Here is a 144,179-nt window from a genome sequence, read left to right on the forward strand (position 1 = left end):
TTCAAGACAGATGCATGGATATGATGCAGCTAAAGATAATTCTTTCACTGTGTTGCTCTTCTTCAAAGTTGGATGCTACATATTAACATCTGGAGCCATTAAGCATACTATATTGCCTTCCAGTGCTCAATATTATTGCAAAATTGATGAATATGGAGAGAGGTGTGTTCATAATGAATTGCTATCTTTAAGAAAACTAAGCGGGTTTTAATGAGAACTCAATTTCTGAAAAGAATCATGGTATTGATGGTAATTACAAAGCAGTAATTCACTGAATTCATCCTCGGTGAAATAGCTGCTGTCCTTACAATGTGCCAACTGTTCAAGCAAAATAGATTTGAAGGATTGTTTTTTAATGGAAAAAACTTCATAATATTATCAGTTATGTAGCTCTTGTGTAGCAATTTCTTAGTAATGCACTAATAAACCTAACTATTATGCACTAACACACCTAAATATTAAATGCTTAGCTCAGCATTTTACAGGTGTTTCTGAAAAGGAAATTTTACAAAGACATTTGATTTTGAATGGGCATCTATAGCTCTTGAACTCAATGCACATTAAGAAGCAAACATACTAAATTTGCTTCATTTTAAGTGCAACTTGTTAACACAGCACATGCCACTGGACAGATGGGAAAAGATCATACAGTAACATTGATATACTCCTTGTTTTCAACGTTAGGCAATCGGAGATGCAGACTGCTTAATAACTCTGAAGAGTATATTTAACAGTTGATAGACCAAATATTTAATGTTTTCCCAAACATACACGATCTCTAAAGGTACTAAAATACACATTCTGTGCCATTTCTCCGTTTTCCCTATTTCTATCCCCTATTTCTAACATCTAAGCTCCTACTAATATCATATGACCTTTAAAGGGCATCACTTCTCATGAAATATTACCCTGTTGTTCTTGGCCAAGGAGGCTGACACTTGCATTTTTCTTCTTTTGTCTTTTCTGACTACCTCTGCATCTAGTGGATCCAAAGACTATACAGTGCCAAATTGCCTGGCAGGATAATTCAAGCACTCTCAGCTGAACGAGCAGGGACAGCACTGATTTCTGACTCACAGTGCATAATTCCAAACTAACCATTTTCCTTTACACAAAACTCCAAATTATTTCAAAGTACTTGTCATCCCAGCTGTACTTGTTCTCAAACTTTACTTACGCCTTGTCAAAGTAACCGAAGTAATTCAGTGAACAGAACTTATGCAAATGCAGGGAGCTCATTTCAAATATTTTTAGATGGCTTTACTCCTGCTAGAATTTGAAATTATATAATCTTGATAGAGCAACCTGGTCAGGCTTAGCATGATTTGCATTCCTACTTTTTTAGAAGGTTTTACAAAATAAATCTAACAGGGTGCTTGCTGGCAATGAATCTTTGAGTCACCTTAGTGATTGGATTTGTTCACCACATTTCCCTGATCTGTTTTATGAGAAAAGACTGTTTCCATGGTACGCAAAACCAGATAAGGTCTTTGACATGTATTTCGAAATAAATATGCACATACTAGCTCTGTTCTTTACCTAGGCAATCAGTGACTTCCCATCATCTGTGCAACCATATTCAGGAAAAGAAGTTGCAGCAGTTTGTCAGAAAAAGATGCTGCATCTGAAAGGTCTGCTGAGTTTATCGGCATCGATCCTGTGCAGGGAGCTGATGAAACACTTCAGGTCCTTGGCAATGTTTCAGCTACAAATAGGGACCTTTCTCTCACAGGAAAGGAATAAGCTTTTGAAGAAAGGTCTTTCAACTGAAAGTTTCCTTTCAGTTATGATCTGCAAAAAAACAGAGGAAATATTTAAGCAGAAATAAAATTCTAATAAAATAAATACAATGTTTTTTTCTGAATAATAACAATGCTGAGCATTGGGAAGATGCATAACTGACCTGACAGGGAAGCTGCCTATCCGTAGCTCACCAGCATATTGGCTTTGCTAATACTGACTTCAGCAGTTATCCACATAAGCCCTCTCAACAATGCACTATAGCAATATCCTGTTCTATTCAGAGGCAAGTAGTGAGTTACCTTAAACTGAGGCTGCAATTTTTGAATCCAGCAATTTGACAGTCTATAGAAAATCTGCCCATTTTCAGGACAGAATGAGTTCTTATGAGTTTTGAGCAGACAGACACCTGGCAATAGATTCAAAAGAGCATTCCAGCCCTACTCCAGGTAGGGAAAGATCACCTCAACTATTTGGAACAAAAAAAAAAAATGTACACAGGAGCAAGGTATCACGAATGCATCATCCTCAGGGGAAGAACTCACAGAATAATCTAACCTTAGGAAAAAAAGGCATAAACCCCCTGCGTACTAAATTTCTCTTTCATGGAATTTTTTTTCCATTAAATACTTAATTAAGCTCAATTATTTGAACAGAACAATGTTACAGTGTACTCCTTGACATTGGCATTTATCAAGGTATAGTATAAACAAGCTTGTTCTCTTTAAGCATTAGACTTCCCTGAGCAGAACCCTCATAACTGCAGTGTTTACACTCCTACAAAATAAAATCATTATTATAATAATATAGATTCTTTACTCAACTCTAAAAAAAACATCAGGCAAAGTTAGAACAATGTTTACCTTATTTGAGAAGTAGTTTTGAGGTCTAAAACTAATAAAGACAGTACATTATTCAATACTGCACTCTAAGGTAATTAAAAAATAGATCCCCAAGGCTCCATTACTAGTAGTTTATAGGAGTCTCCTACTCAAAAGTTCACTTACAAGTTAATGGAAATTAAACGAATCATTCAATGAATTTTGCTTCTCTGACAGAAGTTCAAAAATACCCAAGAGCTTATTTTCAGTCATGTTCTTTAATATATTGGCTGCTAAATATTTTATTTGCCTACTGGTGTCCAAAAAACCAAGTTTGCATGGAATCTTATGGAAAAATACAATCAGAGCATCGACGTGTAGTATTTTACCCCTCATATGAATTGAAATTCCCAGTTTTTCTTAGCTAGAGTCTCTGGCGTGTCATTCATTGGCTGAAGAAATATCAGCATAGCAAGATAGCTATGGTGGTGACGTAACTACCCAGGAAAAGTTACTGCAAACCAGTAAATTTATACATTTAGTAGCTTATTGTTTGGGGTTTTTTTCAAAGGTGACCTCAAGAGTTTTACAAAATAACACAAGTGTTTTTTTTCTTATCTAGATAATAGCTCTGCCATCTTAACCTGGCATTTGACAGTCTTTGATCAGACATTGCTTTTTCCCAGTTATTTTTCAATTTGTCTAGAGCACCCTGTTCTGCAGCCCCGCAAGAAAGACTAGAACCAGACCATAATGATGTACTGTCAGGGGATCCACTCCACAGTGCCAACAGGATGAAGGACAGCAAAGTCTTCCTTGAGGCTAATAGAAGTACAGTCAGGAGCACGCAGGGAGAGCTCACTGGGCAGAGCTGACCATTGCTCTAGGTTAGTTTTCAGAACAGATGCTATTTAAATTCAGTAAGGTATCAGATCCCTTTCATTCAAGCATGAGGAAAGGTAAATCTCTCTAATACCAACAAAGTCTAGGTTGAGGCATTGTTCAAAACGCTATTTTAAAAGTGAACGAAGTGCAAGGGTCTTATCCAAATCTTTGTGGTGTGGTCAGTCTCTGTGCAAAGCAGCACAGAACAGCACAGCTAGCGTTAAACAGGCTCATGTAGATGACAGAAAGGCTAGTTACCAAGAGGAAAGTTTTGCAAGGGGTAATTTATCCCATCTTTTAAAAAGCCAATTAAACCATAATGACCTCCTGTAGCAAAATTCAACTAACCAGTTTGCAGTACCAAAAAAAAAAAAAAAAAAAAAAGTGAAAATTCTCAGTAATGCTGTATCATACCACAGCCTGCAGTCCAGGCAAGTGGCACTTGGCAGCACTACCAAGAGCTTCAGCCTCCTTTGGTGTTTAAAGCTTCAGTTCCTCAAGCTGTCCATGACAGAAGAGTCTATCAGCAGACAGTTTTCCCACAACTTTGATGAGGAAAGATATTAATAATTTTATGTGAGTGACTCGTGTTTCAACAGGGAAAATGGCCAGCAAGGCAAGGAAACACACCCAGACGTTTTCCCCTGATTTGGCAGCAGTGGATACATTCACTTACAGCACTGAGAGAACACAGCCAGCTCAAAGCAATTTTCTCAAGGTGAGAGGCCAAAGAAACAGCAAAATTGCCAGGAACAGAAGCCTTAATTCCCGATGAAAGGATTCCCAAGGTTGTACAGAAAGTAATGAATATCAGTTCTGCTGCAATACTATGTACCTCCTAGGAGAAAACTCTCCAGCACTCAGGCTCAAAGCTCCAAAAGTTCACAGGAAACAAAAATGCAAGCCAGAAAGCAAATTAGGGAAAGAGGTCTGTTCAGCAGCTACACCTGTGTCACACAACTCATTTCTCTTTAGCACCCTGCCGCAGGAAGCTTCACAAAAATGAAGATGGTCTCAGTGCTGCTTCTGCTGAGCACCCTCCTGGGCACCCCCGCGGTGCCTTCCCAGCGTCGCTCTTGTTACAAGAGGGCCCTCAAAGACCACAACTGTCATACCATCCCCAAAGGCACGGAGAACCTTCGACAAATCAATGATGGTCTGCAAGATCACTTTTGGGAAGGGAAGGGCTGCGAGGTGATCTGTTACTGCAACTGGAATGAACTGCTCTGCTGCCCAAAGTAAGACCATGTTCATTTCATACACACTTGTATGGTTCTATATGACCACCCATTATATTCCCATTGTTTTACAGTTTGCACTCGGAGGAATCAGTTACCATTTTAAAGAAATGCATCACTTCAGATGGTTTGAAATTATATCACGATATAGCCACTTACCCAATACGCTGCCAGTTTTCAGATTTTGTTTTCCAGGGGCTCACCAAGGACATGCTTGGCATATTTTGTAAACATGCATGTCCTATTATAGGGGACTTTAGCATTTAAATCACTCAACTTTCGACTCTTCTGTTTGATCTAAACTAAGTATGAGAACTACATCAAATCCTTATTCACAGCACTTTGCAATGAAGATGTTTTCAGGACCATAAACAAAACCATTCAGTTTCTGTTCCATGGTAAAGAAACATATTCCTACTCCAAGGCGAATGCAGACATGTCAGTCGAATATATGACTCTGTAAAGACAGCTGTTTAAAGTATGAAAGCAAACAGGGGCAAACAGAGGTTCACAAATGCCTACAAGGGAAGGAAAAGATTTAGCCCAAGAATGTCGACACTCCTCTGGCTTGCTGGCACTGCTGACAAAGCTGAACGGTGAAGTTCTCACAGAACATGGGATTTTCTGTCATTGCTTTATAGAAAGAACATATACCCCAGCAAAATTAATATAGAGTTAATAAACACCACCAGTCCATACTGGTATGAAGTAATCAAATGTATTAAGAGGTATTACTTCATCCAGCTTTCCAGCAACATCTTTACTTCAGGAAATTTAGATTAAAAATATCAGCACTTCAAAACTTACTTATACTTCAGGGGACACTAAAATGTGATGGCATTATATAGACAAGCAAAAATGGCTCTTTATATGTGCTCCTCCTACCACCCAACTCTCTCAAGTCCCCTAAAATCCAATGAAAAGCAACTTTTCATCACTCCCATAGGGGACTACATCTGAAGCAAGTGGGAAGGACTTCTAAAGCTAGAAATCTCACATTCAAACTGACAGCTGGGTTTAAGTAAGTTTTTCATTCTTCACTCACCCTAAAACCAGATATGGTGTCCTCACTCCTAAGTACACTTTGGGTTTCCTCCTTTAACCTCTGGGCTTCGAGCAGCCTAATAAAGCTTCTTACTTTGATACAAACACATAAGGAAGTCCTCCTTCAACTGTCTTGAGGTACAGAAGACCTACTTTGTAGGTCTGCTCACAGGACAAATTGCACTGAACAGTATGCGTGCACATGCCAGAGTTATGTATTTTTATAATACTATGTATGCGGCAAGCTTGCTTTCTCAAAGCTAAAATACCAGGGTGGAGTGCTGACACTCTGACCAGCCAATGAAAGTTTTGCTATTACTTCCAAACCAGGTGAGCAGAGGTAGAAATGCAGTATCTTCATCCAGACCCGCAGTTGCATTTGCATTACTGGAAGGGCATCCTGCAAACACAGTAATCCCACATATATCCCATCATAAAATAAAAAAATCCACAACTAGAAATGCATGTCAAATTAAAGTTCTGATAAACCAATGATCTAATTATTTAAATATCTGCTAATATCTTTCAGGGATATTTTCTTTGGACCAAAGATATCTTTTGTGATCCCCTGCAACAGCCAGTGAGGGACCTCAAGTGTGCCAACGAAGACAACAGACATCATTCTACAATCATGTAATAATGCTTTCAAGGGGGAAACCAAAACCACTACCAAGAAAAAAAAACTTCCTTTCTAACTACAGGACAGTACCTCTTTTTACACTGTAGAAAAATTTCCTTTCTATACCTTTTTGGAATTTCAGATACGTAAGTTCTCCTTTCAAATTTGGTAGCTGCCTTAATTTCCACAATCATGTAAAGGACTGTTCAAGTTCTTAATGCATCCTAATGTGCATCCCCCAGCAAAAAGTCTAACTCGTGTTACTCAGCATGACATCCTCAACTAGTTTTGATGAAGAAACTCCAAGCTTAAGCCTTAATGTGGTTAAGAACGTGACTCTCATAGCAGCCTACTGCAAGTGCAGCTTTCTATTGCTTTATTGCCACCACACAGTTAATGTTGTTTTAAGCTGAAGCTACCCAGTACCTGGCACTTCTGCAGACAGGCTCACAAATTCTATTTAAGCATCTTAAAAAAACTGTGCACATCCAAAAGGTAAACTTTCACCATTTCATATCTGAAGATTCCACCGGAAAAAAAAAAAAAGTCAAAACTCACATTAATAGTACTAAAGCACATTTAGGACCTGATTATGTCTAACTGGTCACTACATTAACTATGCAATCTGTAATTGCTTCATCTCGACATTGTACTTCTAAAATACTAGAACAGTTACAATAGCGTATCTATATTTAGAAAGACACATAAAAATGGTGGGACTGATGTAAGGCTTGTTAAGGCAACATAAAAATTCACACTTAAGAGCTTTTTTTAATCAAGCCTTGTTTGAAATACAGTACCTCAGAATTAAGCTAAAATGCTGGCTTTTTATTTTTAGGCTAGCCCTGTAGGGAAATAGCTAGGGAAGTGAAGGCAAAGAGGTATCTCAAAATATTAGAAGTAATCAGCTTACTGTTTAAGAGGTATCATGATCTAGCTGTAGATATACAGTCACCTCAACACCTGCCAATACCGATCACAGTACAAGAGAAAAACAGACAAAAATTTATGTCCTTCATAAGTTTAAGGAAAGCCACCTGAACCCAGGCTTACAGGCAGTAAGCCTAGCTTATTGCCTTACGTATAAAAACTCTTCAGCTATCAAGTCAGCCACATGGAAGGTGTATAGTACTGAAATAACTGTTTAGTCTTTTCCACTCAATAAGTGGACCATTCATCTAATAATCTTATACCATTACACCACAAAAGTTGCTACCACCAGTTTACCAGACTTATTTCACGTGCAGTATGAAATATCACAAGGACTGTTTTTCTTCCTGTTAGTGAGCAAGTGTTGGATAGTGGGGGAGATGATTATACATAGCTAATAATAAATGTTTCAAGTAAATCTGTGTGTACTATTTTTGCCAAGTAATTTTTAGGCTACTGACTGTTAAAGCAGTTTGTGTCACCAGGCTTTTTAAGCCAGGCTTTTTAAGCCTGGTTTGTGTAATTATTCCTGAGTCATCTGAGCTTCCTACCAAATCATCAATTAAGGTTAAATAAAACCCCCATAAATCCAGCGACCCACAGTCAAAATAACCAAAGTCAGTGCTCTGCTAATAAAACATACAGTATCTGCTCTTGTGCAAAGTCCTCTATAAGCTTCTAGTGGTAATATGGGCATGTAACTTCTGTTAGTTGTGCCATCTAGTTTCTATGTGAATCGTGTTGCATATTCCTGGCATTCACAGCCTTCCAAAGCAGCAGCGGCAAACAACGTAAGGCAGATGCAAATCTGGGTAGCAGAGTTTGTAGGTGGTTTTCAGTTACTTTTTCCACCGCTCCTGGCTAAGGAAAAAAATCCATAATCCACTGGAGAAAAATTCAGCCACTTTCCACGTGCAGCACGATAGGGTCACTTCGGCTACTACTTTAAGACTGATTTCCCACAGAAACTTGCTTTTGTTTCTCTCTCCACTTTCTTTCCCTCCCAAAGCTTCTTCTACAGGTCCTGCCAGGCCTAGGTGAGAACATTCTCCCCTGACATGCACTCACAGAAAACACCTTCATCCTTCGGATGTCCTATCCACATCTAGGTTCCCTGGCTTTTTCTCCAACTACTACTTTGAAGATGACAAACTGAATTTGTGCAAAGGATATTTAGCAAACGACTTCACAGTCACCGCAGTGAAATGGGCACTAGAACACCTCTTCAAAGGAATACTAATTTTAGCTGCCACTAGCTAGATATCACTAACTGTCTTGAACTTCGGCCAACATTGCAAAACTTTATTGTAGGAATATGTAAGACACTGCAAGTGAAAGAAATCAGGCCACTGAGAGCTACTGGGAAAGCAGCCAGTTTGAGGTTAGGGTTTATCATCATTCACTTCTATGCAAGCGTCATGTGTCAAAAAAAGCAAAGTGAAGCATCTTAGTTGCAGCAATGCCAGCAAAGCAGTAGTTTTCAAAAAAAAAAAAATCACAAGATTAACATTGAGCTAGATTAGACCACAGAAATACTGCTTTCTCATTTTCCCCAAATTAAGAAAAAGCTTTTAAACATCTGATAAGGTCAGAGTTGCAACAAATGCTAACTGAACAAGCTGAAGCTGCGTCCTCCTCTGCTTTAAGATGAGAACTCTTCTCCCCCCACCTTTTCCTCAATCTATATGCACAGCTTAAAACAGAAAGAAATAGTATTCTGTACACTGCACATTTAAACTGACCCAGTAGTTAAACAACACTATAAGAAGTAATTCATAACAGTCTTCAACATCAGACTTTACTAAGATATTTGATTAAAAGCAGAAGTATTGCTGGATATTTTTCTCATACGTTGCTTGGGTTTTTTTGGTTGGCTTTTAAACAGGCCTGAGCTAATGCATGCAATGAAAAGGAAATAGTATGCCTATTAGAATATACCGTATTGACCCAGCGCAGACTCTGTCTTCCTTTCTCCAGCTAAGTTCTTAGCCACAGTCTATGCAGATGAATGGAAAAGTCAGCAGCTAAAGGATTTCTTACCGATTGGAAGGATTTCTTGGCACAGTAAGCTGCAGCAGTCTTTTCATCCGTGCTTACAGCTTTGAAATTCAAGAGCTGCATTTTTTTCCATTTTAATACAAGAGCAGGAAGGCCTCGGTGCTTGGAAGTACCTATCCCAGCAATGACAAGATGAATAAACAAACCAGAGCCCCCATCAATTCTTGTTTCCAAAGGGGGGGGGGGGGGGAGTTATTCAGCCATTTCTGCCCAGCTAACTGGAACTGTCATTTAAAGTCTTTTACCTTAGGAAAAAGAATCTATTGCCAACTCTGCTACAGCTTTTTTTTTTTTTCCTTAAAAGGTATTGCATCATGAGAACTTGAAGTACATTCATAAATATATCCTCGGCACAATTTAATTGAAAAATATTTTAATATTATTACATAATTAGTCAAAGCTTAACCATTAGGTACAAGTAACTTGCTAAATAAGTTACAGGCACACCCACTTGATCAACAGTATCAGTGATATTTATTTAAAATACTTTTTCTGAGGAAATTTGTTTCATAAGAGATGGTTTTCAAACAAATCAGCAAGGTTATGAAAAATAAAACAGAGACAAACTCTCCGGGGAAAAAAAAGTTACAAAGAAAGCTTTTGTGTATCAACAAAAACCCTCAGTCTTTTGATTTGCAGCCTGAGTTTCAGTCCCAACCTTTTCCATCTAATGAACCCCACTATCCATCTTTAGATCTGGTTTGTTCTTGTCATTCTTCACCGAGTAGATGAAATATGTTAAGGTGTCCTTTTCATTCACTGGAATTGTCCTAAAATGGCAGCCAATTATCTATAAAGGAAGAATGCAAGGAAATTAAATAACCAGTCTTATATGCTGAAACAGAAGATTCAGATTTAAATTGACTAAAAGTTTAAAAGCTTGATCAAGAAGCTTAAAAAAAAAAAGAAAAAAAGATAAAACCTACCTCTCTTCAAAAGTCTTTAACAGTCATAAAAAACATAGAACAAGAACTATTTTATTAAGAACTATGAACCAACTATAGCAGATTGTACTCATTTTGTAAGTAAAAACCTTAGAAAATTTTCAAGGAAAAAAACCAACGAACAAGTTCTCAGAACAAGCACAGGAGTATCATTACACCTATGGGGTCAAAGCTTGACTATAAAGCAAGTAATGACTACAGAATACCAACAGAGCAACAGCACAGAAATGAGAGGCTACTGCTCATTACTCACATCGGGGGATGTGTATCTGTTTCAAGCATATAGAAACATCTAAGACAATATAAGAATCTTCAAGAATTATAACTGAACATTCAACTCTTTGAAACAGAGCTGCCAACGATGAAAATTCACTAAAATACAACAATATCTAAACAGTTCTCAAGTCACTTCTGTTATTCTAGAAGTCTCTTCCTTCATCGAAATGAACACCAACTTTAAAAGAAAGCACTCAAAATACTACACCCGCCCAAGCCTATTCTCTGGCTTTTTGCAGAACTCTTTGAAAGATTAAAATTAGCAAGAGGAAGTGAGAAAAATGGGACTGCTCATTTAACGACTACAGGGTGTATGTATAAATGCTTAGTGTAATTATTAAGTTAGAAAGCCGTCCAAACCCCACCCTCAGAAAATTCAGAGAGAAACAGTTTGACAGAGTCCTTTAAAGTGGACTTCTAAGTAACAGCTAGAGAAGTGTCTACTGCACAGTGGGACAGGTTAGAAGGAATCACATGCACTGTAGTTCTGCAGCTATGGCTCACAAATACCTGCAGGTTGAACAAAGCATGTGACAGAAGCTTTGCCTACTCACATCGAGCAGCATCAGAAGCATAAGCTAGCACAAATATCTCACGAGATGCACCCAAAGCAGACCCTTAAAAATGCTGGTTTTGTAGAACAAAAACTGTGCTTTTTCAAATCAAGGTCCTGCTAATTCAAGAGCTAGCTCTCTCTCACATACAAGACAACAGAAGACTGATTTTAAATTCTAACTCATAGGGGCAGCAGCACTATGCTTTTACAGCTCAGCCTTGAGATTTCCCACACATTTAAGAACCTTGCCTTTAATCCACACAGATTAAGGGAGAGACCAACAAAATGTCTGCACTAAAGTACAACCGAGTGTATCACTGCACAAAAGTGAAAAAAAATGGTAGCTGTATCTCCCTGTTAAGAGATCATCAGTTCTCCCACATATTTACATCAGCACGCTGCAACTATCTTTGCAGTGCAGAATTTAAAATTACACTCGCATGCAGCAAAGATACTTACATACAGCTGTACTCAGACACAGCTTCAGCGCTTTTAGAATGCTGATAACCAAAAAACCTAATTACATAAAGTTCCATTTTTCTGGTGACAGATCCTGGTGGTTTTAATTAACACAATTAATTATCAGTAGAAGCCTGTTTTTCATGTTTCCATACTTTGCATATACAGAAACATGTATGTTTCCAGTAACTTGCTTTTCAGAGTAAAGTCTGAACCTTTCTACAACTCCACTGCTCCCTCTCAGTTTCTAGTTCTTTTCAGCAGGACACTTTGGGTGAAGGTGAGACTAATGTGCAGACCGTAAATCCATGATTGTATGATATTCAGGGACACACAGATCATCCTACTGTTCCAACTTAACACTTTGTATTTTTAAGCAGCACGCACTCCTTTCAGAAGTTAAGAATTCCTCCTGTGAAAAGAACTTTTACTTTTGATTTACTTGGCTCAGTACCTGTGGCCAATGAAGGAAGCTAGATAAGCAGTTCCCTTTTGTTCTCATAAAATCCAGATTACATACGCTCTTTATGCAAGGATCACATTGTATAGAAAACCACATGCCAGAGCAAGCTGCATTTTCTATTATGGAACAAACACTCATACGTACTTCAACAAGCTGTGCTTTGTTAAGTCCCGGTCTGGTCTGTAGCTTGAAGTGTCTTTTGTACCTTCGAAGTGTGTTTACTTGTAACTGATATAAATCAACCTAGAAGAAAAGGGAGGAGGGGGAGGAAAATAACATAATGTAACTGAAAAGGATTCAGTGATTAATAATTAATCTCAAAAACATTTTGGAATCTCACAGACACACAAGCATAGATCACCAACTCAGCAGATTTCATTTTGACAAAAAACAAACTCCACCCCACACCTTCCATCAGAAAACAAAACAGCCCAGTTCGGTCAAGAGCATTTTATTATTACCAAGCACTGCTCTGCCTCCCTTTAGCAGTGGACAATATTTGGAACTTGTTATTGCCCTTCAATCAGTTTTAGGTTTTTGGGTTTTTTTGTTCCCCAGTTTGAGCACGAGAACACAAAAGCCCACTAACAACTTCCATACATCATCTATGAAGATGCTGATTCAAAGGAGGACCCTATATTGTGATTTCAGCCATCCAATTTTACACGAGTTGCATGCAAGATACAGCTCATCTGCACCGTGAGAAAGCATGTATTAGATCCAGGAAAAAGTCTAGAACACAAAGTTTTCTTGGCTTGAGGTGAGAGAAGAAAACAGCTGCTCTTGCACTCCAAACATAACCCTGCTATGTAAGCACAATGCAGCAGTTACATGCAGAGGCATAGCTGTCCAAAACTGCTTTTCAGCTCAAGCTGAGAGTTGAGAGAATTACACAAGGCTCTCTTAGGGATACAAATACACAACCTTAACCCAGTACTCCCTCAGTTTTGAATCCCATGAACTCTGATCACCAGTCACTTCTCCCACAGCAACGGTTTATCCTCCCACCCTCCTTGACAACATAAGAGAGCTTAATCAGATGACTGAGTGGGAAAATAAGCTGAGGAAGCAGGCTGAACGAGAAATTCTGCTAGATCAGTTGCAGTCACAGTAGTATTCTCCAAATCACTCCATTAAAGATTGGTTAAGGCATTCACTTCTACTTTAAATTAATTTAGTGGCCTCAACTATAAAATATTCAATCAAGAGCAGTGCTACTGCAGACTTGGTAACCTGGCCAAACTAGATGTGATGCCGCCTTGCACGACAGAAGATGGCGCATCCTTTGGTATTCTAAAGTTTACAGGGAATAAATTCCACTTCAAGTCACAGTGGGGAACCCACACCCTAGAGCACCACGCAGAGGAGGAGCAGCTGCTTTCCACCAAGTCTGTGGAGCTACCAGTACGACGGAAGCCTCTTCCCCTCCTATAGGAATCACTTCTAACAGGTAATGATGGTTGCGACTGAGATGGAAATGGGAGGGGCTTTGCAAGTCTTCAGAAGAAGGATGCCTTTTTTTCCTTAGTAAACTGGATAGCAATTGAAAATAAAGCAGGTCAAGAGCCAACGGGCATCTAAGGCATACAGTAATCACGTGGGATGAACATACTGCCGTTGTCCAAATGGCCAGCTGAAACTCCTCAAAAATACTTCCCAGGCAGTTTTCTTTCCTGCAGTAATACCATTAAAACCAGCTTGCTTTCTTATTCTAGAGACACCCATCGGTTGTGACATGTTTTATAATTCTTGCATGAGAAAATAAAACAGGCTTGCAGAAGAGCTGTGATTATCACTGTGCCAGAGAGCTACCTGAAGCCACAGAGAACATTAACTTTAGACAGAGCTTTCAAAGAAGCAATCCCACATATTTAACAAACAACACAACCCAGCATCAAACTACTCCCAATCCCCTAAAATCCTCTTAAAGGATCCTCTTAACCTTCACACTGGAGCCACGTGCCTTTAGGCAGGGATTCTTGCACAAAGTTTCATCACTTATATTGCTGGTATCTGCAGATGCTGACCATAAGGATGTCATTAAACTAACACTTACAGAGCAATTTCTGAAGAATGCTTTAGAAATACATCTTAGAATGGACCAGGTAGGCATAACAGCCTCTGCTCAAAATTAACACACTGAACAGCACCTGCTAAGCTGGACTGTAGCAGAAATAACCCAGCGCACACGCAGGAAAAAAAAAAAAAAACAACAACAAAAAAGTAGCGCCTTAGGTGCAGTCTCTCCCACTGCACTATGCAAAAGGTTTGAAAGCTGTAGTTGACTTTATAATGGGTGAGGTTTCACTGGTCTGCAGTGGAGAAAACAGGTCAGAAAAAGACCATCCTTCTCCGCCCTTTTCTAGCACAGCTCCCTGAACGTCGCATCCCCAACAAGGGGTAAAAACAAAGAGCTGCTATCACTAAACTTTCTGTGTTTAATGTGACTAAGGCAATGGAGTAACTGCAAGAGCCATCTGCAACACATTTAGCACAGAAGAAAGATCAGAGGGATGAGGCAGCGAAGCATTTATATCCCGAGTCCTACGTGCAATTCCCTTCGAGTTGTCAGCTCCTGCAGAAGACCAGTTTTACCGATACGTAAGCAAGGCACCTCTTCTAGCAGGGTGCTGGAGAGGCAACACTATGGAGGAGAAAGTTGAAAACAGCAGTTTTCCAAGAGAACTGGTAGACACTTAAAAACAACCTAGAGAGTTTTGTTCATTCTACTCTGCACAATTAATACAGAAAATACACTGTAAAATTCAGTCAGTTTTTGTTAAGAACTGAGTGAATCAGGAGTCTTCCCTTTTCCCACACGCCCCAAAATAAGGAGAGCTAAAAGGGTGGGAAAGCAGCGTCTGTGCAGACTTGGTAGATGTTAAGAACAACTTAACACAACAGTTAGAAAACCCCCCAACTGTTAAGCTACCTCTGGAGTGTCGATGTCTTGTACTGGTGAGTCACCATCATCATCGCTGCCTTTCCTCTTTCTTCTGTTTCTCACACTCTGAATTAAGTTTTTGTGGAAGTCACAAATATACAGATGTCTTGCCTAGAAGAATTAATACGGCATCTTTCAATCAAACCCACACATCTCCCAGACTTAAGATACAAATGCACGTACACAGACAACCCTCCAGCAACCACAGACACATTAACTGAGCCAAGGAAGCTTTTCTACCAGATTCTTCTAATAAAGGATGTGTTATGTTACACATCCCTGCCACCGGCTTGGCTCAGATGACGCTGAATTTCTGCAATCGACTGATTCACTAGTAACAGGCTGCAGAGACTCACGAGTACAACCCTCCCTCCAGCCACTCATTGCAACTCGGGGATCGGGAAGCAAACAAACAAAAACCAGGCTTTCGGTTGTTCTTCGGAGGGAAAAAAGCCAGCTATCATTTCCCATTTATATCCCCCCCCCCCCCTTGTTTTACTTCCACTACCCAGGCGAGATCAAGCAACTTTTTTTCTTTCTTTCTTTTTCTTCTGAAAAAAATCCTTCGTAGGTATCTGCAGGCTTTGGAAGAGCTGCAGCGCGAACCAACCCCGCATTTCAGAGCTGCCTTCTTTCAGAGCAATGGAAGCACGGCGCGGCGGGAGCTGCAGAGCTCCCCACGCCCGCAGGGGGAAGAACCCCCGCGCTGGGGCCGAGGGGGTCCCTCGGGGCGCACGGAGCTGCGGCCGAGGCGCGCAGCGCTCGCGCCAGCAGCCGCCCGTTTTAAGCCGCTTTGCCCCCGCGCCGGGAAACCCTCCCTGCGGTAGGGAGCGAGGGCAAGCACCCCTCCGAAACGCCCGGGAGTTCCGTCCCGCGGAACGGCGGCCGCCCCCTCCGCCGGGGACGGGGCTGGGGTGGGGGCGGGGTGTGTCCCCGCTCCCCCTGCCCGGCCGAGCGCGGCGCCTGATGGCTGCCGAGCGGAAGATACAGCGGCGATGGGCGACGTGCAACATCGCAACACGAGGCGGAGCAGCCGAGCGCTGCCCTCGCCAGGAACAGACACAAACTAGCGCGCCGGGAGCCATGCAGGCTCCGCGCCGGGGAAGCTGAGCGCTTCCCGGCCACGCTTCTTCCCGCTCCAACTACACGGGGGGACACGCAGCCGACGTCCCCGGCTCTTGAGGAGTGGGGGGGGGGGGGGGGGGGGGGGGAGGAGGGGACCCCATAAGCAAGCAGGAGGGGTGGGCTCTTTTCGCCAGACACACCGTCTTCCGCAGAGGGGGAGTACTTTCAGGCCGTGCTCCTGCAGCGCCAGCCAAACTCCACCGGGAGGGAAAAGGGAGGGGGCGGGGGTAAACAGCACTGCCCTGCCGCCAAAAAAAAAGCCAACCCTAAACTTTATCAAAAGCCCCAAAACCATGGGAGCAACCGGCCCGCGCGGAGCGGGGCTGGGGCCGGACATGCCGCCGCTCCCCGGGCACGCACCGCCGGGACCCGCTTTTGTCTGCCCGCCCCGCCGGCGGCGGTCCCATGTGTCGCCCCCCACCTCCCGGACTTACGCTCTTGTCCAGCTCGATCTTCACCTTCTTCTGCGAGATGCTCTTCTGGATCCGCTTGCTGAAGCTGGCGTTGCCGGCGGCGCGGCCGCACCGCTCCCCCTCCTCCCGCAGGCAGCACAGCTGCCCGGCCCCGGGGCCGCCCGCACCCCCGGCGCCCGCCGAGCCCGCGGCGGCGGCCGGACCCAGCCCCGGCGGCGCTGGCGGCGGCGGCACTTCCACGGCGGAGCCCGCGTTGCCCACCACCGCGCCGGTGGCGGCGGCGGCGGGGTCCGCCCCGCGCTGGGTCACCTCCTCGGGGGCGAAGCCGTTCATGCCCGGCGCCACCTCCGCAGCCGTCGGAAAGCCCGGGGGAGGGAGGCGGGATCCCGCCCCGCACCAAACTTCCCCGGCGAGACGCCGCGGCCCAGCGGGGCGCTCCCCTGCCCGCCTCCTCTCAACGGCGGCACCGGGACGCAAGCCCGCCCTCAAGGGCGGCCAGCCCACACGCCGCGGGAAGGACTCTTCCCGCCGGCTGCCGCTGCCTGAGCCCCGCGGCTACCGGAGCGGCGGCGGCGCCCCGCGAGTCACCCTACTTCCTCCTTCCCTCCCTGTCATGTGGAGACTCTTCAGCTGTTTCCTATGTAACAACAGCAACCTGCCCGCCGCCCCGCCCGCCCGCGCATGCCGGCTCCCCCGCCGCGGGGCGCCACGGGAAATGCAGTTCTTATTCCTGCTGCCCGCTCCGCGGCCGCCACGGAGAACTACAGCTCCCGAGGTGCAGCGCGCCGGCGGGAGCGCGGGCGCGGGGCTTGCCTCGCCGCGCCGCTTTGCGGCCCTCCGGCCGGCGGTGCTGTCCCGCGGCGGCGGCGTAGGGAGCCGCTGCTTTTTTCCGCGGCAGCGGGGCGCCCTGCGCTGCGCTCCCATCCCCCCGCCGCCAACAGGCCGGGCCTGCCGTGCGGGAGTGGCGGCCACGGCTCAGCCCACTTTTAAAAGGCCCCGTTCGCCCCCCCGTTCCCCGCGGGTCACTCCTCCCCGGCGGCGCGGCCGTTGGGATTTGAAAGGCAGCCGGGTGGCGGCTGCGGCCGAGCCCGGCCCTACGGGGCGGAGGCGGGAAGGCAGGAGGCGCGGCGGCCGGACAGGGAGGCAGGCAAAGATCTGGCGGTGCCGCTCGCAGGGCCGAGCGCCTTAAATGTGCTTCAGCCGAAACGGGTTGGGGCGCCCGCACTTCCCGGCCCTCCGGCGGCGCCTCGCTGCGGCGTTACCTCCCGCTTGTTACTTTCGCTAGCTCTAACGTTGCGGTCTCAGCCGCGCTTCCCGGGCTGCTCGCTCAGGATTTTATATGAGTTTGGTTGGTTGGTTGGGTTTTTTTATTCTGTCTTCCATCCCGCTCTCGCCCCTCGCTGCCGCCTGCCTGCCCCGCTCCTCCCCTCAGCCGTGTCCCGCCGCCCGGAGCGGGGCGGACGGAGGGCGGGAGGGAGCTCCCGGGGAGCCGACCGTGGCTCTGCGGACCGAGAAGAACCGACGCTTCGTCCTTTGTTAAAGCGGCTTTTAAAAGGCGTGTAATCAGGGGTCCTTCGTGCGTTCCTTTAGTGAAGGTCTTTGAAGACAAAGACGACTTGCAGTGCGAGTTTCCAGTTTTGTCATTTGAAAGGGCTTTTTGTCAATAAAGGTGACTTTAACAACAAAAAAGACTGAGAATGCAGAATTATTTTTGCTAGTGAGGAACCAAGACCTTACTGTGCACACCACTAGCTAAAATGGATACTGTGAAAATACTTGATAAAAGCAAGTACTTTTAGTTTTGAGACTTTACAAAACTACGTGAGAGGTGCATTGGCATTAAAGCCTTTAACAATTCAGCAGAGCGGCAGAAGCAGGAAGCTTTGACCTAGCACTTTCCCTCAAGCGCGTTCAAAGCGCAGGCAGTGAAGGGCGAGGTTTTGCTTTCCTTTTGAACTGCCGCGAATATTCCTTTAAATCTCAGAAACGGCACCCGAGCTGACCGCACTCAAAGCATAATGATTCAGTCTCTGAACTATTTGACCGCATCGCTTGCCGTCTGCAGACGGAGGAGAGGAGTAGCGGGGAGGCCAGTGAGTGATTTGAGGAGACACAGATCCTGCGTAAGCCGAAGTTCTGCGTGAGCTGGGAACGCGATTATAGTGCAGTTTCGGTTTGTGCTGCAGATGGCTCCTTAATCTGATTGCATAACCTGGTATTAGAGAATAAGGGTCGGTCCCACTTCATGCTCCTCACAGTCACAACTAAGCGAAGGATACAGTAACTGAAGCTAAACTGAGCATAAAGTCAGGAGCAGCAGTTAGCTAGAAGGCACGTTTTCAGTGATTAGCAAGGGGAACTGGGTAACTGTTGGAAAAAATACCAAACCCTGCTTTATTATCAGCCGAGCTGAAGACTACGTGGAGTGCCGGGGTTCAATTCCACGCTCTAGTGCTGTATAATCTCAGACAACAGATGTTTAATTTACTTTTTGAGTTTCTTGTGATTTCACACTTTCAAAAAATGTAATGAAGTTAAAATATTTAAAAAACCCAAACAACCCACTTAGAATGATAGCAGGCCTTAAAGAACACAGGAAGCAAAAACTGGGAAAAGTGAGACAAGGGTGAGTTCCAGGAATTCTTCAGCGTTAATCTGGATCATGAATAGCAATTTCTAGTCTCTTAGGCTATGTGTTTTGAGGTCCTTCAGATACATTTGACTTCACTGTGAGCATGAAATATGTCAGTCTGGGTTTGCCTGCTGTGATTCGGTATGATGGAAAGATCAGTTGTGCATTTTAAATACGTTTCTGATCCTCTTTGTATAGTTTGTGAGCAGTTAAAAGCCCAGGTATATTACCCAGCCATGCTTGCCAATATGTTAGCTTACAAATGAGTATCAAGTGAAGTAGTGTCATAGTTTCATGATTAGATTACAATAAGACAGGAGTGGGGCTGAGAAAGGTGGTTCTGCCTCTGCCGTAAGCTGTGCACTTTCACACCTGTGCCCCGTCCTTCTTTGTGCCTGTAAAAGCATTCCTGTGGCTGCACGGCAAACTGGATTGGGTTACAATTAGACCAGCAACAAGAAAATCAGTTAAGTTTAACCCTGATCTGCTTTACCACTCAGTTGTGTGATGTCCCAGCACACAGGAAGGTCCAGAGGAAGGGCAGGACCATGTGATCGGTGCAGGGGGATGACCACCGCGTTTGGTAGGAATGCCAATTACAATAACAGAGAAGTCATGTCACTTTTGATCTTGCATCATATGTGGGATCAAAAAATACAAAAAGCTGCAGCTAGATGGGTTTATCAGGCAGTATGAAGCTTACTACAGGATGGATACACAAACTTCTACAAAGCTTGGGCCCTGTGAAATAAAAAAACCACTCGTGATAGAGGGATTCTGCTAGATGGTGTGTTGTCTAAAATTATGATTTTATAACATAAGTGCTAGTAGTGGTTAGTAGAAGTATTCAGATATAACTGAAGCATATATAGGGAGAGATTTTAAATAAACATTAAAACATGCAGTATTGCAACAACATACTGATTAGAGTAAAACTTGAAAACGAAATCAGTTCAAAGGAAAAGTCCAAACCAGTAACTTTGTACCTCAGACTTCACTAGCACTTACAGGCCATGCACACAAGCAGAGCTGAATCGTACAGAAGGCAGCAGTAATCTACATCCCTCATGGGTGCCAAAAATGCAGCATGGATGACTTGTAAGTGGCATGCAGAAGGAGCAGGAGGTACGGCACCTTGAAAAGTGTGACTGAATTCGCATCTGTAATACCACAGATGAGATCCCATTCTGCAATTACAGCTATCCACAGGCACTAAAGGATCCACACCTCTCTCCAGAAGTGACTGCTGGAGTAGGATTTTACATGATCTTGTAAAGTATGGCAGAATTAGAAAATTAATAATACATGTCTTTTACCTCTTGAACAACTTCAACCTTTTTGTTCTGTGATTACCTGTGTTTCTAGTTATAGCAGAGAAGTGTTCCAAAATGAAGTATACCTTTACAAAGTAAATTTTTAACTGCTAGAAAAGGAGAATGGGGATTTTATGCTTTTAATACTTGTACATATTACAATAATTTAACAACACATAAATGCTAATTTTTGGTAGTGACATAAAAATTGCACATGATCAAGCCTATGAACTCCAATGTTTTCATCAAGGTGGTTTCTCCCTTAAGGGTTTACGTTGAAATAGACAGCTTACAAGTTTTAAGGATTCTTTTTTTTTTTTTTCAGCTGTTAAAAACTGGAAAAGACATGGTTTGGTCTGCAATTTATTTTCTTGCAGGCCTTTATTTGACATGGAACAACTTCACCTGAGATTTCCTGGTGTATTTCTTCAAATCCATGATTGTGCCGCTCCCTATTTCTTTTCCATTTGTAGTAGGTGTTTATCCATGCCAGTGCTTAGGGAGAGCTTTACTTAACTTCACACATGGTCCCATTAAATGATGATGATCAGTTATAGGCCCAAGGGTTTATTATTGAACTTCCTTAAGATTTTTTTTTTTTTCCACAAGAGTTGGGGCTGTGGAGCAGAAGCATTAGCTTTCGACTGGTATAGACAGACACTTTTTCTAGTAGCATAAGACCTCTGAAACAACCTTCCTTGTTACTGTAAAACACTTAACAGTATAGGGTAGGGTATACAGTGGGATCCTCTAGAGAAACTGTACTTTTATACCATCACTTGCTGGAAAATCCCACAGGATCCATGACTAAAAATGAGACTGATGAATCAACAATTTCAAAATTTCCTGAGCATTTGCTTTCTAGTTTCAGATTACCCATGTATCCTGCAGTCATTTCTGTGACACATATGACAGTGCTATTCGCCAGAAATAAGAGGAGAAATTACTTATTCTACTATGATAACATCTACATTAGCAACAGCACAGGATGTATTCCACATGACCAAAACTTGTGATCAATTTAAGTTTGATGAGACTCATTGAATTCATTTAAGTTATTCCACTACCTGGACCCAAGGCCACCATGTTGACGAGTATCACAGCACTTACAAGGAACCAGGCTGTTACCAGCCAAACCTGCTCCTCTGTTCTGGCTGGGGGAGACAGGAGGGCACGGTTCCTCCTTTCTCTTGCGGCCCGTGACGTGCAGCCTTGTCAACTCAGCCTAGTCTTTCTCTTTCCTAAAAGATTTTAGAGCTGCAATTACATAGGAAACAGCTTCTACTACCAGTTCAGCTTGTTTTTAAATTTCTGGCCCTCATGACCGCAGCAGAAAACAGTCCCTCAGAAAGGACAAGGTACAAACAAAACGTTCGGGTTCATTCTGTAGAAGTTTCAACATTTGCAAGTCACCATGGGCTGACATGTACTTTGTTTCCGCAGCAATGAGCACTAGTGGCTAGCCTCATACCGGTGCTTGGGCTATTTGGGAGATGGACTGTGACTACAAAGATTCAAAACAAAACTTATTTTATTGTAGTGTTCCAGTTATAAGCGGTTACTTTATTTGTACTTTGATAAAAGCATATACAACTTCAGCTGACCAAAAGTTTGCAAAACTGGTATTGCTGTCAATATCTCAAAGAACTGCATTTGAAATCATATAGTAGAACTTTTCCCATTTTTTCTGGTGTTGCATAACATGCAAATAATATATATTTTATAAAAATTAAATGTATTTACCCTTTAAACATTACAGTTTTATTATATATGCTATTGTAAAGCCTGCATAACCAGTTAAGCAGTTATCCGGATAGCGGATCCTCTTTGGATCTGTTCACTGGATGTCACACCTCCAGGGCCAGACACAGTCCAACCCTTTGTCTTACTGCTTAGAAGGAGAAAAAATAATATCCTAGAACTATGTTCTCCAATTCCCAAAAGACACAACATTTTTATTAGTAATTACATTTTATTTCTTAAGAGTCAGTTGCATATACATTTCAGGTAAAGTACCAATGTTTACCAAGGCTGGAAGAGTTTGGGGGGCGGGGACAGGACAGAAACTTTTTTTTACTTATTTAAACTGATTTCATAGTGTAAATTACAGCTATCGCCCCTCTAAACTGCCTGGGAAAATATTTAATGGATGAACAAAGGCAAATTACTGCTTTCTTCTGTAAAATACCTGTTAAAAGGGATTAACAATATAGCAAAATATAAAGGAGGTCTATTAAGACCTCCAGGGGAAAAATGTTACATGAGTATGACTTTGAATGTAAGTAAGAAAGAAAATGAAAGTGAGGTCTAGGAATAGAAAAGTAAAAATATTAAAAAAATAAAAGCTTGTAAACCCAATGCAAGAAAAGTTCTTGTCAAATTAAGACTGAAAAAGTACAGTTAACAATTATTGTGACAAGGAACAGCTGGTGTTCCTAATATTATCTGCATTAGTACCATGAGAGATTTGTATTTATTTCCTATCATATGACCGCTGCAGTTCAGTCTCTGCTCTGCAGCTGTCCTGGGTAGTGTCTAATGTAGGCTGCCTTTGTTCTAGGTATTTGGTACACAGCACAAAGTCAAAACAAGTTCCTGAGCTTTCAGACTAAACCAGCTCAGTGTTAATACAGACACTGTTTGCCTACCAGCCGCTTAACTGGTTATGCAGGCTTTACAATCGCATATATAATAAAACTGTAATGTTTAAAGGGTAAATACATTTAATTTTTATAAAATATATATTATTCGCATGTTATACAACACCAGAAAAAATGGGAAAAGTTCTACTATATGATTTCAAATTTCAAATTTCAAAAATTTCAAATTTCAAATTTCAAATTTGAGATATTGACAGCAATACCAGTTTTGCAAACTTTTGGTCAGCTGAAGTTGTATATGTTTTTATCAAAGTACAAATAAAGTAACCGCTTATAACTGGAACACTACAATAACATAAGTTTTGTTTTGAATCTAGGCAAGCAGTAGCCTAGGTAGTTGTGGGTTTTGCTTTTCATCCTAAAGCTCCTATCATATATCTAGCATGAGACACTCAGATGAAACAGGCCAAAAAACATAGTTGTTCTGTAGACTTCGTAACTCCCATTAAAAGGAGGTATTTAAAGCAGTGACTTACTTAAATGCTTTTTGTGTCTTGGATTTTAATCTTTTTCTATAACAGAAAATTGCTGATTAAAGCTAAATCTGCCTTCTCTTTCAACATCTTGCATTACTATTAGTGAAGTTAGGTGACATTAAAATTGAGAGCAGCTGTAACTTGCTTTCATTATTCATCCGGTAAACACTGACTTCTTGGGTCCCTAAGACGGACCCTTTCAACAGTAATCAATCAAGAACGATCACTTTCCAAAGCAGAATTTTATTGCCATTAAGGCATATTCCATACAGGAATTTGTGTAATAGCAGAGTCTCTGGGGAGAGACAGTAGAGCTTCTTCATTCAACTGACTGAATTAAAACTGACAGCATCACCATATAATACACTTACGCCAGAAGGAAAGTTTGGTCAGAGTTAAGGTCGTGCAACTGTAGTTTGCAGTTTCCTCAGCTGAACAGTATCCGTTGCAATGGATCTGCTGATGGAAACGTTAATTCAAATAAAAGGTCTTTGTTACTTTCTTCCCTCATTTCGTCCACACTGACACCAGCATCCAGAAAAGCTGTACAAGCTGCTCACAGAGGCCAAGAGATACAGTATGACCTGAAGTATTATCACGCCATTCACTCATTTTTGGTGACCGTAACACACTTTTCTTTAAATCCATTTCTCAGCTCTGTAACCTGGTCTTGCCTGTTTGGTCTTTTCCTTCTATCCAGCGTTTCTAGCCACTACATTGCTTATCTTTCCTCACATGCAGTTTACTGAAGATTAAGTGAAGTTAACAATAGCGCTCAAAATTGTAATTGAGGAGCAGATTAGAAACTCAAAAGGGCTCAAAGCCAGGGAGCTATAAAACTTAACAGTCATTTCATGAGCTGAATTATTCAAGCAGAAGTAAGCTTCAAGTCCTGGAGTTTATGCTTCTTCCCCACAACTGTCATCCACATGTGGTTAATAAATTAACCATGCTGACTGACTGAAGTCAATACTGCAGAGATCACTGCTTTAGAAGAGTAACAGTGACTGAATCTCTCAAGACAGAATTTGTGGGTTTGTCTGAAAAGGAACAGTGTGGTGTAATGAAAAAAAAAAGTGACAGTTTATTGTGGAACCAGGCGCACAGAAGAGCGCTTTTCCAGGCGTGAGGGTGCTGGAAGGCACAGCTTTGGAACTGACAAGTTTCTAACACCAGCAGTCTGGCATGGAGCTTTCAGCATCAGCACTGCTGTGGAGAGCTTCCAGTATCATGTTTAAGCGTGGAAAATTTTCAATACTTCCTTGTTGGAGGACAGACAGATGTTAGAGTACAACTGTTTGGTCTGTTATGCTGCCCTGTGTTGCATGACATAACCTTCTATGTATATATTTAATTGTACAAAAGCTTTCCTTTTCAGAGAAGAGAATCTAGAAAATTAATATCTTTAAAAGAACAAAGAACCTAATTTCTTTCTTAAAACATTTGATTAAATAAGCAGGTCTCATTTTTTTCCCATAGCAGTAATTACACTTTCTCACCCTACCTGCTTTTCCACAATCCTTTTCTTCATATTCTCAAAGCAGATGCAACAGAAGACGTCTCACTGCAATTACATGCCATAATTTCCAAAGATTGTTCCAAAGTAATTTTTTCCATGAACTTGCTATATTAATGTTAAGAGTAAAAATACATTCATAATGAACTTACCTAAAGCTTTTTGGGTTTGTTCAAGAACTGACAGAGAATGGATTTGGAAGGGTAAAATAAGAAAAATTCTCCTCTCCTTTCAACTGTTAAAAATAACTTCTGGTACCTGGAGTCATCTTGACAACTTTTCAGTGACAAACTCCCAGAGGTCATGACTTGCTATTTTAGAAGCACCGACACGGAGAAAACTGTTTCCTGAAAACTAGTGGACCACTTCATTGTTCTTTCAACTGCACCAGCAAGGACTCAGAAGTAAAACTGATTTTGCTGGACTTAACCTACATTTTGATACGGCTGTAAACAATGCCAAAGGTACCTATGGATTTGTTTGAATGGTGTGATGTAGAAAGCTCTAGGTTAAGTCCGGTGGACAAAGAAGAATGGTTTTACACCACAGATACTAATGGCTATACTGTGATTCATTCAGCACACACTAGCATTGTAAGATTATACCATCTGTTACAAAACTGCTTTATTAATTAGAAAACACTCCTCAAGAAACTGTGGTATACAGGTGGTTTACCACAAACTGAATGAGTAACCCATCTGGCAGCTTAATGCACCAAACAAAATAGGGCTTTCCAAGTAACATATGAAGTAAAAGCATTTTTAAAGCTACATGACAAATTAAAACAATGCCTTGCAAAGTGGCTAGGCCTTCACAGGATCCAGTACCACAGAACTAAGAACATTAATTTGCTACTGAGAAGCAGTGGAATGGTTTACAGTAATAAAGAGCCAAAACTGGAACATGGAATATTCCCCCAGGTAAATGTTTATTTTAGAAGATAAATGTAAGCTTTGTTTGTAGGTTAAACATTATCAAAAGGAATAACGGCAGAAGTTGACTGATAAAAGAATTCAGATAACTGGCTTCTGACAAGCTTTGACATCTGCAAAGGGAATACATATCTCTGCGTTGCTCTATCAATTTACCTCCCAGTTACCCTCTCTTCATAGAAGATTTTGACTAACTTTTTCCAGTTTACATTATGTCTCTTATGGCTGCATTTTGGGCAAATACATAAAGCTTAAAATGAAACAGGGATAAAGGAGGCATTTACTACCATATTAAGTGAACTGTCCTGCAAGAACATGTCCTTGCCATAAGAAAAAAACCCAAACTGCTAAGTGCTTCTTATTCAATGCTCCTTACACTGACTAAATCTAGAATGGGCAAACTGGAGATCAAAACATTGCCCACTATCACACCTGCAACTAGCCGGTACCCTCAGATAGCTCAGGGATTCTTGCTGCTGCCTTTTAGGTTTTTTTTTCTTTTTACCATTGAGCTAAGTTAACATAATTAAAACTCTCCTGAAGGCACGGCATATTCAGTAAGCAAAGTTATAATCTGCTTTTCACCAGTGCCGTATAGAAACTACAGTTGAAAAAGCAAGCATGTTAAAAACTGCTTAGATTACTATTTACCTAAGCAGTTATTAACCAGAGAATTGGATGAAAACAACCGGACAGAAGAAAACCAACACCAGCAAAACCCATATCGTGCAGACGAGGGTCAAATCACAATAAAAGAGACTAAATGACTGTAGGGAAACTTCGGAGCGAAGGGGCCAGATTCGCCGCTGGCGGTTCCCATGAAAGCATTAACGCGAACCATAGGCGTGACACCTTCGGCTCAGTTTTGCTCCCAGGCGTCTCATCGCTGCAGCTTTTGCTACACAGGGAGAACAACACATGAAGAGAGGCGACACTTGCCTTTCCCAGCCTCAGTGCTTTTAGTCCGGCGTGAGACGGAAAACCCACCCCCCGCAACCAGCCACGGGTTCTCTGAACCCCCGCCAGCCCCAGGAGGAGGCTGCCGCTCACCCCTGAGGCCCGCCAGGCCTCCCTCTCCCCGCGGGTTGCTGCAAGCCGGGCCCAGCACCCCGGTATGATCCGCGCAGCCCAGGCCCCGCGGGGCGGCGGGAGCCGGCGCCAGCCAGGCCGTTACCCCGCGGCGCGGGCAGGGCCGCCCCGCCTCGCAGCGCCCCCCGGGCAGGAAGAAGGCAGCGCCGAGGAGGCCCCACGTTCTCCAGCGGCCAAGCCGCCCCCGGGGCGGCTGCCCACCAGCGAAGGCCGGTCCTCATCCGCTGCCGCGGCGCCTCTTGCGCTGCCCGGCCCACCATCCTCCTCCCTCCTTTTGTATTTTTAAACGACGCTACAGCATCCCGCTCCGCCCAATCAAAACGCGCACAGTCCCCGGCGGCCAATGGCGGGGGTCCCCGCGGTTTTTTAAACCGTCCCTCTCCCCCAATCGCCGCCCAACGCTTTTAGTTCCACCCCCTCCACTATCCTCACCCCAACCGGTTCCAACGAGTATGAGCGCTAACGACTCTCTTCGCGCTCGACCTAGCCGAGGAGCTGCTCGGCCACTGACGTCGGAACGACAGCCAGCGAATCCCCGGCGGCTCCGGCCCTAGGGGGCGGGGCCGCAGGCAGTTTGAACCGGCGCGGCAGCCAATCCGCTGCGGCGGGGGGCGGGCCCCCGGGCGCCGCGGGTCAAGTTGCTGTGGCGGGTAGGGCTGTGGAAAACAAGAGGCTGTAAGTGCGCCGCCGGGAAACCATTTAGCAGCAGCAGCGGAGGGAGCAGAGCCCCGTGCCGCCACCGCCCGCCCTACCCAGCCAGGCAAGGCCCCGCGCACCCCCCGCCGGCGGGGGCCGCAGGGCAGCGGGAGGGCGCCGAGGGGGAGGCGGAGGGAGGGGGCGCCGCCGCCGCGGCGGGCCCTGGGCGCCGAGGGAGCGCGGGGCTCCCGGGGCGGGCGGCGCGCCCAGGGCTGAGGGAGGAATTCCCGCCGGGCGGGTGGGGCCGGACACGCAGGGAGGGCGGCGGCGGGCGACCCCGCCAGGGCGGGCGTGGGCGCGGGCGGCGGCGCCGCGCGGGCCGCACGCCTCAGCCGCGGCGGGGCGGGGGTCGGGTGGAGGCGCTTGGCGGCGGCGGCGGGCGGGAGGGGGGCTGCGGCGGGGGAGGGGCCGGCGGCCGCGGGGGGCGTGTTCGGGCGGGAAGGCGCCGGCGGGCGAGAGGCGGGAGCGGCCTGAGGCACGGCCCCGCCCTCACGCCGCCTTTACAACCCCCCCTAATCCCAGCAGGGACCCGCCGCCGAGCTCGCCATGGGCAAAGGCGACCCCAATAAGCCGCGGGGCAAGATGTCCTCGTACGCGTACTTCGTGCAGACCTGCCGCGAGGAGCACAAGAAGAAGCACCCGGACTCGTCCGTCAACTTCGCCGAGTTCTCGCGGAAGTGCTCGGAGCGGTGGAAGGTGAGCGGGGCCGGGCCGAGCCAAGCTGAGCCCTGCCGGGCCGGCCCCCGCCCCTGCTGCGGGCTGCTGGGAAAAGATCCCTGGTAGCAGCTGCTGCTTAGACGTTAGTGGGTCACCGGGCGCTTTATCTCATCAGACTCTCCTTTCCCCTCTGTGTGTCCGCAGACAATGTCTAGCAAGGAAAAAGGAAAGTTTGAGGAAATGGCTAAAGGAGACAAAGCTCGTTACGACAGGGAGATGAAAAACTATGTTCCTCCCAAAGGCGAGAAGAAGGGAAAGAAAAAGGACCCCAATGCTCCTAAAAGACCACCGTGAGTGTTTCTATGACCAAAAAGAGATGAGAAAAAAAAAAAGAAAGTATTACTTCTAAGAGGCTAACACTTAATTTTAATCACTGTCTGTCATTTTAGGTCTGCGTTCTTCCTTTTCTGTTCTGAACACCGTCCAAAAATAAAAAACGACCATCCTGGCTTGTCTATTGGAGATACAGCAAAGAAGTTAGGTGAAATGTGGTCTGAACAGTCGGCCAAAGATAAACAGCCATATGAACAGAAGGCTGCAAAACTAAAGGAGAAATATGAAAAGGTACAGGGAAAGTGAGAAAAGAATGGTTATAGGTGTAGATGTCACTGTAAACGTGACTTTTGCACCTAAACCATATACAGATCGTAATTCTAAAGGCTTATGTCGACCTTTGTTGGGCTTCAGGATGCATGGCAAGGTGTGCCATGGGAGGTACCCGGAACCCTTGCGGTGAACCTGGATGGGGTTTTTACATGTCTACAGATTTTACCTGTTTACTTCCAGAAAACAGATCACCTGCTTGGTAAAATACGGTCATACTCAAAAGCGCTGTGGTCATAAAATTCTTAAAACTCTTTGGATCGTGCATTGCCTTGCCAAAAGGTGTAAGCATGAAAGTCCCAAGGCTGAAACCCTGCTTTTCCGCACATCCTGTATTCAGTCTGTGCTGTATAGTAGTAGTGAATTATTGAAGTGGTACAAATTTGTCTTTGGAGTTACATTGCCAGCAACTAAACGGCGTTTTTCTTGCAGGATATTGCAGCGTACCGTGCCAAGAGCAAGAGCGACGCAGGAAAAAAGGGCCCAGGTAGGCCTGCGGGATCTAAGAAGAAAGCAGAACCAGAAGAGGAGGAGGAGGAGGAAGAGGATGAGGAAGAGGAGGAAGAAGATGAGGATGAGGAATAAATGAATGTCCTGCTGTAAAGATTTATGCTCAAAATCCAATATTTTGCTAAGAATGTGAACTCAAGTGCAGCTCATTGTTAGCTTCAGTATAAAAATCTGTACAGAATTGTGTATAGGTAATGTGGTTCTTTGTAGGGAGACCTCTATTTTAATGTAAGTAGTAGCTGAGGGCTGCTACAGTTTGGTTTAAGAAAAAAAGAAAAAGTTGTGGAATGTTTCTGCATATTTAATGGTTTTGTTGAAATTCAGTGATTGATAGCCAGGTGTTTCTTTATAGCTAAGTAAAACAAAGGAGGTAGCTTTAATAGCTGATCTTATATTTTGTAGTATACTGCATTGTATTACTTTTTTAACAATTTTGTAATAAAATGTTGTACATGATTATTGTATTCCTGATGTTTCTGAGAGGCTGAGTCCTCCCAGGATGCCGAAGCCTGGCGCAGGATAGTGCTTTGCATTGTTCTTGGACTATGGCTGTTAGCGCAAAGCTGGCAAGTCTCTTGAAGTGTTGACTCCTGGAGTTTAAACTTCTTTAACCACAGTTCTCTCTTCCACATACACTACCGGTCGTTGTCCTTATGCTAGCATTTGGTTATATCACCCTGTGAGTGAAAAAGTCCTTCTAAGTACGGAAGTTGATAATTATTCCTGGATTGTTTTCTTTCCCCAGACAACTGAAGCACAGGTCTTAAAAGTTTTGTCTTGGTATATTAGCTGATAACGAGTGTGTCTTAGGAACTTTCTCTCATTCAGTTCAGGGTCACTGGCCTTTTCTGCTGTCTGCATCAGGACAGTACAGTTAGCTCCAAGACAGATGTGGTCAGAGGTATGTCTTCCCACATGTTCCTTGCTCCTTCCCTCTCCCCCTGGCCCCAGTTACTAGTGGCTTCTCATAAAACACACAGCTTGCAGAACAGCATGAAAAATGTTGGAATGTCATCTCCACACATGCCAATAGATTCCTGCAGAAAAGACGAGGCATTTGTAAAGAACATGTGCTCCTGATCTGTTCCTGTTTGTGGCAGTAACAGCGTTGCCAGTTACACTATTTCTTGGTTTTCAGGGTTTTTTACTCAACCTTTAGTATATACAAAAGTCTAAATCTAGACAGCTAACAATATTTAGGAGTGGGAATTTGGAGATTCCACAGCTAAAGTAATAGCTTCAGTTTAATTTGTAGAGATAAATACTATGGAATAGCTTTTATTAGCCTTTGAAAGCCCAGCACTGAACAACATTTAATGTCTAAAACACAAAATACTATAAAGGGCAGGCTTCCAACTTCTTTTGTTTGTTTTTAAATTGTCTTCCTGTAGTCCATCAATTTTTGAAATAAGCTCATGTACAGCCATTGTACACACGTAAAACAAAAAGTGATTTCAGCACTATAACCATGGTAAATGTCACTGTGGTAGGTTAATGATAACATGGCACTTTCTGAAACAAAAGTCTTGACAAAAACTTTGTGTATTCCTGAAAGTACGGAAATAAGGTAACTAAAGGCAATTCGGACATTTTTGTACTAAAGTAGATACTAACCTTTGAAGGCCTTCTAAGGCCCAGAGTTGTTTTTTTCCTCCCCACCCTGCCCCTGAGATACTTATACTTAAAGCAGTATCAGAAGGATTAGCTGCTGTTTTATGTGCTGGACCTGCCAGCGATACCCAGCAGAGGTGGGATCAATGGCTCCCATTTTGCGAGCTTGGATGTTGGGAAGCCGCAGGCATAAACTAGAAGTGGGGGGCGGTTGTTCTGCATGCAGTACATCCAGTGCCCAAGAACATTTTCTCCTGTAGACAGTTTGCAATTCTAGAGCACCTTTATCCTTAAAAATTCTTGCAGCTAGAGGCAATTCCCTGCCGTAGCGTGTAGCTGAGGCTGCGCTGGTCTCACTCGTTTTCAGCACACTCTGTTCAGATTTCCCTGTGGAGCTGTGCCATCACCTCCCCTCAGTTCTCAGACTCCCTCCCTGAACAGAACAAGAAGTCCTTCTGATTAGATTTAAATAATCTTTTGCAGTGGAGGAGTAAATTGACTAGTTTGATGATTTGAAATGTTTTCTACTTCTGCTCAAGTGCTCTTAAACTGAAATGAAACATAACCCTTCAGGTGTCCTAGAAAGCTGCATGAGTTGCAGAATTTTAAATATTGTGTCAGAATAAGAGCATATCTTGAGGTAATGCAGAGTAAAGAAGCTCTTCTAATATTTTCCTCAGTGACGTAGAAAGCCTTTTGGCTTCTACTTCATTTAGCATTAATTGGCTGATTTAGCTTCAGCACATCTGCACAAACTGCCTAATGTTGCCACTCTGTTGTCCCATGTCCTAACGATGGTCTGTGAGAAGCCACCTATGGTTTACTTTTGTTTATGATCTCATTTACAAATATATCCTGACTGCTGGAGAGATCTTTATCGCAAAAATATTCTATCGCACCGCTCTACTAGCCTGACCCACATCATTGCACCGATCGTTCTGTGTGCACGCCATGTCAGCAGGAGCTCCTGCAAGCCACGGCAAAGCTCTGCATCAGGCTGATCTATCATCTGAGAATGATGTCATGACTAAAGATAATTAGTAATTTTTTAAAAATAATATTTTGTCCTTTTGATAAGAAGGATGTTGAATAAAGGCAAATGGAAAAGAGCATGTGGAAATTACTACTTTTGAATTAAGCTTTAAAAAGTACAGTAAGTCAGGTCAGCACGCACCTGCAAGCACTGAAAGAACTAGTGCTGGAAAGGACTAGTAAGTGATCAAAGTGTAACGGGAATGTTCACAAAATATAAGGCCACAGAAGAAAAGCTAAATTAGTTTTTCACATCCGTATTCAATATGGACAATCTTACAAAGTGACTCACTGGAGGTGAACTGGGAGGTCTGTCTCAAATCAAAATGAAAAGGGACGCCCAAAATGGTTGCAGGCAACAGGAGACTGCTCACGTTGCACTAGAGGTCCAGCATAAAGGCATACTGCCCAGTAAAGCAGACGAAAAGACCACCAAAAATAAGACTGAGAAAGCACTCTTTAAAAAGCTAAAGTTATTTCTAAACCAGTAAACCAGAAGAGACCTGTACCCTGGCAGGCCAGACACAGCAACGTGTGGCAGGGAAAAAGAGCATCTGAGCAACTTGAGGAAACAGACGGATTAATAACAACTTTCAAACACATCAGAACCAGGAGGCCTGCCAAGCTGTCCTATGCACACGAGATGCTCAAGATACAGTAGCAAAGCCTAGAGAAGATTTCAGGAAAAGAAAATGATGCTTGTGGGTTTTTTTTTTAACCTTGTAGAGGAGCTTTGGGAAGTTTTCATGACAGAACTTTTTAATGGGAGAGGCATGGTGGAGCATCTGTCTCAAATCCAAGTGTAAAAGGCTTTGAAACAAAATGACAGGACAGATGGTATTCATCCAAGAGTTCTAAGGAAACTCAAGGATGAAATGGCTGAACTATGAACCGTACTTTATATTTTTTTTCACTTAAAACTGCCTTAGTGCTAGAGGAATGGAAGGTCAAAAATATGACACTAATTTTTAGAAAGCATTCTGTAGAGATGCAGGAAACTTCAGACCAGTAATGTCCGTATGGCAAGGTGGTAGGAGCCAAGAGTTGCTGGACAAATGGCTAAATAGGACTTGCGATTTCCTGTAAATATTCTTAGAAGAAATCAGTGAAGGTAAAGGAGATTAGGTAGCTCTGGTCTACTTGCGCTTGGTCTGGTCTACTTCTCATAAAAGAAATAAGTCACCACTGAAGGCCTTGCATGAATAAATAGCTGGTTAACAATACAGGAACAAATTAGGAATTAGTCACCCGCTCCACCAGTGGAGGAAATCACCTATGAAAACCCATAGGTTATTTTTGGAGATGGGGTTAATGAATAGTGATTGTTTAATATATACATAAGTGACTTGGAAAAAAGTAGTGAATAGTGCTGCAAGAAAGATGAGAGCTAACAGTGAAGAACTGCAAAGCCAGCTTGCAGCCTGAAGTGACAGGACAATAAAACCAGCAAGTGAAATAGAGTGTTAATACAAAGTGTCTTACATGTTAACATGTGCTCCCCCAACACTTGTGAAGGGGAAAAACCAAGCCTAACATTTATGTCGTGGGTGATGTGGGTGGACAACAAACTACATCACATTAGTCTGGAGGAGATGCTGGAGCTATAATAGATAATTCTGTGAAGATGTAATAATGTTTGCTAGAAAAGCAAATAGCATGTTCGGCATTATTAGGTAAAAAGTTAAGAACAAAACGAGTATTTAGTATTTCCTTACCATCTTCCTAAAGGAATATAGTTTCCTTTTTCTTAGATCAACTTAGAACAAAGCCTATTTACAAAATTGAGTCTTATTTTTCCCAAGCAAAACCTATGGTCTGAAGAACTGCAAATATGCCTCGTGTTTTTTTTTTTTTTCTTTTAAATGTATTTTATTGGTGTGTTTTCAAAAGGAAAACCTTGATTAGAACAGCTGCAGACCTGGGAACTGACTGCAGTATATACAGGCTTTAGAACTCAAATAACACAAAAGAAATTGCAAAGGGGTGCGGAGAGAAAACCAGAAAAAATGGAATAGGAGTTTTATCTTTGACTAGCTAATGTTCTATTGAACTGTTTCGTAACAGTGTTATCACAGGCATCTTGTAGATAACATTGGTACATAATCTAGCACATATTGCTCAGTGATGGGTTGTTTGCTGTTGTGGTGTTTGCTGATCAGACTGTCGCTGATCCTGCTTCACTTGCCTTACCATCCTTAGCATGTATTTATTTTTCTGTTTGTTTTCTCATTTTGGCTTGTATTTCTTTCCACATCTTGAAATATGTAAGTGTTTTGCCAGGAATCCCTCATTTCCAAAATTGCTGGGCCTCTTGTATGAGCTGCATCACAGCCCTGTCTGCTTTTCTGGGATCCCATTTGAATCCAGTGTCAAGAATCCTGTAACAGAGCCCAGATGTTGAGCTCGCTGTTGCATTCTCCAATGCACACAGCCCTTCAGAGATGCGTTAACTGCCAACTGCGGGGTATGCACGAGATTCAGACTGACCCGGTAAAAAAGCTGACTGCCTATGGAAATTTCTCTTCATCAATGCAATTAATTGTCACAGGCAGCACCAATTAGTGAGTGAACCTGTACACTGCTGACTATTCTGACATTCAAACATCTAATGGTAAAGTTTATACCCATAAATCAGTTCTCCAGCAGAGCTGAAGGGATGATGTTTTTGTGGACAACACTACACCCTTCTAAAAGGCCCTTTGAAAAATATTCTGTGATGATGTTAGTGCTGCCACCTTGAAGCCAGTTCCTGGCTGGCTGGACCCAGCACTGACCTACCACTAACTGCTCCTTCGGGAATTAAGGCCTTTAGCAAGCCTCCATAATCCTCCTGTATCTCACTGATATGTCACAGCAGATGAGTGAACTGCAGAGCCAGCGTTGCCTCTTCAGAAATCTTGACACTTTTTACATAAACAGGTGTGACAGATGACCAAAGTCTGCCTAGATTCAAACAGTGATTGGACAAATTCTGGACTATGAAATAGAAAATACTATCTCTAGCTCAGAAATGTATTGTCAAAAGCAGTATCCTTGGCCTGTCCTTCCACTCTGCCTCCTTGACCACACTGATGCTACTGACCACTCAGGGAGACAGGCTACTGTGCTGGCTGGACTTTTGGTTTGATCTTGCATGTACTTTTTCTTATATTAAGCTCATTTCTTATCCTAAGTCAAAATATTTTTCAACTTTGTCTATCAGAGACAAAGGATCCTGATATTTCTGAAGCATGGACTTCATTCCTCTCATAGTCATCACATGGAAGATAATGGAATACTGTTAATGGGGAAAAAAAAAAAAAACAACAAAAGGAGTAGTTCCTATCTCCAATTGGGAATGGCCCAGTTCAACATCACTTTATCCCAAATAGCTTTACTATCAGTAGCAACCAGACCCTCCTCTGTTATAGCGTTACATAATTGTTTTCCTCAGCAACACCCCACACCATCTTACCTTCACTCCCAGACGGCAGGACAGGCAGCTTTCCCTTCCATCAGCAGGCTGATCAGCTCTGCCTTTAGAGGGTCCTTGGCATCTTCAGGACAGGTAGGACTTCAGGGCATTCCTCGTCGCAATTCAAAGACCAGTATGACTAGAAGCACTTCCAGAGCTTGGTGTGCTTTTTCTCCTGGTCAGCTCTTCACAAATCTCCCTCCTTATGAACCCATAAGAATCCTCCAGAAGGCTTCTACTTTCATCCAGTTCTACTTTTGCTCACTGTTTCTGCTGCCTCAGAAATAAAAATATGAAAATTGCAATTGTAGCTGCCTGTTGGGCAACCGCGATGGCCTTGAGGACTCTGGCAAGAGGGTGTAGCCATTCTGCAGGCTGAGGCTAGCAAAGCCTCCACTGCCAGATAGGGCTCAGGGTCTCCTGAGCATACCACAGGATGACACGGTGCTTCTGCAGTGGGACAAGATCCCTGGCTGTGTGGAAGCAGAGCTTGCAGAGGGCATGTTTCCACCCTACAGCCCTCAGAAATGCAGGTACCAGTCTTCTGGCCCAGCTGCTACCTGCAAGCACTAATGCTGTACCTTGTGACAGGACTAACACCGAGAACATGCACCTGCAGAGAAGATCCAGAGGACTTTATACTCAAAGATCCACCGCTGTTTAATGTCAGGGCTTGTTCAAAAATACTGGCCTACACCATTTTCCTGTGGAAATCCTTCCATAAATTTCAAGGGAAAAGGCTCTATTTTGATTCCTATTTCCACTCTAGTGCCTTCAAGTGATTTAGAAAGACTATTCCGAGCAGGAGTACTTCATTTGAAGACTGTGCTTTAATAACTGTCTGGGCATGCTGCCTTCTTGACTGACATACACTGCCACCAGCAGTCCTTTCCAGGGAAGTAAATTATCAACTCTCCATTCATTTTCCCTTCCCCTTTCAGGACCCGCGGGATGCTCAGCCAGAGGGCTGCTGTTGCCACCACGTGCATCTCAGGCACTAGAGTTTGGTTTGGTTTGTTTTTAACACGAGTTAGCACTACACTGCTCCTCCCACCTTTTTGCTCCTTTCTTGTGCAGGAAACATTACCCTTGCACAACATGGCTGAGCTGTTTGGACTGGCAGCCCACTGCTTTCACACTCCATGATCGCATTCACAAGACCTGCAGGACCCACATAGCCCTCAGCCCTGCTTTACCCACACTCTACTTCAGATGGGGCATGGTTCTTGGCCCTAAAGCAATCGTGTTTCTTTTCAGTGAAGTGTATTAGTAACAAAAAGAAGGGATCTAACATGCAAACATACCTTTTCATCTTGGGTGTTTGGACAGCTCTAACTCCTCCTTACAGGCTTTGATCCTCGTCACCTTCGTTGACCTGTTAACTGAAGGAACGTGCATTTTTCATCAGTCAGTTAAGATCCATCAGACCATAAGCTATGCCACTACCTTGCTGAAGAGTCTCCATCCACACTGCTGTTCAGAACAGCGACAGATCAGTGCAACGTGGTAAAAACCCTAAGGGTTGTGCAGACAGCTTATTTTTCTTTTACCAGAACCCATGTTACATGGTAATGGAGAATACTAATTTGTTTCTTAGTGTAAAGAATGGACTATTTTCTCAAGATTTGAAAAACAAAGGTCACTAACCATTAACTGGGTTACCGAGATGCATAATCCACACAAACACCTCTTCTCCTTTTTCCTGTGCTCCGTACCAGTTAACACAGCTGAGGGTGTGATGAGCGAAGTACCATGCACCAACACACCTGCCTGTGGCAGAAGCATGTGAGGGAAGATGACCAGAGGCTCCCCACAGTGAAAGGAGGGCCAAAGTAGCTTCAGTCTTCAGGGGTCACTCACAGTTTATGTACCTTTTTTACAACCTCAAAAGGAGGCAAACTCAACTACATTTTTTGATAGCCTGTCACTTTTTCTACCTAGACTCATTCCACACAGAAGTTCTCCTATACAACACCAGCCAAGCTACATAACGTAGTACTCCAACACTACAGGGGTTCAGAAGAGGCTTGCAGAGTTAAGTGAAGTCAACAACCAGAGGACTAAATGCTGGCCACCACTTCTGATGTTCCGAGAAAGTAAATATTACCCTGGAAGATAACCACTGACACTTCTCAAGGATTACTCTCATAAATGTAAGCATGATAAGATTTCAAAACACAGCAAGACCTGGTATTCCCATGCCTTTTATAGCAAGGAGAACAACAACCAGGAACAGAAAGAAACACTGCTAATTTTTTTTTTCCCCAAAGTTGTTTCTTTTCACCTATTACAACTGATGGATCTAAGCTCACCAGCAGGGAACAAACAATAAATGCTTTTACAAAAAAAAACCCCAGTTTGTGTTCAATGGTGTAAGTAATTTCTTCTGCGTTCTGAAATTCTTTCTTATTCCTGTGCCTCCATAGATCTTGCACAATTTGATCTTTTTTAGCCTAAAGGGAAATTTGCTTGATATACAGCAAAACCTACCAAAGCATCTTCTGTATTTTTATAGGCAGCTGTATATTTTTTCTTTTCTTGTGGAAAGTCTCACAGATCAGAGATAAACATAAAATTTTTACATCCCTGGCATACTGTACTGCATCTCAGGCTTCTTGGTCTAGTTTCAGAGCAGTAAGTTGTTAACTTCTGGCTTTAGGGACTGCAATTTGGAGGCAGATGGTATGGAAGAAGCAGACAGTAGTAAAGGAGATTGACTGACATTAGAGAAGGAGAATTAATTGACTCTAGGATGCCCTCAATGAGGATAGCATGTCTGCTCCTGCCCAAAGGGTGCTATTGGTTCTGCTGGTGCTAGGACCTCTGGTAATGAAGAAAGATGTCCCCTCCTTCCTACCAGTCCCTGTTTCCATACATAAAAGCATATTCCTTACATGAACTGCCCACTGCTATACTCCCAGGGTTTTGCCAAAGGAGCCCTTTGAAATCTGAATACATGGAAGTGCACTGACAGACATGGCTGGGAAACAAGAATCCCATCTGTAAAAAAGTGCTATAGATTTCAGCATTTAGGTTTGCCCTTAGGCCAGAACTTGTGTCTTCTCTGTCCTGATTTAATTGCATACTCACTTAAGAACCTTCTCAGGAAAAAAAAAAGTTTGATTCAAACACGTTTGTTGGTGGAAACATAAACAGACTAAGATAAAATATCGAGTCAAAACACTACCAACAAGCCCTGACCTTTGGTTCCACTTTAGAAATAATTCTCAAGTTCATTTTCTATGAGCATATTAAATCTACCTAATCAGATCAGGGCAGGTGATACAAAAATCCTAATGGGTCTACGTGGCAGCTCTCAGTGGGAATTTCATTTTTCATTTCACTGGAAAAAACATGAGTCCCCACAGATGCAACAAAAGGTACCTAGATAAAAAGTAAAATAAAACACTTTTAATATTTGTAAGTTTGTAATACTGAAGTTGTCTAGATTTTGAAGTATGGAGTTTCTGTAAAGATAACAATCAATTTTTACTCTGTAGAAGTATAATAAACCCAAAAATTCAAATATTTTATTTACTTCACCTAAAAAACAAGCAACCCCTAAGTAAGATATACATAGGTTTCCCAGATTTATCCCTAATAAATTTTTTAAAGATTTATACAATTTCTACAGAAACATACAGTGTATCAAAATCTGCATAAATCAAATTTATAAAATATGTAGAAATGCATAGTGATATTATCATCAACTTACAAAGCAAGAATATGGGAATTACTTTTTTCCAACCCGACTATAGCAGGAAAAAGTCATTACAGCAACAGCTTCTTATGATCTCATGTTTTTTTAAGGTTTCAGTCTCACATACAGATTCATATTCACATACAGCATCACCTTTCAATGAATTGCACAAAATACTCATTTAAAATGCACACCCGCACAATTTCCGTGCCACCATTCTTTCTCTTATGCATAGTCGTATGATTAAATTAATCTACCCAACACACAAATATGGAGTCAGTTTTCATACACACAAGGAACAAGTACCAGCACACACCCTCATTTTCCTTTTTTTTTCCAGTTTCTCCCTCCTTTATTTCCTATTTTTCATAGCTCTGAAAGCATAGATGAGAAGTGTAAAGAAATTAGGAAAGATCCCAAACTAATGCTCAGTGCAGACAGTCCTATAAAGACCAAACTCTGTCACCAAATACGATACCTAACCCTTATTAAAATCAGTGGAAGCTGCATGCAATGCTATTCTAGATTTCAGGGAAGTATTTAGTCATATTTAATAGAGTGACATGTTATAGGCATAATTCTTCTGAAACCAGTACACTGATGTCAACATTTAACAGTCACAAAATCTGGAATAGGGAAGTGAGGATAAGTCATTTCTCCTCCACCTCTCTTTCATTCAGAGTAAATATTTATACTCCTACAGGAGTTCGCATCAGCTCCTTTCCAGAACATTCTTAGAAACTTCTTCACATTCTATTCTGCACACTACGGCACCAAGCAGTTGTATTTTGTATTTGTAATCCCTCAGGAGAAGTTTCCAATGACAAAAATAAGAGAAAATTAGTATGAATAAATATGGTTTCAGGATTTCCATTTCTCTTTTTAAATCTAAATCTGGCATCCAAACTAGCTGACAGATGTAAAGAATTACGCAGATGTGTTAAGAAGCTGGATATTTTTTTCCTAATTAAAAGTTTTAGTCCACCTCTAAGTGATTTCCATTTAAAATAACAATATAAATGAAGCATTGGATTCTAAGTTTTACATAATTGTGCAGCTTTATTTCTTTTGAATTATTTTTTTGTAAGGCATGGTTTAAACAAGCAAGTTAGTGCTTATAAATTCCTAACTGGAATTGCGAGGGTGCTTACTTCCATCAAAATGTACCACATTAGCACGAACTCAACACTAAGCTCTTCCTTGCACCATACAAAGCAGCCAAAGTAGAGCAGCCAAACTGCAATAAAAATTTGTCTTCAGTAACACAATAATTACATGGGGTGGTACAGTTGGTCTCTACCCCTGGTGACAGCTCAGAAAAATCCATTGTAAAATTTCCAACAAACGCTTTTCTTGTGAGAGAGAGAAATGAAAGAGGCACTAAATGTGTTGAAATTCACCTTCCAAAAAAGCAGCATGACTGTGAGAGAAGGCCACCCTGGCTAATAACCTGTGGCAGTGCTTAGTAGGATGTAAAATTAAATAAAAATATACAACAGGTTGATAATCACCAAGTTCTATGAAAATCTGGTTACTCCAACCTTTTCAAGTGTGTGTAAAAAAACTGCCTTCAGACCCCTGAGTGTAATCCCAAAGAAGACGACAATGCTTTTAACTATGTTCCTATGAAACATAGCTAACAGCACATTAATTTACCAATATCTTAAAACAAAAAGATGTAAACATCTACAGAGTTTAAGGTAAAGCAGTTTTGTAAACATTAACTGCGGATGATAATGTTATTGTAATAATCACAGTTCCTCTATGTTCTTCATCCAAGCCAGGAGGCTCGCAGCTGTACAAAGTTAATAATTGCAGCAGTTTTCAGGCTATTTTCAGTCCTGTACAAATTAATGTGTCAGTAGGTAGGTTTTGTCTGTCTACACACTGAGAATGTTGTTAATTTCCCATTTCTGCGTTGCTTTATTGGAGTCACACTCTGAAATGAAAACTTGATGGAGGACTTCGGAGCGATCCAAGCACTTCCCTGATGGAATGTGAGTAAATCTGTGCAGATTCTGGAAAACAAAATCATCAGGAACATGTGTGGGTTTTTGTTGTTGTTGGTTTTTTTTGTTTGTTTGTTTGGGGTTTTTTTTGTGTTTGTTTTTTTTTTTTTTTTTTACATTTTCTTCACAACTGCAATATAGCTATTTACAAAACCAGGTTTCAGGGTCCCAGAAGAGATCAGTTTCATACTCATTTTACTATTTGTTAAACCTAGACTTTCAAAGCCTTCGTATTATGAAATGTTTGATATGTGTAGGTCCACTTGAGATGTCCCCCATTTCTCTTAGGCAATAAACTGCTAAGAAAATGAGCAAAACTGTGTCTAAAATGCTTCCAGCCTTTTCATCCATCCTGTAACAAGACCAAAAGATTAACCCTCGAAGACAGCTCTATGAGAACTGACTTCACTGGGCAGATACTCCTTTGGTTAGCCTTGCCATAGAGCAATTGCACAACTCCAATGTTAAGCACACCGGAGAAAAAAAAAAAAAAAGCAGTAACTTTGCTCACTGTTTGGCCGGTAGAAGGAACAGAAGTGGGTATGAGAGCAAGTTTGGCCCCCGGAGCAACAGGAGGCTGCTTAAGAAACTGCAGACCTATTGTGCCTAGCACATTCAGGCTGAGACTCGCACGTTTCGCTCCTTCCACTACCCCCCGTGCTGCCACGCCAGAGTCTCACACATTTGCAAAGTGCCCTGTGGCTCCTCTCCCTCTTGCTGACTGCCTGCGCCAGCAGCAGCCCTGACTCGCTGATCGGCTGCACCCGGCATAGAGAGCAATGGAGCAGAAGCAAACCTGTGGCACTGCGGCCAGGCTGCTGCTCCACAGCCATGCACCCAGCTCCCCCCACCATGGGGACCCTCTCCATCACCCTGTCACTCCCACACACGTGTTCATGTCCAAATGTTGGTTCAGCTTGATACCTGCTCCTGCCATGTGGTCAGACATGGAGGTCCTCTACCTGGAGAGGTAAACAGATGTCTGAACAAAAGCAATAGCCAGACCCCCGCCAGCTCTGTTCTGGAGGTCTGCTTATGGGCACCGAAGCCCTGCTAGTGCTCAACACTCGAGCAGCACAGATGTTAAGCTCACCAAACTGGCACACAAACGTTCATTCCAGAAACAACCAACCGACCAACTAGATAAAATCTCCCGGCAGCTTTCATTTACACGAGGCCACAACATTCCTCAGCAGTTCATAAGCATTTCATTCCTTACACACTCCTCATTAGAAGAAACGGTCATACCCTCTGCACTGCACAGCAGAGTGTGCCAAGTATCTACTATTTGCTTGGTTACACACCCTTGGTGGTCCTTTTGCTCTCACTCCTCCTTTTTTTTTTTTTTTTTTTTTTCTTCTGGAAGCCAGTCAGTGTTGTTCTACAGCCCAGACTGTGCCTACTGGTCTTCCTTATAAGTTGCTGTAATAAGCAAACAATTACACAACCTGGTAACACTGTGGAGGAAATTGATCGTCTTGCATAAAAGAAATGCTCAGAGAAGAGCCAAGGAACATGCTGGGACACACTAGAATGGCTGGAGAGTTAACAAGTGCTATATATTATTCCAATATTAAAGCAGAAGTCAGCAGGCACCAAAACATTGCTTATTGATTTTTAAATTTCACGTTTAAAGAATTTTGACTGTTTATATAGCACAAGAAAGCCAGGTGGAAATGGCATTATGGTGCTTGATATTTCCTAGCTCTATGCAAATACCAGAAAAAATGGAGTGGCTTCAAGGGTAGCAAACAGATTTCGCTGCACTCAATAGTGCCTACAGCCTTCACACAAACACAATCCGGATAGCCAGCTAATTAACTAATAAATATGCAATATGCTATATAGACTGAAGAAAAATCGACACAGAATAGTTTCTCAGACGCAGAACCAAGTTATGTGTGGCTACATACAAAGATAACATCACCCTTGGACTATTCAGTCTCATTTTTTTAAGAGAAACAGAAACATAGCCTTAGACATTTTTTAAAGTAACACTTCTGAAACTAGTGTTAATAGAGGACTTACAGATGTAGTGACTAAATAGACTGTAGCAACTCTCGCATGTATATCATCCAACATTCCACGTCTTTATTAAAAATTCATCGATTTTGCAATAGCATTATAATGGCGCCGCACCCAGAATTCACAACAGAGCATGTTATTAGAGAATGGCTAATGAACAGGAAAAGGAAATGCTGAAGAAGGCAAAGATAACACAAAAAGGCAAAGAGTAACGCTATGTTTACCTGTTCCTATGTAGGCTTAAAAAGATCTTCTGTCTTTAAACACAGCAACACTTTGATTCAGACCTCCCAAAATTAGATCTAATATTGACCCTAGCTCCTAAATGCACCCCAGAATTTAAGTAATCTTCCCACAGCATGCCTTAGATAAAGAAACTTTCTTGATAGAAAGCATACAAGCAGAGAGGGTGATGGCACTAAAAGCTTTTAGAAACTCTGTCACCAGTAGTGGACAACCTCTTTGCTTCCTCCAAGACAAGTGCTAACTCCTAACATACCTGTGGCAGCACATGGAGCCTCATGAAATTTTCCTTACAGAAGATAGCACCTAGAACCACTAGCAAAAGCATCTTTCTCTAGAGGAAGTTTTCCTGGCAAGTATGGATTTCCGAGAATGTGCAATTAACAATTTGCTCTACTTGGTTCAGTTAACTTTGTTGCAGATCTTTACTTTCAGATATACATAAAATAAAAGAAAAGGTTCAAAAAACCAGGATGCAAATCATAATTTCTTTTCTGCTACCTATCTGTTACATACCTTAAAGTATTGCCAATCCTTGTATTCATTCTGATTACAGTGTGTAATCATAACCTTGGATCCATCTGGTCCTTTAGTTAAGCACTGATCGTACTGCATGAGTTGATTAGCTTCATTGATTCGGAAAAGCTGACAAAAAAAAGCGCCACCTTTTTAACAGTTGACTCAAAATAACGAGTATTTTAGAGACACGGAATTGCATCATTCAAAACATTCCCTGATGTTACTACACCTGTCTTTCAGGAGGGTATTTTACATGATGTGACACTTTTACTGTCATGACACAATTTCATGGATAACTTTCCTGTAGGATTTAGAAGGCTAAGAAACTTACCTAGCAAGACAAAAATGATACAAATAAAGGGACTCCTATTTGGGAGACTTCTGAAAGTGTTTGATGAAGAGCCCTTGTATGATTTGATGGCCAAACAATCCACTATCTTTCTAAAGGCCTGGTAGCAAGTCCTCAGTCCTGGACAGTAATTTCATGTGAATACAGTAAAACTTTGGCATTTTACGCATGGAGGAAATCAAACCAATGCATCCAGATACAAAAAGATTATCCTGTCTACTTCTTATGAAATAATCGTTATGGGGTTTTTGGGGGTAACACATACAGAAAAAGTAGTTTAGGGAACTTTTTCATTAAATATCAAAACAAAAGAGACATTTCCAGGGCCTACTAAGAGCTAATCCAAATATGATTACTGAAAGCATCATCCTGCACGTGATTTCATTACTGCTGTGACAAAACTTGCCTGGTTTCAGACAACTTGTCTGTATCAGCATAAATAAGGACTTTAAATTCTAAAAGGTTTTTCAACCAAAAAAGGAAAACAGCATGTTTGTGTGGTAGTGTGGGTAGGTCTGTCAAGATATAGGTCAAACACAAAAGCAGCTTGCATTGCAACCATCTATTAGTAGTTCTGTTTTGCCAATTAATTTACAAATGAAGCAGAGAAAAATTTGTATTCAATTTCTTGTCTCCTGTGGTGGAAGATGAGTTACTGCACAAAAGTGGTTTATACTTCCATTAGAGCAGAACAACTTTGTGAAATAATTGAGCGAAAGTGAGTAAGGGGGTTGTTTCCTGAAGGATTAATTACTAAGTGAAGATAAATGATCAATCAGCAGCAATGCTAAGAGCTGCAGATATTCTAATGTAGTGATACCATTGCTTTAAAACAGAGTTCTTACTTCCTCATGTACCTGATTCGCTGAAGAAGAGATTATGAACTTGCCGTCAATTTTGTACTGTTTGTGTTTGAAATGGTATTTTCAGATTCCTGTATTTTAGCAATGTCAGAATGCTTATGGAAAATCCCTAACTCCCATCCTTGCAGCTGGCACCTAAGTGACTTTATGTAGAGGCTTAACAGAAAACCGTCCTGTTACCATCCACAGCAAGTGATTCTCCTTTAGGCTTCCCTCCAAGCTCCTCACCTGATTTCCTCCCATTCTGTGGCATGGCCCAAGCTCAACGAAGCCACCGTTGGTATGCCCCATGCTATCAATGCAGTAAGCAGTTTCAAAGCCTCTAATCTGGAAAAGAGGTTTTGTACTTTAAGTTAGGCTCAACGGAAAATTAGCGCGAAGGAGTTCAGAAAATTCCCACTAACCTTTCAAACCAGAAACAGAAATCTGACAGAGAGATATATGACAAAACTGTATATGAAATTTAAAAACTAATGTTAACTGTTCTGGAGATGGAGCTTCAAGCTGCCCATGCTAATTTGCAGGCTCTTACGTGAGATAGAGTGCACTGATAAAGCTAGAGTTGCCAAGCTCAGTTCCAAATTAACAACACTGAAATGTAGGACTTTCAAGTACTTTAATTTATTCAATTTCCTATCAAAGCATGTTCAGTCTCCCAGGTCTTCATAAACAAAGCAGGAGTTCAGTGAAGTTGCTCTCATCTTGTGGATGAGACAAACAAGATGCAGAAAAGTTATGCACGGCAGTTATTAAATGGAGCCAGGCACAACCCACTGGCCCAGCTGCTCAGATGGACCTTCTGCAGCAGCAATTATATGGTGAAAAAAAGAAAAAAAAGAGAGATAAAATTGATGAGGGGCAGGCACAGGGATAAAGAACAAAAGTCCTGTCAGAAAGCATGCCTGAACTGCTGATTATCCCACTCCCTTCTCAGAAGGGCCAGCAAACAGCTTTACAAAGACTTTATGACACAAATAACATTCTTTCCAGACCTATTTTCTTTGCCAGAGCCTCTTTCTTCTTTTGTGACAGTAGAAGAAAGTCTGGAGGACTAAGCTTAGACCTGACTTCCAGAGAAAGTGTTAGGGAAGATGAATCCCACTCCCGACAGTTTGGAAATGCAATTAGCATGGTGTTACAAATGCGGTGGGGAAAATTTCTCAGATGCAGGATAACTAGCAGCCAGTGAAGAAAGAGTTGAAGAAAACTTCAGAGAAGTCTCTGAACTTCCAACTTTCCTGTTGCTTCACCAGAGCCACTCACTTTTATCAGGGATGATTTCCCACAAGGTGGCCATTACTATTTTATTCTCTTCAGATACTTTCACCTCAGTGAACAGTAATACATAATGTGCCTTCCTAACCCTTTATGTGGATTCAAAAGGAGGTCTAAGGCTAAGGTAGTAACTGATGCTTTGTGCTAGCTTTCAGGTAAGAAATAAAGGTGGCATTGTTCACCTGGTCCCTCAGATAAAAGACTATGCGTACCCCCTTCCACCATGCATACGCTCTGTATTACTAATTCCTCAGAGAACTTAGAGACGACACTTTCTTGGCCATACGAAACAGCATAGATCTGTACTTTCTAATGCTCTTTTGAAGTTACAAAAACCGGTCCACCATATCTTGGAAAGGACTGTTAAATTTGGTGGGAAACAGGAGTCCTCCTCTGCTAGTGAGATGACTTTTCTGATTTTGCCTCCACAATTTACGAAAGTGAAATTAACAGGAGACAAAAGGAAAGGCTGGAACCAACTGAAAAGGGCAAAAAAAAAAAAAATCTGAAAGCAGCCAGGAGACCTGCAGTAAGAGCTCCTTAAGGTGTAGGCTAAATGCCAGAATGAAATGGGTATGGTTCAGTGAGGTGTCCTGCGCTCTCTTGGCGACATGCTGTCTCACACAAAAATGCCAAATTTGTAAACACATTCTTAATTTAGCAAAGTCATATACAGTAATGCTGGAAATGACCGTTAAGGAATCTCATAAAATTATTACATGCAGATAAGGGATTTTCTGAGGCTGTATGTGTATGAGTACATCCCAGGCTAGCAAATGCAGGCAGAATGTATTCCACCTGGATTTCATAATCTATTCTCTAGGCCTTCACAGAAAAAGATTTTCACCTATTAATCTTCACCAATACTCCTAAACACATTTTTTCTTTTTAAAAACCTAAATTCCAATTAAGGAAAAAGAGCTTTAGACAAAACTGAAGACAGGGCTAGAGATAAAATCACCCTTCAAGGACCTATCGAGCTAATTGAAAAAAATTGCAGCTCTTAAAAGTATACATACAATTTTTTCCCTAGGGTTATATCTCTATAGCTGTCTGGCTAGTATCACATACCTTAGTATGGCAGTAATCAGAAAGCCTGCTCTTAGATTGCTGTCAAGTAACAATCACTTCCTTTTGAATTCCCAATTAAAAAAAAAGCAGCTCCTAAAATAAACAGAGGTTATGTGCTGTACTTACCTCTCCCCAGTCCACGTTTTTAGGTGGTAAGGGATAATATGAAGTTATATCGTATGCTATTTCTTCCATAAACCACTTAAAACTTTTGCAGTTGTGATCTTCACGGAATTTTTTCAGCTCAGATATATCTCCATAGGGTAGTGCTTTTGTCTCCGGCCGACTGGCATAGAAGTAATCTTTGTATTCATCCCACCACACTTCTACAACTCTGACATAGTTCTGTGAAGAACAACGACATTGCTGCGACCTCAAAGCACACACAACAGTCCAGATGCAACTGCATATTAATTCCAGAAATTTAAGGACTTATCCTCTTAAAAGGCTGCATGAAATTATTATATCCTCTTAAAAGAACAGCATGAAATTATTATATAGCACTAACAATTTGTCACCTTCAGGAGATTATACAACACACGTGCATACTATTTTCAAATGACAGTTTAGGACTGAAGCCAGCAAAATAAACTGGTTTGCTTAACCAGAGTGCGAAATCTTTTTCGAAGTTCAGAGAATGCTTATTTGAAAACAAAGAGTTTTCACTTATGAGTGCAATAAATGTTGCAAGGACTTGCTGTATGCCACAACTGCAATTTAGAGTTTCTGTTCACCTTCCACAGTCTTAATACAGAGAATGATAGGCATTAATCCACTGAGGGTGAAAAAATTAGTCTTAAATGGGTCAGCTATGACACACCAAGGAGATTTCATCTTCTTAAGTATAGTTTATTGCTGCTTAGAGAAGGGTTAAAAATGGATAGCTCGCCTTGTGAACAAACCTCTCCCTCTCACCTTTCCTCTCAGTCTCTTTGATGGCTCCGATATCTGTATTACCTATACACGTTCTAGATGCACACTTCACTTTGTACAGTTCTTCTAGCATTAATGACTTGGTATTAAACCAGTCTTAATAGATCTGACTAAAGGCACAAATTATTGTTTTACTTTCATCCACATCCAGCATAAATTGAACAAAGCTATAGAAAAGCACATTTACTATGGGGATAGGATGCCTGAAGAGGGAGAAAGCTATTCCTGCATCCTGCCTTGTACAAAGAAGGAACTTCAATAATTAAGAACACTCAGGAGTGCTTTGTTGTATTCAGTAAGCAGACAAGCAGACTCATGTAAGGTGTTTAGATATGCAGTAAATACTTTTGATCAGCTTTTCAGAAGAGCGAAATGGTTTTTATAATTTCAGACAAGGCAAACATCTTGCCTGCACTGAGCAATGGAGCTATCATTCGCTATTGTGATGGGTTTGTGTGGCAAGGTTTTGGTAGTGGGGGGATTACAGGGGTGGCTTCTGTACGAAGCTGCTAGAAGTTTCCCCTATGTCCGATACAGCCAATGTCAGCCGGCTCCAAGACGGACCCACCACTGGCCAAGGCTGAGCCCATCAGCGATGGTGGACGCACCTCTGTGATAACGTGTTTAAGAAAGGGAAAAAAGTTGCTACGCAACAGCAGCCAGAGAGAGGAGTGAGAATATGTGAGAGCAACAACTCTGCAGACACCAAGGTCAATGAAGAAGGAGGGGGAGGAGGTGCTCCAGGTGCTGGAGCAGAGATTCCCCTGCAACCTGTGGTGAAGAAAACAGTGAAGCAGGCTGTCCCCCTGCAGTCCATGGGTGGTGGAGCAGATGACTGCCTACACCCCACACCAGAGTAGGTGGATGCCTGAAGGAAGCTGTGACCCCATGGGAAGCCTGCACCAAAGCAGGCTCCTGGCAGGACCTGTGGCCTGTGGAGAGAGAGAAGCCCACGCTGGAGCAGGTTTGCTGCTAGAGACCCCGTGAAGGGGGCTCACGCTGGAGCAGTCGGTTCCTGAAGGACTGTACACCATGAAGGAGACCCACGCTGGAACAGTTCATGAAGAAGTGCAGCCTGTGGGAACAACTCACGCTGGAGAAGTCATGGAGGACTGTCTCCCGTGACAGGGACCCCACACTGGAGCAGCGCAAGTGTGTGAGGCGTCCTGCCCCTGAGGAGGAAGGAGTGGCAGAAACAACATGTAATGAACTGACCACAACCCCCATTCCCTGTCCCCCGGCGCCACTCGGGGGCGAGGAGGAAGAGAAATTGGGAATAACGTTAAGCCCAGGAAAGAAGGGAGGGGTGGGGGGAAGGTGTTTTAAGATTTGGTTTTATTTCTCATTACTCCTGAGTTAATTGGTAATAAATTACATTTTTTCCAAAGTCAAGTCTGTTTTGCCTGTAATGGTAAATGATGAGTGACCTCCCCATCCTTATCTTGACATATAAGCCTGTTGTTATATTTTTCCTCCCCTGTCCAGTTGAGGAGGGGCAGTGACAGAGCGGCTTTGGTGGGCACCTGGCATTCAGCCAGGGTCAAATCACCACAGCTATCCTGTCTCCCATTGCTCTGTCTCTACTCCCAGCTATGCCCATTTCCCCCTATCCACTCTTCTACTGGTCCTAGTGCTTCTTTGATCAAAATGTTAAATTAATTCACATTAGTAATAGAGACTTTTTTTTTGGGGGGTGCCAAGTTAGTTTTCTACCATTAAGCTAGGCTGGGACACCCCCTCTTCAACAGAACCAACTGCTAGCTTGGTGCAAGCCATACTCTGTAACCCTATCAGTAGTCATCATAACAGGTAATGTCTAGGAAGACGGCTCTGGGATTGGAATTTACAAAGCACTGGGTCTTTGGGAATGGGGTTTACCAATGCCAAAATACTGCACAAGAGAAAGCTTAAACTAGGCAACAGGAAACCTTACAGGAGGGTTGTCTCTCCTTCTGCTGGTAGGTACAAACTTATCAGTTTTCTTGATTCAAATTATCTCTTCAGATATAGACAGCTGGCTCACTCTTTTCTTGAGGATGTCTACTTTTAATGTGACGGCTTGAGCAACACTTCTGAACCTGCAAGGTACCTGAGGAGTAATTGACCTTCACGATGAGAGGCAGAGCATGCCATTTTCCCAGGTGTCACTCCCTGCTTCTTAATTAACAAATGCAGCCACAAAGGTCTGAGAGATGCTAGATTACAGCATTCGCTAACTCAGCCTAGGATCACATCCTAGCAATCCAAAGGGGGATTTCAAACCCATGATCATCATCTCCAGGAGCGTGCTGTAGTTACTCAAGTTGTTTGTACGTCAGTTGGGCACAGCGTAACAAAGGCTTGGGGTGCTGAGAGTAAGTAATAGGAAGTGTGATTTGTACCTCAGATGGGGAGGGGTGGAGCAAGAAGATGGGTTCCAGAAATCTCTACTCTTAATAACAGTGGGATTGGCACAAAGGCTTCCCTCCCGTGGGGATGACCATCTTAGCTTCAGACACTAAATAGCTTTGGATGAAGTGCTCTCTACGTTGCTACTAGTAATTTAAATAGACTGATCTAAACCTGTTGTTATCTAACATTAAAAAACACCTTCAAGGTTGCAGCAAAACAGTACCTTTAATGTAGGAGAAGACCCAACGTACACAGGAGGTGGATTTCCTTGCCAACCCTGGAGACGATAGATGTGTCCAACACGAGAACAGGGAACAAACAGCAGTTTTCCTCCACACTGCCAGATCTACAAGTTAAAGCAAAGGTATTATTAATATATATGCACAGGAGTTTAAGACAGATAATAAATTATGGAAGAAATGTAAACTATTTTTCTTACTATACCAACTGTGTGATATATTTAAATATTTTTGCTTCAGATGTAAGCATAAACATAACGGTTCTCTGAAATGAAAGTCTGTATCAAGTACATCTTCAACTCAGCCATGAAATCACTCAACTTTTTAAAAAGCTTTTAAAAAGTTTGCCATCACATTTCATTGCTATGAATAACAGTACTGAACTACAACAGTAATGAGTGAGTGCACAACATCTAGAACTAGGTAATTTTTATTATGACAGAATTAATAATATTTTTATTTTATTAAAGCAATTCACATACCATCACTAAGATGGGTTTTGGTTAGATGCCCATCACATTTAAATTTTCCTAATAAAGACTAGCAGGAGATAAGGATGTCTTAGGTAAGCACTGTTCCAAGTACAAACAGATTTTTCTTTAACTATAATAGCTGAAAATAAAAAATGGGTAAAACATATTACCATTCTGAAATTCTCTTCCTCCCACATGTCCTTGCATAATCCATTTATGGGGAAAAGAAAACATACCTAAATCTGAATTTTGTTGCTCATAGTTTTGACAAGTTTGAAATGTAGCATCAAATCCAAATTCAAACTAACTTAGGGGATGTTCCAAATTAGTCTGAATTCCATATTAAAAAATATGACTTAACAGTATTAGGAAAGATGGGCAGAATAGTTTACTTCCTTCATTGCATCACCATATTAATTTTCTTAAGTTTCATCAAAAAAACCCCTCAGATATACAAGCCCATGACATTTGCTATCCAGAAGTCAGCAGGCAAGACTGATATATGTTATTTAGTAGTTCTGAAGATTGGTTGTGACCCACATGAAACCAATTTGGAGGTCTCTACATGATCAGCATGTCAATTACAGAAATACTGTATGTAATTTCAATCATGATTTACTCTAAGCAAGATGAAGAATAAGAAGGATAAAGACCCTCTATGTGTAACATCCTCCATAACTACCTTTTGCATATGGATTTACAGCTGAGCAACTGCACTCAGAGCTTTCCTCAAAATCATGAAGAGCAAGAGTACCTGGGGGACCTCTGAAGGCACTTTTAGTAAAATTCAGCTATGATTTCACAGGTCACTGCTGAGGATATTAAATTTGTTAACCGGGACAGATTCCTGCTGTCTGCCACTTGTGTCATTATGAATACTGAAGCCACAAGAAGATAATGTTTATCATCTTATGGTTCCTGCTAAGCAAAGAGCGTGCATACGACTATGAGAGAGAAAATAAAATCTGCAGTGATTATGAATCATGCAGTTAGCATTTCAATTAGGAAGACTTCTCTTGTGAAGAAGTTATTGAAATTTTGAAAAGTCTACGAGATCATTTTTCACCCATAAAAATGGTAGAGAGGAGGAAACCAAGGCAGATTGCATATTGTTGCACTGTAATATATTTCACAGGCATCTATGCATAAACTGAGTGATACTTGTTCTTTATGATTCCCGTTCATTAGATACAACATTTTTCTATACTCACCATGAGAGCACTCAGTTCCCCTCCATCAAATTTGCCAGTCTGGTTTCAGATTAGATATTTAGGGGGGTGTGTGAACCCAAGTCATTAACAAAATCTAGACTGCTCAGCATTCGGGTCTCAGCACTAGTCCACCTCTCTGAATATGTCTGCCCCAAAGCCCACAAGGAAAGACCAAGGACACGCATCTCTGCCAGAGCATCCCCTCACAACAAAACCTTCCGGACTTCATGAGGCAGAGGTGGTGTAAATCAGAGGTAGGTCGGTCTGAACTCCAAAAAGAAGTATTTACAGAAAAAAAGATCTACTAAACTGAGTTAGTTTTCAATTTTTGGTGTTACCTTGTAAGAAATTTCAAAATTTTCACCACCCCAAATTTGAAGCCCTGGATCATAGAGACCCAGTTCAAAGAAGAAATCACGTTCAATGGCAAACAATCCACCAGCCATTGCAGGAGACCTGAAAGAGGAAGACAGTGTAACTCCTTCTGCCAAAAGGATATGACAACACTCAGAGGAAGCAATTCACTGTTAACATATAATAAAGATCAGAAAAATGGCAATACACTGAAAAATCATAAAGCTTTGTCATCAGCTTCCAGCACTTTTCTGAAGTGACAGCTGTATAATTTCTAGTGAAGTCACAGTTTTTATTATGCTGTGGTGTTTTGGTTTGTTTGGTTTTTTTTTTTAATTTAATGATACAAAATTTTGGTCAGAATTACCCATTTGGCCAGCCAGCATGCTACTATTAAAATAAAAAAGGTAAGAATCAGTGTGACAAGACATTTCTCTCTTGAAAGATGTTCATGTTTTTGAGATAACATGATGAGACTGCACATAGCAGAGTTAGGTTTACGTTCCGAGGAGCTGCCACATTGAAACTTATTGTTTATTAAACAAGCAATAAGAGTTTTTCCAGCTAAATAATATCTTCTGTCTTCTACCCCGTGCTCTTTTTCTACTACTCCTATGAGAGACACTTTTCATTATACTCAGTGAAATTTTTAAGAGGGCCTGGATCAACTTGTACAAAGTTTCCATTTTGGTTTAATTTTGTTTTTAAGTGGCTTTGTAAATCCCTCCATGTATGCCAAGGTTCAATTTGCAAGTTTTCATGTGTCAAAAAGACACTGTGGTTTGGATTAGAGCATTTTTTGAGAATGGTTCTAACCAAAATTCTTTGGTAGCTTGCTCACACTGAAATAGAGAGTAAGATATGTTAAGCCATTTCCAGCACACATACCAAACATTTTTCACCTGAGATCAATAAATATTTAAAACCCCTAATAGAGACAAGCTGGAGTCCCTACTAAGTTAGCAATTTTAAAAAAAAGCTGGTAAGGAAAAAGTGAATTCTTTCTGACTTCAGATATCTGCAGCATTGAAAGGAGAAGGATACAAAAGTCCAGATAACTCTGGTGAGCCAAGTAAAACACAAGTGAAATACTCCTTCATGACCAAATTATTGAGAGATGGGTCACTTCCAGCACTATTGAGTCTCTTCATTCCACTAGATTTTTAACTTAGTGGTGCTCCTTTTAACAGCAATGATTACGTATTTCCCTTCTGCACACAAATGTCTGGAGGAGAACTGTTTAAGAAGCAGTAACCTACAGGGTTAACATACACTCCCTCTGCATAGCAAGGGCAGGGCAACAACAACAGAGCTGCTGAGTCTATCAGCTGAGTTAAGTATAACGGTTATCAGTTTAGTTGCTCTCCAAATCACCTGATCATAAGCTGAGTTATGCCCAAATGTCCCCTTCTACTTGTCTGCCTACTGTATTTTCCTCCAGCATTGCTTTTGCATCACAGTGGTTCAAAGGGTAGGGAGCCAGCAAGCACAGCAAGGAGAAGCACGTTGCATAGCACACCCCTGTGGCTCTCCTGCATTTTTTGTCTTCCTCAGCACCATAAAGACTTGGCAAGTGTAGAGGCCTCAGACGCTGAAGTTTCAGTCTTGGCCTCCAACACGCTGTCAAGCGTGTTAAAGAACACAGTAGAATCTGCATAAGCTCAGTAGTTTACTTTATAGGTGATAAGGAGGTAAGCAAATATTACTGAAAAGGATTCAGTCCTGGGGCAATTCTCGTATTACAAAAAGTTTGTTTCTGCACTTTAAGCTGTTGAGGTGTTTTTGGTTTTGTGTTTTTTTTGTTGTTGTTGTTGTTTTGTTTGTTTGTCTTCTTTTTAAATCAAGCATCCTGGCTATGGCTTCAGCAAGACTTCTACTTGGCCTTACTTGCCTTGGTATTGCTGGAACAAAATGCATACAGCCTGGACATAAACAGATGTAGGCAATGTCTCTTTTTAAAAGAAGCACTGTAACTCTGAAAGTATTATTAAAAATAAAGTCATCTTTTAAACCATTCTAAGAACATGTGTTCTGTGTTTCTGGGAACAGTTTAAAGGATTTTAAGACCTGTTTGGATGGTAAACACAGAACACGACAGCAATGTTTGAAATAGTTTATCCCCCTCTATGTGAGTATTAAAGTTACAATGTGGACAGCCTTGTCAGAAAATGGTATTATTTATACTGCATACAAAACAGATCAAAGCTTCATAACGTCCTTGCATGTGTTGCCATTTTAGCAGAGAACAATCACAGGTGAGGACAGAGAATTACCAACATCAGTTCTCACAATGTTTAAATCATAGATACAAGCAATAGAAGACATTAGATTCTGAAGATATGAGGATTGCTTTCAAATGTAGTAACACGATTAGTTAAGTGTGAAGGGGAAAGTAACAAAATCCAGCAGAACCACAGTCTCCCGGTCTTGAAAAGTCATCCAGAAACCCTAGTTTCTAAGCTAGGGTTTCCAGCCAGTTTCTGTTTGCTGGGAAGAAAACACACCCCCTTACAGAGCGTAAGAAAAAGGTGGGACTTCTGCGAAAGTTATCTGAGTTATCGCAGAAAATAAATGGTGATTTTTTTCTTTTTTTTTTAAAATGTTATGTGTATTAAATTAAAATCCCTAAATACACTCAGACCTTAGAAACATATCTAGCCAAGATTCTTAAAACAGTATGCTGCTTTGTCAGATGTGATCTATTACGAAGCAAGTGGGAGAAATATGACAAAGGGATTTTTTTGATGCACGTGCATAATCCACAAGCTGTATGCATGCATCAAGCCACAACAGCAGGCTACAGATTTTATGCATTACTAGCTATTATAAATACTCACGGCATGCTGGTTATTTCAAATCAAATGGTTAAAGAAGCACTGTTGTTTCCAACACTACTTTAAAAAAAGTATCTTGGCTAAATAAAGTTTTCCCTGGAAACAAAGTCATACAATACTTTATTTTGCCAAACAAAACCCTGTCATTCTAATGTGCACCCTATTAACCACATAAGAACAGGAATGGAGAGGCAGCACAAGGTAGCAAAGGTATTTTGAGCAAATAGTCAGTTGTGGCAAACAGGTCTGATTAAACAAAGCAGCTGGTGTGGTTAGAAATATGAAGATTTTCAGGCCAGAAGTACATGCAAGTTTTAGTGGATCAATATCGACTTTGGGGAAAAAAAAAGAAACGGGTAAGTGATTTAGTGATTACCGATACGGTTCAGTTTTTGTCTTTCTGCTTTCCTTCTCTCGCTTGGTCAAGGGAACCCTCTTCCATAGCATACTCCAATCCCACGCTCCTCTAGCAAACCCATCTTCGTCACCACCCCCTTGCGGCACAATCTTATAAGTGTTGCCATCTATGACATCTATAAGCGGCACAGTGCATGTGGTTCTGCAGGGTGGCGAGTGGTGGCAGGGAAGATGCGGTTATGTGCAAGGACCCGCGTGGCACACGTGCACCGACCGTAGTTCATGGGAGAAGAGGGGGGGAGGGAAAAACGAAAGGGTTTAGACAATTATTCATTACGATTCACAGTATGTAAACAGCTCTCTTTACCGATAAGGCTCGGTTTTATGTTTTCGTTTCGATTTTTCCTTGTGGCTTAACGGAATTCGTTTCCATAGCAAACTCCAGTCCCAGGCCCCTCTGGCAAAACCATCTTCATCCCCACCTTGTTGTGGCTCAATGGAATAATCATTCCCATCTATGTAATCTATTAGAGGTACAGTACATGTAGTTCTGAAACATTTATAGAAGGGAAAGAAAGAGCAAAATACAATTTCAGAAGAGTAATCTGTCACCTGAAATTTACACCATTAAATATTAAGCTTATAGCAGCAGTTTATATGAAAAGTCACTTGTAAACATTAAAAAATGAAGCCTCATTAGAAGAAAAAAAGAGATAAGTACTTTCTTTATGTTGTTTTAAGAGGTTCTGAAAGCAGAAAAGTTAGGTCTGAAATGCTAATATATCAATTTATTTATCAGTATTTTTTCCTTCATGTGTACTTCTTGACGGTCTTCTAATAAAGTACTGCTGGAGGCAACAGAGGAGCCCTTAGAGGGCTAAGGTTCTCACAGTATTATTATTTCCTGAAATTTCTATTCATATCAGATCTTAACTGTCAGTAAGTATTACAAGCTCTTAGCTTTTACTAGTGTAAACATAGATTTTCACTATTCTGTCCTTTCTAACTGCCTTGTAAATCCAACCTCTCAGGATAAAAAAAAAGTTACCGGTGCTCTCCTAGCAGCAGTTTTCAGTAAAATTTCCCCTGTAATATGCTTCTCACTGTGATCTATCACATACAATATTCACCAAGGAAATGACATTATTTTCTTATTCCCCCCTCATTTTCTGAATGAGTTTTCCGGTGACCAAACTTGGAGCATTTCCATCTTTTAAAGTCAAATCCTATGAGACAGAAAATAAATGGGGGGGGGGTGGGGGGGTGGAGAGAAGAAATGCTAACGTTGTACTCTTCTTTGAGGCAGAAGTGGCAGAAGGCTGCACCCAGGGTACCAGGGCTTGGAAGAACGCTGCTGAGGGCTGCCTGCCAGCACTGCACGCTTTGGCATCGCTGGTCCTCCCGTAACCTCCACTTCTGTGGGCAGTGCTGAAGGATGTTTCTAAAGCTGCCTGTTCTCACCAGCCTTTCTCATGTAAAAGAGCAACACGCACTCGATGGAAGCACACAAGCATTTCCATCTTCTCTCTGGTATCCTGGCCCAAATACAGCCTTGAAGCTGAGTTACAGCCTTTAAAACACACAACACCCACCTCTTCAAGAAAGTTCTGGTAGTACGACAGGTTGGCAAATAGTTTTTAGGATTAAGCAGCTATTTTACGGGATTAAAGAGTTTAAACAAGCACATGGCTTCCTAAACACACATACTCCCTGACCACACAAGATGAGAGTGCAGTAGCACACAGCAACAGCAGCATTTCAACAGCTGGAAGAAATGAAGACTCTGGGGATTTCCCTCTTCTGTCACCTCTTCCAGATTCCATGCACACAGCTCAGGCCTTTCCACCACTGACTCCTAGCAAGCACCTGGGGGCTTGTGGCAGAGCCAGGCTCAAGCCCTGGCCTTGGTTTGCTAGAGACAATGCTCCAAAGCATTTCAGAGGAAACAAATAAGACCATGTTGCAAGACCAAAGATGAGAAAGTTACAGAACTCTTGAGATCACAGGGGCTTTAAATCCTCATTAAACCAAAACACTTACCGCTACTTTTTGTCGACCAAAGCTCATGTTTTTGCTTAGTTATTTTTTAATCAGGCTCCTTATTCAGCCAGAACTAAACACTTTTATAACACTGCCTCAGATAATTGCAAAAGACAAAACTTGTCTTATATTTAATCTATACTAAGCAAAAATATTCAGTATGCCTATTAAAACAAACTATCTGGAGATTTATTTGCCTGACTCTTTTCCTTCCTCCTTACATAGCTTTTATGCTGGGAGATAGTTATATATATAGTTCGATACAGATATATATAGATATAGACATAAAACATATTAACTATAGTTTGAAAAGTGAAGATTATTACTGTGACTTTTTCTTCCTAAGAGGCCAGACGCTGGAATTAACAGAAAAACATTACCTGTCTTTAGATATAGGAGCTATAAGTGGCGCATACCAGTTAATTCCCACCTCACAATGAGCATCAAGGTAAACCAAAACCTTCAAAAGAAAAAAAAAAAAAAGTAAAGCCATTTATATTTCTGTATATGAGATCATGACGATTTAATTAAGCTTATTTACACTGAAATACTTTCGTATTATAAACAAAACAAACGAAGCTTAAATTAGTAACATTAATCTCTCTTTAAAACAGTATCAGTAACACAATGCTACGTTCCTATACATCCATGTGAACACAGAAACACCACCTCTCCCCCCAAAACATAAAAAGACAGACTTGTGTGTGAACTGGTTCCCACCTGTCCAAGCTTGGCCTTCTGGGCTCCAATGCTCCTAGCCTGGATTAAACCTTCTCTCCTCTCATTTCGAAATACCTTCACCAGGCCATTCCACTGCTTAATATACTCATCCAGCCTCTCTTTTAGGTGTGCTATCAAATAACAAAGAAAAAATTATTTTGGTGAGGGTTAGTAATAAACAGTTTTGTACTCTTAATACAACCCAAATCCAACTCTACTTAAAAATATCTACAGACATTTACAAGAATCTTTAATTGAACTGCTTGTACTACTGGTCACAAACACTAAACGCGAAGAGGTCAAAACTTGGAGCTCTCTGACTGCATGACACAGGTTTCTCTAGAACATCTGAAGAAAAAGCAGCTGAGGTGGTTGGCCACACCACAGGGGAGCTGGGTGGGCAATTCCCAGTCACTTCAATGTATCACATAGTGGCTTTCAGGTCTTTGCCTGAATTTCAACCAGGCAGAGAAGCTTGTACATTTCAGCATATGGTCTTTCCTCATCAGGTAGTGTTACATGTGCAATTGAAGGCACCGCTTTTCAGTTAAACATTTCTCTTCACTCACCTTCTGGCTTACAAAATTTTCTATCAGTCTAATAAATCTGGAAACTTGAGACAGAAACCCATCATACTCAAATTACTGCCCCCTCTTCAGCTTGGGGTGGTCTTAGCCTAATCTTCTAATGAAAGTAACAGTAAGAATAACTGGGGGGCCAGAACTGAATGAATGAGCCGTGGCTCATCATACTCATGAAACAGGAAACATTTAGCCAAAGGGACTTGGTCAGTAAAGGGATGAGTAACCGTGTAAGAATCAAGCTGGGCTATGCTTAAATGGTTATACACTATTTGCACATTGGTCTTTGCCAAACTAATCTGGAAACCACATGCCTACCACACAATTTGAAAAAAGGATCCAATGTTGCATAGTATTTTTTGCACAGATGATTTTGTTGAGAAAACTCACAAAGGCAGAAGGGTGGGCAGTCAGGCACTTGCTGTTTGAGGCTACAGGGATTTAACTAGTGGTGTTCGTTTAAAATCTATTTTTATACTGAAAGGCTCAAAAGAATTGCCTACAGCTGCAGTTTCTCTCTTGGGAATCAAAATAAGCCACCTAAGCTACAGCCGAGGCATTCATGGACCGGTTTCCACCAGCTCCGAGGGGCTGCTAGATGCCATGCCTGCACTGATCTAACAGGAGAGGGGACGTGCGGAGGGGGCAGGAGAAGGATGTCCCTTTCAGCAGCAACAAGCCATCAAATTGCATTAGCAGCAATATTTTCTGCACCCTGAATGAAGATGATTGAAGTCTGGAGCTTGCTGCAACTTACGTTTCAGTATGTTTTATACCCCTGCCAGTAGCACTGAAAAAATTACAGTTTAAACAAAAGCTACATATAAATAACTGAAATGGAAATGGTGTTTTCTGGAACTTAAATAACTGTCTTTTAATACTCTTATTATCCCTCCTCTTCACCTTCATACAAGAGTAAGATTTCGTAAACAGAAGTGTTATGTATCCTCTTCTCCTTTCCCTCACACATGTACAATTTCTTTTGTAAATCCCTGTGCATCAGGAAAACTTCAAGGATACATAAATACCAAACTAGAGAAAGAACAATTTTATCACATATACTGTATAGAATAACATGCCATGTAACACATATATAGAATATATGATATGATAGCTGTGATATAAATTTTTATAGGATAAAGTCAGCAGTTATGAGGTCATACTGAAGTGGTACTAAGACAATCTTTATACCACACCATTATTTATTCCTCAAATTCCAAGTACACGTTACAGAAGGACTGTCAGGAATGTTTTAAAGATTTAAAACCTGAAGTTATTTCCAGCTCTACTGCCTATGAAGCCAAATGTTTTAGTTATCAAATGTGCAACTATGTAAGGCTCATGGGGAGCTGTAAAAACCTGTCATATTGATTGTGTAAAGCTTTTCTACAGCACAAGTCTCAGGACTTTGCAGTCCATTATCTGAAATAGTGCCAGGGTTAGCAGTAAGTGCTATTTCCCACAGGAAAACTGAATTTTCCCTCTTTCCCATACTACAAAGCCTGCATGACAGTAGCATATAAAATCCTGATACTTTTATAGTTAGAAATACTGTTTGGCCAGTGTTAAATTTTGTTCACGTAGAACATGTATTTATGATATCTGTTAACAGTCTTAGAGCATTCTGCTTTTTGTTTAAAAATGTATATTTTAGCTTTCAAAATATTATAGCCACCAATGTGGTCTTCCCTTGTTTGGGTTCTGCTTGCATGTCTCAGTGCACAATTAAAGCGTGAATCAGTGTTTTTTAAAAACACATCCTTTCTCTAAAAGATCTTGGACATTGAAGATTACAAGGACGGGAAGAGGAGGAAAGTAGGTTTTTTCCCTCTTGACTCATGGACATCAGTTTGAGAACTAGAAAAATGGTATCAGGAGTCCTCCCTAAAGCAGCTGCCTCCAAGTCCCCCGTACTGTAATACTACTAATGTGGAGCAATCAGCTCCAACACAAGCACTGATTAATGCTTCAGTTTCCCTACTGCAAGCACTGTTAAACAAGTTAACAAAAATACTGCTACCCGTCTATGCTCGTTACTTCCCTTTGGTTATCTTATGGGATGCTGCATCAGTGGGAAATAAGAGACAGATAAAGAAAAAATGAGTGAACGCAAAAGGTAGACAAAGCCTTTAAACACTACTAGGAACACTGGTATTTACCTCACAGTCACTCTTTAGAGGTGCGCAGGCTACAAAAATCAAGCTGCACCAGCTGAGATATTGACGTCTATGCTTCAGAAAGAAAGCAAGCTGGTACCTAAATACATAACAAGTAATTGTTGAAGACCTATATACACAACCATAATTGTACAGAGCTTCAGCAAATCTGGTGTTATGAATTCTTACTGCCCTTCCAGAACAGCTGCATGCTCCACACAGCTAGCACTCACAGCAAAATAAACTTTTTCTATCAAGAAACACAAGAAAAGCTGGGGAAAAAAAAACACCCACATGCAGCAGCATGGCCACACTGACACGATAGAAACTGCTACACCACTTCTTGGACTCTGACATACATTAGTACCAATGTCTTCATTGAAAGTATCAGAACTAGCATTATTCAATTAGCTTGGTGTCATCTTCTTGTTACTGTTTCCTTTGGTGCTTTGACAAAGGAAAAAACACCTAAGCAGAATTCAACACATCTCTCTGTGCAGTTCTCCACTGTCAAACCCCGCTGTTTGCAGAAGAGATTAAGGAAGGAAGGGAGAGCACCATGCAGCAAAAAGACTGTTCCCAGCTGAATTTATATAAAGAATTATAATGAAAAGAACATTTTCCAAGCATTGCAACTGTTCCTCCCTGTAAGGCATAACATACATAAGCTTCTATGCAGCTGTAACTCCCTTCTGATGAAAGAGGATTTCTCTCAAAGAAGGACAGGCAGGGCTCTTTATAAGCCAGCCTTTAGTAGTGTTTGCAACTGCTATGCTCCATTTTAATTTCATATCACTGGAGAAGGCGGTGGCTAAGAAATAAGGACAGCCACATTGAGCGTGAGCAAACATTTACCCAGTCCAGCATGTCCCCCTCGACATTGGTCTCAAAGAGTGTAAGATGCTCTTTGCTGGGTGGAAAGGCAGATATGAAGCGTGCAGTCTGAAAGCAGGTGGGGATGGGGAAAATCCTCTATTTGTGCTGTCAGCACTGTCTTTCTTCTGGCTGAAAAAGCAAAAAGCCACCAGCAGCTCTGCTGTGATTAAGAGTGTTTGTGTTCTGCAGCTCTCCTAACAACTGGAGATCTCTTCAGGTGGCTTGGCATGCTTTGCAGCCTGTACTAGTTCATGCTTCTCTCTGGGGAGAAAGAAGTGGAGCAAGATTCTACTCTCTCAGCCATTTTTCATCTAGAATGTAATTTGAACTATTGAAAATTAAGTTAATTATGTTTACCAAGTAATAGCCTAAAGCAGTCTAAAGAATTATTGTAGTGAAACAGGGCAGTTGCAGCAAGGTGTTCAGAGCCATTCCAGTCTGTGCTTGTTTTCCAGTCACTCATACACGAGAAAATTGTATCTGAAGCTTGTCTTTACCGAATTTTCTGATTCGAGAAAGCTATTTGTGAAAATGAAGTGTGGGAAATATAGAGACAAAGGTCTGCTGGATTTTAGGTCCAGGCTAGCTGTATCTGCTAACCATTCATATATAAGCAGAAGCATAAGCAAAGTTCTGTATTTCAAAACATATTTCTTGAAAAATACTGCCTTTATTTAACAACCCACATAATGGAAAACTGTAGTATGAGCTGTTACGCCAGACAAACTCATTCCATGAATTACATATACATAGCACAGACCCAGCTACAACTCCTGTGAAACCCAAGTACTGAGTCAAATCATTAGTAAAAAAATCTGGTAATTTTTCTAGAGACCATCAGTGTCATAGTTGTTTTACACAGCTAACTCGGTCCTTGAATAGCTCTGAAGGAAAGCTGTCATCCCAGATGAAAAGGAAAAAACACAGCACATGTCTGCTGACTGAATTATTAACATTATATCCCTTAGGAGAGAAGACATTTTTGTTTTATAGCATGTCTGTATATCTAAGCCAAATGCTCAAAAGCTGTAAAAGGATACAGGAGACCAAAATGTAGCGTTCAGTATCTTTATTAGACTAAGCCAGATGTAGTCAAGCTTACAGTACAGGTAACTTTTCCTCTCCTGTTGAAAGCACACAAAAAGTGATACCTACCTACCTACCAGTATAATATAAAAATTAACATACAGTAACTACTTTTAATAGCAATCTATACTCAAAAAAGGCAACCCTAACTGTGCGATGAGTTCATTTTTAAAATTTATAGTGGGTATACACACAGAAAACAACTCTTCCCGTGAGGCTGGAACTGGGAGAAGCCCAGATCGCTTGATAAAATGGAGAGTTTCAGAACAGTCTCATCTGCTTTCCATGCCACTAGCCAATTCAGCTGTTATAAAAACAAAGAGGAGGGTAAAGGGAACATATCCTATGCTGCTGACCAGTTCAAACTTGCCTGTGCTCCTCCATCATCATTGATAGAAGAGACTGCCATCCCGCACACTCTAAGTTATGTTTTTATTTATGCACCTACTCTTTTTCTCTGTCAACTTCTATTCAAGAACCATGCTGCAATAAAATCTTGCAGAACATGCAGCTTTAGTTTGCTATTTTGAAATTTGTTTAACGTTTAAAACCAGACAGATTTCCTCTATATCAATCATTTTATATCTCTAGCATACCACTTTCAGTTCTTCTTTGTATTCAGCCTTGATTTGCATTAACGCTGAAGATATCACCATTAAAGGAAAAAAGTCAGTGTATGTTTATATTTATAAGAATCATACATAAGTACATATATCCTGACTATAAACAAAGACCAGAACATATATTACAACAGAAGAGGAAAATCTCTGGACATCTGAAAAGGTTGATACACAGGACTCAAAGAAAGGCTGGAATTAAAACACACTTAAAATTCTTGAAAGCTCCTCCCCTCAATAAAAAGCAATAAACACCTTAACACGATGTTTGATAAAAAAACGATGTTGGAAATTGAAGAGATATTGAAAATTAATCAGAATAATTCAACAGCCTTAGATACATTTCTATTACAGTAAAAAAAAAAAAAAAAAAAAAAGGTAATGTGGATTCCTACATGGAATAAAAAAAGAAATTATTCCTAACAGGCTATTAACTCAAACTCTTTCAATACTCTTAAAACTACTTGTTTTCACAAGAGCTAAGAGAGGTACTAGCTATCCCAGCATTCTGCTATATACTAACTTCACAACTGTAGTAGAGAGCCCACCACAAATCCTATATTTCAAACAGTTGAATGCACATAAAGGATTGCCACCTTTATGAAAGCAGTTCATTGGAAAAGAGCTTTCCATTCACTGAAAACTGAAAGGACTGTGAAGAAGCAACTTACTGTTCTTGCAGAGTCAATTCAATCCATGGCAGGTAATAAATCAAAAAAAAAAACCCCTATTTAAAGGAAAAAGGTTTCCTCTTCTACAAGTACTGTGTTAATATTCCAAATATACCTTTGTTGCTAAAATCATCAATCAGCACAATTTCTGCCAAGTATTTCCTTGGTGTTCTCTTAATAACACTGTGGACTGTCCTCATGAGTGTGGACCATCCTTCATTATGGAAGACAATGACAACGCTGGAGGTGAGCAGGTTATCATCATAATGCCAGTATTTGCATCTGTAAAAAGATTTGATTTTATTAGTTTTCACATTGTGATTTACAGAACTGCTTAACAACATCTTTGTGCACACGGAATCTTCACTGATGGCTATCCTTCAGATTACAGAGAAACAGGATATAAAAGGTAAATATAGATTAAGTGCATCACAGAACTACAAGGCCCAAAGAGCCACTTGCTTCCAGCCAGCGAGCTTTTTTTTCCTCCTCAAATTGGTGAACAATGACTTCTGCCTCAATAGTTACATGCTTCCTTCTGTGTAGGTGGATGGCACTGCATGGACCCTGCTGAGAGACACCCCTGCCACTACCACCACCTTGCTGCTTGGGCGGTCAGTAGAGAACACTGGGAAAAAAGCCCCAAACTGCAGCTGCCAAGATGCGGATCCTCTTCATGATATCAGATATCACGCTTTAGGATGGACTGTGCATTTGGCTCACCTACTACATAATACACGATAAGACAGTGCTGGCTTTTTTTAAGCCTCTTTAAATCAGATTTAGCCAGTAGAAGGACAGTCTATAGAGTGTTTCTGTGAGTTTTATACAGTCCACATGCAGAATCTGCATAATGAGCAAACGTTGTTGTGGCAAGGCAAAACTCATCATTTTCTGCCCTTTCACAATAAAACTGATTTAAACATAGTAAGTAAACTTGCTAGAAGTACTGCAGCAGCACAGGAAATGCTCATGTCAGCTGCTCTCCATAAAACTATCTCCATGTGCAAAAACTGTCAGAAAAGCATAGTTGCTCATGTAATCCCATGGCAGACAAGACGTGATCTTTACTATTTATTATTCATGGTTAAACTTTCAGGTGTAACAAATGCAGCTGAAAAACCCAACCCTACCAAATACATCCAACTCTCTATTCCCCCACTTAAAACATAGTCATGTGTTTCCACCAGATGTAAGAAGGTAACAGCCCTGGCCAAATTTGTGCAATTGTATATATATTTTTTTAACAAGTAAAATTAAAAAAAACCAGACTGCCAAGGACAAGTTTCAAACCTGGCCCGATTTCAATGGGTTCCTTCCTTGAAAGAAAGGAGAAGAGGGGGAAAAAACATGAAAGAGGTGAGAAACCACACAAAAATACTGCAGAAAACTCAAAGGAATGAAGTGAGAACTTGAACACTGAAGGGCTGCCAAATTTTAGAAAAGGACCAAGAATTTATAGATCATTTGAAAATGTAATGCCTATATAAAATTTGACAATAAATGCTATCACAATAATGAAGAACACAATTTTTGATCAAAATAAACAGTTGCTAACACTACAAATGCATTGAATGGACATTGAAGTAACAGGTTCAATCAAGCAATGTATCTAGCTATAATACACATCCTTCTAGTAGGCACCACGACAGATCACAACTGCATCAACTGATTTTGCAAGACTAACCAGCATCAGAAAAAGCTACATAGGAAATGTAACTACTGCCCTGTTCACTCCTATTAATTTTTTTCAATTTAAGCATCGGTATTGGTGGGTTCCAGCTTGGCATGCCATGAAAAGCACTTCTGTATTCATTTAAAACATGTTGCATTTCAATTTCACTGTGGACTTGTACTGAGATATTTTTTACTGAAGGATTACAGATGATTTAGAAACAAGCAGTATGAGTAATTCAGTCCCCTCTTTCCAGTTTTTATTAATCACATTGATTAACAATGGATTTCACTTGCAATTTAATTTCCATTTCTCCAGCTGCATTCCTAAATGCATCTGTTCAGTCTCCCTAATTACAACTAGTCCTGGTGTTTCCTTACTTGGAAATTTACCTACCTGATCACTAGCCCCTTCTCCAACTAATAATACAATTCCTATCACCAAACCCAGAGACATAGCACTTTTGATTTCAATGGGTAAAAGACTTCCTTTTTTCTTCTTTCAGCAAGTTAAGTCTCTACTAGAGAGAACGTGACTTTCCAAAGACAACTATCATGTATTAAGAGATTATTCTTGACAAACAGAAACTTTCAAACTTACAGATGCACAAACTTCCATAGTTACATTTCTCCATATATAATAAAAAAGCTTAAACGCACACACACATTCCTGTGGTTGAAAAGAAATTAACATAATCATCAGAACTCAACAGTTTCTGAAACTAAATTAATTTAAACATGGAAAGAACTCACAAAACGTATCTATAGGTATTTAAAGAGCATTTATTTGGTGAAGAAGGATGTGTTTCACTTGTCAGGAAACAGCATCAATATTTCCTTCTTACTGACCAGAAAAAAAAGAAATTGGTAGAAATATACTATTAATTTTGGTCTTGTGGGAAAAGAAAATCACAGAATCAAAACAGTCTATAACAGGGTTCGATCTAATAAGGCATTTCTTCTCTTAGTCAGCCATGCCTCTGAAACAGCACAATCTCTACAAGTCTGTTTACTGACTAAAATCCTCCAGCTTAATTTGGTTTTATGCCTGAAGTAGCCGCAGCTAATAATATTTTTAAGCTACCAATATACAAGTGCTAGACTGACGGTTTTAAAATGCACAGTTCAAGCCACTGATACATGCCTTCCACAGACCCCTCAAAAGATTTCAGGTTACAGATCGCAATACTTCCATTTGTAGCACAAGCATTTAAGCTGTCAACAACCTATTTTTCACCATTTGCAGAGATAAAGCTGACACGCTACCTAGGTGCATTAAGTCGGCTCTGTAAAAGAAAGGTTTTTCCATCATGTGTTTAATTACAGATTAATAACAGAACCGTGTTGCTTTACACATAATTCACCTGAATTAATTTTAGTGATACAGTTACGTTAAGAAGGAGGAAAATGGGGTGTTACACATTCAAAGTCAGCATGCCAGCTGAATGCCATTCAAGAGCTTCCACTACCTTCACTACGTAAAAGGTAGTGGAAATTAATAGCATCTTTTGCCTCAAAGATGGCAGTATCTGATGCAGGCTGCACTGTGCTGCTGACCTGCACCTTCAGCAGTTTAGCTAGGAAAGTTTTTTGCTCTCTAATTAAATAGACGGCTGCAACATTTCAGACTGCCTTCAACAACACAAACAAAGCACACACTGCAAAAAAAACCCTCAAATCTTTCGGTTGCTTATTTCTCCCACCTCCTGCAGTGTAGGTAAGTCATATTTAGGAACAAAATGGTGAAGAGCATAAGAATGAAAGACAGCAAGTAACTTCACATAATTTTAAAAAGCCAAATCTATTACAAAAGCCTGAATTGAATACATCTGCAAGCAATTTATAGGCATTTTTTAATCTGTATTTAATATATTTTTAAAACATAAAACCAGAGGTCTAGACAGGCTTTTTACTACACAACCAACTTAATCTCCTCAAATCTGTCAGCATGTTTTTACTTTTTAAATTTGAAAAATCATGTGCTGCTAAATGTGCCATTTGCAAACCGTAAAACCCCTACATTTATACGTCTAGTAAGAACATACTTTTCGGTTTCTCCAGAAGCTTTATTTCACTTATTGGACACTCCACAGACTGACTCATCAAGCCCATAAACTCAAGAGACTGCCGTAATTCCTATGCACAATCTTGTCTCTCATCTTGCCTTGAGAATTAAGGATTTGAAACACTGTAGTTTTAGATACGTTCAACTAACAAGTACTTTAATCTCCGTGGCAATTTTTTCCAAGAAACGCGAATGTTGCTCAAGTATTTGAGCGACAAAAATCAGGAGCCTCCACTCTCATTTCTTTCACATCCACAGGCAAGGGCCTTTCTTCAGTGGAGCAGCACTGACATCCAGTGGTTGGCAAGCCAAATACCAAGGAACCATAAACACATTTTCCTTGTGTTTGAAGCTGCATCTTACAGTACTAGCTTCCCTGTATATTTTAGGCACCAGAAAAAAAAATTAAAAAGCCTGAATTTCCCAACTCATGCTTCAGTTTTAAAAGATAGAGTCAAGTAGATATAAGCGTCCAGGCAAAACCTGCAAGCTATTGAGAACTGGCATGGGCGGATTCAAAGTACAAAAGGGTCTGTGACAGAGAGGATTTAAGTACGTTTCAGCTTCTCACTACATCTCCTGGGTGCTGTACTGTCCACATACAGTAGCACGGTGCCCCTTCAGGTGTAGCCTGCAGGCCAGTTGTGGTGATATGCTATGAACCAAATTAGTAAACAAGCTCACTTAAAATTTATTTTGAATTCCTACTGGTATAGCAGAGAGGACAGCACATTGCAGCAGATATGCAGGAATGAAAGGGTAGCATCCTTATGCTAGCTAGTCTTGCCTCTAGACACTTCAGTTTTCCTGACTCCTGTAAATAGTTATTGGATGGGGTCAGAAGGAGCAGGCGTGCACATACCTGTGAAGGGCTAGCAACACCTTCCCTGGGCAGCACTGCAGGGAAGAGCAGCCCGGTTTGCTTCCTTTCCTCACCAGGGAACTCAGGGGCGAAAGGAAGCAACACCTTCAGATCAGTCCACAAACAAAAACTTCCTGTCCCCAAATCGGCACTGGTATTACTGAGCAAAAACATGGACTGACTCATCACTGGAACAAGAAGAAACCTTTTGAAAAATACAGTAGTGATCTAACAGAGAAACGGGGTGAGTAACGTTTCTTCTATTAGCCTGCATACCTCAGATATGAAGTAGTCCTACTCCCTTCTCCACCCCTAGGAAGGAACAGCACTGTTGGAGATCATGCCATACCAACATCCCTGTCCCTCGATCACAAAGTTGTGTGCCAGCCACAGCAGCAGAGGAGCCTTTTATGAGGGACCCCACTGCACAAGAAGCTGGATATCTAGGCTGGAGTGCTCCTTGGCTTTAGCATATTTCTGCTCTTACAGCTTGGTACTCTATTCATTGGCTTGTTCTTACTGATGTCCCCTGGCCCCACAAATGCAATCGTGGGTACACACTCCAAGGACTGGATGACCCTGCAGCCTCCCTGTTAGCAACCACCACCGTCGCAGATACAGGCTCAAATTGCCTCAGGCTAAAAAAAAGCCCAGGCTAGAGGCTGCTTCTCCTGGAAGAGTAACCGAGCCATCAAGCAAATATGCAAGAAGTGAACAAGGAGAGCACCTTGACAGCAATTTAAGGGTGAGCCCAATGAGATAAGATACTTAGAGGGTAATTTGAGATCTTGAGCCAACAGAAGTGCTTCTCATAGCATCCTGAATTCCTGACTTCCCTAGCATATCAGCACTTAAGCTCCAGAGAAAAGTAAGAGGTAACATGGCTGCAACTGACTATCCTGGTATCATCTTCCTCGGGTCAGCTATCTAACTAGCACCTGAGCTTACCAAAGGCACATCAGTCCCCTGTTCAGATTTTAAAGCATTGTACTCCTGTGCTCAGACCAAATTGTGGCAGCATAGATTTCTCTGAGATAGCAGGCAGCTCCCACCGCATTCCTCTAACTGTTCCAGCAGCCAGCTCCCAAGAAGCTGGAGTCAGCTTTTCAAGCTGAGCGCCCTGAATCAGTACAAAGCTGAAGGTCCCAATTTAACATTTATCCTGAAATTGTAATTGACACTAAAAAAAATCTCTCTTCTTAACATAAAACTGATCACAATTTTAAAATGTTATTTTAAGTTTTATTGAATGTTTAAAGTGGTATGAGATTCACAGTGGTATCAGCTGTTACCTACTGATAATTGCTTTGTAGTGCATGTGTTTTTCTCACTCTATGAGAGGGTCTAGCATTAGCAGAGCCCAAAAATAAGTTCGGAGTTCTGTTTTCATTTTCAGCTTCCTTTTCTTGTAAGCCTTATTCTCATCTCATAAGGAGACAGTCGTTCAGCTGACAGCATGCTGTTCCCATGCTTTAATACTGAATTCAGAGCTGCTTGTGACTACTACAGCAAGCTGCATCTAACCCCTAGGAAAACAGATGAGAGTTTATTTCACAAAAAGCCTTCAACAGTTTGCTCATCTGTACATCTGGCACCATCAACGTCCTAGCTGGGACCGGCGGCTTGATGCCTGCAAGTCAGAGTGATCATTGCCTAAGTCTAGAGTAGACAAACAGCTTGCAGAACTGGGCATTTCTTTGGTGAGATATGACTAAGTAAATCTAGTGTTAACACTGTACTTGTTACCCATGAAGCTTTACAGGGTACTTTTATGCATCATCAACATTATAGTATAGATTATAGTAGTCAACTTACAAAACAGGGGTTCTGGAAGAGAAGCGAACAGACAACCCAAGAAGGGCAGTTTGATCAGCTGAGTAATTTTTTTTTTTCCCCCTTCAGCATACAGCAGCAAAACCTCTACTACACGCTGCCGAACAGCTTAAACCTACACTGAAACAGCATCTCCTATTTTTACAATAGCTACATGCTTTTTCTATGTCCATTGCTGAAGTAGCCTGCAAGTCTGTGTGATTAAATTTTGTTACTAGTGCCCCTGGAAGTACAAGCGACATATCCTATCGCACCTCTGCCACGATCCAAATTCAGGGCAAGGTTTTTACAGGGACCCAACATTAGGGCTAATAGGAAAATTAAAGGAATAAACTTTGCAATTTTTTTAATCACAAGAATCTTGCCCATAGTGTCTCTTGCCCAACATTGAAAAAGTTGAGGGAATAAACACCACAGGGCAGGAGACCTGGGGCAGCTAGGGTGCTAAAATAAATTCCTTTCCTTGGGGAAGGGGAAGCTACCTTACAGACAGAGACAAAGCCCTCTTCTTTCCTCTTTTGGTTTAAAGTGGTGCAGTATCCCCCCACACCTCTCCAGCCCTTCTGCAGCACCGTGACACACTGTGCTTTACTGCAGGGAGGAGATGGGGCAAGCAGATCACTCGGCACCAGCATGGGATGTTGCTGTGGGGCAGCTGCGCAAGAGCAGTTTGCTCCAATGCTCTCCCCTCCAAAGCAGCTAGCACTGTGTCGTTCAAAAACACTGGTAAGGAGCTACAACTCGCTGCATATAGCAATTCTTGTCAGTTCTCCACTGAGGTGGGCACTAGTTCAGGAAGTAATGGCTTGATGCATTTGTTCATATATAGATCGAAAGAGTCCAGGCAGTGCATAATTTTGGATTTCTCAAACACTGACAGGTTTTACCTATATAATAAACAAAAGGCTAGAAGGAAGCTTGGGGCAGTGGGCTCAGTCCCACAGAAATACTTTATTTCCACCATGCCTTGCTCATCAGATATTAAACCTTGAAGTTCCTGTCCATGCTCAGCTGGACTGGACTGAATTAGAACTTATACCATGCAGGTTTATTTAAATGCTTTACCACACTAAGTTCTGGTTAACAGGAACAAGACAGCACATAAGAAGTTAATTTAATTTTTTAGTTTCACATTCAAATTACAACTCATTTGACAGAATGCTTCCTCCATGCCCCAAAATCTGTGATGCAAGACGGCACCTGGAGGGTTACACAAGCAGCTGCAGGAAACCTCTCAGACTTTTCTCTGCCCCCTCCACCGAACGCAAGGTTTAAGGCAGAATTTAAATATACTCCAGGCACTGCGCTACACGGTTTTGTTTGAGTAAGAGGTCCTGTTCAGAGCTCAGTCTTCTCATTTCAGATGTACACACAGAGGTAAGTAAATCCAACTACAGATAACACATCTAGTGCCTCTGTCAACTTCTTTGTACTCTTCAGGTGAATTATTTCCCTGTTGAAACATAACATTTGAAATGCTAACAGCCAACACTAGAGAGGCACAGGATGCATCTTCACTGTAGTTTTCACAACCAGGAAATGAAACATTTAACAGCAAACGCTTGATTTTGCTTTAAGGCCAATGTCTCGAATTCAAATCTTTCCTGACCATAAGGAGATGCTCTGGCAATACATGGCTAATTACATTTTAAAAGTGTTTTTTTCCTCCAAGAGTCTTGCCAGCAGCATGGCAGCTGATAACCTGCAGTGGAAAGCCAGCCTTCCTGATTTAGTGTGACCACTATAATTCACGTGATTCTCAACCCTAGCTCTCACCGAAGAGCACAAAGATTTATGTGCGTATTATAAAATTAAGTTTTCTTGGTTACAGAACAGTTCCAGTGTATTATGTGGCACATGAATAAAAGATTTTCCCAAGGTACCACACGAAATGAAACCAAGTCCCTAATGCTCCATTTCCAATACAGATACCAACAGTAATTACTGAAATCTTTTTTCATATAACAGTATCAAATACGTAATTTGCACAGTGCTATAATTAAGGAACTAATCACATTCCTGAAGAAGCGGGCTCCACTCCAGAGCTTTCCTGTTCCACCTCCTTAGCTACAACAAAAAAATCTGGACAACTAAGTACTTACTGTAAGAAAACATACTAAATTCATGTTCTTTGCCCAGAGTAAAAAGACTATTCATTTCTAATGAGCAGCCAAGATTCATCTGCCTTATTTCATACCCTGAGTAACTGTTTACAAGTGAAGATTTCATTATTTTTTTGACTCAAGTCCAGCACCAGTACAGTTGACACTTTTAATAGCACTTGGACCAATCAAAGCATCCAGGCTGTCACCATCAAACTACACTAGGCAAAATACCTTTACTAACAGTTTTACTTTACTAACACACAGCTCTACATGTGTGTATTCTTAAGTAAAGTCAGAAGTCTTTATTTTTGGCAAGAATATTTTGCTTTTACTTTGCTTATACTAAAAATAATAAAAAAAATAAACCAAACACCCTTCAAAACTACATGTACGATTTTTAAAAAACAAGGCAATTCTCATTCCCTTTAATTTTATAAAATGTCATTATCTGCAAAAACAGTTGTCCAAAAATACATTTCTGTACACAAGGAGCATTGTACTCAAGCAAGGAAGAGTTACTTTTTCAGGTTTTTCAACAAAAGCTTATTGCCAGTTGTTCTATTTGAAGTAAAAAGGTGACCAATGGCAACAGATCCAATTATTCCAGTACAAATTTGTATGTCCCAGGGGGCATGCCCTGTAACAGCAATAACGTCATTAAAAAGGAAAAAAACTGGATAATCCATGGAAGGAAAAAACACTTTAAAATATTTATTTTGCCATGATCAAACTGACAGATGTGTGTGGGTGATGCAGTTGACGTTCTGGCTCTCACTAGTGGGCAGACAGCAGTTATCTATTGTCATATTGAAAAAGAAATACAGTAAGAGATTAATTTGTCTCATGCCATAAACTTACACAAAGAGTCATGATGCTTCCTCTCCCAGTCAAACTACTCAGGATAAAATTCCTGCAACATTGGTCAAAAGAAGATGTCAAAAAAAAAAAATCTAGCTTAAATACAGTCGTAAGACTAAAACCCTCTAGATCAGTAAGAATAATTTGTAAGCCAGTCTTCCATGGGTTACATAACAGCAGCATATCAAGCCTGAGCAAAGCATGTTGAGCACTGATCCTTTCTTACAGCCCCAACACAGTTAATTACCCTGGCATGAAATCTGATCAACAGTACAGACATCCCTCGCTCAAGGGCTCTACAGTAATGTAAGTTAGTTAACAGGACAGATAGGGAGTTTCACAGAGTATCACTTACAACATACTTTAAGAGAATGCTACTTAAATTTCAACCCGAACTGCAACAAGCATGACCCAAGCCCAACAACATATACCAATGGAAATGGCAGATGTGGATTGCGGCATTCTACTGTGAAAGTGATCTTCATAAAGGAAAACCTGCATTGCTTCTTAGTGCTTCCAAGACAAAAGAAACTACAAAGAGGCTACTGCAAACAATGCATTGTAGATACCTATTTTTGAGAATTTCTGAATACAGATTCTTTCAAACAACTAGCACTGCTTTGGTCTTGTATAACCTGGTGCAGCTCTTGAAATGAGCCATATACCAGACAGCCTCTTCTCAGAGCTCCACACTCAGTTATCAGTGGTTTTGTCCATCAGGCAGTTTTCTCTCCCTTTTTGACTATTTCATAGAGAAACCATTATTTAAATGCTTCCTAACATCTGCCATAAGGAGGTCATGATTTCATGTGTTACAACTTTGACAAAAAGGGCCCAGGTATGGCTTCTTTGAGGACAACCGCCCGAAAACACAGGAAGAAACCATTCCCATGTGCAGCAAGTCAAACAGGCACAGCAGAAAGCCCACCTGGCTGCACCAAGAACTCCTAATGGACCTCCAATGCAAAAAGGAAGAGTAGGGAAGGCTGATGCATGGACTGGCTGCCTAGAAGAAGCACAGAAATACTGCATAAGTACATGCAGAGAGAATTCAAGGCAAAGCTCCAGTGGAGCTGAAATCTGTGAGATGGGAAGGGCAACAAGAAGGGCTTGCAGGCAAAAGGAAGACTACAGAAAACACGGGTTTACTGCTGAATGAGATGCAGCTTAGTGTCAAAGGACACAGAAAAGACTGAGACACTCAGCACCTGATTTCCCTCAGTCTTTACTTGCAAGGTTTGCTGTCACATCTCCCAAGTCCCTGTACCTAGTGGCAAAGTCTGCAGAAGTGAAGGAATATCCACCATAGAGGAAGGGTGGGTCAGGGACCACTATCACAGCAAATGTCCATGGGGCTGGACGGGCTGCACCAGAGGGCTCTGAGGGAGCTTGTGATGTCACTGTGAGGTCATGCTCTACCATTTCTACAAGGTCCTGGTGCTTGATAGCAGTTCCTGGGGACTGGCAAACCCAAATGCCACGCCCACCTTCAAGGAGGAGGATCCAGGGAACTACAGCCAGCCTATTCTCAGCCCCTAGAAAGATGAGAGAGCACATGCTGCTGGAAGCCATTTCCAAGTGCACAAAGGAGGAGGTGGTTTGGAATAGCCAATGTGGCTTTACCAAGGGCACATCCATCATCCTTACCATGGAAAAGCTTCCAACTCCAAATTAATACCTTCTTCCTCAACAAACCAGCTATTAACAACAGCCACTGGGAATAAAAAGCATAAGGCTACATCCTGCAAGGATCCATTTAGGATAATACCCTAAAAAGCAAAATTCAGTTTGACTCTGTCTCATCAGGGGGTGGCCAACACACAATGACAACATTCAACACTGTGATTTGTATTAACTTTTTTTTTTAAAACATGCTGAGATTATTACACAACACTTTCTGCTTAGATAGTCCTGAATCAGAACTAATGTCTTCCATGAGAATGTAAGAAAGAACATTTTTCACTGATTTGACAAGACAATCAACCACAGTCTTCATGCAATTTGACTTCTAAGAGCAATAATCACTTCACTTAAGTCTCTATTTTAAACCTATTGAATTGGAGGACTGATTTTATAGCAGGTCTCTTCAGTTAGGCTTTTTTTTTTTAGGCTCCAAATGCCACAGCCCTGTTTGGCCAGCACTGTGCCTGTTTTGCCTTGCCTGTCTAGCTACACCACGGAAAGTAATAAAACAGACTGAAAGAGGCACAACAGAGGCCTAGCCCAAGGACTCATCCAGCATCTCATACTCTCAGTCATGGGGCTGAGAGGGAGAAGTTAGCTGGATTTACCAAATTTCCAGGCAATGGCAAAAAAAAAAAAAAAAAAGGCAGCAGAACTTGAGTGCCTGGATGAGAAAATGGTGTAGAGCAGTGTGTGCATTCATTAGTACCTGGTGAAATTTTTGGAATTGATTAACTTTACCCAGGAAGGACTGCCTTCTCTAAAAAACCAGAACCACATTACTAGAGCTTAAACCTGCCAGGGAACTTCTAGCATGAAGACAAGGGGAAGCCATAGATACAACCACACAGAAGTACAAGCTGCCCAGGCAGGACTCGGACAGCATCTGTGATGCCTATGGAGGAATCTGAGCACCTGAGAGCACAGAAGACACAGGCAGGAGACTTCCACTGCCTCAGGAGACATAGTAAATACAAACTGTGCTCCAGAGACTACCGAGACTAACGACACTAGCTACTGTTTCCAGGGGGCAGCATGCCAGAGAACCCACACGAGAAGCAGCACATTTTGAGTCCTCAGCTGATGACGTACCTGTGTAGGAGCCGCACTCTAATTGTAGCCTCAATGCACTGAGGTTCTAATGCCAACAGACAGGTGTCCTAGTAACACCTCCTTTTCAAAAGGGGAACTATAAAGAAGTGAATTGGCTTATTGAAAAGATAATCTACGGCTAAGATGCTTTCAGGTACCATGCAGCTTTTTCAAAGACACCATATTAGAAGCTGAGAGCGTTTATCATTAATCATAAAAAAGCCTAGACAGAAACTAGGGAAAGCCAGCATGATTAAAAACCAGAAGCTGTTAGCAGCAAGACAGACATCCTTTAAATGCACGGGGTGGTGTCTAAACAAGGTAAACAGAAATGAGCACTCATTCAAGCAAACTGAAGGCAAATAATAAGATGGATTAAAAAAAAAAAGTTTGAGAAACAGCCTACTGAAGTATAAAAGCTGCTATTGAAATACTTTTTTCAAACACCACAAGCAGGATGACTGCCAGAAAGTCTGTTGGGCTGACAGATGATCAAAATGAAAAGAGACCACTTCAGAAGCAGGAAAGCTAAATTAAGTATTTCCGTTGAACTCTTAGCACTGACCAAGGCCAGATACCCAGTGGAGAGAACAAAACCAGTGATACTTCCCATTATATACTCCTATCTTCAGCTACCTAAAGCTTAGGGACTTTATAATTCATAGATAACATATCTGTATGGTAGCTTTTACTGGATTTTTCTGCCATGAATAGCCTAATTGCTTTTTTCTTTTTTTTTTTTTTTAAAACAAACCCAGTATTTCCAAAAAGAATGCAACATAAATCGACAAGCTCTTGTGGTGTATAACTATTGCTGACACCAGCCTTGTTACCAAACAAACAGGAGGAGGAAAACATGACACCAATTTTTATAAAAAGCTGCTGTGGAGCTAAAAATTTTAGACAACTAAGTCTGACTTCTGTGTTGAAAAGAAGCTAATAATAAATAACGAAACAGCTTTTATGGAAGAAAGCCATGCCGCAGATACATATCACCATCTTTTGAAGAAATCAAAACTCATGTGGACACGAGTGAGCCTATTAATAGCCTTTGATGAGGTTCTTTGCTTTCTTTACAAATAAAGTTCTTCAAAGTACGGCAGGGTAAGATGGAAAATCTCTTAAGATTAATAACTAAAGTGTAAAGGCTGTGCATTCATTCCAATTTTTTAAGTGAGTTTGTGACTGCAGCAGAAGTGTCTGTGCTGGGAGCCAAGCTGTCCACCTCCTCTTCCAGGTCATTACTGAGCAATAAAAAAAAGTTCTTGGTAGTTACAATTAAAATGACTATAAACAGCTGCAGAGTAATTCAAGGACACTACCGAGGAAGTAAGCTGGCAGGTCAGCTCATTGCAAGTGCAAATTAATGTATATGGAGTGTTAGATCACTCTTAGTGCATATACTCAGTGATACATCCTAAACTTGGTATTACCACTTAAAAAAAATAAATCTTGGACTCAAACGTGGATAGCTCTTTGAGCATTTTAGCTCAGTTAATGAAAAGGCAAATAGAATGGCAGGAATAATAAAAAAGGAATACGAAAAATTTATATAGTAGCTGGATGTAGATATTTCCAATATTCCCATATCACCTGGTGGCAGAGTCATAGAAGAACACGACAGTATCTGGGAGGAGAGGTTAAACAAACACAATGTTCTTCAACCTGGAATAAGTCACTGACTCAGGTTGTCATTAATTCCAAGAGCATAAATGCATTTAAAAGACAAGTCTGTGCACAGAAAAAGGTCTATGAAGCATGACAATCCTGTTGCAATTTTTGGCTCAAGTGTCCCAGCTCACTGGTTGCCAGGAACAAAACAGTCCATTCTTGTATGTTTTCTCCCAAGCATACGTTATTGGCCAGAGCTAAAGACAAGACTGTCAAGAAAAATGATCTCTGATCAGACCCAGTATAGCTGTGTTTTTTAAATTTTATTTTATTTCAGAATACTCTGGGCAAGTGGCTCACTATGGTGGTAAACCAACTCAGTTGTTCTTCTCCCTGGCAGAGATTCTCTTTGGTTAGGATTTTTTTTTTTTCTTTTTCTTTTGAGAAGACACACCTTGTTACCTGACAGCATTCACCCCCAGACCTAGGTCCATTTTTTATTTCCCTAGCATGGTATGTTTATCTTCAATTCAAGATCATCCAGAAACTTTATCACTCTGTCTTTACCTCAACTCTACCTCTGTGTAGACTCCTTATCACACACAAAAAAAAAAAAATCCAGGGAGCAACCAAATCAACATCCTTCTTCCCTAAAGCTAATACAAGTTTTATCACAGGTCTGCTACGAGGCAGGGACATCTAAAATTCAATACAAATGACTGCTGTTAAAATTAAAAGGTTGCTGCCTATCAGGATAATAAAAAAAGGTCCAAAAATGGTAAAAATCACCAAGTCTTAAGAAAAAGTTTTCTTCCAACAACTGCACAGAGGTTCTGGACAAGGCCTGCTAAGCCTGCTCTACTTCTCTGGAACTAGAAATAAGGTGGAAAACAGGTATTGCTCCACCTAAACCCAGTTTACGACTTCCCTGGCCCTCCTCCAGAGTGCTGAAAGGCTGCAGCGAGATGATGCCATCTTTGAAATTTTGTACAGTGATTTTTACATATCCCCATACAATGTTGATTCTGTTTAACCAAACCTATGACCTGCTATATGCTAACAGAAGGCTTCAACCTCAAAATAGATTGGTTAAAATCCATAGGGCAAGAGTATGCAGTACTGGCAAAATGGAAATACTCTGGTGTACCTGACAAACAGCTTCAACACGCCATCCAATGTTATGCCTCTCTACAGGGCACAGCAAGAGTTAAGGCTTTTTACTGCAGCTGAGACTGACCAGAATCACCAGCAAAGTTCCTACTGAATCAATAAAGGCAGCTGGCAAATCAACTTGGCAATAAGTCAAATCTAAACATAGCAGGACTGAACCACCCTTTATTGGCATTTCTTCCCTCTTCCCCCTCCAGCAGGGACAAGCCCTAAGGCTATGTGGCTTTTAAGCCGAGAAAGACAGCTCTTGCAGCACTATTTCTCTCCCACTAGCACTGCCTGGGAAAGCACTTGGTGTACCGCACTCAAACTTGACTGCTTAGGGTGATGCTTAAAAATTTTGATGCTTAAAAGGAAGAGAAGGCTGAGGTGAGGTCTACCTGGATTTGAATGTATATGAACAAATAACCTGGTCTTTGCCTGAAAGATCTTCCTTAGCAATGCCAAGATACCATTAACCAAAAAAAAAAATATTATACTGCTCTTCAGTAGGATTAAACTGAATCTCGACCAGCCTTGTCAACTCAAACGGCTTCTGGACTTTTTAAAAAGATCAGTGGGAGGAAAATAAATGGTGCATCCAACAGGTAATCTGCTGCCTTTTTCTGCATTTCTTGGCAGTATCAGGGAAAGAGCAGGAGAAGTGAGTATGTTCATTCCTGAAAGCATATAGCAGTATCAGCCTGTCTCACATCGCTTTCCCTCTCTTCTGCTGTTTCCAGGAGACACATGGAAGCTATAAACCTCAAACCTATTTAGGGCAATTTCAAGCATCCCAAATATTCAATACATCAAATATTTGATATAAAGTTGTCTGAAAGATGCCTTTCAGATGTTTTTCATGCTGTTTAGTTTGCTTGCTTAGAACATTAAATAATAAAACCTAACTTTGATTTGAGCTGCTGGCTTTGACCTCCATGGAAGACTCCTCTTCAAGTGTGCTTGAAGGAAACAGTTTCTAAAATTCATCTTTTCTGCTCTGATTGGTCACATGGCTGTCCCTCCTATTCCTCAAACTATGCCAAGTATTTAATTCTTCTTTGGGAATTTCTACTTATTACTCTCCTTCACAACAGAAGACAAACTGAGATTATGCCAAAAACAATTCAGGAAGTTACAGGTGTGGAACTATTTAGATATGTACACTCTCTTATGCCCTCCACCTTGGGGAAAAACGTAGGGGATGGAGTATTTGAGCTCTGCTGCCAAAGTTATGGCTATTAGCCTGTCCCACCTGCACATGACATCTTGCCACTTCTGCTCTGCTGTCCTTGCAGAGCAGAGAGCGAGGAGGAGAGCGTGCTCCCACCTCCTTCCCACCCTCTCTCTAGAGAAGGCATGGCCAAAGCAAGCTCTGTTAACATGAACTCCTGGCATCAGCTCCCCTCTGCCCAGTTAATCACAACACCTGATGGGGAAATGGTTTTTCTCTGTGAGTTTCCTTAGTGCTGTTGCCTTCTATAAAAGGGGCTCCAGTGGCTGCAAATACCTCAGCAGAAGCAGCAGTGTCTAGGGAATAACCTCCTAAAAGGAAATGTTGACCTAGGCACATTACTTGGACCATTCCTTCCCCTTCAGAAACATCTCTTTAGCACAGAGGTCCACTGCTGACCTCAGTGAAGAAAGAAAGCTGAAGTGAACCCCAGGACAGCCAATGCTTCCTTGTCACTGGCAGTGGACAGGCACAGTCCCCTCCTCTGACTGCAAGTGGAAACCTTTTGTAAGTCACCCAGGAACACAGCATGAAGCAAGGGAAACGCTGTACTCCATGCACTTCATTTGCTTTCAGTGAGTATGCACCAAGCAGTAAATTCAAGCAGCCGTACACGCGCAGGCATGAGTCACACTCACAGCTGGCCAGTTCTCTCCTACCTTGCAAAATGAAAAAACACCTGCTATAAAAGGCCCCAGCAGAGCCTCAGTGACCAGCCAGTGACCAACCAAACAGACCAGCTGCCACAGCTGGAAACATACATTGGGTTGGCACCCAATCCAGGGATCAGCACAGCTCCACTGCTAGGGATGAAGGGGAAGTAAAAACAGGCAAGTAACTCGTTTCATATCCAAATTCATATACCCTCCCCTCCAAATGCAAAAAACCAACCCCAGAACAGAGACCTGTTGCTTAGCTGATATTTAACAACGAAATTGTATCAAATGCAGATCAGCCTGAGAGCAAATTTGGCTACAGCATATACCAAAGAGACTGTGTAAACCTGTTAGTAAACACTAAGCAAACATTAACAACTTCCCAGAATTTCCCCACACCAAAGTAGACACCCTCCCAGCAAGCAAAAAAATGTTTTTTTCTAAGATTGCTTCCTTCTTTATGAAAATTGCAGTGAGAAACTGTAGAAGACTGCTCTTCCATCAGCTCCAAACCCCAAAGACCACTATGGCAGATCTATACTTCTGTTAATGCAGGTAATAAAGCAGATTTATTTAAAGGGAACAATATTTCTTAACTTGTGTTCTCTCTATCTATATATTTAGTTTTCATTTTTAAAGCACTGGGATGAAACCAAAGCTAAGTAAACTTAAATAGCATAGGAATTTCTGCAGGAAATAACAACAAAAAAAATCATTCTTTCTTAAAAAACAAACCTTAAGAATTTATGGATTAAGAAAACAAGATATGACAACAAAGTCTGTGGCTGGATCTGGAACATGCAAATACATGCAATTAGATGCTAAAACAGATGACTTCAGATTCAAATCAATATAGATTAAGTATTCATGAAAGGAATCATTACAACAGCAGTAAAAACAATATATGGAAACATTTGGTATAGTACAGCACTCTTGCCTGTCAGGACAAGAAGCCTTAAGTATTTGGCCTAATTAGTAATACTATTTTAAGCATCAATTAAGATATATGGAAAGAAAATAATTAAATCCCGTAAAAACAGAACTAAACCAAAAAGTTTGCTTACTCTTCTTGACGCAAGTCATTAACGCTTCGATCTAGTGAGATCATATCACTTGCCACCATATTAAACCCAAACTCTTTAATGCTGGCTTGAATGGATTCTTTGTAATCTGGTCCTAAAACATATGGCTTTGCTTCCTCTCCAGGGCCATTGACAACTCCGTGAGGCTCAGGCTCTTTGGGTTCAAAATTACCAAGGACTCCAGGTCGTAAAACAGGATCTCTGTATACAAATGTCTGAGGCTTAAATGTGAGATACTGCCTCTGGATGATGTTTTGCTGTTTGCTATCACCATCACCATGATGATTTAGTTCATTTTTGGCCTTATTTTTCCTTCGAATGGATTCCAAGTCCACTTCCACACCTTCAACATGAGGCCAAGGTACCACAGGTTTGAACTTCTCATTTCCTAGTCCATGGTCTCCTTTGTTTGGCATGAGTCTGTTGGCTTCTTTGTCATCCTATACATACACAGAGAAACAGCAGGAGATCATATAAACAGATGACCCTTTATTTATTTAAATCCAGTACCTTAACACATTGAGAGTTGGTACTATCTTTATGTTAAGCAAGAAGGAAGGAGCCTCTGTAAGGGGCTCAATGAACACTTTTTACTAAAGCAACTGCCTGCTGGAGAGCATCACCACCTACTTACCTTGGTGAGTAGGTCCTGGAAATAGCCCAACACGCAAAGTATTCCCAAAGACCAAACACCCATGCAGGACATGTTAACTTTTAACACGGTTCGGGCTGCACATGAAACCAATGTGTAGGGAGCACCAACAGAGTGTTTTATGAAGGGGGGTGGTATGGAGGCAGACAATGTTGCAATGCTGAGCACGGCATCCTTGGGGTTACTCTTGGGCACAGCGTGTTTCTGAGGCTACGCGTACTGGCTGCTGAGACCTCTACAGGGTCTCGGCAGTGGCTAGATACAGCCTCAACATGCTCCTGAGCTGGGAAAGAGTGCTGTGACTACGTGTAATCTGGCAGGCACATCTGTGGCAGCCTCAAGGCACATCTAATCCCTACCCTTCGCTCCCCCTACTTGCTCCCACCAAGCATTACTCCCTCTGCTGCAACAGCAGTGCTGTTTATTTAGTCATGAGGTAAGCTGAGGGCACAGGGGACAGCAGGCAAAAATGAGACGCAGCCCTGGTTTGATCTGCTGCACGGCCACACAGACAGACCCACCTGGGGAAGCAGCGCTGGGGCTGGAGAGACCTGCCACAGGCACTGGCACTGATACCTCCTGCATCCTTGTTTTAAACAACTTCACCCTTTTACAGCACTCCTCCCTGCCTCCTCACCAAGAGATGTGAAGTTCTTGCTGAGAGGAAAGGCTGGGGTTTTGCAAACTGGTTGGCATTTTCAGTGATCGGCGAAGTTGTGGGGTTAGAATAAGGATGGGTGATTTTGGAAGACCATGGACAGAAAGGCTCTGAAGTTTTTAAGTGCAAAGTCTCGAGAATACAACAGCCCCACCCACGAATGCTCCCCAAAACATACAGTGACTGCTTTTTCCAGTACTACTGTCCAAGAGGACAACAGGGAAACACTGCTGAAAGTTCACGTTTCCTGCTAAAATTATCTATTTGTAAACAGGACAGATGCTAGATCATACTGAAATCTGCAAAGAACAATGCACACATTTTAGCGACATCTCACCATCTAGTCACAAATACAGAATCAAACAAAAAATTGAGATCAGAATGTCGTCACCTATTCAAACCTGCCGAAGGCAGGGATAGCCTCACAGTTACATCAGGCTTCTCACAGGCTTATCCAGTCACACCCCACAATCCTCCAGTTTCTCTGGACAACCTGTTCTGGTTGTTTGACCAGTCTCAAAGTGAAGGTATTTTTCCTCATACCTCAGCAGAAGTTTCTCATGTTGCATCTTGTGATAATTGTCTCTTGTCTGTTTAGTGTGCACCCCTCAGAATATTTTATTCACATTTTTTCTGTAACCTCACTTTTGAAGGTGAAAAGATGCAATTATATTCCCCATTAGACTTTTCTCCAGCCAAACCAAGCCAAGCTCCTCTACCCTTTCCATGACTGTGGCACATGCTGCATCCCTCTAGCCTCCTTAGTAGGCCTTTGCTAGGTCCTCTCCATTTGTTAACATTTCTCCTGTGCTGGGCAGTGCAGAAGGAGAAACCAGACACAGTGCTCTAGATGCAGGCTTGTTAATGCTGTGTGTCAGGGAAACAAACCACATCCCTTTGCTTGGTGGCTAAGCTCTTCCTAGTGTAACCCATTATGCCATTTGCCTTTTCTGCAGCAAGGGCACAATGACTCATGTCCACGTTTAACTAAGCCACACAATACTTACTACAACATTACAGTATTTTCCTCACGTACCATTTTGTGTAATAAAATTTCAGAAATTAAGAAAAATCCAGTATAAAATATGTCTAGATTAACATGGTAACAATGGAGTCAACCTGGCTCCGAGTGAAAATAGTAAGTTTATTCAAGAAACTTTCCCATTTCTCTGCTCATTCCAGTTTAAACAGGGAAGACATACAAAATGCAGAAGTGTTAAATTATTCTGTTCTTCCATTACTATTTTTTGAGGAACATAAAAGTCAGTATGAGAAAGCAAAAGAAGGTCATGTGAAAAGACACATTTTGCAAGGAGGTAGAAGGCTGTCACGGATCTAAATAAAGCCCTGAGAGGACTTTTGAAGGGAGCTTCATCTCACACTTAGCCTAGAAATCAAAAGGAAGGCTTTACCACTCAACTGTCAGAATGCTGCTGAGCACTCAGCTCTTACCAATTCGCATCTAATTCCTGTTCTGAGCGCAGAACAGCTATAAAAGCCAACAAAATGGTGGGCATCATCAGCAAAGATGCTTAAAAGACAGCATCGTTTTGACTGCATAAAATTTTGAGGCATTCATGTCTTCAGTAATATTTAGTTCTGGTCTCTGCATCTCAAAAGGAGTTAGAGAAGGTACAGAGTAGGGCAACCAGAATGAATAAGGTAGTTAAGTATCTTGAGATGAAAGACCAGAAAGGCTTGCCTTTCACCTTACGACTTTGCAGCTTGGAGATGTGATGACTGAGGGGCATACAACTGAAGTTTACAAAATCATGAAGGTGACGGATAAATTGAATGAAAACCCACTGTTTAACTGAAATACAAGAAATGGAGGAGCTTGACAAAATTGATAGGAGATGAACCAAAAATTTTTCTTTGCACAGTGATCTCCTGGAACATGCTGCACAGGAGGCTCTGAAGAGAGACGGTACAAATGGTTGAACAAGGGATGAGACAACATGATGGACAACAGGTCCATAAGTGGACTGTAAAATGCCTGGGCAGGGAGGTACCTTCTAAAAACTCCAAATCAACAGCTGTGGATACTGGAAGAGTCTAAAGGGAAGGGAGCATAAAAAGCAGCCAGGTTTACATGCTTCCGCTCTCAGAAACCATCCTGGATCACTAGTCTTTATCAGGCAGGAATTCTTTATGCCCCTCATTGATATGAAATTAAATATTCTTTCATTCTACTTCCATCACCTATAAAACAGTTATGAGGTTCCATTTAGCCAGTCCTCTGACTGAAACATAACACTTCTCAAAGTAATTTGTCTATTTTGCTGTCATCAGAACTATGACCTACCTTGTATTACATTTAGCCTCATTATAACTGTTATGCACAATTTGCATTATAATGCATTTATTGGCTGTTCCCTTCTAGACACTATATATATTCCATTTTTGCAAGCCTGGGAAAATATTGCATAAACCAAGAAGATTATACACAAACACACAGACACACTCATTCACCTCTTTCCTCCAATTTTATGTACCTAGGACAAATATGATGGAAGGCATTTGTTGTGGGTTAACACCCACAGGCAGCTCAGCCACACACAGCTGCTCACTCCTCCCTCCCCACCCCAGTCACAAATCTAAAACACAGCATCATACAGGATGTTATGAAGAAAATTAACTTCATCTCAGCATTTTATGGGCATTTTTCCAGGAAAAAAAAAGGGGGGGAACTAGCAGCATTTAAGTGCATGGTGCAGACCACAGATCCTGAAGGTTATTTGTTTCCCCAGCGATAACAGAGACAAAGGTTTTCCAAATACTGTCTGGAAAAAAAATGAAGTCAAACCACAGCCAAAGAACTACTTTGATCATCACATAAGCGAGAATGCCTTAGTTATGAACTTCTAGAGCTTCTTCTCTTTTATGAATTATGACTTCCCCCCTCTTTCTTCTTTCTTTCTTTCTTTTTTTTTAAATGATTTAATAACATATCCAAAAAAACAGAAAAAACTTTTAATCAGTGTGCCTCTGATTGAAAGTTTGGCTCAGCTAAAAATGTACTATCAAACTTCTAATCATACAACGACAGTCAAACTAGAAGGCATGTATATTTATTAAAAAATAATCACAACAACCTTTCTAAAGTAGAAAAACAAGATAGTGTTAAAATTATTTGAAAAACTCTGGAAGAGACAAATCAATGACAACAAGGTGAAAGGAGGGCTTGGAAGAAGTGAGCACAACACATATGAACACTGCACTTCTAGGTCTTCCAAAAATGAGGGGAGAGAATGTGACCTCTCACATCTGAAAACAACAACAAAATCTCATTACATCTTTACAAACAACACATAGTAAGCTGTTTACATACAGTAATACAGAAATTTTTTTTCCACAGATCATTGTTTTTCTCTATGGGGCTAGATTTAGGATTTCCTGCCAGCTTTTCTAGCTCCAGTTCACTGCATGCTGCTTTATTTTTCAACTGTTCTTTTCACTCCTTAGGGGATTACGTATGAGTCACTGCAATGGGTGTTTCAGAAACAGTGAGATGATATAACTACAGTCAATTCCTCACTTGTATTAAAAAAAAAAAAAAAAAAAAAAAAAAAGGAGGTCCTTGGTATAATTTGTTTTGCAAATTACATTCTTCCTTTTTGCAAAAGAGGGGAATGCAATTAAAGGTATAGGGAACAAAACTGTATCCCTTTGGAAATATGTTTCTAAACTATACAAAGCAAAAGGAGAGGACTTCATAGAGCCGCAAGACTGGTCAACAGGTAGGAGGGCTGGGGTTGTAGCTGGCAATAAAACTGCAAATGTGAAAGTTGCATAATCTGATTTTCTTCAGTCAACCAGTTCAAGACTGGCAACTCCCTAAAACTCCCTATGAAATAATGTCTGAAGAACAAATTGATGTTAAAAAAGTGGATTTGCTTCATTTCTAAAATGGAACATTATCATACTGCAAAAAAGTTTTCTAATTAAAAGCACTGTCTATAAAAGCAGCTTGCAATAATCGGACAAAAACCAGTGACGCACAAAAAATGAAAAGGGGAGTAATTAAGTAGAATCCAGTATTAGTCTCATTACCCAAGGACACAAAAGGAAATTAACAAAAACCTTACACTCTCAGAATATACATGTTCATACCCAACTGATGAAAGATCGATACTGAGCATCACAATATTCTGGTGTTCCTCATGAAAAAACTATAAAACCTGATAGAGTTTATTATTTTAGTAACCTAGGAAGCCAGTCCCTACGTAGTTTTATTTTCTCCAGTCCAGCTTTTACTTTTCATAACTCTTGGCTGCATCTACACCACTGCACTTACCATGAAAGGCAAATACAGTTGATGCTCTTCCACCATAAGGAAAGGTTCAAGGTCTTTTAACTGAGGATGAATCAAGAGCTCTCAGAGCTCCCCTAATACAGGTTCCTTTTCTATGCAAAAAAAATGAGCATTTTGAATAGAGCCTCTCTCACAGATGCTCTGACAAAGACCACAGAGCTATCAGTTTAGCAAGGATTTCAACACATTTAAAGTATTTTGCCTTGTCTGCCTCAACTTAATGCAGCCACACTCCTAGTTTATCAGAGAAAAAAGGCCACTTGAGAGAAATTATATAAAACCTAGCTTTTTCAATTATTTAAGTAAATAGGAGGGAGTTATTTTAATGTATTCAGGAAGAAAAAAAGAGAGGCAAAGGAAGGGGAAAAAAAGAGAGGCAAAGGAAGGGGAAAAAAAGAGAGGCAAAGGAAGGGGAAAAAAAGAGAGGCAAAGGAAGGGGAAAAAAAGAGAGGCAAAGGAAGGGGAAAAAAAGAGAGGCAAAGGAAGGGGAAAAAAAGAGAGGCAAAGGAAGGGGAAAAAAAAGAGAGGCAAAGGAAGGGGAAAAAAAAGAGAGGCAAAGGAAGGGGAAAAAAAAGAGAGGCAAAGGAAGGGGAAAAAAAGAGAGGCAAAGGAAGGGGGAAAAAAGAGAGGCAAAGGAAGGGGAAAAAAAGAGAGGCAAAGGAAGGAAAAAAGACTACAAGCTGGAATCACAGATTTTGTTATGGACCAGACTCATGCTGGGAAGATACTAAAATAACACCTCTTCTCAGTCAAGCTTCTAGCACAATTCCGCTCTACTAGCTAATAAGAAAAACTCCCCAATGTGTAGCATATTTTGCTTTCTCCGAATCATTATGTGTGGGTCTTACCAGGTCACAGTTCAGGGCATAGACGGAAAAAAACAAAGTGCCATACCGAATTACATAGTCCTGCAACTATTTTTGCACCACATAACAGAAAGAAACTCCACAACACCCTTATGACCAAAAAACTGGAAGACTTTTCAGTATACAGGCTCAAACAAACAAAAGGGAAAATCAACACACCCAACATCGCATTTCTGAATAGATTTCACTCTAGATAACCACTAACTTCAGAATAAATTAAATAAGCAATGCTTTCCACAACACAGTTGGCTGACTGTCAAAGGGACCCCCAGCATAAGATTGCACACCTTCCACTTCCACCACATGTGGTAACCTCCATCCGAGCAATCAGAAGTTCTAGCTACTGCATGACCAGCTGCAGAGGGGAAAGTAAAACTGAAAGCACACACAAATGGAAAAACAGAGCTTCTCAAACAAAGATAAAGATCTATGGCACAACTGCCATCACTTCAGAAAACAAATAAATAATTAAAAAGTTCTTTGTAATCACTACAATTTTTAGAACAAAAAGATCTGTTTTAAGCTCCATGTGCAGCACTGCCTTCAAGACACATTTTGCAAAACCTTCCATCAAACAATTTCATTAAAAGGCAACTGCGTTAACTCAAATTAGGGCAGAAGTTGGATTCGGAGAATTCTTTTGTCAAATACGAGCAGTAGTATTCAAGCCACCTGGCTTGAAAGGGGCATCAGCTGTCACAGTGCCTGGGCAAGACTGCTTCTCTCTTGCTTTGGCTTCTTCTCTCAGCGTATTTCAGAGGCACTTCAAAGATGATGGAATGCATGCTTATGTGCTCAGTGGCTCCTACCGTGACTTTTAAAACTTGTGTAAACTTCAAACACAGCATTTATTGGAACTGTAGAAATAGAGAAAGAAATATAATTTCACACTAAATTACAGAAAACTTTTGAAGTTTAAAAATATGTGTTTGTAAAAATAATGGATTGCTAAATCACTGTAGTTGCAGGCTTTGTGCAACTCAAGTGAAAAACCATACTGTCGATAGTATTTGTCACCAGCATTTCCAGGAAAATGTAAGTTATGCTCTTATGTTCATAGTTACTCTCAATTTTGACAGATATACTGACAACATGAAAGTCCATTATGCAATGAATGCTACCTCTCCATAGTAATTTTTTTCCCTGTTAAATATTCTAGAGCAAACAAAATCTAAATCATACCTATTAGCGCTAAAGCTGTGTAAGTTGTGTTATATCAACCCAGAGTTAAGTTTTGGAGACATAACTAACTTGACTGCAGTTTTGCGCCAAACACATTACTGCGATGGCGTCTCCAAAAAGCAAGTAACCCTACCAGACAATGACCACACCAGTCTACTCTTTGGAGTGTTCAACACAAGACTTCGTCAAAAACATTTATGAGCCACTAAGAAAACTCCAACCAATTAAAAAGAAATTTGGTGATCTAAACAAGCAGGCATTACATTATATGCATAATTTTTTATATATGTATGTTCTATTTATAAAGAATACATAACTCTGAAGTTTGAGGTGCAAGGGCTGCAAGCAGCTTTGGAGAAATGTTCAGCAGCAGTTTTATGCTGCCGTGTATTGTACTCCCACCTATATCTGAAGAATGAAAAATAAAATCTTCTGGTTGTTCGGGGTTTTTTGGGGGTTTTTTGGGGGGGTTTTTTTGTTTTTTTTTTTTAACAAAAGGCAACTTCCCCCTTCACCTGCTTCCTAGATGTCACAGCATCTGTCAAGCTGATTGATACGTGATGCACTACTCATTGCCTCACACCATCCTTTATCCAGTTTGGTTTTTCTTGCTCACTTTCTCTCAGTTCCCAAGTAGCAACTCAAGAGGGAAGTGTTTTGCCAGGGATAAATACCTGTAAAAAACCTGCTGGTCAGCAGCATTGAGGAAAATCCCTTTTCTCACTCATTCCCTGTGTCCTATCTGGTACGGCAGAACAGGACAATCACTAGTATTTACACTTCTACAGTTACAGAAATAGCTTAGTGTTCAACAGATACCAGCAGACCACATTCACTAATATCGACTCAGTCCATTGAAAAATAATTAAGTAGCAGTACCTTTAAGCCCAAAAGTTACCTGAGTTAGCTGAAGCAAAACAACTTAGGGGAGTAAGATCAACAATTTTCTTCTATCTTGGGGCTGACGTTCCTGAGATTTAAAAGCATTGCTTATGAAAAGCAAGTGTCATGTTAAAAAATAAAGGGCCCATAAGAAAGGAGAGGAACTGTTTATAAAAATATGAATTTGGCAGCAGCTCAATGTTCTGTTATTATGAAGGAGTTTGACAGAAGTTAGCATTCAAGTTACAAGTGACTTACATTAATCTACGTGAGTCTCCGTATCACCAATTTCAAAAAGTGGTAAAAACAACTTCTTGTTACCTAGTAATGAGTCTAAAAACTAACAATATTCCCTAACATCTGAGGTTATCTCTGCTGGTGTTTGAACCTCTGAGTGTAAGAAAGACACTGAGGAAGATACAGTTTCTCAACTTTATTGTATTTTTTAAATGGTTGATGTAAGAGTTCCCTGGGCAAAAAGAACAATTAACTTTTTCTGTCTTCTTGGATTTTTATGAAGGTACTGTCTACTCCACCACAGCAGAAGCTTTCATCTAGGACAGTGACTTCAGGCTATTGCTGCATACTGCCACGGTCTGCAGCCATCACACATCACAAGGTCATTGCATACAAAGTTGTATTAAGCTATGGAAGCCCTCAGGTAACAAATCATATGGAGACTGCCTCCTCCTCTTGTCCTTCCCTTTTTTTTTGTGGCATATCGGCCAATATAAGTAACTCCGATACTCAAATTTCTAACAATGCAAGATACTTATTTTCAGCTGAAGTAACTTGATTGTCCAGCTACTTGCCTAACAGAGGAAAACACCATAAATCCCGAGTTTTACCTGTTTAACTGCAGAGTACCTTCTTTCAAGAGATATATCCACATTTATTAAGTCAGTATGATACACATCTAAGCATCCCATTTAAATGAAATGGTTCTGTTGCAGTATTATCTTTCACTTGCAAGGGGAACTTGTCTGAGCTAATAATGCTCTGTCATCCTCTTTGGCCTTGCTGTGCACGTATCACTTAAACTCCCGCAGAGCAATGCAATCGTGCCACAAGTGCTGTTTCGGCTTGTACTGCTTTAGCCCCTGCCCTTGCTCCTACACTCCCTTTTCCCATGTCCCTGTTCTCCCACAACCTCCTGCTGTGCACATCACTCCTCCTAGAGAAGTCTGGATTTTCTACCAGTGTAATGGTCACACACAGATGCGTCTGGTTCAGACTGAGCGACTTCCTTTACTTGGCAAAGTTCATCTACCTTCATCAAAAGCAGAGACTACCAGCACACCTGGCCAGAGTGCTTTGTGTCAGACCCAGACTTTTATTTGGCATGCCACTGGCCACCCAAAACTTGCAAACTTCTCTGTCTCACCTTCAGTGAGATTTGAGTACAAAAAGGACAGTGAGAACATAGCCTGTACCTGACCTATCTTACATGGTGCCTGCTTAGGAGAGGTGCAGTACTTCTCAAATTCCTGTGCAACAAGCACTTTCACAATTACACTCTGCCTGACTGAAAGCAAGTCAAAATAAAGACACTGAGTGCTTCTGAACAAATTATTGTCAAAGACAGCAGTCTTTTATTGTCCTCACCTTTACTGGCACTCAGTGTTTGAGGAATATCAAACTAGCTGTTAAACCTTTCAACTTGCCTTCCTTGTTCCCAAGTAAGAGATTCAACTCTTACTCAGCTTTTACACATCCCATCCTTTCATTCCTGGTACCGTCATCGTTTATTGTCACATACTGCCCCGGTCCCATCTGTAGTTCAACAGCCATGCTGCATTAAAGAAGTCTTGCCAGAGATCCACTTCACTCAAAGCTTCCACTTAAGAGATGCCCAAGAACTTTGTGGAGGTAACCACAAGCAATGCACCTCTCCTTGCAGCTCTGGAAAGCACCATGTAATCTGTGATAGTAATTAAGGAGCTCTAAAGTAGAAAGACTCAGATAAATACCTGAATAAATGGATCGCAGAATCACGGAATGGTAAGTGGTTGGAAGGGACCTCTGGAGATCATCTAGTCCAGCCCGCCTGCTAAAGCAGGTTCACCTACAGCAGGTTGCACAGGACTGTGTCCAGGTGGTTTTGAGTATCTCCAGAGAAGGAGACTCCACAACCTCCCTGGGCAGCCTGTTCCAGTGCTCTGTCACCCTCAAAGGAAAGAAGTTTTTCCTCATGTTGAGGTGGAACTTCCTGTGCTCCAGTTTGTGCCTGTTGCCTCTTGCCCTATCACCGGGCACCACTGAAAAGAGCCTGATCCCACCCTCTTAACATCCACCTTTTAGGTATTTATAAGCATTGATAAGGTCCCGTCTCAGTCTTCTCCAGGCTAAAGAGCCCCAGGTCTCTCAGTCTTTCCTTACAAGAGAGATGCTCCAGTGCCCTCATCATCTTTGTAGCCCTCCACTGGACTCTCTCCAGTAGTTCCCCGTCTCTCTTGAACTGGGGAGCCCAGAACTGGACATAGGACTTCAGATGTGGCCTCACCAGGGCAGAGCAGAGGGGGAGGAGAACTTCCCTCGACCTGCTGGCCACACTCTTCTTAATGCACCCCAGGATACCACTGGCCTTCTTGGCCACAAGGACACACTGCTGGCTGATGGTCCACTTGCTGTCTACGAAGAGTCCCAGGTCCTTCTCTGCAGAGCTGCACTCCAGCAGGGTTACTCCTCTCTAGGTTCAGGACCTTACACTTGCCCTTACTGAATCTCATTAAGTTCCTCTCCGCTCAGCTCTCCAGCCTGTCCAGGTCTCGCTGAATGGCAGAACAGCCTTCTGGTGTATCAGTCACTCCTTCCAGTTTTGTGTCATCAGCAAACTTGCTGAGGGTGCGCTCTGTCCCTTCATCCAGGTCATTGATGAATATGTTGAACAAGACTGGAACCAGTACTGACCCCTGGAGAACACCTCTAGTTATAGGCCTCCAACCAGACTCTGCATCACTGGTCACAACCCTCCGAGCTCTGCCATTCAGCCAGTTCTCAATCCACCTCACTGTCCACACATCTGACCCACACTTCCTAAGCTTACCTATGAGGATGTTATAGGCAACAGTGTCATAAGCCTTGCTGAAGTCAAGGTAGACCACATCCACTGTTCTCCCCTCACCTACCCAGCCAGTCATGCCATCATAGAAGGCTACCAGACTGGTCAGGTAGGATTTCCCCTTGGTGAATCCATGCTGACTACTCCCGATAACCTTCTTTTCCTCCACATGCTTAGAGATGACATCCAGAATGAGCTGTTCCACAACCTTTCCAGGATGGAGGTGAGGCTGACCGGCCTGTAGTTTCCTGAGTCCTCCTTCTTGCCCCTTTCTGAAGACTGGAGTGACACTGGCTTTCCTCCAGTCCTCAGGCACCTCTCCTGTTTGCCATGACAGGAGAGGTGGTCATGACAATCAGGTATTAAAGAAATCTCTGCTTTGTAACTTAAGGCTAGTTTTAAAGCACACAAAATAGCCTCTCGTCATTAGGATTACAATAATTTTCAAGTAACACAAATATGATTAAACTGAATCATAAATGAAGCTGCTATATTACTTAAGGTGATACTGTATTTTAGACTCTTCCATGTTCTAGAAATAGAAAGATGTTGCCACTAGTAGTCTGTGCAATTAAAAAAACCAACCCAAACAATAAACCACATTTGTAGCTGCTTGCTGCAGAGTAACAGAAGAGTTGTTAGAGGACCCTGGATAAGACAGAAGTATGATCCAGAGCCTCCTAGATCCTCTTCTTACAGACAGCACATCAAAGATGACAGAAAAGCTTTTAAACTCATAACCGCAAGAATCGATTACAAGTTTATCACAACTAGAGTAACCAATGCTTTCAGTAGAAGAAAGCCAAAGCGATCAAGTCAGACAAACATAAACAAAAGAGCATACAAGCAAGTATCTCCCTAAACACTGCATCTTTTCAGGTGTGTTTTTGCTTCTGGTTAATTAAGTGGCTTTCTCTGTTGCATCAAAGTGCAATTTCCAGTCAAGCTGGAGAGGCGGGCCCAGGTGAATCTCATGAGGTTCAACAAGGCCAAGTGCAGGATCCTGCACCTGGGTCAGGGCAACTGTGGCTATCAATACAGGCTGGGAGAAGACATGCTAGAGGGCAGCCCTGTGGAAAAAGGCTTGGGGGTACTGGTGGATGAGAAGCTGGACATGAGACACCAATGTGCAACTGCAGCCCAGAAGGCCAATCACATCCTGGGCTGCATCAAAAGAATTGTGGTCAGCAGATCGAGAGGTGATTCTGCCCTTCCACTCTGCCCTGATGAGACCTCACCCAGAGTACTGTGTCCAGCTCTGGAGCCCCCAACACAAGAAGGACATGGACTTGTTGGAACATGTCCAGAGGAGGGCCACGAAAATGATCAGGGGGCTGGAGCACGTATCTTATGAAGACAGGCTGAGAGAGTTGGGGTTGTTCAGCCTGGAGAAGAGAAGGCTCCAGGGGGACCTTATAGGGACCTTCCAATAGCTGAAAGGGGCCTATAAGAAGGCAGGGGAAGAACTGTTCACAAGGGTTTGTAGCGATAGGACCGAGGCGTGATGGTTTTAAGCTAGAAATCGTAGCTTCAGGTTGGACATTAGGAAAAAGTTCTTTGATATGAGGGTGGTGGATCACTGGAACACGTTGCCCAGAGAGGTAGTGGAATCCCCATCCCCGGAGACATTCGAGGTCAGGCTTGACAGGGCTCTGAGCAACTTGACTGAGTTAGAGATGCCCCTGCTTATTGTAGGGGGGTTGGACTAGATGACCTTTAGAGGTCCCTTCCAACACAATACATTCTATGATTCTCTGGTCCCCAAGAAACAAGACCACAAGAGACCACACACTTCCCTTGACTGCTAAGAAGGTCGCCTGCACTGATCTTGGCCCACTCTTAGTGGAACATGACATAAATCAAGAAAACACAAATACTGTACATTATACAAGGCAAGTCAGTTTAGGCGAAGCAGTTAAGACTGGTCTACTCAACCCCCAGCTGATCCAGAGACTCCACTCTAAGAGTCTGCCATCAACTACTTTACAAATGCCCATAGCCTGCCTTCTTTCTCTGCACAACAGACAAATTTCTACATATTACAGGCTACATTGTCATTAGCATGTATTTAGCATGGAATTTCAACTGCAGACTTCTGCAGAGCATCATCCACAGTAAGTCGTTCTCAAAGACTGCAGTGACTCAGACCTCCAAGCTAATAAAGCAGCACCTGTTCGGTATGTTTGCCCTCAAATGCACCATATGGGTTGCTACACCATAGATGAGACTGCACACAAATTTTGGAGAAAAAAAAATAAAACCAAATTTGTATGCCTGTTGACTCACTTCATGCTAAATTCAGACATTTAAAATATTTTACTGTAATTCAGTTGTTCAGAATGCTGTTATGGTAACAGCCAAGCCCCATGAAGAGTCCAAAGAGCAAGGAGAGTACCAAGCCCTGAGGCACAGTTACCATTCTATTGCAGCAGGAGAAAAAACTGTCCCAGGTAAGCAAAATCTACCAGACACTGACCCCTATCTTTCCAAAACAAAGTCTAGTTTCTTGTCTAGTCTTGAGAGTGGAGACTCGAAGGACCCAATTGCTTTCAATTCTACTTCTTCTTCTGAAGCAACTCTCCACCTGAAGTCTTAGGAGATGTCAAGTTGCACCTACTCATGGGAAAGACAACACTTACTGCCTAGAAAGTTAAACCTTGTTTTCTCTTAAGAAACTTAATGAAAATAATTCTTTTTCAACTTCTCAACCTGAAGGCAATCCATGAGGCACCTTGCTGTGCTAGAGATTCAGCAAAGCAACTTGTTCCTTAAGCAAATGTGCCAGCTGCTGTAGATATCACAGGAGGAGCAAACCAGTAGGTGAATGAATGCATTTCTAAACAAAAAGTGCAACAAACTGGCTTCTAGGGTCACAGCCAAGGCCAGAAAAATATTTAAGCAGCTGAAGGCTGTGGGAAGTCTCCAAATGCTCAAAATTCTGACTGGCTCTAATCAATATTACCATCTCTCATTTTTGTAAACATTTGTTGTTATGGATCTTGTTTAAATGCAACCTTCTGTTCTCCTTTTAATTCATCTCAAATTTCCAGTTTTGTTTACAGTGCTTTGATTAAGATGGTGCCATTGCTTAGCCTATTTTGGAGGGGCAGAAGGTGGAGGCAAACATTTTTTCCAACTCCTTCTTCTAGAGAAAAGCCAACTATCAGGACAACCCTTTTGAAAAATGGACGGCAGAAATGGATGGCAGAAAATGCAAGATTTTTTTTTTTTGCTGTCTCTGTCCTCCAAGTGATTAGGAGTACCATATTTGCACATGAGTATGTGGTTTGGAGCACTACTATGCATTAGATCAGATTTTAAAGACAGTGCTGAATGGCTCACATAACAGATCTAGAAAATAGTAAAATCAACAATGAAAAAAGAAAACATAGCTCTGCCCTTCAACTTGCATACAAGGGCTTCAGAATCAAGTATTAGGTGCTATTCTCACATCTCCATCTTTAAGCTTTTCCTAAGGGACAGGTGTTTGGACCATGTAATATAGAACACCTCACAACCATAAGATACAGTTTTCTAATACAGGTTGGTAAAACTGAAATGCATTTTTCGTTAACAGAAAAACAGACTTTCAAGTCAAGACCAGCAAACTAGAGTGAAGATAAAGACATTTATTATTACACATTTGCAATAAAATTAATCAGAAGTATATTTGGGTTTATTATACTTGCTTCATAATAATTTGAATAACCAACACCTTGCTGGCCTATGAAGTTTTCCCCCAGGATACAAGGAAAAGAGAGGAGCATACCATAATTAGACAACTGTCCACATTTTTTCCTCACTAGAGGGATTTTATAAATGCTTGACTGGAAAAACTATAAATATTAAAAACAAAACAGACAATTGCTTAAGACATCATCTCCATCAGAGCTGACTGCAAGATGCAAAAGGGCATCATATCAGGTCTTTATATGTGACTCTTGGACTATTTCTTCCCTTCTTCAGAAGAAAAATGCATTGATTTTTCATCTCAGCTTTACTATCTTTCTCTGAACTGCCAATTAGAGGCTAGCAGGACAGCAGATACTCTGTCAGTAGATTAGTAAAACGGTATTCACACAGGAAAGTAGGTCCTGTTTCTTAGCTTAAATGACCTCCTTCCCTTGCAGATCCCCAGGACTATTCAACTTTAGCAATTAATAAAAATTATGAGCAAACAATCCTGAATACTTGAAAACAAATACAGTGTTGTATTGATGTCTTAACAATTTAGTATATGCTGATCCATGTAGGTTAACTATTTCTACAGTAGCATTCTACTACTGCCACAAGCACACACTTTTAAGTGCTTGGCAAACAATTCCAACATTTTTGCAATCAAATGAACGACAAAGAGAGAAAACAGCCATGAGAACGAATTCTTTCACTGCAATATTGCCATAATCCAGAACACTATCATTTCTAACACCCAGATCTTCTCTCTGGTGCTTTCTCATTTCACTCCTACACTCTGTGCTCTTCAGCTGCATTGCCTTGTCTTTTATGCCCAGCAGCCGGTCTTGTCCAGTCCTAACTCCTACACTCAAGGCATTGGTACAATTGCAAAGAACTTTCTTCCACAGCCCTTGGCAGTTCAGCAGTAACAAGCCACCTCTTTCCCATCCCTAAAACCTCTTTCATCTTTTTTTCCCCCGTGAAGTTGTGCTCTCCAAGGTGAAAGGCTTAAAACACAGCATCACTGAAGAGGTTCAGTACAAGATTTGTTCTCACCACCACATTTCAACATTAAATGAAGCTTGTAACCTTTCTAGTTCAGTCATTGCTCCTTCCACGTTCTGTCTCACTCCAGGAATATCCTTCATTTTATGCATATGCTTGAATGAGATCTTAAACACAGAACTCATGTTTATTCACATGGACATGAGAGATTCTTAAGGACTTCCAAGATGCCCTCTGTCCAGCTTAATTTCCTTCCATAAAGGCAGGATTATTTTTCTTTTACTGCGTAGTAGTGTTACACAGTGGACTATGAGGGGGCAAGGCTTTTCATTTCACCTAGACCAAGCCCTTTTCAGGAATGTTCTCTGTAGACTGAAGAAAGAAATAGATTAAGCTGTTTCTTTCGGACTTAAACAATCAAAGTTTAAGTAATCAAATTTTAAGCTGTAGAGATAAGCATGTAAAAACAAGTGTACGCTTTGAATTTAAAAAAGTAAGACACCAAAGAGTTACAATTTATAATGCAGAACTTTGCTATGAAAAATATCCAATTTCTATTATTTTCCCTCCAGAGGGAAAAAGCCTCAAAAAGAAACAAAAGCTACTATCAATCCTCATCTTTTAAGCAGCTGAGGACAGCTTCTCTGGCCTTCCAGGCATCAGCTATGAACACTGCATTGGTTAAAGCCCACAGAGAAACTTCATCCTTTTTTCTCAATCATCTGAGACAGACCGATATCTAAAAATCATGCATTTTGTTTTATATACCTCAGCAAGTAAATGACATTTATAATACAATAAATCTATCATGGATGGACACGCTTGATCAAGGGATGCAGACTTCTGTGCTAAATCTTGTCCGCCTCAATTTTTAAAGACGCGTCAATCTCATTTCGTATTTCTTGCTATTAAGAAGCAAACTGCATTATTACATTTTCATTTATCTTGAAATATTGTTACCATTCTCAAGCTTTACAACAGCCTACTTCTGTCTTTTTTTTAAATTGCATTTCACAATTTGATCAACCCTATCATTCCGAAAGCTTTTTCAAAGAAACAGCCAGCTGAAGCCAAAAGCTGCATTGTATGAAAATTCCATACAGTCTAAAACCCATTTCTGAAAGTTTCATCTGAACTCCCAAAAGATAACAGAAATTCAAAAGTATTTACGTAATTACCTTGTGTACTGCTTGACTACATAAGTGAGGGGAAATCACCTGTTATGATCAATATTGTTCTCCGTCTCATTTTTCCTTGACCCTTTGCTCCTGAATCTTTTCTACATACCATATGAAAAAGAATCTGTGTTGTGTTTGCCAATAAATTAGTTATACTCTGCTGAATTACTGAGGTAAGGTTAAGTTCTTATTTGTCCTAAATATTTTAAAACAAACAAACAAAAAAATCAACACAATACATGTACTTGAAGCATAAGAAGGAAAAAAGATCTGCAACAATACTAAACTACTAAGAACCAATTTATGGAACAGATAAATCAATCTTGGTAAATTGACTACCCTTTCTATGATTAACACAGCTAGTGGTATTACTTGTTTTGCTGTGAAGTATGCATGAGTATCAAAACTTGTATCATAGCTCTGCTTTAGAAGCCACACCATGTGTGAGTGCAGCTTTTAAATAGCCAGCAAGAATACTATAATCCAGAAACTTCCTCAAATGGACTCCATTGAACCTGTCTGCTCGCCACTATGCTTCAAGCCTTACCCTTAGCTCTGCACTCTCCATGCATATCTTTTGACTATGGAAGTCACCACGCTCACACTGAGACCACAAGACCTCGCGGAGAGGCAGATACACTGCACCTGGACTTCAAGAAACAGACTGCCTTTAGATTAACTTTGCTAGTGCAGATGATCCATGGTGGTGCCAACAATCTAAATTTGAAGCTGCCCAAGACTAAGATTCAAAACATTACTCTCAAAGCCAACTTTGGGAACTGACATCTTACTGCTTTCTCTTAAGATGGCACCAAGGATCAGCCTCTAGCCCTGAACATCTTCCAAGGGACCTGCCTACATGTGTCAGATCCTGAAGAGAGTTTTCATGTGACCTTTGTGTTTCCAACTCAGGTACACTTTGGCTGCCATTTCACATCACATGCCTGGAGAAGATGCAAATGAACATCACCCTCCCACGTTCACCGATTCCTCTGCAACTGGAGGAACCGTAGCATTCTACTGTTTAAATTATTCAGCATACAGCACACACAAAGGTGCATGAGGATCCTTCTTGCTTGCAATGAATGGAAGCCAGTGTTCTCAGCACTGGGTCTAACCACAGGATGCCCCACCATCCAAACAGCAAGCAGCATTTCTCTGAAGCATTCTAATCTTGTCAACAAATGTTCACTCCCTGTAAATATTTTTGTTATGAAATCAGAAGTCTTCACAACTCAAGACTCTCCATGTAAACAACGAGAATGGAATTTTGGTTGAAAACTGCTCTCAAAAGAATGGTGAGGCTTGCATCAGGTTACTTTTGCCCCAGTGATGCTGTTCCCAGCTGGAACAATTTCCACAAGCCCTAAGCATGCGTGCTCCTGGTAGGCTTCAAATGGAGCAGCTAACAATGGTGTTTATGAAAACTGTGCCCTCCACTTACTACGTCTAACACAGAAAAGATATTTAAAAAGCATACTTATGCTCTATCCAGTTCATTTAATGGGTGCTTAAACCGGAACTCAGTTCGCTGAATCAAGACCTTTACGTGCTAGCCTTGCACTTTAACTTCTAACAAAGACAATTTTGTTAAAGCCCGTCAGAAAACTCATTTCAAAAGCCCTCTGCAGTCCCCGAGAAAGAGAGTCTGTTGTCTCTTAACACGGCAAAATCTGGCCAGCAGCTGGAGAAAGAAGAGTCAGTAAGGCAATTCTTACTTACAACTGGCCAGGCAGAGGCAGTGCTTCCCAAGAGGAAGAACTGTAAAAGAAGAAAGATGTCAGTATTTCAATTTTCAGTATAAGAGAGAAGCTATACACGTGAGCCACCAAATACCAGAGAAGGATGAACTGACAGACATACCAGGCTAGGACAGTAAACAATACAGCCTTGTTTACTGTACGGTAATTAATAATAATGTAAACAAAATAAATATTGTAAATAAATAAACACTGTAAACAATATAGACTACAGATCAAAACAGAAACAGCAAAAGAAACTCAAAAATCCGCAAGGAAGATACTCTAATCAAAATACAAAAGAAATAAAATCCACTGTGTTTTGCTGCCTTTCAATAAACAGCAAAACTACTGTAGTGAAAATGTAAAGGAAAAGCAATATAGAAGAGCATCTTCTGTAAGAGACAATATATTCACATGGTTGTCAACCAAGCCAGTATTATTGCTGTCATTAATCAGTCATCTTTTGAGATGAAGTGCTTTCTTTTTTAAAAGTTCTTGCACACAAGTGACAACAGCACAACATAAAAGGTATACATTCTGTTTAAAACTGTCATGAGTTACCCAAATCAACATTTTCTCAATACATTAATTTATCACACAATATAGACTTGCACAAATCTTCTAAGTTATGATAAAGAAAACCAGATTAAGTCACTATCCCACTAAACAGTTCCAGTAAGCTAAACAAAAAAGCAAAACAAATAAAAGAATCCCAATGCAAACACCAATGAGAAAACCCACTTTTTTTTTTTTTCTTAAATTACAATTAAACAGTTCTATAGTTTTAAGTCTCACGGCAAACTAAAAATATCAGGGACAGCGATGAAGAGGCGTCAGTGTGTTCTTTGGTGAAACTAATGGAAATATCCAACTGGATTAAAACAAACAAACAACCTTGCACCATAAGAATGGCCAAACAGTGGGACATAAGTCAGGCAGAGGGGTTGTGCCATCTTCCTCCTTGGAGGTTTTCAAGGCCCAGCTGGACAAAGCCCCAATCAGCATGTCTGACCACACTGCTGATCTTGCTTTAAGCAGGAGTTTGGACTAGGGAACTCCTCAGGTCCCTTCCAGCTTCAATCATCCCATGATCTTCTGCAAGAAATTTGGATAGCCTTTCTGACATCATTAAAGCTGGGATTTTTGACTTTTCAACTCACTTCAATTAGAAAATACAAAAGCTTAAAAATAAGCTGTTATTCAGCTTCCAATTTTTAATTTTTCCAATTTTTAATAATTTCAACAGAACATGAACAGTAGAAACTCTGTGCATCTCTTTAGCAGAGAGCAGCTGAAACCCAAAAGCAATGAAAGTCACTTCAGACATAATATTTTACCTGGAAACAGCGTATTTTCCTTTTGTTTAGTATGGCATTTCCAGTTCTATAATTGTTGACAGTATGACAACTGTAGATTTGTAAAGGAAGTCAGATTTATGTAAGATGTGACAAAAAAAAATAATCACTGCCTACTCTTCTTGAGTAAAGGGACTCAAGGCTGACTTCCCCGTTTTATTCAAAAAGCAAGGTTTGGAAGACTTCTGAATGTCAACACTACGATGCATTACATTGACGTTTATCTTCCCAAGATTGCAGATATACAGTAAAACCTGAGGGTGGTATTTTTCATCTCTGCTGCAAGGTGAACTGTGGAATACCAGGAATACGAATGGCAAGATGCACCTAGCTCTTGCAGAAAATCAATGAAAATGTACTTTTCAGATGCTGCAGACAAGCTGCCTTTACATTTTTGTTTTCGCTAATTTGTTGTGGTCTAAAATCTCTGATAGGTGCTGGGTTTTTCAAGCTGATGCTCCAGAACAGGATAGATACATTTCTACAACCAGTTTGCTTCTCCACTACACATTCTTGTCCTGCCTGTGTGCCAACACAAGCACCTTTACATCCGCATGCTGAGCTGGGTCAAGGACTTCCCGCAGCCAGTGGTGTGGGCAAGCCAAAGGACTCTGGCATCCATAAGCAGGGTGAACACCAGTGCCAAGCTATTTTAAAACAGGAGCGTGAAAAAGAAAATAAATAAATCTGCTGGAAGCAAAGGGTAGCTGAAAAACACAGAGCAAGCAGAGTGCCCTCGTAGCAAAATGCACAGAACACAGCTGCCCCCCCAGGCTGTTTAAAACCATTACTTGTGGATAAGGCATAGAGCGGAGAGACAAGGGCTGCACAGCCGTGCCCCCGCCGCCCCCCCCCCGAGTGACTTCTAGCCATCCTCAGAGCCCTCCTTGAGACCTCTGTGGGGAGAACAAGCATCTGCAGGCTGGCAGGAGAGCAGCCGCCTGGCTCAAGACAGGGCTTGCTGCTTTTGCACCTTTAAAATAAAACAACATGACCCAACTAAGCAAACAAAAAACCCCCACAAAAACCCACAACAAAAACCCCAAACAAACCAGAGTGCCTCTCTAAACCTTTCTTCTCCCTTGGAGAAGACCCACTGAGGAAGCGGAGACATAAAGGCAGCACACTTATGTCCCTGCTGAATTTAAGGCCAGACATTCACGGTGTGTTGAGAGCATCAGAAAAAAAAAAAAAAAAAAAGACAAACACACAGGCTTGCCCAGTCGTGCGGTTTTCTGAGCCACGACACCCAGACCCCATCTTGGAAATAACCCAAGTGTTCCCATGCAGGGAAAGCCTCTAACAGTAGAACAGACTGTTTCGGGTGATCTGGGCAAGGGCTGCTGCTTCCCAAATCACCCAGGACTGTTCTTCCAGTGTTGCCTGTGCTAAGAGTTAATGCTAATGCAGGAACACTATTACGCTTTAAACAAAAGGACATTTCTGTTAAATATTCTTAGCAGTATGAATCTCCCTTTCTTCTTCTAAATTAAAGCTACAAAAAGATTATTTTCCCTCTTATTACAGAATTAATTAAGGAGACAGCTGCATGCTCTTAAATTCTGGGAGGAGAGGGAAGGCGTGCATAACCAGCAGTTGCCCTGCACTAGGTGAGGCACTTCTCCCTTTTCAGGAAAGCTCCAAGCATCAATAGAGTTCTCATTAAAATTTTATACAAAAATGGTGACTTTTCACAGCATGATGATTTGAACACGTATTTCTAGATCTCTAGTCCTACCCCTTCCTTAGAAAATGCACCCAATGTCAGGCAGAACTCCCTTCTCCCTAAGTATTTTCTCACTCTTGTATCCAATCTTTTATGCCACTAGAGCTAGATTAAGAGAGGGTATTAGGGAATGTGCCAGTCTAGCGCTGGCCACATTTCTTCAGCCTACAGACAAAATAAATCAAAATAAGTAAAAAATCCAAAACTTTAAAAGTAAAAAAAAAAAAAAAAAAAATGTATGAAGGGAAAGGAACATCGCAGAGGTTAACATGCACTGAGATAAAACCTGTACTGGTTATAAAACATTAGAGTATACCATAACTGGTCTTTTTCATATGATTCAGTTTCTTTGAGTCCTATAGCAAATACAGTATGAAAACAGTTAAGCAACATTAAGGTCTGACAAAATTAACAAATACATGTGGGGGAGAAAATGGACTTCCTACAGGGAAGTTGTTGGGGTTTGGTGTTATATCCTAAATATACACTGCTGGAAGGCTTCCATTTGCAAAGCCAAAGGGAATTACAGAAAACTGGCTAGATGCAACTACATACAAGAATATTTAACAGGTTCAGCTACGAGACATTGATTCTATATCTGAAACCGTAACTTCCTCATCAGCATAACTTGGCTTAAAAATACATGCCCATGCATTTTAGTAAATAGGTAAAAAAGTATATTGCTCTGGACTTAGGAAATCTCAGGTTTGAGAATGAAAAAAAGGTAGATGATAAAACCACAATTATTTCTGATATGCATTCTCACCGATGAACATTTTAAGGCATTGCAGTCAAGATTACTCAGTTAAGCTATTAAAATGTATTTCTAAAGCATCAACCTAAAAAGTATCATGACTTCTGCTTGCAAGATTACGCTTTTGGTAGCACTAAGTAGTACATTATGATTGTTAGATAAACAAATTAAGAGATAAAATTTCTGCCTTTTTCTTAGAAATTAACAGCTGTGAACCATTCCTGAAAATTAGGATTGCTGGGATTAGACTGTAAACGGTATTTTGACAAGCTATCAGTACAGACTACATCCTTGCAAATACCATGCAAGATAAAACCTGTTCAAAAACCTGTTCAAGCTGCCTCTCCTTTGCAGCAATGCTAACTGGCCAAGTCTATCACTGAAAGCGTCAGTGCTTAGCGTTTAAGGCTGTGAAGACTTCTTTAATCATAGACATGAATTGTGGAGTTTAAAATGAAACAGGTTTTTCCCCATAAAAACCTTACCATTTTATATCCTGTGACAAACCTGTTAGAAGATAGATTGCCCAAGCTATTACAGAAGATAAAGTCAAGAGAAATAGTCTGATCATTTATCTTTCTTCCTTACTTCCAGATATCCATAGCACTTAACACCTTACTGCAATGCAAGAAAACTTAGGCTGTTGAACAGTGGATCATGAGAATAAGCCTAATTAAATCCCCAAATTTCCACAAAGAATGAACGAGGGGTAAAAAAATAGATCAGGGAAAAAAAAGAAATAAAGGTATTCATTCCTCAGCTGAGGATGAGGTTGGAAGAACCACTGGGAATAACAAAGATCAATGTACCTCATTACACTAACATAGACTTGTACTGGCTGCAGTTAAATCAGTCATCACCATCAAGCCTTCTTGTAAGGATCCAGTCACACCTTCACCACCTGATGCAAACATACCACACTGTTTAAAAAAGTTGTGTTTTTTTTTTTAAAGGGATCTTATTGTTTTCCGGTAAATACAAAAATTACGTTAAGATCTGAAAATCAGCATCTTGCATGCCTAACTAAGCCCAGCAGCCTTTCTGTTCTCAGCTTCTAACAGCAAAAACATAACTCTGATTACCTGCAGTCCCTGTGCACACTTCACCACACACATATATGCAAGTCAGCTTGGGTTTAGAAATTATGCACCCCTGGGAAATATCGTCAAAACAAACTCCTCCCAAAGAAGCACTAGGCATCTCTCAACCACAAGATCTAGGCATATGGGAATCAGAGATCGGGGACATAGGACAGATTAAGTGTGTTCAAGGACAGCAGATTTCAAAGAATTCTAATTATTTTTAAAGTAGGCCAACCCCCAGGACATATCCATTTCATCCAGAAAAATTAATCCAGCCTGCTCCCTGCCATCCTCTTTCCCAAGGCCCCTCAGGCATACACAAAGATTAAAGGCTACATGAACTATCCTGGCAGTCTGTTCCCTTTTATCACAATAGCTTGACAACTCCCCTGTCATCACCAACCTTGGTAGAAGATAGTAACAGGAGCAAAACTTGTTAACTCCCCAAGACATGACTATTCTTGGAAAAGCTAAGTCTCCTTTCTAATATGGCAACTCTCTGTTTCTCTACATGAAATAATGGCAATGCTATTGACACTTTGGACACCTACTCATGGTTCTGTATATGAGCACTCAAGGGTCTCATCCTATGTTGCCAAGGCTGGGCCAGTGTAACCATTTGCCCCAGGTCTGACATCGAAGTCTTCTCCCAGTCTTGATTCCAGCTCCATGGACTACTCTCTCCGTGAGGATGTCTTTTTCTGCTGGTGACCCTGAAGGAGGAGCTCATGCCTGGACCTGCTCAAAGAGCTTTGCCACCTCACTGTCAATTCACTGCTTCATGGCCTTCCTTAGCCCAATCCTTCCTGTACTGTTTACATAACTAAAAAATAAGCAAGTGCTCACGACACATATTTTAGCTTGGTATTGTAAAACACAAAGAGGGACAGAAGACACAACGAGTCTTCAAGTCTCAGATACTGAGATCACACAAATGCATCCCAGAAACTAACCCAAAGCCTCACTTCAGAAACCCAGGGCTAGAATTATACAGTACTCAGAGACAATACTTTACACACTCAGTAAACCTCATGCCATAGGAGTACATTACACTGAGGGAAGTATTAGCATTTGGAGCTGAGGATCTCCAAAAAGTGATATAACAGGCAGCAGGAGATTCTTTTTCACCAGCCTGAGACGCAGGAAACCCACGCACCAGCCTTCCAGAATTGAGAGCTGCTGGCTAAGAACCTTCCCATCAGAGGCAGGTGGCACATTTAGAAACAATCACTAAAAGCTCCTATTCCATCAAATGAAGCAAAAAGCAACAAAAGAACGCACCTCCCACCGTTGTCCACCTCTACAGATTACCGAGATACTGTTTTTAAGCTAATCACTAGTGAAGGTCTTGGTTTTGTGCAGGAGGAACATGTTTCACAGAGGGGAGGGGAATAAGGGTGGAAAATGTGGAAGAGGTGAGAAAAATCCAACATATTTCATAGCTGCTGTTTAAACCTTCTCAGAGGCTTTGGCATGTTAGAATAACACTGTGGGAGACAGATTAGCAGAGCCAGAGCAGGTGAAGCAGTCTAAGGTGCATGATAAATGTACCATTGACACATACATAGCTTATAAAAGACATATATTACGAGCCTTGAAGAGCTGATTTCAAGGCCCCATTTAAGTGAGAGTGTAGCAAATCTTGTTTCAAGACTACAGCATACAGAGAACAATTTATTTTCTCTGAAGAACACGTTATCTCAGTATTGTCCTTCCTGATCTTCCTTCCTCAAGACAGAATAGAAAACTCATGACATCACCATCCCAGAAGATTTTTAAGAGTGTCTTGGTTACATTTTTGATTTTGCTTCAAAATGTTATTACAGATGAAGTACTTTCTACAGTCAAAATGATAAATACCTCTTTCTCTGACATATCTAGAATCCTTATTAACTAGCTCAAAACAAAGACATTGCTTAAATATCTCACATCCATAAAGGCAGGAATTGAGAAATAAAACAGGGTGCTGCTATGCTTTGGCCCTATTGAAATGCTAGTCCTTGGGGTTTTTTAGCCATCCTTAAAAGGGAAATCTTTTACTACAGGTTCAAACCAAAGCAAATTTTAACCTCCAAGTTGTGACAAAAAAGTTCAAATATGAAAAAAACATTAAATTTCATTTAAAATCTTGTATTTTTTCTAAAGCACATTCTTTAACACAATACTCTGTCTTATTAAAAATTCAACTGTATTCACTCAAGTCAGAACAGTTCTTGCTGAGCCATTTTCATTGCCAATTTTTTAAAAGACAACAAAGTAAGAAAGAAACTTTGTGGGATGAGCACCATCTGCTTATGCTTTAATTTCATTAACAGTTATACTTTGAGACCTTCAACTGTAAAGAAAGTTTTCCAAACGTAAACAGCATGTAAACCAGTCTACTGTTTTTACCTTATACCTTCCTACAATTCTATCCTGCTGCTCAGGGGTTTACTGCACATCAGCGCTGACTGGTGTTACTGGCAACTGAACGTTCCACGAGGAAATCAAAGAAAAGTAAGTTGTAGCTTAGGAAAGCCAGAGCAATATTAAAAAAAATTACTGAGTCAGCAATTAGAATGAAGGATTCAAGAATATATGGTAAGAGAGAAACTTCAAAGAAATACAGACTACCATAGAGCAGCAAACAGTTTATTATAACGGGGGGGGGGGGGGGGGAAGGAAGGAAGGAATTTGTTCTGCAAGTTGCAAGAAAGCATGCTTATGCATGGAGATGCATGCTTAATTCCTACTTAATACAATCCTTTTTTATGCATCATCTCCTCATTACAAAAAATAGCTATTTTTGTTTTAGAATTAATGTATGGATGTAGTCCGGTAAGAATAATATTTTTATTCCCACATGTGAAGTCAGTGGGTTTTCAGAAAACAGGAATTCTGTGCTATGAAACGCATCCCTAGGAAAGCACCAACCTATTTCAAAAAGAGCTGACACTAAGCAAAGAACTAGTTTTTTCAAGTTTAAGACCTACCAATTCAAATGATACTCCAATGAGTAAGCAAACATTTCAAATTTGTGTGTGGTCCCAAGCAGGGGGAACATAATAAGGATGTTTATTTGAAAAACAAAGGTAGAATACAAATATTAGCCTTTTCCTCTGTATCTTTTTACTATTAATAACAACACAACACCCCTTTTCCACAAAAGCACATACTTTCCCAGCAAGCTCCTTCAAGGAGAAGGCTACAATTAAACTGATAAATCCCAATCTAGGAATCTGCTATAAAGCACAACCTTAACCTTTGGTTTAAGTTTACACAGATCTACTGAGTTTAATTCCCCCCGCCGAAATTCTGTATTAGGTGAAAGGCCAGAACACCCCCAAATCCAAGCCTAAACAGTATCACAGTTGCAAAGACATGCATGCTGCTGGCTGCATATTGCTTCCCTTTGCTGGGCCATTCTGGCAACATCTTCCTGACTGAACATGTTACCTTGGCATCACTACTGGTCATGGGGGTGCGGCAGAGGGGAGCAGAACAGACCTCACTCAACCAAAATAGTGTCTAAATCTAGAGCACTGTGGGGCAAAGGTGGACTGCTACAGGCATATTCAAGCAAGATAAAATCCCTTTAATTCACACAATGATTGAAGAAAACTGATAAGGAGGCAACCTTTTAAGCAGCAAGTTGCTATTTTTAAACTAATCATTCACAGTAGACATTTGTTTTACACACTTACGGAGGAAATCTAGTAATTAAATGTAACTGTTACCAGACTTGGAATCCTTCTCTCAGATTATATGGCCTAGTTTCTTTAAAAAGCATTATTACCCCCCACCCCCCCAAGGCAGAAGTCAAACCTATTAATGTAACAGCTTATCCTGCCCTATTTCCACTTGGCAGACTCCCGTAATGCTAATTTAATATCTGACAAAAATAGGACAAAGATACTGTCATTTTTCATTAGAGAACGTCAGCTCAATAAAGCAATTTTAACTCTGCTGACCTTGGGTTAGGGAAGGTGTATGCTGCTTGGCCATGTGGCAAAAACCCCACGTATATACTTCTGGATATGACATGCCTTCTCTCAAGGCTGGCATCCTGACGACCCACTGAGCCTCTTCTGGTAACTAAATTTACTAGCACCAGAACTTCTGCTACTTCAGCTTAGTCATCATATCTTAACTCACCACCTTTAAAATAGAGAGTTAAGTATTACCTAGATTTTTATTTAAAAAGGACTTTAGTGCATGCTATTTTTAATGTCCCATTGTTTGGCCACTAAGCAGCACAAATTACCACCTCTTATTTATTTTTTAATACAAATTACAACCTACTTGACCTGTTGTGTTGATCCTTCCTGATTTCTGTGGCCTTACCCGCAGTTCCTCCATTAGGTACTGCAACAGTGGAACAGTTTTATCTGTGCAATTCCCAAAAGAGACACAATTACTAAGTTTTTTGTTGCATAATCTTACCTAAGAGTGCAGAGACACCTTTCACCTTATGCTGAGGATCCTGCCAAAGGTTCCCTGGATGCTCTAGATCCCCTTGTACTGCAATGTGATTCTTGAAAAACAAAAGCCAGCCTTAACTTAAGATCTTTGATTTTTCAGCTGTTCAGTTCTTTTACGTTACTCATGAATGGTAACACTTGGGGCTAGAATAGGACAAAAGGAATCATGTCACATACATATAAAATGGTGCAAAACTGCTCTCTCTAGAGCAGTAGGCATTTACACAAGTAATAATCTTGAAATAATAATAAGTTATTTACCTAACTTATTACAAGGTATCTTAATGACAAAAGAGTTCAATAAAGTTTTAATACAATCTATGTATGTATACATAAATTGTAGAAATTTTGTAGCCCCCCCCATTTCTTCACATTATGCACTTTGTGGTCATTTATTCTGCAATATAACTGGAAGCATTTGTCAAAAGATTTCACTTTTAATATGATACGGATTAGGGTTTTTACACTCTCCCAAGGGTGACAAGACTTCTACAAGCTTTTTCAAAGCCAATTTAGATGAAAGTACACATTAAAAAAAATTAGCATTTAATATCTCAAAACATTTTGCCTATTACTGTCATCAGCGACGCTCAAGATTACTGTAATAAACAGAGGGGGAAAAGAAAGTGATGCTTACTTCCTACAACAGCAATACTTTGGCTATAGCAAGCTCACTGCCTCCCTGTATAGATTTCAAAGGAAACTTGTTGAACGTGAAAAATTTGCCAAGGCGTACATTTCTGTTGAGTGTCACACAAGAAGCAGTGATTACTACAGCTTTGTATAAGACAGTATGCCTATGTCTAGCCTTGCACCTGTAGGAAACTTTTCACACCCAGATGATGAATGATTGCATTGAGCTTTCAGATAATGCTGGAGTGGCAGAGCTGATGTGGCACTCCTTGTGTTAGGTCTCATCTCATTACAGAAAGGCAAAATAGCAAAAAAAAGTGACCGACGTATAGATAACTATATAAAGCAATTGGAGAAAGAGGGATTATTTTACTATTTGATCACCTGTGTACCACAATGCATCACTTTTTTACCAAACTCTGACAACTCTGAAGCCCTTCACTACCGAATGCCACTCTCCCTGTTACATCAGATTTATCATCTTACTCTGATTCCTGCCTTTCCTCCAGTAATGATATCAACTTCAAATTCCTGCGTCTCAGTTTCTCTTCTAAGCACATTTGCTGTTACTCCTTAAGGGAAAATGGAGAATTTCTGCTGGGACTTCCACCACAAAGAATCTAATTTAAACCATAACACTTGAAGTACAGTCTGCAACTTGTCATTAAGTTCTCACTGACAATCCAGCCAAGGCATACAGGATATTAGCAGTCCTTAAAGTGGGGGAGAAGGGGTGTCACCAGAAAGCTCAGGAAATGTCCACTCAGCTTTTGTTTCTTTTTTTCTAACTCCTCTGCCTCCACATCGTAAATTTGCCACCTTCTAGTGGCCACATGGGAATTGTAATGTTCAAACTTGGCGGTTAGCAAGGGCCCACAGGCCCAGCTGCAAGCCCATCATCTGGTTTCCCGAACCAGAGGGGCATGCCAGAATTACCACTTGCTCCAGGGCCCTCAGCAGAGCCTCCCTTCCCGATCCGAGGGCAACCGGTCTTCCCTCGCTACAGCACGGCTGCTGTGGCGCCTCACAGCAAGGACAGCGAACTGTCCTGGTGGGGAGATGAGGGTATAAATGTCTAAGGGTGGGAGACTATGACCTCAAAAGCTCCTGCTACGTTACAGAGCACTGAGAGCACACCTGGTGTAGAAGGTGTGTATGCTTTCAGGGGTGGCAGGAGGAAGGGGACAGTTGTCCAATTACTTATGCACACAAAAAACGCCCCATGAACCCAGCCCAGAAAGCCTGAGAACTGTTAATAACAGAGCCCATTAAGAACACGTCACTTACACAGAAAATTAAACACCTTCAACACACGGCAAGGCAAGTTAACGGCAAGCCCATCGGTAGCTCAGGTGCAGTGGCTATGGGCTAGCTAAAGTTGGGAAATAACACAAATACTGTAATGCTTCAAATCTGAAGCAGCAGGTTCCCAGACACAAGGCCAGACATAAGAGGGCAAAACAGGGAATTTATTTTGTGGGTTTTGCAACCTCACCACCACATTTCTGACTTGTGTAAGGCCAGCCACACACTTCCAGCAAATCTTTTACTACCTTCCTAGGCTCCAGAACGGGATTAGTAACACACTGGACACTCTTTCTTACCTTCATGTGGACAAATTAATAGGGTGATTTCTACCAGCTTCTTGGAGTGCTCCAGATTAGAGGAAGTACAAGACCAACGATCATACTACTACCACACAGACTACGAGCATAAGAAGTTGTACTTTGAGCTTTGCCTCAGGTAGGCTAAACAGATCTTTAAAAAACCCCCACAAAATCCCCAAACCATCAACCTCAATTATACACAACTTTTAAAGATTTTGAATACTAAGTTAGCCACTCTAACACTTTGTAATCGGTCAGATTTGGAGAGTTAAAGTTGACCTATACTACATTTACTCCTCCAAACAGGCCATTTTCAACTTTTCAGTAATGAATCTTTATTTACTGTTTCAGTCCATTGGTTCTGTCTGCTGTACTATCTACTCCTTGATGACACCAGCTTTTAAGGTTATACCTCTGAGGCTGATCATTAGCAACCCATCTCGCTGGAGACCAACAAGTACTATAGCTGGGATCCCTACGGCAATCTTCTTACCATGAATAGCCTCAATAATTTCCTGCTGGCTCCAAAACCATGATCCCTTGATCCAGAAGCGCAGAAAGTATTGGAAAACATCCCAAAGACTCCACAACATGCACATAACTGAATCAATGATTCTACTTATCTTTTCTCACAGCTATAAACAAGAGAGTCCCTGCCTAAATCGTTGGTATCCTTGCAATCCTTACTGTTAGATAGCAGGTGTCCTTACACAAAAGCAGATATGCTTTTAAAGACTCTTGTGGATGAGCCTTAATATATTTTATCGTTTCTGTTTGGTTTAGATTGGAAACTAAAAGCTCTTTAGGATAAGGATTGTTTTATTCTGTTCGGGTATTTCTGATAATGCAGATAAATAAATACTTAACCTCCCCATCTGAATCCTGTAAGCACTCAACAACACACTCAAAAGGTGTCTTGCAGAAACAAATTCCACAGTCAGGTTACCCAGAGAAGAGCTTTGTCTCCCCTACTTCCGAATATGCTTTCGGTGAACATATATGTCTGTGGTAATCTTCTATCAGAAAGAAAGGTCTTCTCTCCAACTGTTGGTATGACTGTTACTACCTCTGTGTTCTCTCATTTCCTTCCTAAACAGCCACTCCTCCACTTTCACTTTTTCTTTAAAAACTCTGTACATTACTCATCTTGCCTCTCCAAAAGATCCCTGAAATATTTTTAAATCAGTAGAAAAAAAATATAACACTATTTGAAGGGAGAATATACTTTTTTTTAAAGGTACACAGTTAAAACACTACCGCAAGATCTTCAGTATAACCTATTCTTGTCTCCTGCTGTAAGCAGGAAGAGATTCAACATTACAAAAAGAACAACACAGCAGAACTTTTCATCTTTGCTTCTTTAATGCCTGTTATTAAAAAGCGCCCAGGGCTACAGCGCAGAGAGGGAAAGGGTACTGCCTGAGGTTAGCTATGAAAAGTTAAAATCTATTTTAAGCTGTTACTGTCTGAGGAGGAATTTTACATTCGTTGGCTAGAGCTTTCAGCGCAAGCAAAGGGAGGAGGGTGTTGTACGGGAAGAATTATTCTGTTGTCTTTACCTTAACAAACTTTCCAGCAAGTAACAACAGAGCAAACACACACACTTGTGTGACTGAACTAAGTGCACACCAATGCACTTCTGAGGAGCAGTTACGATCAAACTCCTGGTTTCAACATCCTGAAACTGCACCAGCGCACAGCCTGTTTCCAGGTGCTGCAGGGAACACACCCCAACATACAAGCCCACCTCACAGGGTCAGGGCCACCTCACCTAGCAGGGTGCAGGGTATGCAGGCCCTAACTCCAGACAGACTCCTGGTGCCAGCTCTCCAGAAATACGCTGGAGCACTGCTGGCAGCAAGCCCACTCACTACTCTTTAACTAGTATTCCTCACCCGAGCAGGTTCTGAGGAGGAAAGCAGTCCAAACCAAAACACAAATTTAGTAGTAACAATACTGTTTCTCAGAAAATGATGAAGCAGCACATGTTACCCACTCTCATATCACAACAACAAGTAAACAGCTGATCTAGCTAATGAACAAGATATTCTGTTTAGATTTCATCTTCGACAGCGTTTACTTAATATAATTATATTTGTTCACGACAAAGACTGAATTATTTCCTGAGGTGACTGTCATGGATACTTCCTCCTCCAGTCAAGGCAGGGGTAATCAAGACAGAATGCTGCTTCATCAGGGGCTGAACTGTAAAAACTCTTGAGACTCCTTCATTGCCACGCGCCACAGCTAGAAAAGCTAGAAAAGATTTCTGAATTAGACCTCACATGCGAATGGAGGTGGATACACGGGTTCAGCTCAAAAGCCTCTGAGCAAAAGCCTTCAGGCTTGTGAAAAAGGACAGTGTGATTCATTACAGTACCTGAATAAACTGATAAAGTATGCACACTGTAGGGCTGCAATATTTCAGTTGTCAGCCCAGAACAATCATCTGAAGATGGTCCCTGCCCTACACAGTAGCACAACTGTAACTATTTTTTTTTCAGAGGATGTCACTTCACAGGTCTGTAACACCTTCCTGATCACGGAAAGTAATTTGACTGGTTTTGACACAAAATGTTTACTGCCTGACATTTCTTGGGAGGTATGTAAATAAAATTCCTGAAGATTTCTCTGTACACAGAAAAGCTCATATTGTCTAGAAAAACAGATTACAGAAACTTTGCCACTTAATAAGCTGCGTATCTCCAAAAGAACTGCTATGGCCTATTATCTCAGCAGTAACTGCCAAGATACAGCAAACTAACAGCTTCAGAAGACAGAGCATTTGCTGAAGGAGTCCAAAGTCATTTCCAGTTTTCAAAAGCAAGAATTCTGTCAGCTCACCTGCCTTCCACAATTATTCAAAGCAGCCCACTAGAGAGGACCAAGATCATTAGTGAAAACATCATATTTAGGATAGTCCCTGTGAATTTTTATGACTTCACAAAATGAAAATAATCTTGGCTAATCTTACTTCAAGCAGAGCTCCTTAAGTCCAGTTATGTTCCACAACTCTAAAACATCTGGTGAAAATGGAAAAAGCATTTTGACTCCTTCTGAGACCCGGGTGTCGAAGGGTCAGATTATACTCACCTGCCTGACTCATACAAGGCACGGCTCGCCCTGCACGTCTGACCTGACTTCCCGAGGCATTTTTAGAGGTCACCGTCCCTTTCAGCCGAAGGCTGCCCACCCCGCACCTCACGGGTCGCCCCACCACTTCGGGGTGGGAGATCTGCACCACCAGCACCGCCAATCCAACGCCTTTTGGCTTTCCCTGTGCTCTCCTTCCATTACCTACTGTGCTCCTTCTCCTTGGCGAAACCTGCCGTGTGGTTCGCGAAACGGCAGGAAGCTGATCCGCGGCGCGGGGCGAGTGGGAGAGGGGGACACCTGCGCCCTCGGTTGGAGCTCTGGGGGGGACCTTTGCAGGATCCTCACACAGCTTACACTAGCGCCGTTAGTTTAGGGGTGGAAAAGCCCCCAAAGGAGACACGGACCCACGCGGTTCGGGCACCCAGGGCATGGCCAGCGGGGAGGTCCCGGGGAAGGGCTCCGTCGGAGCACTGCCCGCACCACCAGCCGGCGGCGGACATCGGCGGCGCGCTCCCGGCCCGGCCCCGGCGGGCGGGGGGGGGCTGCGGCGGTCCCGCGCCGGGCCAGGCGGCGCGGACCGGACACCCGCCGGCCCCAGCAGCAGGGGCCCATAGGAGCGCGGCGGCCCCGGGCCCCGGCGCGGGCAGCTCTACGGCGACGGCGAGCCACGGGCCGTGCCGCCGGATCCGGGGACGGCTGGGGCCGGCCCCGCCGCTCCGCACTCCCCTCTCGGGCCTGCAGGCGCCACAGGCCGCAGCCCGGGCAGCCGCCCCCCGCCCGCAGCTGCCGCCAGTCACCTCCCGGGCGGCGGCTCCACCACCCGCTCCGTCCCGCCGCCCAGTGCGGCCGCACACTCACCCGCGTCCGTCCCGGGGGAGCCGGTTCCTCGGCGCGGGGCGACAGCGAGGACCAGAGCAGCAGCAGCCCCAAGAAGCTGCCCGCCAGCAGCACAGCGCGCAGCAGGAAGCCCAGCTTCAGCCGCATCCTCCCGCCCGCCGCCGCCGCCGCGCACGCTGCGCCCGGCCCCGCGCACCGGCGGGCTTCCGCCCCCCGCCCGGCGCGGCACGGCACGGCTCCGCCGCCGCCTCTCCCCCTCCTCCCCCCGCCGCCGCTGCTGCTCTCCAGCAGCCGCCCGCCTGCGGAGGTTTCCTCCCGCCGCCACTGCACGTACAAACTTTCTTTTTTTTTTTTCTTTTTTCCCTTCTTTTTCCCTCCCCCCTCCTCCCCGATAGGGTACCCCGCTGGGGGCTGCCGCGCCTGCCTGCCCGCTGGGCGCAGCGGTCGGGGTGATGCGGAGCAGGAAGTAGCCGCCGCGGGAGCTGCGGTTCCACGTGGCCGCCCCATACTGGGGCGGGGGCGCCTTGCACCCGGCCCGGGCCCCGAGCCCGGGCCCCAGCCCCCGCCGGGCGTCTGCTCCCGCTGCACCTGCTGCAGCCCGGATGGCGGCTGGGGTTAACCGCGCCTGCACCCCACCTGCAAAATGGGGAGGGGTGGAAGAGCTCGAGTGGGGTTTTGGCTTTTCTCAGCTGGGTGGGCAACTCCGCCCGGGGCACCGACTTGTAAAGATTAGTGTGCAAACGTATAACTTGGATGATTGTCATAGGAGTAGGGTGGCACAGGCCCGTTAATTACCGAATGCAGCCTGGGCAGAGTAACACTGAAAAGTCAACAGATTTTTCTTGAGGATAGCAGATTAAGTACGAGATTACAGAGATGTTATCAGCCCTTAGCTTGTGTGTGTTTTGTTACTAATTTTCTGCGCTAAAAGTTAAGCCTCCTATTTCCTCCTTTGAGGGAGTCTCCCACGTGCATGCACACACAAACCTGATAATATGAGCTCTCCACAAACCTGAGTGATGCAAGAACAATACTTCCAATGTAATACTTTTGCCTTTTCTATGTATTCAGTGCTATCTGCTTGGTTTGACGTTTTTCAGTTCCATTTCTTGTGTGCACGAAGGATATCAGATCCAAGGATCCTGAACATTAACTTTCAATGATAAGCACTGTAGAAACAAAACAGGATATTACACCCTGAACAGGATCACTCTGGAGGAAAAAAACCAACCCACACCTAAGTAGCCTTTGTAGTTGGACACACCTAGACACAGAAGTCTTTGTTCAGTCATTGAACTTGTGCTATAGCACCATGTGATTTTTTTCTCCCATTCTGTAAGAACGTGGCTTGAGACATAGACAAATGTGATATTTAAAGCATGGGCAACAGGTCTAATCCTTACAAGTGTTTGCGCAGCCCTGTGACTTCCATGAGTCTCCAGAGGTGTTTTCCCCAAAGCCCCTTCCCTGTTTGCTGTTGCAGTAACCATGCAAACATCCCACACAAAAGGTTTAGGTGACTGTGTTCAGGCAGGTAACAGCACCTGCACAGGGCTGGGAAGGACTGGGTTTTTTGCTGGGAAAGGCATAGAGTTGAGGTGCCTGGCTCTGAACAGATCCCTTGGCCCACTGAGCCCAGTAGGAAAAGGCAGGTTGGGGCTACAAACCCTGAAGCTCTGTAGGCTGTCAAAGAGGTATGGAAATGTTACCCCCAACTCTTCTTTCGCTGCTTTCTAGAGACCTTACTGTGGCAAAAGGTGCTTTTTCCTCCCCTTGTTTTATTCCCCATTTTTGGGATCCCTTTTTACTGTCCTGTGCTGGTGCTCTGAGCACACTTGAGTGAAAAGAAAAAAATAAGTTACTCTTAGCACTGCACAGAGGGTACTGTAAAGCTGGCCACAGCCATGTGATGTGATAACACTCTGCTCCTGCTTGTCAAACCTGAGAGTGACAGGGACAGAGCCCTCTGCATGCAAGTCAATACTACATGAATTCACATTTGTAAGGCTCCCTGCCGAAACTTTTTTTTTTTTTTTAAATGGAGGCTTACGTTCTGCAAAACCCATTGGTGAACCATGCACCTGTGATTATCAGAGAGCTGCACACTGGAAGGTGACCTAGACTTTTGTTGTGTTTTGGTTTTGGATACCGAAAGTCTTAGTGTCAGTGAATTCTTCCATTAGTTGTCCAAGGACAGTGGTTTCTGTATCCGTCATTTTAAAACCCCCTGCCTTTTCCCCTGAAAGAGAAGCAATTGATACCCACTGGGAGGCAGTACGGGCCAGTGGACAGGGTGTTCATGCCAGCCAGCCCCTCTCTTTTCTGGAACTGCCACTGACAGGAGACTAGAGAAGGCATGATGTTTCTGTTTTACTATTACACCTGCCTGCCCTGGTGCCTCCACAGGGAGCATCATCCACTTTCTTTTCTCACGCACAGGCCATACAGTTTGATTCCAGAAGTATCAGGTTAATACTGACTTTGGAAGTTGTTTTTTCAGTTTTATCCTCATTAAGGACACACTAAAGTTTCAAATTCTGCACTTACAGTTTTTCCTATGTAGTACAGTGCCTAAAAAGACCTGCAGAACATATTTTTGCTCTTGCCAAATTCATACTGGCTAAGACAGAAAATTCAGTTTAAAGTTGGCTTTGGCTTGCCTCCAGTAACATTCAGAACCACTTTTAAAAGCCTTTTACGACCTGGAGAGGGAGAGAGGGAGGGTTAAACATGAATTTTTGCCCCTTTCAGTTGCAAAATACTGTATAAACCATGATGCTTTTACTATCCAGCCAGCACTAAAACAAGACACAATCCAGACTGTTATTAGGGAGTTAATCAACCTCTGTTAGACTGATATTCTGTCATTCAAACATTTCTAACAGACTGGCAACTGTCATAATGTTTGTATCTATATGTGGACGTGTCTACTGCTTGCTGCAGGGAAATCATATGTTCACTTCTCCATATGCCTCCAAATAAATATCCGATGGTGTTTAAGACTTTACAAAGCCTTGCTGCTCGTGAACCAGAGACCTACGATGACCTGGAGGTGAAGTATCCGATTACCAATCCCCTAAGCCATGCAGTTGCCTTATTGCTGGGGATTTGGGGGATGGTGTCTGGAGCAGGGTCACTAGCAAATGTCAAAATCTCATTCAGTTGCTCACATTAGAGAAGCGTCAGGATCTGGATCTCAACTCTGGTCCTGAATAATAAAGCAGTCTGCTTGTCATTGATGCCATGATTGAAAGGAAACTCCTATAGTCTTTTGTACCTATCAAGATGCAAGTCATGTAGTACAAAGTTCCATAATACAACAAGCTGCTGTAAAAGCTTTGCTGTACATAAACACCCCCCCACACACACACCATTTTGCTCATCTGTGCTGTTTTTTTTGTGACAACACGTAGGTCTCCTTTGTAAAATCCGATAGTCAGAGACCAACTTCTCTTTCTACTGAGCACAGAACACAAGTGGGTTTTTTCATGTAATTAGGTTCTTTGAAATTAGCAGTGGATTGTAGACCTCAAGCAATTTCACTCTCCTTGGAAGTTTCCAGGTTTAACTACCAACACTTCATTTTGCGCAGTATTTCACTACATGATATACTCTAGGCTTCATGTAATGGAAAACTTGGTCATGCTTTGATTAAAGAAGAAAGTGCTGGAAAATGGCAGCTGGCAGACAGTAACTTGCTTTCCTAACCTGAATACCCTCAATACAAGCAACACCTCTGCTCCAATGAAGACTTCCAGCTCCATTCAATCCCTTTTCCCACCCCTTCTGACCTTCCCTATTCCATTGTCAGCACTTCTAAGGTCATTTATATTTCAGTGGTCATCTCTGAACAAAGCTTGTGTTTCCTTATTGTTACTTTGCATCTAAGGTGAGCCAGCCAGTGACGCTTATGGAAAACTTGTGTAGTGTATTAGCACTACAGCAGATCTATTAGTGCTGCATATTGAAATCCTGGGGTGTCCAGGTGGAATCCAAGACACTCCTTCCCTAGTTAGCATCTGAGAAGGTAGAAACTCAACATGTGGCTGGAGAAGCCTGGCCAGATCTACCTTATCTTATGTTATACAGGCTCATATTCCCATCTGACAGTGTCCCCAGTGTTAGGGGGTTTGCCGTGAGATTCTGGATTAGTGAGGTGGTTGTTGCTTCGAATAATCCAGAATGGCAGAGATTGGCATACACTGATGGAGATAAAGCTATGCCCTAAATATTTACAATGTGTGTATATTTAACCTCAGAGTTGATAAAAAAGAAATAAGTACAGGATTTTAAATTCTTCTTAATTTCTGTGATTGTTTTTAAAGTAATCAAATAAGTGGCTCTTGGTGACACTTAATACATGCTTTTGCAAATTAGACTGAGATGGGCTTCATCTTCATTGTTTTGTGTTTATGATCTCCAGTCTTTAGCATCGTTCTTCCTGTAATTCTCATTTATCCTTCTTTTTTTAAGACAGAGGTTTAGCAATGTGCCTCCTACGAAAAATTATCCTTTGGTATTTCAGGATTTGAATGGATGCTTTTGGCAGACTGCAGTTTGCCTCCTTTGCTTTTCCAGTCACTTTTATGAAGAACACGTTATGAAGTTCCTGTCATTACATTTAGCCCCCATACTTCTGTCATGCCTGCTTAGTCAGTTTTCCTCCTGTAATACCACCTCTAGCTCCTCTCCTCTTTTCTCACACAACAACAATAAGCAAACTCATTATTTTGTACTGGTCTGGATTCTACCAAGGACCTGAAGACTGGAATGTAAAAAATCTACTTTTTTTTTTTTTTTTCAGCTGCACTTTCTGGTATTGAGTACCAATCAATCTTTATGAACAATGTTGTATTATTAATACTGCTTTTGTCTAAGAAATTTAACTTCTTTCAGATTTGCAAGCCCTCAAAATATCCACAGTGATAACTGTTGACAATCCTTGACAGATTTAGATCTTGTTAAAATAGTGGATGGGATGGTCTGTTATGTGGGTGTTTCATTTCAGTTTGAAGAGAATTGGAATGATTCTAAGCATGGTTTTGTCATTTTAAAAGTAAAATATGTATTTTAAATGGCTTTTGGTTTTTGTTTTTGTTTTTTTTTAGGAACTCTCACCTGTATTTTGAGTCAGATGTAAATGTAAGTAGTCATATATCTCGGGTCCAGAAAATACCCTTTTCCAAGGTGTAATATTTCTGAGGACTTTGAACAGAAGTTAACTTGCATCATTTCCTGAATCTAGAAGAGAGAAAATTGAAATAGGTTGCTGCAATTTCTGTTATGCTGAAAAAATTAATGGTGTAAACACCTACGTTTCAGATGCTGATTTACTTTTCAAAAAAACTTTTAAAATATAGTAAATTAGTGGACTTAATTTAATGAAATTGTCAGTCTGAACAAGATTCACAGTACATTTGAGGTACAAAATGGAACATTTAACAACTATGAATTATTTTTTCATATTTCTGTGGAATTTTACTATTTAGTGATAAACTGTTGATAGTCTAATAAATAACTAGTAATTCGGATATTATTGATTCAGTATCATACCTGCTATATTGGCTATAAATCTTCAATACATTGGACAGCTTTTTCTCCAGGATATATTCTGTTATGTTGTCCAAAATTTAACAAAACCTAACTACTGAAGATAATAAACATTTGTAAAGCAGTGAATAGGTTCAATAAAGCAAACGTGTCAAATCTGAACAAGATAAAGCCCTACAAAGCTTCACAGGCAAATGAAAAAAAAGACACTCAAAAGTTGTTGTATAGAAAAGCGTGGCTATGGAACTGTTACTAGTCCCTAAAACAAGTATCTTTTGTTGTTCCTTAAGTTAGTCACAGGGTAAGTGAGCAAAATTCTATTTCAGAAAGTGTCATCTGCCTCATTTTACATAAATATTTAAAAGGTCAATTAATAATTACTGGAAAAGTCCAGTCCAGTAGATAGGTTTATACATTAACATTGAAATAATAGAAACTGAATAACATCACAGAGATTAGTTGGACTTTGCTGGGGTCCCTGGATGCCTGGGGAATGGGAAGGCGTCTGCAACAGAAAATGACAACAAGACTATTGCCATTAGTCATTTAAAGTTTGCGGTACAGACCCTCCATCACAAATTGCTAACTGGAAGTTGAGAGTCTTAGTAGCAATGAATAACAAAAGCATTGCTAGACAACTCTGAGCTTTCTTACTTCTTTGCAGATTTCGTAAGTTGTAAGTTTGATGTTACCAGCAGTTGAGAACCAATGCCAGGGTGCTGAGAAGCCTCTTTTCTTATCGAGCTGCTATTTGGAGAGAAATTCTTAAACAGTAGATTATTTCTATTACATATCATCTGTCACCGAGTTGTATTGATTAGTAATTCAATGAAATTATTCTGTTATAAAAGGCTTGTTTTGTGGGAATTGCTTGTGGAATTGCAGGCAATAGCAGCTGTTGGATCATAACACTGCACACATTCAAGTCTTTTATTAAATATAATCATAGTGAAATAGACTTCATAAGGGCTTTGGTGCAACATGCAGATGCATCATTTTGTGGATGTTTCTCCCTTTCCTCAGGTCCAAAGTTACATACAGATATCCTTACTTGATATGAATTAAATTGTTTCCAACTTGTACAGTTTTAGCTTAGGTATTGATACAGATACCTCTTTCAATTTTTTTTTTTTTTTTTTAGTATGTTTTCCATCCTTTTTCCAAACTGAAAGCTAAACAAAAAAAAACCCCAAAACCCAACCAATTTAAGAGAAAAAGTTCCTAGACCTGTCAAAAAGACTTTGAAATAAAGGTGATGAACTGTTAATAAAGTCATCATCTTAGCAAGCTCAACTCCATTGCTTTTCAGTCACCTGTGACAAGTAATAGTGACAATGGCAGGATCTCATCCATCTTCAAATAGTGCAGGTTTCCAGATCTCTCAATTCACTGCCATTCAACCCCCTTTTTCTAATGTACAACTACGATGACTTAAAAACTAGCTGGCTCAGTATTCCAATTAAACCAAAAGCTTTCTAAAATTCTCACTTGCATGCAATTAACAGGAAGCAGATCTCCAGATTGTGCTTTTATTTTAATACCGGCTTATCTAAATCTTTGGTCCGAGTTGTTTGATCAACTCAGGGACATGCTTTAGATCTAGGAGTTAGTTTACAGAGTGAGTGGGAAAAGATTAATTTAAGTTTTGTCCTTAAAAAAAAAAAATTTCTTACTTGAAAAGCATGCTTATAGAGCAGAAGACTATTCCAATTAACATTATTTCAAATTAAACTGAAGAATCATTGATTTATTCTTATTCTCATTCACTGACCCATTGAGTAATGAAAGCTGCTTATGTAAACCTTAGGCCAAAATGAAGTTTATTACATTCCTTGTTTACTATCAACAACTTTGACATGTTTGTATATATCTAAAAATGAACAGAGCATCTGTGTAATTAATTGATTTTTTTTTTCCCCTGAAATGGTGCTTTGGGGCAAAGTAGAAGCAATAGGAAAACTTCATATCCTGTTAAAACATGGTGATCCGCAGCAGGGCTTTTGTAGACTCTTGGCTAACTACTTGAAAAACCTGGTTGACTTCTTACTAATCTACAAGATACAGGAAGCTAAAACGTGTCTTCAATACATTTTAGATTTAAATAAGCAGACTTATAATATGAATAAAAATTAATGTAACAATTTGCCTCTCTTTCAGGCTTAGATCCAAATGCTCTCTTCAAACTTGCCCTGTTAAGCCTTTGGTGTCAGGGTTGATTAATAGAAAGAAGGAGATAGAGGCACTGTTCCTCGCAACATTTAGGTCAGCTCTAATACTCTCTGGTGTGTATCTAGGCCACGTCTAATTAATCCCCGAATATTCCATCACTGCTGGATTACGTCTGTCAGCTTCTCCCGCAGAAACCTGGCAGAGAAGATTTTTACCTTAGGTGAGGAATTTCCCTTTTCTAAAAGCAAATGGGAGTGTTTTTTAAATCGTCTAACTACGTAACGTTTATGCAACAACTTATAGAGCCCTTAGGATATAAAATATTTAGTAGGGGTGAATACCTTCACTTGAAATTAGTGGAATGTTGCCACTGATTTAAATAGAGCCAGGATTTCACTCCTGACTGTTTTTAGGATAAAGTTTACCAGCTATGGCCTTCTCAACTCTAAACTTGATGCTGCTACTGAAAAGAATTACATGTTTTTTCTTTTTCTAAGCCAAATGTGAATACAAGATGTTTAATCAAACTAAGAACTGAAAATACAGGAGATCTGCAAAATAAAATAAGAATTCTACCTAAAAGCCTGTTGCAGATCATGAAGAGTTGAGGGACCAAATTGTATTTGTGCACTTTAAACTGCAGTCTACAGTCTTCTGTGGTTGTTACTAGAGTTACATAAACAGTTTGCAAAGACATTTGTCAGCTTGGGGAGGTGCTTAAATCAAGATGAGCTGCCACTGTGGAGAAGTGGATACACAACTGGTGACCACTAAAAAATAACCCAGCACACTTACTGAACTAAGGATACACCGCATCCATGTTCTGTGTATCACAATAGTGATGCACAGAATCACAGTACTAAAAATAGAGCATTAATTAGCAATTCTAAATTTATATGCAATTATGCAAGGTGCTGTATGTCTCAAACAGTACCACGTTTGCATCCTGAGGGCAAAGTATTGTGACTTTTTAAATCAAGACTCTATAAACATGCATACATCTAGTATGCACAAAGCCAGATGATTTTTTTTTTTATGTACCTGGTAATAAAATACTAGATAAGACGACTTACTACTTACAGAACAAGAAATACCTGTTATTGGAGATCTATTAATATGCATTTAAGACATAGGCCAAGAATAGCACAGACATTTTTGTAGTGGGCAGGCTATGTTTTTTAACCCCACCCTCAGCTTTTCAAATTAAGTCTTTACAATCTTCTTTAATGAAACATCAAAAGAATTTTCACTGCATTTGGTACAGCACTGTTGCCAAACCCCTCATTTAAATGCTTCTACTGATACCTTCAGAATTATGTAATACAAATGTAAATAAGATGCAGATGTTTCACATACTTGTTTTCCTTTCCTATGTGAGTTGGTTGCCAAAGCTACCAACTTAGGGAAATGCTATTCATAAATACTTGATATCAACACATTAAAAAAATCCATATTGAAAAACTTCTTTTTTAAAATTTCATTCAAGAAAGTCAAATCAGTATCAAACATGAGTTTCACCTGAGTTAAGATTTACCTGCCCTTCAAATGTACAGTTGTAGGTCAGCCAATACCTGCATTAACATGCCTCACATCTACATACTATGTTTGAGAAGTCATCTTATGTTTTAGCTCACATTAAAAGCAGGAAAGCAGATTTTCTTAGATGTGGGATGAGTGCACCTGCAGCAAAAGTATATATCAATCACATTCCATAGCCAATGCTGTGAAAGTGCCAAATCCCACTGTCTTGCACTTGATGTTTTAGGATGAACCGACAGATAGATAATAAAATAACGTGGGTTTGACAGGTAAAAAATGCACACAGGCTGGTGACGTGATACTAATAATATTCCAAGTTAGTCTGAACCATCACAGTTCACATTGCTCTTCCACCAAGGTGCCCTGCTACGATACTGGACTTCACCATGGGAGAGGCACTCTCATCTTTTTCATTGTGGCCCACATTTCTGGCTGTATCTCAGAGTTTTGCAAGCACATGCAGCAACAGTGTGCACTAAGGCAGGTAGGCTCTGCATGGATTTTGGTCAAGCAGCTCAATTCAGAGTTGATGGATTAGCTAAATTTGTACTAAAATGTTTCTACCCGTGATGAGCTTCCTGATGCTATGCATCAAGTAAGATACCAAAATAAGCTTGATGGTGTGGGACAGAGTACAGTTACTGAGGGATTTTAGCATACTTGTCCTTTTGCTTAGGGATGTTACTGCTTCTTGTGCTTCATCACTCAGTTAAAACACTTCACAAATTGTGCTTCAGTGGTGGTAGCAATATGGAGACAGCAAAATGCTCTCTAACCTCCTAATTCCCCATCATGTACAATGCCCACTGGCTACTGAATTTTCACCACTTTTTTCTAACCAGTCTCTCAAATTCATCAGCCTCAAGTAGCTGAGCAGGTTGTAGACTATTAGTGAAAGTTACAGGTGTTGGAATTATCTATAGTCTTCATGGTATCAGCTTGATGAGACAGATAGATGGGCACTGGAGAGAGGAGTTATTTCTGTGGATTATACAGGCCCTAAACTTGGAGTGTTACTGCCCTGTACACAGCAGAAAAGCACAAAGCTGTTATCAAAAAGTGTATTAGTCACATTAACTTAAAATTTCCCTACACTCAAGAATCTGGATTTTAGACTCTGTTAGGCACAATTTACCTTGTAATACCTACAGAAGTTAATTAAGCAAGTAGTTATTGCTTTGCAATCCAGACAGAGATGCACTATTAACTTTGGCAGGAGTGATCAATAACTTGCACTTTCTGAAAGAGTAAGTGCATATAGTACATGTAAAATGGATGCAGTTATCTTAAAAAGAGCTTTTAAGACTTTATGAGTGGCTGCACAACTTGAATTGTTGTTGGAAAATTAAAATAGTTCATTGTATGCCTCCCAGAAATTGCTTTATCTGATAATGGTGTCCTCTCTGATCACAGAATTATAGAATAGTTTGGATTGGAAGGGACCTCTAAAGGTCATCTAGTCAAACCCCCCTGCAGTTAGCAGGGACATCTGTAGATACATCAGGTTGCTCAGAACCCCGTCCAGCCTGATCTTGAACATTTCCAGGGATGGGGCTTCTACCACCTTTCTGGGCAGCCTGTACTAGTGTTTCGCCACTCTCATTGTAAAAAATGTCTTCCTTATATCTAGTCTAAATCTACCCTCTTTTAGTTTAAAACCATTACTTCTTATCCTATCGCAACAGGCCCCGCTAAAAAGAATTTCACAGTCTTTCTTATAGGCCCCCTTTAAGTACTGGAAGGCTGCTAGAAGGTCTCCCTGGAACCTGCTCTTCTCCAGGCTGAACAACGCCAACTCTTTGAACCCGTACTCATGAGAGGTGCTCCAGCCCTCTGATCATCTTCGTGGCCCTCCACTGGACTCACTCAAGTAGGTCCGTGTCTTTCTTGTACTGAAGACCCCAGAGCTGGATGCAGTACTCCGAGTGGGGTCTCACCAGAGCAGAGTAGAGGGGGAGAATCACCTCCCTCAACCTGCTGGCCACACTTCTTTTGATGCAGCCCAGGATACGGTTGGCCTTCTGGGCTGCAAGTGCACATTGCCAGGTCATGTCCAGCTTTTTGTCCATCAGTACCCCCAAGTCCTTTTCCACAGGGCTGCTCTGAATCCATTTACCCCCAGCCTGTATTGATATTGATGATTGCCCCCACCCAGGTGCAGGACCTTGCACTCGGCCTTGTTGAACCTCATGGGGTTCACAGAGGCCCACTTCTCAAGCTTGTCCAGGTTCCTCTGAATGGCATCCCACCCCTCAGGTGTGTCAACTGCACCACTCAGCTTAGTGGTGTCTGCAAACTTGCTGAGGGTGCACCCAATCTCACCATCTATGTCACTGATGAAGATATTAAACAGCCCTTGTCCCAGTACAGACCCCTGAGGGATGCCACTTGTCACCATTCTCCATCTGGACATCGAGCTGTTGACCGCTACCTTCTGGATACGATCATCCAACCCATTCCTCGCCCACCAAACAGTCCATCCATCAAATCTGTATCTCTCCGATTTAGAGAGAACAACATTGTGGGGAACTGTGTCAAAGAATCATAGAATGCATTGGGCTGGAAGGGACCCCCAAAGGTCATCTAGTCCAACCCCTCTGCAGTAAGAAGGGACATCTTTAGATAGATCAGGTTGCCCAGAGCCCCATCAAGCCTGACCTTGAAGGTCTCCAGGGATAGGGCCTCCACCACCTCTCTGTGCAAACTGTTCCAGTGCTTAACCACCCTTATGGTAAGGAACTTCTTCCTTATATCTGATCTAAATCTACCCATTTCTAGTTTAAAACCATTGCCCCTTGTCCTATCACTATGTGCCCTTGTAAACAGTCCCTCCCCAGCTTTCTTGTAGGCCCCGCTCAGGTACTGGAAGGCCCCTAGAAGGTCTCCCCAGTCTTCTCCAGGCTGAACAACCCCAACTCTCTCAGCCTGTCTTCAGAGGGGAGGTGCTCCAGCCCCCTGATCATTTTCATGGCCCTCCTCTGGACCCACTCCAACAGGTCCATATCCTTCTTGTATTGAGGGCTCCAGAGCTGGAAGCAAGGCCTTACAGAAGTCCAGACAGATGACATCTGTAGCTCTTTCCTTGTCCACTGATGTAGTCACTCCATCACAGAATGCCACTAGGTTGGTCAGGCAGGACTTGCCTGTGGTGAAGCCATGCTGGCCATTAGGAATCACCTCCCTGTCCTCCATGTGCCTTAGCATAGCTTCTAGGAGGATCTGTTCCATAATCTTCCCAGACACAGAGGTGAGGCTAACAGGTTGATAGTTCCCAGGGTCCTCCTTTCTACCCTTTTAAAAAATGGGTGGAATGCTTCCCTTTTTCCAGTCATCAGGGACTTCAACTGACTGCCATGACTTTTCAGATATCCTGGAGGGTGGCTTGGCAACTACATCAGCCAGTTTCCTCAGGACTCTGGGATGCATCTCATCAGGTCCCATAGACTTATGTATGTTCAGGTTCCTCAGGTGATCACAAACCTGATCTTCTCTTACAGTGGAAGGGACTTTGCTCCCCTAGTCCCTGTCTTGCAGCCCATCTACTTGAGAAGTTTGGGAAGTGAGGTTGCCAGTGAAGACTGAGGCAAAAAAGTTGTTGAGTACTTCAGCCTTCTCCTTGTCTTTAGTTATGAGCTTGCCAGTCTTGCTCGTCAGGGGAGTACACTTTCTTTAACCTTCCTTTTCTGGTTGACATACCTGTGGAAGTCCTTCTTATTATTCTTTGTGTCCCTCACCAAATTCAGCTCCAGCCACGCTGTGGCCTTCCTGGCCCCATCCCTACACAACCAGGAAGTGTCCCTATACTCTTCCCAGGATACCTGTCCCTGCTTCCACTGCCTGTGCATTTCCTCCTTGCCCTTTAGTTTGACCAGCAGGTCTTACTCAGCCATGCTGGTCTCTTGCCTTCCTTTCCTGATTTCTTACAACTGGGTATTGAGAGCTCTTGTGCTCTACAGAAAGCATCCTTCAAGATCTGCCAGCTCTGTTCCACACCCTTGTCCCTGAGGGCAGTTTCCCAGGGGTTCCTATTGACTAACTCCTTGAAGAGCTGTAAGTTTGCTCTCCTAAAATTCAGGGTCCTGACTTCACTCTTTGCCTGACCCATGTCCCTCAGGACTCTGAACTCCATCAGTGCATGATCACTGCAGTCCAGGCTGCCTCCAATCTTGACATCACCAATTATCTCACTTGCATTGGTGACCATCAGATCCAGTATCGCATCCCCTCTAGCAGGGCTCTCTGTTACCTGGCTTATGAAGTTATTCTCCATGCACTCCAGAAGTGTCCTGGATTGCCTACAGCTCACTGTGCTACCTTTCCAGCAGATGTCAGGGTGGCTGAAGTCCCCCAGCAGGATGAGAGCCTGTAAGCACAAAGCCTCCTTGTAGCTGGAGTAAGAAGACTTCATCTGTAGGCTCCCCTTGATCAGGCAGCCTGTGGTACACACCAACCACAAGGTTCCCTTTGTTGCCTTGATCTCTAATTCTTAACCATAAGCTTTCAACCTGCTCATGGCTATTCTTCAGAGACAGCTCTTCACAGTTGATACAGACGGCAACCCCTCTCCCCCTCCTTCCTTGCCTGTCCCTTCTGAATAGCCTGTAGCCATTGATAGCTGCAGTCCAGTCATGGGATTTGTCCCACCAAGTTTCAGTAATAGCCACCAGGTTGTAGCTTTCTAGCAGCTTGATGACTTCCAACTCCTCCTGTTTGTTGCCCGTGCTGTGCATTGCTGTAGAGGCACTTCAGCTGCGCTGTCAGCCATGTCACCTTTTTAGAGAACACCCCTTAATCCCAGTTGGCTTCTATTACCTCAAGAGCCCCTGGCTCAGCTCCATAAGACTTCAAGTGTGCTGCAGTGTACCCACCATTCAAAGTTTTCACTAAATCCTTCCTTTCCTGCTACTGCCCTTTTGTTGGTCTGCTGTTCTTTCCTCTCCTTCAAAAAAAAAGAAAAAAAAAAAAAGAGATTGTATTATACAGTGTAAGTTCCTCATCAGGCTTCAACCGTGATACCAGGATTTCCAGTTTCCTGCTCAGTTACCTGGACACAGTTAAATGATTCTCTCCATTCAATTAACCACAATAATCTCCATTAGGAAGGCAAGTGTTTCACCCTGCCCCATGGTGCATGGAGGACCAGCAACAGCATCTACACTCACTACGTAGACTAAGAAAAAGCCAGACCTTTTTGAAGCTTCTGGTGTTGCAGCCTTCTCCCTGCTACTTTCAGGCATGGGAGAAGCTTCTCACAGTGATCAAACAAGTCTCCAGCATTTTAGGGTAATACCAGTCTGTTGCTGATGAATCCTGAGACCTGATATAAAAGGCAAAGAATAGGCAGATGCATTCAGTAAGTGACTTGCATGGCTCAAGAACTTCTGATGGGCAAAGTCCTTAACAAATACCTGCACTCTGCCCAAGTTTATAACTTTGAGGTTCCTTACCTCTGCACAACAGCACATGCTTTCATGTCCTTGTATTAAATATGCTGTCACCTGCACTCTAAAGAAGTGGCAGAAATCAAGCTGACAAATTTTCATGTAGTTGTCTGAACACACCCAACTTTCTACCAAGTATAGGCTCAGGGCTTCTGGGGATGATCATTCTGATGAGTTTTGTACTGAGGTAAAAAAGATGGTGCTTTTTTTGTTTCATTTGACATGATCTGGTGTGCATTGCTAGTTGTGTCAGATCTGCAGCACTGTCCTGTCTGACTTTTTAAATAAAGTTGTGTTAGTTAAAGAATTGCATTATGTAAATCAATCTATGCAGAAATGCTTAGCAGATGCATCTGTGGGTTTTTTCATTCTCCTCTAATGTCACGTTTCAAATTAGATACATTATTTTATGTATCCTGCTGACAGTGTTTATTTTTATGACAATTAAACTCTCAGTACTTGTCTATTCTTCCTCAGTGCTGACAGTGCTCTGAACATGGCACTGGCTCACTGAAGCAATGGAAATGAAATCAGAGTCATCTTAGAAATGAGTCTGCTTACCATCAGGACAGAGATTCCCTTGCCTTCTGGTTTAGAAATTTCAGTGTGCAAATTGCAAAAGTATCCTACAGGCTCGGCAAGGGAGTACAAAGTTTGGGTACCGTCATGCTGACCTGGTTTGGCTCTTTATTTATCTTTCTCTGCTGTCTTTTTGCTTTGTACACTGTCTGTTGTGTATCTTTGTCCCGTGTTTGCTCAGTGCCTAGCACAGACTAGTCCAGTCTGTTACTAGAGCGCCTACAGGATGGTGCATGTACTTACAGTCTCTTAATCCTGGAAGAAGTTGAGACCTTAAGCACGCACACACATGCACACACCCCCTGCTTGCCAGGGAGTTTTGATATGTTTTCTGTAGATATAAAAACCCTGCAGGAATGTCAGAAGTTGTATCTGCACTAATTAGAGTCAGTATCATTTGCATGCCAGAGCTTTCCTCATCACCTCCAACTGCCCGCCTGCCCTACTCCACCCCCCCCAAGTTTTAGCATTCATATCATCCTGCTTCTTTGAGGGCACATTTGAAAATGAGTTTCAAACTCACAATCCATCTCTAAAGAGGTAATAAATCCTGTGACAATTTTGGTTTTCAATAAACCATCTTGCATAGCACGTCACAGCTTCTATTACTGTTAAGTTGCTTAATTCCCTAAGACCCCTGAGACTGAAATACCTGCAACTGTTTGATACTGTTGACTGCGTATTTAATCTCTGAAAATATAAGTACCTTTTGTGCATCAAATACTATATACTAATTTTTCTGGTTGCATTTTAATTAGCTTTCGTCACTATTTTTACCCAATCTTTCTTAAGGTCCACAGGCCAGATGCTGAGTACGTATAAATCATGCAGCTCCAAACACATCAAAGAAACCATAGGCATTTGTCACAGGATTTGGCTTCCTCCTTCCAGTTTTACCAGACTTTTCTTCAACTAATCTTGCAAATACCTTAACCACATCCACTCCCTACTGTACCGCCCTCAATCCCTTTCAATTACCTCCTTCTTAACATATAACCCCTCCGTAATTCTTTCCTTTTAAATCCTTTTAAATCCTATTTTTTTCTTCCTTTTTTTTTTTTTTAAAATTAGCTAATTCTTAGAAGCATTTGTAACTCTTTGAAATTGTACTTCTGAATGCATTGTGGTATGTTGACTCTAAGGGCTAAAGTTTCTAAGCAGCTTTCAGAATAATGAGATTTGTGTGCATGACTCCCTTGCGCTGCTTTAAAAGATTTACACTTTAGAGTTAAAAGATTTTAAAAAAAAAATCAGTTTCTTTGTGCTGCTGGCTTGTAAACGGTGCTCAGAGCATGCATCCTTTACAGCACAGTTCCCCTTTTCTCTTCCAAGTTACTTGCTATGCTTGAGGAGCTTGTGAACATCTAGGCTTAACATGCAACTTTATAACCTAAGGGTGTGTCATCCTTAGCAGCAGCTGATACGCTCTGCAGTTTCTTTTTTTGTCCAATTTGCCTCCAGTCTGCACTTAGCATTTGTATACATAAGATATTTGCGCTACGCATTCCTTTAACACATGACTCATTCTCTTTCTTTACCTGACCAACATTTCCACCGATAAGCGGCAGTAACTTGTAGATATCTTATGTAAAGTTTCAGTCCAATCCAAAATGGTAGATTTGTGTGCCATGTTTTTCAAGTTAGCAATGCCTAAAATGTTAATCTAAAATGCCTGGGTTTTGCAAGCTGGCTTGGTTGCCACAATTGTTCCTGACATTTCAGTCTCTTGTACTTTGTGTTATCATTTCAAGTTAAGTTTCGTGACAAGTCAGCCTACCTAGCATCCAACTATTGCCTGCAGTGTGCTTAACCTGGTGAACTGGGTTGGGTTTGATGACTCCAAGCTTGGATGCCTTTGTTTACTTTCGCACTGATGCTGTAGCACAGGTACACCAGTGTGCCACGTGGCTGGCTGGCTATGCCAAACAAGGTGGGTTGGCTTCACTGATCGCACCGGTTGGTCCTGGAGTATTTGGATTGTCTGAGGTAAGCCCGACAACTCCTCTGTCTGTCCACGCCTGCTGCTGTGTGTGCTCTCCCCAGGTGCTACAGGATAGCCATCAATCTGAAACCCAAGGTTAGCACTCCCTGGTGTGAACCAGGGTGCGGTCGTGTATTGTTGCTTTTTTTCCTCCTTCACTTGCCTTCCCTGGCATAACTAAACCACTTCTCATCCTGCTCTTCAGAGCTAATCAAAGCATGTGCTGAAGCACTTGCATCCCCCAAAAAGCATATTATTCTACTGTTTCCTTCATATACCACAATTTGATTTCCAAGTTTTTGCCTTTTGGCAGCTTTTTGGTTAACTAGATGATTCCATTAACGGTGAGCTATGTGAAACATAATTACAAATAACTGGAGACTAAGAATGCTATGCAAGTCTCCTGGAAGGGAGGGAAGACAAAAAAAAAAAGCTATCTAGTACACGTATAGGTCACACATAGCCTCACTTGCCCTCCCCTTTTCTCAGGGATTATCGGATAGTGACTTCATGATGACCCTCTTGTCATGAAGTTGCACATATGCCTAAGTCATCATTTGATGACCAAGGTACTAAGGCTTGCGATGGGTCTATTCTTCACGCTGCCCAAAGCTGTGTATTTGCTTTTCCGTAATTAAGTGCAATACCCACTGATTGGATTTAACTGTTCCCTGAAGAAAAAAGAAAATTAAATTGTTAGCTGCAGACTTCTTAAAGACCCTGGAAAATGTGTTAGATAGACATGAAAAGTTGAATGACAGGTAGAAAGATAAGACATAAAGAAAAGTTAAGACTGTTGAGTATTTCTACATGTTAAGGTGTTTAGAAGGCTTCATTCATATCTATGCTGTTTCTTCCTTGTAACGACTATGCTTTTATAATAATTTTAAAAATCCTTAACTTCTTAGTAATACAACTTCAACATCAAGCATGTTCTGTAGGTATTTTAAAGTAGTTTTGTTTTGAAGAAAATTTCCTGCATTCACAATCACCTACTTGCTTAGCATGCACTGGGAGTACAGAGGATGTAGCTGAATCCTCAATACACATTCCCATCCAGCACCTTTTAGTTTAACCTCTTTAAATACAGAGGGATGGGGCGTGCATGTGTCTTGTTGCTTCATTTTGCTGCCCAGTGATGTTATTTGGCATAGCCGCTTTAGGAGAGGCGAAGGAAAGGAGACCGGAGTCAGGCTTTCATTCCGTGGTTAGTGCAGCGTTTCAGGTCAGCGAGCCAGGCTGTGTTTGCTGCTGTGCATTCAGCCTCTTCCCTGTATTAACCCCAGCAGCCTTAATACACCTTTGAGGGGCAGGAAATGCTTTTCTTCTCAAAATAGTTATCATCAGATGTAGCTTATACAGGTTTAAGGAAGTGTTACACAAATGCTTTAAGCATGCAAGAGCGAACTCTTGCAATCATATACAGCCTTAAGCATGGCAGGGTGCATCAAAAAATCGTAATTCTTTAAACAGCTTTACAAGCAGAGGATGATCCTGCCTGGATCAGGTAAATGAACCCAACAGTTCCCACAAATTCAGCCTGTCATAAGAGGTAGGACCAAGCTGCCTCTGACAGCCCCTGATCTGGTACTGTAACCAGCATCCCCAAGAGCAGTGTGCTGTGTTTTACGTCTGCTCTGCCAAGTGCTGGAGTGGGAGAGTGCAGGAAACAAGCCAAAGGAGAGATCTTTTTCTCCTTTTTGATGCCAGCTCTTGCAGCTCTTGGGCTTTTTCTGCAAGGCCTCAGTCCTTGCAGCTTTATGAATAACTTCTAGCCGTGACAACTAAAGAAAAAAATGCAATCTTCCCATTCTTGTTCCCCAAGCCCTATCACCATCCACTCCCCCCAAAAATCCTCTGAGAGCTCAAGTAGCCCTAAAGTCAATACAAACACATTAAAAAGTATACTTTATGAGGTAAACTGGTGAATTTTGGATGCTTGCCACTGGCAAACCATTTTGTCTTTCCGGCTTCAGACTTGTGCCCCTTCCTCTTTCTTTGAGGATAAAGCTTCCCAGGGTTTCTAAAGGTCTCTGGTGACCTTTTCTGAACCCAGCTGGCTTTTTCAGGAGGGAGCACTTCTGTTGCTACGGCAGTGGGAGGCAGAGCCCCTGCCTTAGTCAAAAGGTTTGGGGGACTTTCTTCTGAGGCATCGCTGCCACAAGTAAGTGCAATTAGGTGAAGCCTTCAGTTATCGCAAGGATATATATGCTGCCTGGGTTATCTGACATGGCATCCATTGCTGCAGATATGTAGCTATGTGGTTTGTGGAGCAAGTTACTTTTTCGTGAATTTGGTAACTCAAAAGATCCATTTTGGGAGCTCTTCTATACTTAGTTAACTTCACCGTAGCCTGAGAGCATGTACTTCAGCATGGTGGGTGGTGGCGTACCCTGCAAGGGGAGTTACAGCAGCTCCATGAGCTCCATATTGTTGGAAAGAAGCCAAGCCCCAATCAGTATTCTCCTTGTAAACAAAATTTCATTAAGAACTATCAGACTCCTTGCCCTCACCACGTGAGCACCTGCAGTTCAGTCAGACTCACAAACTGTCCAGCACTGCAGAGCCTAAGCACCTTCGCTGGAGTTTGGCTTTGCTTATGGGAAAATCTCTCCATGCAAGTAAGCTTGTATTTGGTCCTTTGCACACAGCTGTTGCCATTACAATCAATAAAGCTTAAAGAGAGGCCTGCAGTACAGTTTTGGGACCAGATGCACTCTAACAGCAGCAGTACAAAACTCCCTTGTGCCAGTTCACTCTGCTCACAGGACACAGCTAGGCCAAGGGACTGCAAGAGTCTGCCTGAGGGCTACGCATTAACTGGGCTCTTCCTATCCTTTCTTACACCCTGCCACTTCCTTCCCTTGCTTGTCATTGCCTCTACATGATCTTTGGAAAAATAGATGGCATGGAGAGGGTTTTTCCTCCAGCTGATCAGCGAGATCATGATTTTTTTTTTTTTTTTTTAAGAGCCAGAGAGAAAGAGAAGGACTAAGATCTATTCTCAGTGAACATGTTCCTGTTTGGTGAATGGTTCAAGACCACTAAACTAACAAAGGCAAAGAGGTTTGGTTTTCTACCTTGCTTGAAGGTAGTGAGCTTATGTTCTCTCTCTCCCAAAGACTGAAAAAAGACCATGGTGTATTAAAAAAGAATAAATCTAAAAAGACTCCACAAGAAGATAAACATGCCTTACATGCCACGTGCTATAAAACCTCAGTTCTAAATCACTACTGCTTTTGGAAGAATATGAATTCAAAGACACCAGCCTTCAAAATCTAATCCTTTTACTTAAAGAAAATTACTTAGCACACAAATGAAAATCTTGGTTAAAAACAAAGCTGTAAGCTTTAAATGTATACACACTGACAAAAAAAAAAAAAGTCTTAAACTGCTGTTAAATTATCTGTAAATTGCTGCTCTTCTGGGTAAATATAGAGTAAATATTTTGTGATATATTGTTGTCTCTTCATCTGAAATGCAAACTGTTTATTACTGATACAACACTTAATGCTCTTTTAAAAAATGAGCTGCAATATTTGCATATGCCAACCACTGTGCTCAGACACCAAGTAGAGAATATTGTGGCAGGCAAATAATAGAAAAATATTTAGTTTACCTTGCTTCAAACATGCGCTTTAAAAGAGAAATATTTTACTCTAGGTTTACTTTGATGGAAGCTCCCAGGGGAACTGAAAATGTTATAGACTCTGTTCATGGCTAGACTTTCCTTAATTTCATCACATATGCATTGACAAGTCTGTCCTGAGAACCGCCACAGCTTCAGCCTTTTAAGAGTAAGCTAGCTGAAAATTATCTCAGTAAAGGGTCAGAGGAAAGCCTGATGCAAGAGAAAGATTTTTTGTATGGAATAAAAGTTCAGCAACATCCCCTATACCAAAACCAGCCAGCACAAAGGACATGAAATTTCTTGCTTTTGCTTTTCATTTACTGGAAGTTGGAATGTGGTAACTCCTAAACCAACATGTGCTCTTCTAGAACTTTGCATTTCTTAACGCAAAAGCTATGTCAGAAAGAGGGAAGAAGCAGTGTGTTTTATTCAAAGCTTTTAACAAAGTACTAAGATCTCTTCTAATTACACACAAAAAAGTTATACGATAAATGTTTGCTAGCCTGCCATACAGCATCACATTTCTCTAGATATTCTGCCAGGTAATACATGTAAAGATACCTTTTTTTCCAGTCTGTAGCTCACCTAGGCCATGCCATGTTGCCTATCAGCCTAAGAGACTGCTGGTATTGCCTATACTGGAAAAAAAAAAAAAAAAAAAAAAAAAAAAAAAGTCTTCTCCATGTCTTGGCAGAAATGGAAACAAGCACAGCAGCAACACAAATAGCACTGGGCATGCTGACAGCCAGCTGGGATGGGAAGCAATGCCATTTTGCCTTTGTTCAGCAAGGTACGCATTGCACCATCACCCTTGCCAAGTGGCCAGCAAGTGGATATGGCAGGCTGTATTTCTTGAGCTAGAGCCTTAAAAAGCAGGTTAGAGCTCCTAAAAGGTCAGGAGCACAGATTTTAGTTTTGTAGCATTTTGTTTACAAGAAACAAACTGAAACCAGCAAATGCAGCTTGCCATGAATTGTTATAGTCCTATGTCCATGGCTATTCAAGACCTGTGTGCCAGTCAGCTAGTGTCTGTTGTTGGTACCACGTTCATAAGCTCTTATAGCAAAAGCACCTGCATTTTCAATGGACCACATTGCAACTTTGTCTCTCGATCTTTCTCTCCTCATCCCAGCTGCTATTTCAGAGACAGTTAAATAGATAGTTCTTGCTCTCAGGTCTGAGGAACAACTGCAAGTGACTTCACAAGCTCCCTGATGGTATTGACACTTGACTTGCAAACATCGAATAGTTTAGGCACTGACCTGATTTTGGGTTGGTGCGGTCTCCTTTCAGGTGCGTGTCCCAGTACTTGGAAAATCAGGGTCATATCTTCTTAGAGGGCTGCAAATGCAGGTTTCTTGGCATGAAAATCATGGAGCCACAGCTGGTCACTAATCAGGAGGTATAAACAGGAGCCCCTGAAGCAAAACAGCTCAAAATAAACCCTGAGAATGAAGCTGTAAAGGCTTTATAGAGCCTTTGGTATGGGCAATTGCTGTGTGGGATTGATGAGGAGCTGGGAGATATGGGATTACTCAGGTAGCAGCAGTTCCCCCTGATTGCAGCTTCCTGTGCTGGTGCCAGCAGGGACCCTCCCGGGTCACCTGAAGTGTGTGTAGTGGCCTAAGGAGTCACTCTGGGGGGATGCCCACTGATGAGTGGCTTCCTGCTATAAGTTTGCATTCTCAGAAGTACCGAGGAGGCGAGGATAACCAAGTAATCCAGATACAGTTCCCATCTTCTTGTCTAGTTCAGGCAGCAGCTACTGAGCCAATCCCTTTGGCAAATGGCTGAGAGTTACTAGCTTGCAGGTACTACTGCTGGGGTTAGTCTCCTGGCTGTGCTTTCTCATCTCTTCCTACTTGTCTGTCTGCCTGCCTGTTGGGAGTTATCTTCTTTCTATTCGTCATTTTTGCTTCCCCCTGCCAGAATGAAAGTTTACACTGGCATTTGCTTAAAGTAGAAGCTTATTAATTCTAAATCAGGAGACACGTTTAACTAAGTGGTGAATGTCACTTAAGAATCACTTAGGCAGAGAAAAAACATATTAAAAAAAAATCCTGATTTTTTTTTCCCCCTCATCTCAAAAGCCAAGAAAAGAAATTAATTAAGAGTAATCCAAACACAAACACCCTACCAGACACTCTCTTTTATATCCATTCCCCAAGACCTCCAGTCGAAAAGGTCACTACAATCCCCCTTCAAACCAAGGAGGAGACCCTGCTGCTGACCAGGAGTGAACAGATGTGTCTCCTTCCCATCCAGATGGGGCAGTTTGTTGACCAGAGCTTATAGCATTAGCAGTTGTGCAGACAGGCAACACATCTCCAACCAGTGCAGGGAGTTAGCAGAGAAGCAGGGATTCAAGTGCCACCATCAAGCTAACAGGCAGCTGATGCACAGAGCTACTGCATGAGCTGGTGGTGTCACAGGCTTTTCATGATGGAAGTTTAGGCTGTGGGCAGCTGCACTCTGCAAGCACTTCTGAAGGGCTGCTGCTAATGTGGAACTGTATCTGAAGGCTGAGATCTGCCGGAGCACCTTCCCTCCTGCGCAAGGAGCCACCCAGCTGGGAGGATCACAAACTGTCCTCACCCTTCCCATCCACAGGCATTGCAGAGGAGGGAGGTGCCAGGCTTGGATGCTCCTCTGCTTCCAGACCAGCAAGAATACATGTGGCAATATATCAGCCTTGAAGAAAAAGAATAGTCAAAGAAGAAACCTACTCAGACTCCTGGTCCCTCTTCCCGTGGTGAAATGCTGCATTCTGAGCTGATAGATGTGCACTAGTAACTGCTGTGTAACTCCTGTCTGTCACTTGACCCCACGACCAGGGACAAGCTTCTCATTTCAGAACAAGACACAGTCCCTTCTTTCTTTTCTCCCTGCTTCAAGCCTTACTACTCTCCTGATGTGTCCTTACCTGCAAAAGCTCTTTAAAGCTTTTTCCTTGAAGGTTTGCAGTTGATGTTATCAAAGGTAATTAGATAACTGATAAACAACTCACATAAGGCTCTCTGGTTTCTTTATACACAGTGCTTTCCCCAAGCTGTGAACTTGGGAGAATCCTGTTTTACTTTAGGCTATGTTAAAACTAATGCCTAATTGGTTTTGATGTATCTAAAGCACTTTATTGTTATTTTAATAATAATTTTTATTTGCTCCTAGTTGTTTGCTTGCCAAGGGTAGTGCCTGTAACGTTAATGACTGCAGCCTTGTTAGGGACTTGATAAGAGTTTTCATTATTTGTAAAATCCCCCTCACTTGTATTTTGTTTTGTTATTGTAATCACCATTTCAGTTTATTGTAATTCTGGAAAGATTATTTCCCAAGGTTTATTCAGTAGAACTGCCTGTAAGGAATTAGTCCCAAACAGTTTAGGTAGAAACTTGAGGTACAAAGTAACAGATTTTCTTTTTTTTTTTTTTTGCAGTTGGGGATGTCTTCAGCTCATATTTGACTACAGCACCCTTTTAAGCTCTCTAGACAAGGAACAGTCACATATTTTCAGTGCATGCTTATAGTTTTCTTATTTTTGCTACTTTTGACATTCAGAGGTCTTCAAAAGCAATGCTCGCTTTAACTGTTCCCTCAGAAAGCTGCCTGAATATGTAAGAAATAGATTGTGTCCAGTTAAATGCCATATGCAGTGGACGTCAGGGATGAATTTAACCAACAACTAGTTTAGATTAGGAAGTTTTAGGGCGGAGGTATGGCACTGAAGAACTGAAGTATACGGGTATGCATAAAATTAAGTTACAGGGCTTAAAGTAAAGAGGTGCAAATAAAAAAAACCCACATTCCTTTAAAGATAAATACAATAAGTGATAAGCAACTCTTCATTCCCCAGTCTTTGTAGATGATTGATTGACTCGTGCTGTTCCTATATGCGACTCCTAAACTTCTGCAGTGCAGGTACTTGCTTTCAGCAGGTTAATCCTGCTTAGCAAGATGATGTATTTTATATCTTACCAGTTGTAGATAGAACCAGTGGTGCTGGGAATTTCTAGGTTGGGAGGGTTTTTTGGTGTGGAAGGGGGACAAATCAATCTCCACCTACATGATTTTTTACCAGAATTAAAAAATCCCCACTCACTTTTTCAATGGTTCCTTACTTGTAACTTGAGGACTATTATATGTCTATGTCTGTTTTTGTCCGCACTTCTGTATTTGCTTCTTGTTTAAGTGTCCGTTCAAGATACAAGTTATGGTATTGCCAGAGCTAACAATGCGCTTCATTGGAGAAGATGACTTTGGTTTTGCCTTCTATTGATAGTACACAGCTGGTGTGGCTGGGGGCTGTGGGAACGGCGAGCAGCCGTATAGCCTTGGGCAGTCCTGCAGCTGGTTGGGCTTGTCCGGTCCTTCACCCACTCAACACAACAGGTTATTCTAGCAGCAGTAGATGTACAACAAATTGAAACGTTAATACTGTAACTTCTGAGAGGTATTTATTCATTCAGATCATGGTAACTTTTTTTTTTTTTAAACTGTACTTCAGCAATCTTTTACTTTGTATTCCATAATGTAATACATCCAAATATAAAATAGGACAGGTGTACAATTTTTATTCCATAGTTCAGCTTCTTAATTACAGTTTAGTAATTTACAGGCATGTGCTCTCTGTAAATCCTTTAAGCATGTCTTGAAAACATTTTAATGCATCGGTAAGTTGGTCAAAGCTTCTACAGCTGTTGTTTAATAACAACTAAGCCAACTATCTCAGACTAGTCAGCACAGAAGTGTATGTTTTCCTTTTACTTATTATAATGTATGTATTACTAATTGTACTCTATTGTATAATACTTCAAATGCGCACACCTGAAAATATTTTCCCCATTTTTTCAGAGAGCTATATTTCCTAAATTACAATAACCAAATAATTTGACCTCAATTCCCAGAAAATTAGACAACTGCGTCTTACTTGATTGAGCTCTACTAGCCGCCTATCAGCCCAGTTCATCACTGGCTGCCTTACGTACTAGCACATTGAATACAGATTACTCAAAGTTGTCTCCAGCTCTTCTTGGCCCTTTAAAAATAGTTTATAATAGTTGAATTACCAGGGAATGTTTTGTCCTGAATATTGTTTAACAGCGAGTGAAGGCTGCAATTCCAGACTCTCAGAAAAGTGAGAGAAATGGATATTTTGCAGGATACCTGCAGGAAAGGGTGTTTATTCACAGAGATGCCTGGAAAACACTGAACACCAGAAAGGCTAGTTGACAAACAGAAGCATCTCAGAGGCTCAGAAGGGACCACAAATTTCT

The 144,179-nt window shown here is 41.6% G+C and overlaps 4 protein-coding genes across 5 annotated transcripts; 2 read left to right on the forward strand and 2 right to left on the reverse strand.

The window, feature by feature from the left end:
* Positions 1-14: 14 nt before the first annotated feature.
* On the forward strand, positions 15-6,312 carry SCRG1 (stimulator of chondrogenesis 1). Its single transcript, XM_009956599.2, has 3 exons — positions 15-78; positions 4,432-4,684; positions 6,258-6,312. Exons 1-3 carry the CDS (start codon positions 15-17, stop codon positions 6,310-6,312), a joined length of 372 nt encoding a protein of 123 aa, XP_009954901.2.
* A 3,515-nt stretch (positions 6,313-9,827) lies between these two features.
* SAP30 (Sin3A associated protein 30) lies at positions 9,828-16,848 on the reverse strand. The gene is made up of 4 exons (XM_086464296.1): positions 16,537-16,848; positions 14,966-15,088; positions 12,178-12,276; positions 9,828-10,125 (listed from the first exon to the last, which is right to left on the reverse strand). The coding sequence occupies exons 1-4, from the start codon at positions 16,846-16,848 to the stop codon at positions 10,003-10,005; spliced, it is 657 nt and encodes a 218-aa protein (XP_086320422.1). The 3' UTR covers positions 9,828-10,002.
* An 11,512-nt stretch (positions 16,849-28,360) lies between these two features.
* On the forward strand, positions 28,361-30,051 carry HMGB2 (high mobility group box 2). Its single transcript, XM_009946318.2, has 4 exons — positions 28,361-28,525; positions 28,691-28,836; positions 28,936-29,110; positions 29,582-30,051. The coding sequence occupies exons 1-4, from the start codon at positions 28,376-28,378 to the stop codon at positions 29,732-29,734; spliced, it is 624 nt and encodes a 207-aa protein (XP_009944620.1). The 5' UTR covers positions 28,361-28,375; the 3' UTR covers positions 29,735-30,051.
* Positions 30,052-41,336: 11,285 nt separating this feature from the next.
* On the reverse strand, positions 41,337-118,166 carry GALNT7 (polypeptide N-acetylgalactosaminyltransferase 7). Of its 2 annotated transcripts, none has more exons than XM_086464284.1 (12): positions 118,041-118,166; positions 83,236-83,693; positions 65,465-65,631; positions 59,363-59,493; positions 59,023-59,102; positions 56,622-56,804; positions 53,396-53,513; positions 51,358-51,480; positions 47,937-48,155; positions 45,693-45,791; positions 44,250-44,378; positions 41,337-41,474 (listed from the first exon to the last, which is right to left on the reverse strand). In XM_086464284.1, the coding sequence occupies exons 1-12, from the start codon at positions 118,164-118,166 to the stop codon at positions 41,337-41,339; spliced, it is 1,971 nt and encodes a 656-aa protein (XP_086320410.1). The 2 variants fall into 2 exon arrangements, with proteins under 2 accessions (XP_086320410.1, XP_086320411.1); XM_086464285.1 differs by lacking the exon at positions 56,622-56,804 and adding an exon at positions 56,970-57,152.
* Between the last annotated feature and the right edge of the window lie 26,013 nt (positions 118,167-144,179).

This window comes from Leptosomus discolor, chromosome 4, assembly GCF_034619465.1.
Source record: "Leptosomus discolor isolate bLepDis1 chromosome 4, bLepDis1.hap2, whole genome shotgun sequence".
Taxonomy (NCBI): domain Eukaryota; kingdom Metazoa; phylum Chordata; class Aves; order Leptosomiformes; family Leptosomidae; genus Leptosomus; species Leptosomus discolor.

Bases quoted from the DNA above. Each gene is read 5' to 3' on its own strand.
- SCRG1 (XM_009956599.2), top strand. From the start codon at position 15: ATGGATATGATGCAGCTAAAGATAATTCTTTCACTGTGTTGCTCTTCT. The intron at 79-4,431 runs CATATTAACATC...AGCACCCTGCCG, and splicing joins TTCTTCAAAGTTGGATGCTA to CAGGAAGCTTCACAAAAATG. The intron at 4,685-6,257 runs GTAAGACCATGT...AATATCTTTCAG, and splicing joins GAACTGCTCTGCTGCCCAAA to GGATATTTTCTTTGGACCAA.
- SAP30 (XM_086464296.1), bottom strand. From the start codon at position 16,848: ATGAACGGCTTCGCCCCCGAGGAGGTGACCCAGCGCGGGGCGGACCCC. The intron at 15,089-16,536 runs GTAAGTCCGGGA...TAATTCTTCTAG, and splicing joins AGATCGAGCTGGACAAGAGC to GCAAGACATCTGTATATTTG. The intron at 10,126-12,177 runs GTACGTATGAGT...CTTCCTTTATAG, and splicing joins ACAAAGCACAGCTTGTTGAA to ATAATTGGCTGCCATTTTAG.
- HMGB2 (XM_009946318.2), top strand. From the start codon at position 28,376: ATGGGCAAAGGCGACCCCAATAAGCCGCGGGGCAAGATGTCCTCGTAC. The intron at 28,526-28,690 runs GTGAGCGGGGCC...GTGTGTCCGCAG, and splicing joins AGTGCTCGGAGCGGTGGAAG to ACAATGTCTAGCAAGGAAAA. The intron at 28,837-28,935 runs GTGAGTGTTTCT...CTGTCATTTTAG, and splicing joins AATGCTCCTAAAAGACCACC to GTCTGCGTTCTTCCTTTTCT.
- GALNT7 (XM_086464284.1), bottom strand. From the start codon at position 118,166: ATGCGGCTGAAGCTGGGCTTCCTGCTGCGCGCTGTGCTGCTGGCGGGC. The intron at 45,792-47,936 runs GTAAGTACAGCA...CCTCTTTTCCAG, and splicing joins AAAACGTGGACTGGGGAGAG to ATTAGAGGCTTTGAAACTGC. The intron at 41,475-44,249 runs GTATGTAACAGA...TTTGTTTTCCAG, and splicing joins AGGATTGGCAATACTTTAAG to AATCTGCACAGATTTACTCA.